Consider the following 144179-nt stretch of genomic DNA (forward strand, 5'->3'; position numbering starts at 1 on the left):
CTGCCCTTGCAGCCACAGTATTTATATGGTTGGTCCACTTACATTTCTGGTCATTGCTGAACCCCAGGATGTTGATGATGGGAGATTCAATGATGGTAATCCTGTTGAATGTCAAAGGGAGGAATTTTGACTTTCTCTTGTTGGAGACAGTCATTATCTGGCACTTGTTAGCATGAATATTACTTGCCATTTATTAGCCCAAGCCTGAATGTTGACCAGATCTTGCTGCATGCAGGCATGAACTGCTTTATGATCTGAGGAGATGCAAATGGAATTGAACACTGTGCAATCCATAGTGAACATCCCCACTTCTACTCTTATGATGGAGGGAAGATCACATATACCTGCCTTTGCTCCATATCTTTCAATACCTTGAGTTAACAAAAAATTATCAATCTCACATTTAAAATTAACAATTGACTTAGCGTCAACTGCCGTTTACGGAAGAGAATTTCAAACTTCTGCCAGTCTTTGTTGAAATGTTTCCTAACTTTACTTCTGGAAGGCCTGGCTCTAATTTTTATGCGAAGTCCCCTAGTCCTAGAAACCCTGGCCAGCCTCTCTCTGACTGAATATTATTCCATGACTGTAAGAAATGACTCCTCAGTAGTGATTTGGATATCTTCCAAATTAATTGTAACTTTTGGAAAAATGGAGTCGAGTCTGAGGATGGTAATCCAGAGGTAAAAAGGGTCAGTATACAAACTGTTCGGGCCAGAGTTTTAAAGTCTGCTAAGTGTGGGTATGGAGGTGAGCGCAATTTGAAGATTGCATTCTTGGAGGTCGCACGGTTGTGTGTGTTATTGCTTTCTTCAGCAATAAGGTGCTAAACAATCTTCTGCTAAATGGTAGTTAAATAGAGGGTTCTTTATTGTGAAGTAACAAGTTGACAAGAGAGCTCTATAATACACGTGTGACTAGGTGACTAACATGACTCCAACTGCTCCATCACATGTTGGTTGATGTCACTTCCCGTGATGATATATGAAGTACTCAGTCTATTAAAGCGATATCACAACATCCCCCTTTCCTTAAATGGAAATACACAAAAGATAAACTATGTACATAATGAAACAGAACAGATTTGAACAATATCTACATATGCATTAACTCTTATATCCTTTAATATCTTTAAAATGTACAGGTGGTCTACTGACTCAACCTGGCCTTGTCACTGTGTAGCTTGGTTGAAAGCTAGATTAGTCAACTTTTTTCTCTTGACCAGAGTGTGTGTTCTGACAGTCATCCTGTGTTTGAGCATTACACCTGTCACTTTTTTTCACTACGTTCTATGGATTCGAATGTGAACATGTTCTGGAAGCAATATGGTTGTCAGGCACAATGTTGTTAGCTAGTTCCTTCAACAGCCGTCTGTTTCTTTTTAGTACTGCTCCATTAGAAGTGATTACTGCATAGGACATTGGCTTACTGCAGATTTTGTGCACTTCACAAGGAACCATGTCTTCTGTTGTGGATGGATCACTCTGACCTTCTGACCAAACTGTAACTGTGGTAGTTCCACACTTGCATGCTTATCATGTGCAGATTACATGTTTATCCTGTATTGATGAAGATTTCATGAAATAATGACTTGGAAGAGTTGTCTTGACTTGCCTTCCTAATATAATTTCCACAGGTGATGGTAATCCTGTGCCAATTGGTGTTGCCCTTAAGTGTACACAGATATCACAACAGGCACTGGGACTTGCCACCTCCAGAACACAATGCCATTTTTAAAGGGACACTGGCAGTGAGGGAAAGGGTCAGGTGCACACTTCTATTTAATAGCCTGTTGAGCTCATTGAAGAGCTCATTAACAGGCTTGCCAGCAGAAGATTTTAATTTTTAAAGGTTGGAAACATGGAGGATGCCATGGGGGGAACACGAAAGGGTGCTCAAAATGTGAACACGGCAGGGGGACTTGAGAGCAATGGAAAGGGCTGATTAAAAGACTGCAGAGGCCCAAAAAAGGCTCAGTTGCTTCAAAAGTGCCACCGAGTGGCCATTTTTGCAGCTGAAAGATTTGCTTTTCTCAGTGGTGAGTGGCAAGAAACCAAAAAGAGATCCATGAGGCCGCTGGCATCACTTGGGTAGCTGGGGTTGGCAGGGGAAGGACTAGTGAATGCACAAAGTCCAGCTGAATGAGTTCAGATGGGAACAAGCTACTGTGACATTGCTCAGAGCAGCCAGGATGAGCTGCGGCAGATGCAACCTCCTGGACAGCAGGATGCCAGAGGAGCACAGCAGGGGGTTGCAAGGGTGGTGCGCCAGTGCCGTAGGAGGCTGTGTGCTCTGATCCACAATGACCCGAGGCCTCATGACCCCCATGGCAGTCACCAAGGTCTCCATTGACCTAGATTTCTATGCAACCGGGTCGTTCCAGGAATGAGCTGCGGAGCTAGGTGGTATTTCACAGTCAGCAGCTCATCAAGCCATCAGGCAGGTCATGGATGCCATTTTCAGGAGGGAGGGAATACTGCCACTTTGACAGAGATGGGCCTGCACAGAGATAGGAGTCATTGGATTCAGTCCCCATCGCTAGATTCCCCCAGGTGCAGGGCATCCTCCCTTGGACCCATGTGGCCATCAAGGCACCCAGGGACTGGCCAGTGAGATCCATCAACAGGAAGGGCTTTCACTGTCTTAAACTTCAACTGGTCTATGACTACAACAAGAGCTTCCTCCATGTGTGTGCATGCATTCCTGGCAGCTGCTATGACTCCTTCATCCTCTGCCAGCCCAGGCTGCCTCGATCATTTACTCTGTCCCCCAAAGTGCATGGATGGATCCAAGGGGATAATGGAAATCCCTTGAGGAGATGGCTATTGACCCCTCTATGGGAGCCCAAAAAGTGGCACAGAGGCAAACCAACCAATGTCACCTGCTCAGCAGGCCAGCCATTGAGCAGGCCATCGCGTTTTTGAAGATGCATTTCTGGTGCCTGGACTGGTTAGATGGCACCCTCCAATATCCTCCTGCAAGGATCTCAGTCATTGCGGTGGTCTGCTGAGCTCTCCATAACATGGCCCTCCAGACAGGTGTGGACCTTGAGGACAGTGTGGCCCTGGAAGGAGACAGCTCATTGGGGGTGGAGCAGGAGGTAAGAGAGGAGGAGGAAGAGGTGGCGGAGAGGGATAACACTGAACAGACAGGTGCCCCTGCTGCATGACGAGATGGCCTCCTCCCGCCACCCTCTGGATGTTGTTTGGCACTACCATTGTGCGAAATGAAATAGATTCAGAACAGATCTAACAGCTCAAAACTGGGCATCCATAAGGTGCTGTGGGCCATCAGCAGCAGCAGAATTGTATTCAACCACAATCTGTAACTTTAGGATCCAGCATAACCCTTACTCAACTATTAACATCAAGCCAAGGGATCACCCTAGTTCAATAAAAAGTCAGGAAAGCCTGCCAGGAGCAGCACCAGGCATACCTAAAAATCAGGTGTCAACCTGGTGAAGCTACAATACAGGACTACTTGCATGCAAAACAGCAGAAGCAGCATGCAATAGACAGAGCTAAGCGATCCCACAACCAATGGATCAGATCAAAGCTCTGCAGACCTGCCACATCCAGTCATGAATGGTGGTGGACAATTAGACAACTAACTGGGGGAGAAGGCTCCACAAATATCCCCATCCTCAACGATGGAGGAGCCGAGCATATCAGTGCAAAAGATAAGGCTGAAGCCTTATCCATCTGGCTGACCATCATCAGCCAGAAGTGCTGAGTGGATAATCCATCTCGGCCTCCTGCTGAGGTCCCCAACATCACGGATGCCAGTCTTTAGTTAATTCGATTCACTCCACATGATATCAAGAATTGGTTGAAGGCATGAAAATTGCAAAGGCTATGGGGTCCTGACAACAACCCAGCTGTATTGCTGAATACTCGTGCTGCAGATCTAGCCACGCCCCGAGTCAAGCTGTTCCAGTACAGCTACAAAACTGGCATCTACCCGACAATGTGGAAAATTGCCCAGGTATGTCTTGTCTGCAAAAAACATGAAAAATCCAATCCGGTCAATTACTGCCCTATCAGGCTATTGTTGATCGTTAGCAAAGTGATGAAGGGTGTCATCGACAGCACTATCAAATGCCACTTAAACAACAACAACGTGCTCACTGATCATCAGTTTGGGTTCCACCAGTGCCACTCGGTTCCTGACCTCATTACAGCCTTGGTCTAAATATGGACGCAAGAGCTGAACTCAAGAGGTGAGGTGAGAGTGATTGCCTTTGATATCAAGGCAGCGTTTGACTGAATGGGGCATCAAGGAGTGCTAACAAAGCCGAAGTCAATGGGAATGGGGGAAACGCTCCATTGGTTAAAGTCATACTTTATGACTTTGGTTGTTGGAGGCCAATCATCTCAGCCCCAGGTCATTGCTGCAAGAATTTTCAGGGGAACGTCATAGGTGCAACCAGCTTCAGCTGCTTCATCAATGACCTTCCCTCCATCATAAGGTCAGAAGTGGGGATGTTCGCAGATGATTGTACGGTGTTCAGCACCATTTGTGACTCCTCAGATACTGAAGAAGCCCATGTCCATATGTAGCAAGACCTGGACAACATTCAGGTGTGGGCTGATAAGTGGCAAGTAACATTCACACCACACAAGTAGCAGGCAATGACCATCTCCAACAAGAGAGAATCTAATCATCTCCCCTCGACATTCAATAGCATTACCATTGCTGAATCCCCCACTATCAATATCCTGGGGGTTACCATTGACCAGAAACTGAACTGGAGCAGACACATAAATACTGCGGCTACAAGAGCAGGTCAGAGGCTGGGAATTCTGGGGTGAGTAACTCGTCTCCTGACTCCCCAAAGCCTGTCCACCATCGATAAGGTGTGGATGAGTGTGGCTTCAAAAACACTCAGGAAGCTCAACACCATCTAGGATAAAGCAGCCTGCTTGATCGGCACCCCATCCACCACCTTCAACATTCACTCCCTCTACTACCGTAGCAGAGTGGCAGCAGTGTGTGCCTTATACAAGATTCTTTTGGGCCTCCTTATCTCGAAAGACAATGGATACGCGCCTGGAGGTGGTCAGTGGTTTGTGAAGCAGCGCCTGGAGTGGCTATAAAGGCCAATTCTGGAGTGACAGGCTCTTCCACAGGTGCTGCAGAGAAATTTGTTTGTTGGGGCTGTTGCACAGTTGGCTCTCCCCTTGCGCCTCTGTCTTTTTTCCTGCCAACTACTAAGTCTCTTCGACTCGCCACAATTTAGCCCTGTCTTTATGGCTGCCCGCCAGCTCTGGCGAATGCTGGCAACTGACTCCCACGACTTGTGATCAATGTCACACGATTTCATGTCGCGTTTGCAGACGTCTTTATAACAGAGACATGGACGGCCGGTGGGTCTGATACCAGTGGCGAGCTCGCTGTACAATGTGTCTTTGGGGATCCTGCCATCTTCCATGCGGCTCACATGGCCAAGCCATCTCAAGCGCCGCTGACTCAGTAGTGTGTATAAGCTGGGGATGTTGGCCGCTTCAAGGACTTCTGTGTTGGAGATATAGTCCTGCCACCTGATACTGCAGTAACTCACCCCGCCTCCTTCGACAGCACCTTCCACACCCATGATCTCTACACCTAGAAGGACAATGGCAGCAGATGTATAGGAACACCACCGTCTGCAATTTCCCCTCTAAGTCACACATCATCCTGACTTGGAAATATATCACCATTTCTTCGCTGTCACTGGATCAAAATCCCTCCCTAACAGCACTGTGGGTGTACCCGCACCAGATGGACTGCAACGGTTCAAGAAGGTAGCTGACCACCACATTCTCAAGGGCAATTAGGGATGGGCAATAAATGCTGGCCTTGCCAGCGATGTCCACATCCCATTAAATGAATTAAAAAATGATCTCCCTCCTCTCCTTCACAGCCTCCAGCATTAGATCCAGGTGGACATTGATGAAGCGAGGGTCTGCCCTACCCCTGTGCCAGGTCTCCAGCTACTCTGTGACATCTCGCTTCTATCTGGGGCTGTGGAAGGCAGATCTCTCCCTCAGGACAACCAGCAACCTCAGTGATGGCTGCCGTGGAGAGTCTACATGAGCTCCACACTTGATCTGACCCACTGCCATTTTCAATCCCACTGGCTCGAGAACAGGACAGGAAACTCATTTCCCTACCAATTGTGGGCTTACCCATTTGAAAATTGCAATATGAATCAGCTTCTCACAGCAGGCAGGTTTCTGATCCAAAACCAGACCTGGTTCCTGTTTCCCACCTCCATAACGAAAATCCATCCCTTGGTCTTATGCAGAATGTTCTGGAACTGAACACTGACCACTGTTGGTACTAATTTGAGAGAAGTGCAACAGTGCAGTACAGAATATTGTACTTTTGGGACTTTAAATATGGTTATTGCTGCTTTGCAAATGTTAAATTTACTTTAGAGGAAGATTGCATGGAAGCAGAACAATGAACATGTACTTGCTTCCTCTATGCCATGCAAGTGCTCATGAGTTTATGATATCTTTTATACTATGGGTGCTAGTGTTCACATTTATGTGCTAGTGCCATGTGTTGCATGTTCGGCAATGTGTGTTGTCAATCCTTTGGAAAGGCATTGTTATGATTTTGGTGGATTGGACATGACCTTCAAATTAGCAAAGCTCAATATGTTTATTGATTGGAAATAATGTATTACATGGTACATGCCAAATACATGAGTGGAATTTGAACTTTATATCAATACCATCTGACACATCCTATTACAATCTCTGCCAAGTTATTTAAACCTTCAGTACCATCAGTTTCCTTCCTTTCAGGCCTCAGAATTCACCTACAGATGTCCTATCAGCTTAACAGTTGGACATAATTTCCCCTTGTATGCAAACTGGCAATTGATCCTATTCAATATTACCTACAGAATATGTATTTCCTTTTGCTTGACACTTTTCAAGAAAAGCGGAAAGATCTGCCTCAACCACTCTCTGTGGCAAAGTATTTCATGCCTCAAAGTTCTCTGCATAAAGAAATTTCTCATAACCTCTTTCCTGACTCTCTTACTGGTGATTTTAAATGTAATGACCCCTCGTTGCTGAATCCTCAACCAAAGGAAGAATCACAACATGTCATAATTTTAAAAACCCTTATTAAATGTCCTCTTCGTGTTCTCTGTTGCAGTAGAGATAGTCCGAGGATCTCAAGCCTCTCATCATAAATATACTTCTCCACATCTGATATCATCCTGGTGAATCTACATTGTATAGGCTCAATGGGGGCAAATTTAACCTGCCAGGGTGGGCAGGCATTGCTGCAAGCGGGAGATTAAAGAATCAAATAATGCTAGTGTGTCAGGAAGCTGACAGGAACCTGCTAACTTCTGCATTCAACTTGTGAGTGTTTGTTAGTGTGTGGAAAAACTCCATGGGATAGGCGGGTCTATGATTAGCATTTGAAAGCAATTGACTGCATCTTTAATCTTGGATTCTAGCTTTAACCGCCAGCACACAGGTTTCCGGGGCAGTCTGAAACTCACCAGGTGAACAAGGTGAGAAGGCAGCAGTGATTGACGGGGCTGAGCAATTGAAAGTCTATAAAACCTTTAAATACATAGATATGACAGCTGCTTCTTTGTCTAGATGAAAGGCTTTTGCTCACAGAACTTGTTCTGAGATTCTGCTTTCACTTGTTTTAGAGGTGATTTCCAATACTTTGGAGGTTATTTGACTTTGGACTTTTTGACTTTGATCTCCACTTCCAGCTCTCAGCCTTCTCAGCAGCATGGGAGCCATTTATGCATCTTTACCTTGCACCGCTGCTGAGGAACAGCAAGAGCAACAACACCAACATTTGTTGCTGAAGGAGCACCAACAGAAGCAGCAACTGCCTTCTCCTCAGCCACCTGCTGCTCCACAGGACAGAGGGGCAGGACACAGAGCTCCAGCTCACAGGAGGTGATATCTCCAACAAGGAGTATACAGGCAGAGGATCAGCTTTCTGGACACGAGTGAGCACCAGTGCCTCAGGATGTTCAGACTTTCACATCAGCTGCTTGCTGGCATTTGAAGGCTCCTGGAAGAGGTCCTCCTTCCAAGTGGACCAGGTGAGCATGCATTGTCAGTGGTGGTGAGTCAACATCACCACAATGCTTAATTCCTTCACCGCCGGATCCTTCCACGGATCTGCTGGTGACATCTGTGGAATCTCACAATCTGCTGCGCACAAGTAAATCTCCCATGTTTGCCAGGGCTGACACGTACAACTGCTTTGCTACTAATGAGGCCAATCAAAACAAGAGGCACTTGGATTTGCTGCTCTGGCTGGATTCCCACAGTTCCCAGAAGTAATAGATCGCACAAACGTGGTGATCAAGGTGCCCTCAGATTACCCAGCATTATTCATCAATCAAAAGAGATTCCACTCCATGATGTCTTTATTCTTGGCCAGTTAAGTCTGCCACAGATCTTCTCACCTCCAAGCAAAATCAGCATGTGGCTCCCAGGAGACAAGGGCTGATGACACCTGTAAGGAGCCCTACTATTGACATCCAGGAAAGGTACAACAGAAGCCACATGAACACAAGAACACAAGATTAAAAGCAAAATACTGTGGATGCTGGAAATCTGAAATAAAAACAAGAAATGCTGGAAACACTCAGCAGGTCTGGCAGCATCTGTGGAGACAGAAGCAGATTTAACGTTTCAGGTCAGTGACCGTTCGATGAAGAAGGGTCACTGGAGTTAACTCTGCTTCTCTCTCCACAGATGCTGCCAGACCTGCTGAGTGTTTCCAGCATTTCTTGTTTTTATTACAAGAACACAAGAAATAGGAGCAGAAGTAGACCATATGGCCCATCGAGCCTGCTCCGCCATTCAGTACGATCAAGGCTGATCTTGGGCTTCAAGAGTTGTAATTGATCAAACCATTGGGATGCTGAAGATGTGATTCCAGTGTCTGGACAGATCTGGGGGCACCCTTCAATATGCACCAGCAAGGGTGCCAGAATGATAGTGGTCTGCTGTACCTTTCAAACAGAACAGCAGAAAGGACTGGAGCTGCATGAAGAGGAAGTTGATGACCCCTCTGCATCTTTGGAGCCAGAGGAGGATCCACAGGAGGAGGAGGAGGAGCCTAATGAGGCCAGGGGACCTGCAGCTGCAAATCTAGCTACCAGGGATGCCTGAGACCGACTCGTTGAGGCACACTTCAGCTAAGCTGAAGCAGTGCAGCATCTGGCACCACAGTTCTGAATCCACTGTACCAATCCCCAGCCCTCAGTCCAAAACAGTGCCACAGTCAACAATCCATCCCTCTCATTGACATTCATTCCTCTTCTTCTAATCTCGTCATACCATTTTCCTCAAGGCTGATGGTTGTTTGACAGGTGACAGGAAACAATGGGGATGATTGGACAATGGAGCTTTAAAATAAAGTTCATTGTGCATAAATATCGACAATAAAGGTGACAATTTAACAAACTTTTAAATAGCAAAATTATTTCCCTTGTGAAACTACAGAGTCTTTCTCTTCCTTTTCCTATTCCTCCTATGTGGTGCTACCCCTGTGCCTTCAGGTGAGCTAGAGACAGCTGCTTGTTCCCTGCTCTGACAGCTGAAATGCTCATGGCTGAAATCCTTTGGTATTGGAGACCGTGAGGGCTCTGTGAAAGACTGCAGGGACAGCGCGATCATCGGGGCTTGAGGCAGCATGTGGGGCTCTGACTGGTGGTGGGTGGGGGAGGGGGTGGTGTTACAAGGAGGGACTAGTGGAAGTGCTTTGAGCAGAGTCCCCACTTACATGTGCCCTTTCTCCATCTTCCCTCTCATGGCCCACCCACACTTCCCTGCTAGCCAAGAGCTGGAGAACACTTTGCTGCATGTCAGTGAGGCATTGAATAGACAAGGCAAGGCTTTCCACCATGCAGTTTAAACTGGCAGACTGATTATGCAAGCCATTGGTCAGTGCCAGCATGCACTCAGTTGCCTGCTGCATCTGATTCTCCATGCAGGTGACCACTCTTTCCAAGGATGTAGATGTCAGCACAAATGCCTCGGACATCATGGCAATCATGGTAGAAACAGACTCCTTCAATCTCTCCAGTGGTACACAGTGTCTCTGGAAATGCTGACATTTCAGAAGAAGAGAGTTGTAAGTGTAAGAAATAAAATGTGTTGAGAAGATGGAATGACAACATTTGTGGAGGGTAACTGTGAGTGATGGGTGTGAAATGGCAATAAGATGAGGGTGATTGTCAGTGATGGCTATTCAGATAGGTATGTGAGAAGGCACCTCAAGAGACAGGAATGGGTGGAGATGCAAGGTGTGTTAGTGTGAGGAGTGCTGTGAAGAAGAATGCTGGGGAAGTCAAACTGAGAGGATTGGCACTTTAATTTGGCAAGCCCTTCCTGTTGATGGGTCTCATTGACCAGTCACTGGGTGCCTTGATGGTCACTTGGGCACAATCGATGGTGCCCTACACCTGGGGGAATCCAGTGATGGAAGCTGAACCTAATGCCCTCTGTGTCAAAGTACATGTAGTCTCCCGCCCTCCTGAATATGGCATCCATGCCTGATGGCATGATGAGCTGCCGACTTTGAGATGCCACCTAGGTCCACTGCTGATCCCTGGAATGACCTGGTTGCATTGAAATTCAGGGCAATGGTGACCTTGATGGCTGCAGGTAAAGGACTGCCATGGGAGCCGCGAGGTCTTAAGTCATTGTGAATCACGGCACACAAGTCCAAGACCATCTGCCTGGATAGGCATAGCCTCCTACAACACTGGTGCTTTGTTATTTGTAGGTAGCTCTGGGGCAGTAGACACGATGCCTAGGGTAGCGCTTTCTTCCTATTACAGCCCTCAGCTGTGCTCCTCTGCTCTCTTTTTGTCCAGGAGGTTGCATCAACTGCAGCTCATCCTGGCTTCTCTGTCCAATGTCAGAGTAGCCTGCTCTTATCTGAACTCCCTCAGCTGGGGTTTGTTTGGGTTTCGCCTCCACTGCTGGATTTCTAAAGGTGCAGGGCATCATCGCTTATGCCTATGTGGCCATCAAGTTACCCAGCGACTGGCCAATGAGATCCATCAACAGGAAGGGCTTCCACTCCTTCAGCATCCAACTGGTCTGCAACCACAACAAGAGCTTCCTCCATGTGTGCGCTTGCTTTCCTGGCAACTGTCATGAATCTGTCATTCTCCGCCAGTCCAGGCTGCTTCAGATCTTCACTCCATCCTCCAAAGAGTGCGGTTGGATCCAAGGGGACAGGGGAAATCCCTTGAAGAGATGGCTACTGACCCCTATATGGGAGCTCCGGAGAGTGGCACCGAGGCGATACAAGCAATGCCACCTACTCACCAGGCCAACCATTGAGCAGGCCGTTGGGATGAAGCGATTTCGGTGCCTGGACCAGTCGGGTGGTTGCCTCCAATACCTTCCTGCAAAGGTCTCTGTCATTGTGATGGTCTGCTGTGCTCTCCATAACATGGCCCTCCAGACAGGTGTGGACATTGAGACAGTGAGACCTTAGAAGGAGAGAGTTCATTGGAGGAGGAGCAGGAGGTAAGAGAGGAGGAGGGGGAAGAGGAGGTGGAGGGGGATAACACTGAACAGAGAGATGCGCCTGATGCACAATGAGGAGGCCTCCCTCTGTCATCCTCCAGGAAGAGGACCTCCCTCCTCTTCCTCATAGCCTCCAGCATTAGATCCAGTTGGCATCGATGAAGCGACAGTCTGTCCTGCCCCTGGTGTTGTGTTATTGCTTTCTTCAGAAATAAGGTACCAGACAATCTTGAGTTGAAAAGTAAGTAAATAATGTAAAGTAAATAAGTAAATAATAAAAATTCTTTATTATTAAGTAACAGATTTACAAGAGAGTTCTATAATACACATGTGATTAGTTGACTACTACAACTCCAACTGCACTGTCACGTGTTGATTGATGTCACTTCCTGTGATGATGTGCGAAGTGCTCAGACTGTTGAAGTGATATCACAACATCCCCCTTTCCTAAAATGGATACATACGAGACATAAACTATTTACACAATGAAAAAAGAACAGTTTTGATCAATAGTTACTGGCCCATATGCCCTTCAGTCAAGTATCACTAAAATGTACAGGTGGTCTACTAACTTGACCTGATCTTGTCACTATGTAGCTTGGTTGAGAACTAGACTTGTCAACTTGGTTTCCTTCTTGATCTGTGTGTGTTCTGGCAGTTATCCTGTACTTGAGCATTACACTCGTCACTTTACTTCATTACGTTCTGTGGATAGGAATGTGAACGTGTTCTCGAAACAATAGGGTTGTCAGGCACAATGTTGTTAGCTAGTTCCCTCAGCTGGCATCTATCTCATCTTAGAACAGCTCCATTAGGATGGTAACTTTATATACCTTGATTTGTTGCAGATTTTGGACATCTCCATGGAAAACCACGTTCCCTCCTGCAGATGGATTGCTCTAACTTTCAGTCCAATCTGTAATAGTGGAAGTTACACGCCTGCATATTTGTTGTGCACAGCTTTCACCTTCTCTTGTTTTGCTAACAGTTTGTCCTGTATTGATGAAGATTATATGAAATGATGACATGGAATAGTCGTCTTAGTTTGTCTTCCAAATATAATTTCTGCAGGTGATGGTAATCCTGTACCAATTGGTGTTACTGTTAGGTGCAATATGGCTACGTGCAGATCTTGTTTGGTTTCTCAACACTTTACAATCAATGATTTGACTGCATGTACCATTCGTTCGGCTAGACCATTCGATCTGGGTAATGCTGTGAACGTGTGACGTGGTTCACTGCCCATTTCTTACACGTGTCTTCGAATGGTTTGGCAGTGTGTTCTGGTCCATTGTCCGAAATTATCTCCTCTTGAGGGTCAAATAAGCTGAATATGGCACTGAGAGTATTAGCAACTGATTGGCTTGATGTCTCACTCAATTGTTGGATTATGGGGAACTTGGAGAAATAATCAGTTAGCAATAGATAATCATTACCTTTAACAGAGAAAAGGTCTGTAGCTTTCCTTGTTCAAGGATGGGGCGGAACTTTGTGAGAAAGAAGTGGCTCTTTATGTTGGCTTGATCAATGCCCCTGGCATGCATCACATGACTATACTGTTCACTCAATGTCCTTGTTAATTCCCAGCTAGTAGACTGGTTTGCGAGCATGTCTTCTGGACCTCTCAATACTTATATGACCAAAGTGCAACTGTGAAAAAATGTCAAGGCAAAGAGTTTGTGGAATTAACACCTGTCTTCCCTTGAAGATCACACCACTCAACACCCCCAACTCATTTCAGTATGGCCAAAAGATTCTAAGTTCTGCAGAAATTTCTTGTATTGTGTCAGGCCATCCTTTGACAATGAGTTGCCACAGCAACTTGGCCCTTGGAGGTTTCTTCCTGTAGTTCCTCAAGTTTCCTTTGTCCGAAACACATCTGTATACATCTTCCAGCTCTATGTTTAATTTGTTAACCTGGACATCTAATGGAATATCTTCACACTTTCTGGGATTTAGGTATCATAGAATCATAGAAAGTTTAAGGCACAGAAAGAGGCCACTTGGCCCACCACGTCTGTGCTGGCCAAAAAACGATCCACCTATTCTAATCTCACCTTCCAGCATTTGGTCCATAGCCCTGCTTACGGCACTTGAGGTGCATATCCAGACTCCTTTTGAATGAGTTGAGGGTTTCTGCCTCAGCTACCCTTTCAGACCATGAGTTCCAGACCCCCACGACCCTCTGGGTGAAAAGATTTTTCCTGATCACCACTCTAATTTTTCTACTAATCACTTTAAATCTATGCTCCCTCATCACTGACCTCTCTGCTAGGATGAATAAACCCTTCACCTCCACTCTATCTAGGCCCCTCAAAATTTTCTATATTTCAATCAGATTTTCCCTCAGCCTTCTCTGTTCCAAGGAGAACAACCCCAGCCTATCCAATCTTTCCTTGTAACTGCATTTTTCCAGTCCTGGCAACATCCTCGTAAATCTCCTCTGTACGCTCTCGAGTGCAATTATATCCTTTCTGTAATGAGGTGACTAGAACTTCATACAGTACTCAAGTTGTGGCCTAATCAATGAGTTATACAGTTCCAGTATAACCTCCCTGCTCTTATATTCTATATCTCGGCTAATAAAGGAAAGGATTCCATATGCCTTCTTGACTACCTTATCGACCTGTCCTGCTACCTTCAGGGATATGTGGACATTCACTCCAAGATCCTTTACTTTCTCTACACTTCTCAGTATTTTTCCCATTAATCGTGTATTCCTTTGCCTTGTTTGACCTCTCCAAATACATCACCTCACACCTCTCCAGGTTGAATTCTATTTGCCACTTTTCTGCCCATCTGACCAGTCCATCAATATCTTCCTGCAGCCTACAGCTACCCTCCTTGCTATCTACCACATGGCCAATGGTTGTGTCGTCTGCAAACTTCTTGATCATACTCCCTACATTTATGTCCAGCTCATTAATATATACCGTACTGTGCCCTGTGGAATGCCACTGGAAACAGCCCTCCAGTCGCTAAAACACCCATCAACAAGTACCCTTTGTTTCCTACCACTGAGCCAATTTCGTATACACCTTGCTGCATTTCCCTGGATCCCGTGGGATTTTATTTTTTTAACCACTCTGCCATGTGGGACCTTGTCAAAAGCTTTGCTAAAATCCATGTAGACCACATAAACTGCACTACCCTCATTTATCTTCCTTGTTACTCCTTCAAAAAATTCGATCAAGTTGTTCGAACAAGATCTTCCCTTGACAAATCCATGCTGACTATCCTTGATTAATCTGTGCCTTTCTAAGTGTCTGTTTATCCTATCTCTCAGAATAGATTCCAATAATTTGCCCACTATTGAGGTTAGACTGACTGGCCTGTAATTATTCAGTCTATCCTCAATAGTGGGCAAATTATTTTTTTAAACAGAGGTACAATGTTCGCAGCTCTCTGAGCCAGTGAGGACTGGAAGATGATGGTTAGATCTTCTGCTATTTCCTCTCTTGCTTCTTTTAACAGCCTAGGGTATATTTCATTTGGCCCTGGTGATTTATCAACTTTCAAGGAGCTAATCCCATGAATACTTCCTCTCTCTCTATGTTTATCACATCCAATACTTCACACTCCTCCTCCTTAACTACAATATTTGCATCATCCACCTCTTTTGTGAAGACAGACACAAAGTATTCATTAAGATCAATACCAACATCTTCCGCCCCTATACATAGGTTACCTTTTTGGTCTTTTATGGGCCCTACTCTCTCCTTAGTTATCCTCTTACTCTTAATGTATTGATAAAACATCTTTGGATTCACCTTGATTTTGCTTGCCAATATTCTTTAATGCCCTCTCTTTGCCTTCCTAATTTCCTTTTTGATTTCACCCCTCCATATTCTAAATTCCTCTCGGCTTTCTGTAGTATTGAGCTCTCGGTGTCAGACAACAGCTTTCCTTTTCTGCCTCATCTTACCCTGTAGGCTTTTTGACATCCACGTGGTTTTAGATTTGGCCATCTCACCCTTTTTCTTTGTGGGAACATGTTTACTCTGAACCCCTTGAATCTCCCCTTTGAATGCCTCCCACTGTTCTGACACTGATTTACCTTCATGTAGCTGTTTCCAGTCACTTTCGCTAAATCACTCCTCAGTATTGTAGGTCGCCATAAGCTTCCTAAGTTTATATCTGACTTCACAGTCATATCCTTGCACTTTTATTAATAGCAGCTGTAGTCAAGGTGGCGCACTGGTGAACAGTTTCTGCCATATCATAACCAGTGGTTTATGATCCGGCTCAACTACGAAATGCTTCCCAAACAGATAAGTGTGAAACTTGGTGATTCCAAATATCAGAACTAATGTTTCCCTTTCTATGTTGGAATAATTGGCCTGTGTGGGTGACAAGCTCTTTAATCCATAAGCAATTGGACGACCTTCTTACAGCAAGCTGCAAGACCTTTCAACAAAGCATGTACTTCAAGAATGATATCCTTATTCAGGTCATAATACTGTAAACATGCTTCTGTTGACAGCGATTGCTTCAGCAAATCAGGATGTGCATGCTGGTGGTCCTCATGCCACAGATAAGGTATATCCTTTTTCAGGAGTTCCCATAGAGATGAAGAATTCTCTGAAAAGTTAAAGATGTAGGGATCTAGGAAATTACATAGACCGAGATACCTCCATAAGTCTTCTTTGTCTTGTGGGCTGGTCTTGAACTGGATATCCTCCACCTTGCTGGGATCTGGTCTTATGCCTGTATCAGAGTAAATTGAGCTGAAGAAGTTGACGTGACTCACATTTATGATGCACTTCTTGCTGTTGAATACAAGGCCTTTCTTTCTGGCTGTTTGCATTAGGATGTGCATATTCCTGTCATGCTCTTCTTTTGTGCTGCCCAATACAGACACACCCTGGATCATTCTCTGTGATATGATCCATATGTTGTTGAAATAAATCCTTGCTTACTTATAAACCAAACGGTAGGTACAAAAAACAATATCTTCCAAAACAGAGTTCTGAAAGTTGTTAACTCAGAGAGATGGACCAACCAGTATCCATGTTTTGCATCTAGCTTGGAAATGTTTGGCTTTAACAAACTTTGGATTTAGTTCTTCTGAGGTGGGGATTTTATGAGGACATTGTTTTAACACCAGTTCGGCCATCTAAGATGTTGCTGTCTTTTTTTATTACCATTGTTATAGAACTGCACCAATTCGTGTGCTGCTGAACTTTCTTAATTATTCCTTGCCTCTCCATTGTATCCAGCACAGCTTTGAGTTTGTCCATGATATGGACACTACATTTTCTTGAAGGGTCTATAGAAGGAATGGCATCCTTTCTCACATGTAGAATACTTTCTCCTTTGAAACTTCCCAGTGTATCAAAATGATCCAGATACATTCATTGTAAGTCTTGGATGGATTCAATGGGATCACATCTGTTTTGAAAGTTTGTCCTTGGCACACTGCTGATCTCATGGATTGTCACAATTCAAAGCTCACTACATGCTGGTAGCCCTGCAACTGCTCGACCATAGTGTTGACAATGATTGCTGTGACGACGAAGATTTTCCATATCTACATTTAAGCATTAGTGCTCCCATACAGTTAATCAGAGTGCTGTTGTAAGAAGTGCGTCTTATCTTTGTAGGTTGCATCATGGCTTGCCATCTTGCCAGGTGCATGTTCTCAGTATTCTCAGTGGCAAAATATTTTCACTTGCCCCTGTATTGACCTTGAGTCACAGTTTGTGCTGTCCAGTCTTCTCTGGGCATATGATGTCAATGGTGGTGAGTGTTTCTTGCTGAATAAATGCATCCATCTAGTGTGCAATTGTTACTCTGTGGAAAGCTCGCTCAACATCAGCTCTCTCTTTGGTACTCACATCCGTGTCTATCTTGTGGACATGTCTGCATTTTGATTGGCCTCTTACAAATGCAACCCTGCTTGTCTCACTAGGTGGTGTTTGTTTCTTGTCAAATCATGGTCTGCTGTGACTTCTGGCCAATTTTCCATTACCAGACCTCCTGCACAGCCTTTCCCAGTGCCTTTTCTTGACACACACCTTGAAGTTGTCCATGTAAGTGGGACAATTTCTCAGTTGGTGTACCAGTCCGCACTTGCCACATATCTTGGTTTGCTGAGGCAATCTATGGTTGTTGTTCCAAGTGCTCGTATGCATTGCCACTTGAGACAATGGCTTCGAACTTCCTGCCTTCTTTCAGGAGACTTTCAATGTCGTACACTTTTTCATGGTCTAATGGCGCTTTCTGAAAAGCTTCTATCAGGTTAGATGCAATGACCAATTCCATGATCCTTTTGGATAAATTCATCTCTGAGAAATCACATGCTTTTCCTCTCTCGGGGCTTCTGCTTACTAAGTGATCGATGGTCCCCTTGGACTGCTGTCTGTTTGCCATCAATTCCAGGCAGTGAATTCTAAAATTAATATTGACCTTCAACTGATCCTCCAATGTAGTCCAGAGTCTTGCTGTGTCCTTCCAGTATGCTTCAGATGGTCCCGAGGTGCATTGTTGATCGCAATTTTTAATTTGATCACTTGCTTCTCCTGCTCTGAGACAGCAAGATCCAAAAAATACAATTTCCATGCATTGTTTGAAGAGTTGGAATTCATGGAGGAAATCTTGGGCCTTCCAGTTCATTGACAAATATATGGTAGTCATAGTGCCAGATTACTGGCCTGCAAGAATCCTTAGCTGGAGCTTTCCCCCTTTTTTTTACTGAGGCTTTCCTGAAGGGAAAAGAATTGCAGGTCTGCTATGTCCACAGTGTCAGACTTCAGCCACGCCTGAGGTCAATGCCTGCAGCGTGGACATTCTGCCTGTAATCGGGCAACTCCACCCATGAAGTGATTATGGCAGGAAAACACACATCGCACAACGGTGGCACCACTCCACAGCCCCGATGTAAACTGACTCTGCTTGTTTTTCCAGAGCCCGATTACATCCAATTCCTGCCTTTTATTGCCAGCCACCATAGAAATACTCACACACACCAGAGCACTGAATTCAGTGGATGGTTGTCGAACCTGACAGTGTCATGCCGCCGCTACCTCTGACGATGAGTCACATTGTCCTGTCTTCAATGGACTTCAATGGGGAGATCGCTGTTCCCAAAGTCTCGCTTGGGATCGCTGTCCCCGCTGAATGCCATCCCCACTGACCCTTTCTGCATCACTGCTACTTCGATGCATACTGCTACCTCCACGCTGTGATCTTCAAATACACCTTGGTGCCACCAGGTTCTAGATGGTGTGCTCAGAACTTGAAAAGCTTTAGAAACCACAACCTGCCACCATATTGTGTTCTTGCTTTCTTCAGCAATAACGTACTAAACAATCTTGAGTTGAAAGGAAAGTAAGTAATGGGTTCTTTATTACTAAGTAAGAGGTTTACAAGAGAGCTCTATAAAACATGTGTGACTAGATGCCTAGCACAACTCTAACTGCACTATCACGTGTTGGTTGACGTCACTTCCTGTGACTTTGTGTGAAGTACTCAGACTGTTAAAGTGCCATCACAACACTAGTGCCAGGCCTCCAGCTCACCTCTGACATCTCACTTCCCTCTGGTGCAGTGGAAGGTTTTGGCACAAAATTCAGATCTCTCCCTCGGACAACCAGTAGCTACAGTGAGGCTGCCATAAGTTCCCCACACTTTACCTGACCCACCTCCATTCCTGGCCCCACTGACTTGAAGTGGACAGGAAGCCTGTCCCCATACTAATTAATGGCTTAACTATTTAAAGATCTGAATCTGAATCCTACCAGAGGCAGATTTCTGACCCAGAACCAGACCCAACTCCTGTTTCCTGCTTCCCTAATGAAAATCCTGCCCCTAATCCTCCAGATATAAAGGCCAGCATTCCTTAGATTTTTGGATTTTTTTTACCTGTTCATGACATTTTAATGATCTATGTACCTGGACCCCCACATTTTTTGGACCTCCACTGTTCCTTGCTGTTCACCATTTACAAAATACACAGTTCTATCTTTTTGCCTACATTGAAATCCATTTGCCACAGATTTGGGTATTTACTTAATCGATTAATATCTTGTTGCCATTTTATTCTTCCATCTATACTGTTTATAATGCCACATCTCTTTGTGTCATTGGCAAACTTGGATTGGTGGCTTTCTATCCTATCATCTAACTGAATAGTTGAGACTGCAAGACAAACCCACTAGTCACATCCAGCCAATTAGAGTATCTTCCATTATCCCTATTGTCTGTCTCCTTTGACTCAGCCAATTTCCCAAACAGGTCAATAATTTGCCTTCAATTCCAGGAGCTTCAGCTTTAGGTAACAATCTCTTATGAGGGATTTTATCAAATGTCTCCTGGAAATCCATAGAAATAGTTGAACCTTTCACTCTCTCTGTTCATCTACAGCCTTCAGCATCTTTTCATTGAGTTTATACTTCCATTACTTGTTTTTCCTCTCAGAATGTATTACTTGACACTGACTTAAATTGCATCTGTCACCTATCTGTCCATTCCACTATGCATTCCAAAAACATTTATAGTATCCTCACTGTTGCCAACTGCACCCCCCAACCGCACCACCCCCCCCCCCCCCCAACCCCCCACCACCCCCAGCTACTTTTAATCTTCAGCAGACTTTGAGATCCTGCTTTCTATGCCCAAATTCAAAGAATAAAACTGGATGCAGCACTACTTCCTGTTGTATAACACTTCCAACCATTTTACCATTTGAGCAACCCCATTTACTCTAACTCCCTATTTCTTGTCTGTCCATCAACTTTATATCTATGTTGCTCCATTTCCTTTTATACCACATAACTGAATTTTTCTAATGAGCCTCTTGTGGGATGCCTTATTGAATGCCTTCTGAAAATCTATTTATTTTATGTCTACTGCATTCCCCTTGTTTATCAAATCAGTCTCTTCTGCAAATAAAATCCATTAAATTTGTCAAGCATAACTTGTCTTTACCACATCTGTACTGGCTGTTCTTGATTAACCCATGCATTTCTTGAATAATGCATTCTAAGAGTTTGTCCACAATTGATGTTAGCTGAACTGGTGGACAGTTACCTGTTTTATCCTTCTCTCCCTTCCTGAGCATAGATGTGTACCATGGAAACAAGGTGCTGTAAGACTTTTAAAAAGGGGGTCTCACTTCCCGCTAAGGTCCTGACTCCATACTGAGTATCACTCGCATGAAACAAACTTTGGATACAATTTCCACTTTATTTGGAAACACCTTTATTAAGGGCGGCACAGTGGCGCAGTGGTTAGCACCGCAGCCTCACAGCTCCAGTGACCCGGGTTCAATTCTGGGTACTGCCTGTGTGGAGTTTACAAGTTCTCCCTGTGTCTGCGTGGGTTTTCTCCGGGTGCTCCGGTTTCCTCCCACATGCCAAAGACTTGATGGTTGATAGGTAAATTGGCCATTATAAATTGACCCTAGTATAGGTAGGTGGTAGGGAAATATAGGGACAGGTGGGGATGTGGTAGGAATATGGAATTAGTGTAGGATTAGTATAAATGGGTGGTTGATGGTCGGCACAGACTCGGTGGGCCGAAGGGCCAGTTTCAGTGCTGTATCTCTAAACTAAAAAAAAACTCACCAAGCAATAGCATATACTTACAACACCAGTTGCTTAGTAGATCCACGTACAGGAGCTCATTCCTGGGTGGTCAGATCTGCTGAACGAATTCTTCCGCACAACTTCCTGTGACTGACCAAGTCACACTTCCCGGCTGCAGCCACAACGTCCTTTTGAGCTGTGGCTTTATACCCCTTTCTGACCCTGGTCCCTCGACACATAAGGTAATGTCTCGAATTGGGTCATCCGATTGGGTTTCAGTGCCTTATCAATCCCTCCCTGGCTATGCAGGACCACCTGCATGTGGTCATAGGCTGCTCTCAGCAGTGTGGTGGTGTGTGGGGGGGGGGGGGGGGGCTCTTAGGTGCATAACAGCAATGGATGTGATATCTTCATCATGATAAGTCAAGAAGCAAACCATTCACATTTATTTCAAGACGCCATTATCAATGAGAGTGGTTGTAGACAGACTGTCTGATGTAACAGTCCAGGATACCACATCAGTAGCATGCCCTGACTTGTCTGTCTGTATGTATATGTGGGGGTCCTTGTTCAGTTGCAGTATTTTATTTTTTTAAAGTCCATATGAACCCCAGCGATGATGTCTTTTGTCAGAATTCTTCTCCCTTCATCCCGATGTCCTTCGCCTCCTTGTTCTTACCACCCAGCGAGTCTCACATGCTGGTCCACGCCACAACTGGTTACATTTTACTTATAAACAGAAATGCAAGATATTGTTACGACCAGGTGAAAAAGAGGTCTAGGGTTCCCTTTCAGTCTTCATCTAGTCTTATTGTAACAGGGTTTCTTTTTTAAACACCCTGTTTTTAGCTACCCCTTGGTGAATCCTTGTTCACCGCTTTCCAATTATAAGGCAAAGAAACCAACACAAATAGACTTTCTTAAGTTTAAAGAAGAAAAGTTGAAATTTATTAAACTTAAGCTTAAACTTTAATTCAGTTAATGCCTACGGATATGTGACACACCCAAGCTAGCATGCATATGCGATACACACATGCAGATAGGGACAGAAAGAGCAGAAGAAAAATAAAGTGGAAAAGTTTGAGGCAATCTCGGAAGAGGGTTTTTTGTTACTGTGCTTTGAGCTTGCTGTAGAGTTCTTGATTGTCGGTAGATCTTGCTTTACATTGGGGCCCAGTATTGTTCTTAAACCTTGTTCACTGTAGGAGACTTTTCTCTCTTGGGGTTCATGTGTCTTCAGTGGGTTTTGTAGTTCCGTGAGATAGCGCCTTTGTTCCAAGCACTGTCTGTTAATATGCAAAAATGTCTTTCCAGCCAGGGGCCTGGCAACCCCTTGTCACAGGCCTTCTCTTCTTCCCAGCAACAATTTGAAATTTAATGTCCATGTGGCGTAATTAATGTGCCTCATTCTTGGCAGGTGGGGGCCTGCTTGACAATATATTAAAAATGCCTTGCTGAATAACAGAAATGCAAGAGATAGCCAAATACCTTACAGTGCCTACCTATAAAATGTAAATCCACATTTCCATTCATTTGCATATATTATAATTGGCAGTTCATCGATCTTCGTGCTTTCATTTAATATTCATTGAGTAATGAGGCTGCACTGCTATGATAAGTCCTTCTCAAACTTTTAGACCTACAAAATACAAACAGGGAAAGTTAATAAAAATAGACTGAAGTGGGACTGAATTACCTGGTTTTGAGGGTTGGATTTCTGCATATGGTCCAGGGCCATAGATTGGCAGTCCCTATCCTGGCTGGGAGTTGGCCGGACCTCATGTTTGCAGGTGATCTTTGTGTCAGCTGAAGGTGTTTTTGTGTTAACTCCATATCTTAAAAAAGATGGAATTGCAATGCATTACTGTACCAGGTTGCATGCTTGTACCATAAAAGGACTTCCTCTTTTTTTATTCAGCTTACTCACTGCAGTTTAAAGCGAAGAACAAATGAATTTGATCTCAACAGTGGCAAGCTTAGGCTTTGAATCTAAGATACAAGGTTGATCTGTACCATCTTTGACTTCTTGATCGTAACCACCAAAATTCATCCATAGATTTATGGGTAGTGGATTTAAATATTTTGAAAGACACAATTACAGACCTCATATCATCCTCATGAACATAAATTGCTGTTCCTTCATGGTTTATACATCAATATCCTTTAATTCCTTACCACGTCCAATTGTGGGAGCACATCACCACAAGGACTGCAGCAGTCCAGGAAGGAGGCCCACCACCACATTCTCAGGAAAATTATGGGCAGGCAATAAATGGCCCGTGCGGCTCTGGCTTTGGGAGCATCATCCACATTCCAAGAATAAATGAATAAATAAATAAAAAGCACTAAAGCTATAAATAATAGGTGCTTGATAGGTAATTATGCAATATCTTTAGTTTCATATTCAATGTAACTGATTTCCTGGCATTCCAAAGAAGACAGGATACCGAAGGAACAAAACCCAGATTAACCAATTACTCAGCAAGCATATCCATTGACCCGCTGAGTTGCGTGGATCAGGAAAGCTTCAGATTCACAGATCTCAGTGTGTCAACATTATTCCACAAAGGGTTGCTGCCTTCAGGAGGGTCAAACTTTAACTAAAAACTATAGTGAAAAAAATAGAATCAGAGCAGTTTATTAATGAAAATATATATTTTTTATGGAATTCCCATAATACAGTAATGTTTAACATAGCTTGAGAGAATTTTGATACACATTCTCAAAGTTGGGTTGGCCATGCAATCCAGAATCTGGCTTCTCCCAATTCCGATTCTGCTACAAATGGTTAGCACCGCAGCCTCACAGCTCCAGGGACCTGGGTTCGATTCTGGGTACTGCCTGTGTGGACTTTGCAAGTTCTCCCTGTGACCGCGTGGGTTTACGCCAGGTGCTCCGGTTTCCTCCCACAGCCAAAGACTTGCAGATGATAGGTAAATTGGCCATTGTAAATTACCCCTAGTGCAGTTGGTGGTAGGGAATATGGGATTACTGTCGGGTTAGTATAAATGGCTGGTTATTAGTCGGCACAGACTCGGTGGGCCTAAGGGCCTGTTTCAGTGCTGTATCTCTAAATAAAAATAAATAAATCACTTCCTGCAGAGTGTAAAAAAAAGTCACTTTTATCTTCCTCTTGTTCCTTTCCAGAAAATTTGCAGGAAAGCAGAGACTGCATGGACCTCATTCAAAGAATCTAAAATACCAAATTCCCTTTTAGGTTCCCTTTTTATCAATTTCCTTAATAAAAATTCCCTCATCCAGTTCCCTTTTAAAAATTGATTACATCCATTTTACAGACATTTTTCAGGGCTACTGAGTCATAAAATTGGGCTAAAATGGAGTGGAGTGATTTTTTTCATTTATGGGATGTGGTCGTCGCTGGATAGGCCAGCATTTATTGCCCATCCCTAATTGCCCTTGAGAAGGTGGTAGTGAGCTGCCTTCTTGAACCGCTGCAGTCTTTGGGGTGTAGTTACACCAACAGTGCTGTTAGGAAGTGAATTCCAGGACTTTAATCCAGTGACAGTGAAGGAAAGGCAATATAGTTCCAGGTAAGGATGGTGTGTGGCTTGGAGGGAACTTGCAGGTGGTGGTGTTCCCAAGCTTCTGTTGCCCTTGTCCAAGGTGGTGAGGTCACGATAGACCTCTGTCGATGACAGAGGTACAAAGAAAGCCATACTGAGTTGTGCTGCATGATGCAAGGTGACTTCCACAGAAAAGGCACTGCTAGTGGACTGTCAAGATCACACTGCTGTCGTCTTATGCTTCAGTATCATTTGGATTTGATTAGCAGTGGCTGTTAAGCATTTAAGAATACTGACCATAAAAGTCTGCCGCATGCTACTGTCAGTTACAAACAAATTTGGAAATGGTGCCTCTACAGACATTGGGCTCTGTATCTGCATAGGCAAAGGGGCGAATGCCTATCTCAAGACAGGGCCCTGAAGGCCTAAGCAGGAGCCTTTACCAATGGGTGGTGGACTTTGGGTATAAAATAGCTGCACATTGTATAAAGAATGTGATCGAGGTGGAAGATGGCTTTCAATCTCGTGGCAGTTATCATCTCTCCTGGCACTTCAACTCATCTAACACAATCAAAGCAGATGGCATTCAACATAGATGGGCACAGTCAATGTCATCTTCTTAAATCTGAAAAGAACATAAAGGACTGGCTGCCTATTATGCATAGAATTATAGAATCTTACAGTGCAGAAGTATGCCATTTGACCCATCGTCCTATGCCGGCTGTTCGAAAAACCTATCTAATTAGTCTCATTCTTTGTTCTTTCCCCACAGCTCTGAAATTCTTTCCTTTTCAAATGTATATCCAATGCCCATTTGAAAATTATTATTGAAACTGCCTCCACCACCATTTCAGGAAGTACATTCCAATCATAACATTGCTGCATTAAAAAAAAAATTCTCCTTGTCTCCCCCAGTTCTTTTGCCAATTATCTTAAATCTGTGTCATATGGCTACTGACCCTGTAGATAAGGAAAACAGTTTCTTCTCATTTACACCATCAAACTTTTCATGATTTTGAACGCCTCAATTAAATCTCTCCTTAAGCTTCTCTGCTCTAAGGAGAACAATCCCAGCTTCTTTAGTTTCTCCATATGACTGTAGTCCTTCATCGCTGGTACCATTCTAGCAAATCTCCCTCCCTAAGACCTCAACTTCCTTCCTAAAATGTATTATTGACAGCAATGGAAATTTAAATCAGGAGAAAGTACATAGGGTATCTGAATCAACATCGTCTGTTTTGCACTGTGAGCCAAAATTACCTACCAGTTCTCCTCAACATCAGCAGAGAATCCATTTTAGTTGCATCAGTTAATACAGGCTGCTGGCCAACATCGTTAATTGTGTAATTAACTTACATTTTGAAAATGCAATGCTATTTTAGGCAAGAATCCTCATGTGCAGTGTTTTTTAAAATCCTATTAACACGTGGTCTGCTTGGGGCAGTGACCCCAAATTATTAGGCAGTCATCAAGAAGGTTCCCTGATAATCTAAGGCTTAGGGAAGCTCTCCAAGGATATACAGATATTCAATGAGGCTGTGAGTTGCATGTGGACAATGATCAGGGTATGATTGATGCGTGGGTTTCATTCCAAGTATCCTAAATTGCAATTCACACTCTCCTGACACAACTTTTTGTAACAACGGTGATTTTTTTAAAGGATGACGCTGCATTTCCTAAGCCTAGCTTTATTCCCTTCTGCTATTTCTAGAACCTGGAACCTCATTCAGCACCATGTTATCACAGTCCATTACAAATACATTTTAGTATCTGCACTTTTAAACGTCTTCCTTGAGCCTCTTCATTATGTGTTTATGTGATAATGTAAAAAGAAAAGAGAGAAAGAAGAGCTTACATTTACAAAATGCCTTTCACAACCTCAGTGTGTCCTAAAGTGCTTTGAAGTCAATTAAGTACTTTTGAAGTGTAGTCACTGTTGTGATATATGGAACACAGCAGCCAATTTGCACACAGCAAGATCCCACAAATGGCAATGACATAATAGCCAGATAATCTGTTTTAGTGATATCAGTTGAGGCATAAATAGTAATCAGGGGCATTGTTAAGAACTGTCCTGCTTTTCTTCGGAATAGATGGATCTTTTATGTTCACTTGAGTGGGCAAACAGAGCCTTGGTTTTAATGTATCATCTGAAAGACAGAACCTCTAACAGTGTGTAAAGTCTGTAATCACCACCACGTTGCTCCAGTGTTTTTGCACACCCCTGATCATGGTCACAGTCAAATGGCCACTTTTGCAACAATGCAAATTGGTTTGTCGCTGCACAGTAACACAGGACTGATGAAAGGTCACAAACCTGAAACATTAACCGTTTCTCTCTCCATAGATGCTGCCAGACCTGCTGAGAATTACCGGCACTTTCTGTTTTTATTTCCTCTCCTATCGACCCTGGTATTGAAGTTCAGGTTTTTCTGACAAGAGTAGTAGCTGTTTCTCAGTTAAAGAAACAGTGTAGTGGCAAAAAACAAATTGTAGCATATTCTCAATATATTTTAAAATGCTGGGTAAACGCATTTTAAAAATGATCATCAATGCATTGAAGATTACAACAATCAATCACTTCTACTTGCTGGTGTATCAGTGTATCACCTATAGTGTCATATAGAAGACAGAACTCACCTATCTTACTGAAGCTCATTTGTGTTTGACTGATAGAAACTAAAAGTGGAATTTGAATTACAGACAACAGTGATTTAAAATAGTCAAAATTCAACTTTCTATGAACTCTAGTAGACTTGCATTGCTTTTTCTCTTACAGTATAATGGTAAATTACTATTTAAATAAAGATAAATTCAAATGTGGATCATAGTTGTGCTTGGCCAATGCTGCATCAGGATATATGAAAGGAAATACTGATTCAAAAGTGTTCCATTGCTGAGGTACAAAGGGTGACATTGCCAAACAGCAGACCTTTTTTGAGATTTTTTTGTGGATCTTCTGTTACATGCTTTGCATATTGTACAATGCTTTCGTTTTTTTAAGGACTAATTCAAAAATCCCAAGAAGCATTAATAGCCGTTCAGACACTTTTGAAAAACTCTGAGGACCAAGTAGCTTAGATGATGGTCTTTACTACTGGAACACATACAAATAACCAGGCTTTGAGGGTGGACCCCAACAACCAACTTAATGGAGCTCTTTGAGCAATAGTGCAAAATGGGTGATTGCGGATCAGCTGTCTGTTGCAGGGGAGGTGGTGGCATAGTGGTATTGTCACTGATCTAGTAATCCAGAGATGCAGGATATTGCTCTGGGGACATGGGTTCAAATCCCACCACAGCAGAAGATGGAATTTGAATTCAATTAATAAAAATCTGGAATTAAAAGCTAGTCTAATGATGGCCATGAAATCATTGTCGATTGTTGTAAAAATCCATCTGGTTCACAAATGTCCTTTCGGGAAAGAAATCTACTGTCCTTACCTGGTCTGGCCTACATGTAACTTAAGACCCATAGCAATGTGGTTGACTCTTAAATGGCCTAGAAAGCCACTCAGTTGTATCTAACCGCTACGAAGTCAACAAGGAATGAAACTGGACGCACCACCTAGGAACGACAAACCCAGTTGACCCTGCAAAGTCCTCCTGACGAACATCTGGGGGCTTGTGCAAAAGGTGGGAGAGCTGTCCCACAGACTAGTTAAGCAACAGCCTGATATAGTCATACTCACCGAATCATACCTTACAATGTCCCAGATACCGCCATCACCATCCCCAGGTATGTCCAGTCCCACCGGCAGGACAGACCCAGCAGAGGTGGTGGCACAGTTGGGAAGGAATTGCCCAGGAGTCCTCAACATCGGCTGTGGACCCCATGAAGCCTCATGGCATTAGGTCAAACATGGACAAGGAAACCTCCTGCTGAAGGTACTATCTGATAGCCATTACAGAGACATGGCTGTAGGATGACATGGATCGGGACCTGAATATTGAAGGGTACATGGCATTCAGAAAGCACAGTAAGCTGTGGAGAGGTGGCTCTGTTAATTAATGATGGTATTAGTGCAATGGAGAGGGATGACGTAAGTTCAGGAAACCAGGATGTAGAAGCAGTTTGGGTAGAGATGAGAAATTATAAAGGCAAACAGTCACTTGTGGGAGTGGTGTACAGGCCACCTAAAGTTAGCCACACTGTAGGACGGGGTATAAAGGAAGAAATAATGACAGCCTGTCAGAAAGGTACAGTGATAATCATGGGGGATTTTAACCTACATCTAGACTGGAAAAATCAGATGGGCAGATGTAGCCTAGATGAAGAGTACATAGAATGTTTTTGGGATAATTTCTTGGAAAGTATGTTCTGGAGCCAACCAGACAGCAGACTATACTAGACCTGGTATTGTGCAACGAGATAGGATCAATTAATGACCTCATAGTTAAGGCACCCCTATGTAGCAGCAATCATAATATGAATGAACTTTACGTTCGGTTAGAGGGAGTGATGAGTGGGTCCAAGACCAGTATTTTAAACTTAAATAAGGGCAATTCTGACAGCATGAAAGCAGAGCTATCCTAAAGTAGGTTAAGGGATAGGTCAATAGAGATGTAGCGGCAAACATTTAAGGGGATATTTCAGAATACACAGAATAGATACATTCCGATGAGAGAGAAAAATTCCAAGGTGGGGGGGGGGGGGGGGGGGAACCCACCAATTGTGGTTAACTAAAACAGTTAAAGATAGTACCAAACTTAACCATATAATTGCGCAAAGATGGGTGGCAGGTCAGAAGATTGGACAGAATATAAAAAACAGCAAAGATTGACGAAAAGATTGATAAGGAAGGTAACATTTGAATACGAGCAAAGCTAGCTAGAAATATAAAGACAGATAGTAAGAGTTTCTATAGATATTTAAAAAAGAAAAGAGTTAACATAGTGAGCGTTGGTCCTATAGAAAGTGAGTCTGGGGAATGATTAATAGATATTAAGGAGATGGCAGTTGAACTGAACAGATATTTTGCATCGGTCTTCACTAAAGAGGATACAAGTAACATCCCAGAATGAACTGTAAGTCAGGAAATGGAATGGAGGGAGGAACTCAAGAAAATAACAATCACCAGGCAAGTGGTACTGAACAAATTGTTGGAGCTTCAGGCTGACAAGTCCCCAGGTCCTGATGGACTTCATCCTAGGGTGTTAAGTGGCTAGTGAGATAGTTGATGCATTAGTTTTAATTTTCCAAAATTGCCTATATTCAGGGAAGGTTCTACTAGACTGGAAAATAGTGAATGTAACTCCTTTATTCAAAAAGTGAGGGAGACAGAAAGCAGGAAACGACAGGCCAGTTAGCTTAATATCTGTCTTAGGGAAAATGTTAGAAGCTATTATTAATGACGTTATAGGGCACTGAAGGGCTGTTACAAGTGAATTTAGAAATTTTTGTAACAGCTGTTTTGTAACACCCACAGCTGTTACAAAAATTTCTAAATTCACTGGTAACAGCCCTTCAAAACACTCCCACAGGGGATGCTGAGACCAAGTGGGCCCACATCAGAGACGCCATCTATGAGTCAGCTTTGACCACCTACGGCAAAAGTGCGAAGAGGAATGCAGACTGGTTTCAATCTCATAATGAAGAGCTCGAATCTGTCATAGCCGCTAAGCGCATTGCACTGTTGAACTACAAGAAAGCCCCCAACGATTTAACATCCGCAGCACTTAAAGCAGCCAGAAGCACTGCACAAAGAACAGCCAGGCGCTGCGCAAACGACTACTGGCAACACCTATGCAGTCATATGCAGCTGGCCTCAGACACCGGAAACATCAGAGGAATGTATGATGGCATGAAGAGAGCTCTTGGGCCAACCATCAAGAAGATCGCCCCACTCAAATCTAAATCAGGGGACATTATCACTGACCAACACAAACAAATGGACCGCTGGGTTGAGCACTACCTAGAACTGTACTCCAGGGAGAATGCTGTCACTGAGACTGCCCTCAATGCAGCCCAGCCTCTACCAGTCATGGATGAGCTGGACATACAGCCAACCAAATCGGAACTCAGTGATGCCATTGATTCTCTAGCCAGCGGAAAAGCCCCTGGGAAGGACAGCATTACCCCTGAAATAATCAAGAGTGCCAAGCCTGCTATACTCTCAGCACTACATGAACTGCTATGCCTGTGCTGGGACGAGGAAGCAGTACCACAGGACATGCGCGATGCCAATATCATCACCCTCTATAAAAACAAAGGTGACCGCGGTGACTGCAACAACTACCGTGGAATCTCCCTGCTCAGCATAGTGGGGAAAGTCTTTGCTTGAGTCGCTCTGAACAGGCTCCAGAAGCTGGCCGAGCGCGTCTACCCTGAGGCACAGTGTGGCTTTCGTGCAGAGAGATCGACCATTGACATGCTGTTCTCCCTTCGCCAGATACAGGAGAAATGCCGTAAACAACAGATGCCCCTCTACATTGCTTTCATTGATCTCACCAAAATCTTTGACCTCGTCAGCAGACGTGGTCTCTTCAGACTACTAGAAAAGATCGGATGCCCACCAAAGCTACTAAGTATCATCACCTCATTCCATGACAATATGAAAGGCACAATTCAACATGGTGGCTCCTCATCAGAGCCCTTTCCTATCCTGAATGGCGTGAAACAGGGCTGTGTTCTCGCACCCACACCTTTTGGGATTTTCTTCTCCCTGCTACTTTCACATGCGTTCAAGTCCTCTGAAGAAGGAATTTTCCTCCACACAAGATCAGTGGGCAGGTTGTTCAACCTTGCCCGTCTAAGAGCGAAGACCAAAGTACGGAAAGTCCTCATCAGGGAACTCCTCTTTGCTGACGATGCTGCTTTAACATCTCACACTGAAGAGTGCCTGCAGAGTCTCATCAACAGCTTTGCGGCTGCCTGCAATGAATTTGGCCTAACCATCAGCCTCAAGAAAACGAACATCATGAGGCAGGACGTCAGAAATGCTCCATCCATCAATATTGGCGACCACGCTCTGGAAGTGGTTCAAGAGTTCACCTACCTAGGCTCAACTATCACCAGTAACCTGTCTCTAGATGCAGAAATCAACAAGCGCATGGGTAAGGCTTCCACTGCTATGTCCAGACTGGCCAAGAGAGTGTGGGAAAATGGCACACTGACACGGAACACAAATGTCCGAGTGTATCAGGCCTGTGTCCTCAGTACCTTGCTCTATGGCAGCGAGGCCTGGACAACATATGTCAGCCAAGAGCGACGTCTCAATTCATTCCATCTTCGCTGCCTCCGGAGAATACTTGGCATCAGGTGGCAGGACCGTATCTCCAACACAGAAGTCCTCGAGGCGGCCAACATCCCCAGCTTGTACACATTACTGAGTCAGCGGCGCTTGAGATGGCTTGGCCATGTGAGCCGCATGGAAGATGGCAGGATCCCCAAAGACACATGGTACAGCAAGCTCGCCACTGGTATCAGATCCACCGGCCGTCCACGTCTCCGCTTTAAAGACGTCTGCAAACGTGACATGAAATCCTGTGACATTGATCACAAGTCATGGGAGTCAGTTGCCAGCGTTCGCCAGAGCTGGCGGGCAGCCATAAAGACAGGGCTAAAATGTGGCGAGTCTAAGAGACTTAGTAGTTGGCAGGAAAAAAGACAGAGGCGCAAGGGGAGAGCCAACTGTGCAACAGCCCCGACAAACAAATTTCTCTGCAGCACCTGTGGAAGAGCCTGTCACTCTAGAATTGGCCTTTATAGCCACTCCAGGCGCTGCTTCACAAACCACTGACCACCTCCAGGCGCATATCTATTGTCTCTCGAGATAAGGAGGCCCAAAGAAGAATGATAGGGCACTAAAAAAATTGAAGGTAATCAGGCAGAGTCAACATGGTTTTGTGAAAGACAAATCATGTTTAACCAGTTTATTGGAGTTATTTGAAGAAGTAACATGAGCTGTAAATGAAGGAGAACTGGTGGATGTATAGTACTTAGGTTTCCAGAAGACATTTGATAAGGTGCCACATCAAAGGTTATTGCAAAAAATAAAAGCTCATGGTGTATGGGATAACATATTGGCATGGATAGAAGATTGGTTAGCTAACAGAAAACAGAGAGTAGGCATAAATGGGGCATTCTCCAGTTGGCAAGATGTAACGAGAGGTGTGCCACAGGGATCAGTGCTGGGGCCTCAACCTTTTACAATTTATATAAATGACTTGGATGAAGGAACCGAAGGTATGGTTGCTAAATTTTCTGATGACACAAAGATAGGTAGGAAAGTAAGTTGTGAAGTGGACATAAGGAGGCTACAAAGGGAGAAAGATAGGTTAAGTGAGTGGGCAAAAATCTGGCAGATGGAGTATAATGTGGGAAAATGCGAAGTTGTCAATTTTGGCAGGAAGAATAACAATGAAGTATATTATCTAAATGGTGAGACTTTGCAGAGCTCTGAAATGCAGAGGAATCTGATGTCCCAGTGCATGAACTGCAAAAGATTAGTATGCAGGTACAGCACATAATGAGGAAAGCTAATAGAATGTTATCATTTATCGCGAGGGGAATTGAATGCAAAAGTAGGCAGGTTATGCTTCAGCTATACAGGGCATTGGTGAGACCACATCTGGAATATTGTGTACAGTATTGGTCTCCTTATTTAAGGAAGGATGTAAATCTGTTGGAAGCAATTCAAAGAGGGTATACTAGACTGATACCTGGAATGGGCAGGCTATCTTAGGAGGAAAGATTGGACAGGCTAGACTTTGTATCCGCTGGAATTTAGAAGATTAAGAGGCAACCTGATTGAAACATATAAGATCCTGAGGGGTCTTGACAGGGTTGATGTGGAAAGGATGTTTCCCCTTGTGGGAGAATCTCGAACCAGGGGTCACTGTTTAAAAATAACGGGGTGCACATTTAAGATAGAGATGAGGAGAAATTTTTTCTCTCAGAGTGAGACTTTGGAACTCTCTTCCCCAAAAGGCGGTGGAAGCAGAGTCTTTGAATATATTTAAGGCAGAGGCAGATAGATTCTTGATAAGCAAGGGGGCGAAATGTTATTGGGGGTAGGTGGTAATGTGGAGAAATCAGTTCAGCCATAAACTTTTTGAATGGTGGAGCAGGCTCGAGGGCCTGAGTGGCCTATTACTGCTCCTAATTCGTATATTTGTATGTTCGTATGATTGCCACCTACTGCCTCCGCAGTTGATGAGTCAGTACTCCTCCATGTTGAACAGCACTTGTATGAAGCACTGAGGGTGGCAAGGCTCCAAAATGTGCTCTGGGTGGGGAACTTCAATGTCCATCGCCAAGAGTGGCTCAGTATCATCACTACTGGCCAAGTCCTAAAGGACATAGCTGCTAGACTGGGTCTGCAGCAGGTGGTGAAGGAACCAACAAGAGAGAAAAATATACTTGCTCTCAACTCACCAATCTGCCTGCCGCAGATGCTTCTGTCCATGACAGTATTGGTAGGAGTGACCACCAGACAGTCCTTGTGGAGACAAAGTCCCATCTTTCCATTGAGGATAAGCTCCATCGTGTTGTGTGGCACTACCACCGTCCTAAATGGGATAGATTTCGAACAGATCTAGCAATGCTAAACTGGGCTTCCATGAGGTGCTGTGGGCCATCAGCAGCAGCAGAATTATACTCAACAACAATCTGTAACCTCATGGCCCGGCATATCCCCCATTCTACCATTACCATCAAGCCAGGGGACCAACCCTGGTTCTAAGAAGAGTGCAGGAGGGCATGCCAGGAACAGCACCATGCATACCTCAAAATGAGGTGTCAACCTGGTGAAGCTACAATGCAGGACTTCTGATGAAGGCTCACTGACCTGTAATTTTAACTCTGCTTCTCTCTCCACAGAGGCTGCCAGACCTGCTGAGTATTTCTAGCATTTCTTGTTGTTATTTCAGATTTCCAGCATCTGAAGTATTTTTCTTTTCTTAACCCAGGACTACGTGCGTGCCAAACTGCATAAGCAGCATGCGACAGACAGAGCTAAGCGATCCCATAAACAACAAATCAGATCTAAGCTCTGCAGTCCTGCCACATCCAGCCATAAATGGTGGTGGATAATTAAACAACTAACTGGAGGAGGTGGCTCCACAAATATCCCCATCCTCAATGATGGGGGAGTCCAGCACATCAGTGCAATAGATAAGGCTGCAGCATTTGCAACAATCTTCAGCCAGAAGTGCCGGGTTGATGATCCATCTCGGACTCCTCTTGAAGTCCCCAGCATCACAGATGCCAGTCTTCAGCCAATTCAATTCACTCCGCATGATATCAAGAAACGACTGAAGGCACTGGATACTGCAAAGGCTATGGTCCCTGACAACATTCCGGCAATAAGTACTGAAGACTTGTGCTCCAGTTCTTGCTGTGCCCCAAGCCAAGCTGTTCCAGTCCAGCTACGACATTGGAATCTACCTGGCAATGTGAAAAATTGCTCAGGTATGTCTGGTACAGAAAACGCAGGACAAGTCTAACCTGACCAATTACTGCCCCATCAGCCTACTCTCAATCATCAGTAAAGTGATGGAAGGTGTCATTGACAATGCCATTAAGCAACTCTTGCTTAGCAATAACCTGCTCAGTGATGCTTAGTTTGGGTTCCACCAGGGCCACTCAGCTCCTGACCTCATTACAGCCTTAGTTCAAACATGGGCAAAAGAGCTGAACTCAAGAGGTGATATAAGAGTGACTGCCCATGACATCAAGGCAGCATTTGACCGGGTATGGCATCAAGGAGCCCTAGCAAAACTGGAGTCAATGGGAATCAGGGGGAAAACTCACCGCTGGTTGGAGTCATAGCTAGCGCAAAGGAAGATGGTTGTGGTGTTGGAGGTCAATCATCTCAGCTCCAGGACATCACTGCAGGAGTTCCTCAGGGTAGTGTCCTAGGCCTAACCATCTTCAGCTGCTTCATCAATGACCTTCCTTCAATCATAAGGTCAGAAGTGGGGATGTTTGCTGATGATTGCACAATGTTCAGCACCATTCACGACTCCTCAGAGACTGAAGCAGTCCATGTAGAAATGCAACAAGACCTGGCCAATATCCAGGCTTGTACTGAGAAGTGGCAAGTAACATTCGTGCCACACAATTGCCAGGCAATGACCATCTCCAACAAGAGAAAATCTAATCATCTCCCCTTGACATTCAATGGCATTACCATCACTGAATCCCCCACTATCAACATCTGGGGGCTACCATTGACCAGAAACTGAACTGGAGTCACCATATAAATACCTTGGCTACAAGAATGGGTCAAAGGTTAGGAATTCTGCGGCAAGCAAGTCATCTCCTGACTCCTCAAAGCTTGTCCACCATCTACAAGGCACAAGTCAAGAGTGTGATGGAATACTCTCCCCTTGCCTGGATGGGTGTAGCTCCAAAAACACTCAAGAAGGTCGACACCAGCCAGGACAAAGCAGTCCACTTGATTGGCATCCCATCTGCAAACATTCACTCCCTCCACCACCGACGTACAGTGGCAGCAGTGTGTACCATTTACATGATGCACTGCTGCAACGCACCAAGGCTCCTTAGACAGCACCTTCCAAACCCGTGACCTCTACCACCTGGAAGGACAAGGGCAGCAGTTGCATGGGAACACCACCACCTGCAAGTTCCCCTCCAAGCCATACACCATCCTGACTTGGAACTATATCACAGTTGCTTCACTGTCGCTGGGTCAAAATCCTGGAACTTCCTTCCTAACAGCACTGTAGGTGTACCTACCTCACATGGACTGCAGTGGTTCAAGAAGGCAGCTCACCACCAACTTCTCAAGGGCAAATAAGGATGGACAGTAACTGCTGGCCTAGCCAGTGACTCCCACATCCATCCCAGGAATGAATTAAAAAAAACACATCTCCACCGATAGAAGCAAATGAAAATAAAAAGGTGGAGAGATGTATAATTGCAATTGATATGATATCACCTGCAATTTACACTATCACCCAAAGTCAAAATTTCCCCCCTGAGTTTGGTCTGGCATAATGGACAAATTTTCCTGGAGATCCAATAGTTGGATGTGCATAACAATGCCGATAAATCATTTCAGTCACCAGTCACACAATATGTATTATTCAAGAAAATAAAAGCAAAATACTGTACATGCTGAAAATCTGAAAGAAAAACAGAAAATGCTGAAGATACTCAGCAGGTCTGGCAGCATCTGTGGAGAGAGAAGCAGAGTTAACGTTTCAGGTCTGTGACCCTTCATCAGAAATGGCAAAGGTTAGAAATGGGTTAAAGCAAGAAAAGCAGGGGTGGGGGGGGGGGGGGGGGGCGGTGGCGGGGAGAGAACAAAAGGGAAGGAGTGTGATAGGACAGAGGGCCGGAGAGATTAACTGACAAGGAGCTCATGGGGCAAAGGCAAAGAGAGTGTGCTTCTGGTGTGGTGAAAGACAAATCATTTGTACAGAGAGAGTATTAATGACAGAATAATGAACAGCCCTAACCCAAAGCACAAACAGGAAAACCTTAGTTTAAGACATGGTAAAAAAATGATAAAACAAAATTAAATGAAATAATAATAAAAAAACGGGGCCAGTCACGCTCTGAAAGTATTGAACTCAATGTTGAGTCCGGAAGGCTGTATAGTGCCTCATAGGAAAAGGAGGTGCTGTTCCTCGAGCTTGTGTTGATGTTCAATGGAACGCAGCAGAAGGCCAAGGACAGACATGTAGGCATGAGAGCGAGGGTGGGGGAAGGGGGGTGTTGAAATGGCAAGCAACCGGAAGCTCGGGGTCATGCTTGTAGACTAAATGGAGATGTTCCACAAAGCGGTCACCCAATCTACGTTTGGACTCCCCAATGTAGAGGGGACCACATTGTGAGCAGCGAATACAGTATACTAAATTGAAAGAAATACAAGTACATCGCTGCTTCACCTGAAAGGATTGTTTGCAGCCCTGGATAGTGAGGAGAGAGGAGTTAAAAGGGCAGGTATTACACCTCCTGCAATTGCATGGGAAGTTGCCATGGGAAGGGGACGAGGTGTCGGGGGCAATGGAAGAGTGGACAGGGTGTTGTGGAGGGAATGATCCCTTCGGAATTCTGACAGGGGAGGGAAGAGGAAGATGTGTTTGGTGGTGGCAACATGCTGGTGGTTCCCTCTGCAAAGGGCCTAATACTTGTCTCAGATGTGGGCCCTGGCTGCCTCATTTGATGCCTATACGAATATGGAAGGCAGTGCATTTCTTTTAAGAATGCCTACCAGATTGGACGCTTTTATTCCTGTTTTCTGCCTGCAGCATCACCAGATTTCTCGACATTGATATTTTCTGGTAGTGTCCCAGCAAACCACAAACTTTGAACATTATCCAAAGATATTTCCACTATGATCCTGTGCATTTAACATTCTTACAACTTATCATTGGGAGAAATTGTCTGGCTGTCACAAGAGAATGTCAACGTTTTGGGATGTTCAAAATTTAGATACAGATTGCCTAATGAAATGTCACATCCATTGACGGGTTAGCCTTGGGCGTTAGTCATGTGGAAGCTACTATGCCTACAGCTCCATGGATAATGGCCAATTGGATTGCTCCTGCTTACCTTTCAAAACATAGATATGGACTCTTCCATGGGCATATTGTAGTCCTCCTCACAGCAACACCTACAGTTCCTAAGTATTAGAAACAGATTGATAGGGTGAGAGCTGGGAAGGCTCTTACCTGGTTTCATCTCTTTAGATCGGTGTCCTATTAAAATAGGCCCAAGATAAATGATTGGGGAAGGAGGAGATCTGCAAAATCACTAAAGAAGATAAATATCTCGATCAAATTTCTAAGTATATTAGTAAGAAATAAAAACAGAAAGTGCTGGAAATACCCAGCAGGTCAGGCAGCATCTGTGAAGACAGAAGCAGAGTTAACGTTTCAGATCTGTGACCTTTCATCAGACCTTTCATGATGAAGGGTCACAGACCTGATACATTCACTCTGTTTCTCTCTCCACAGATGCTGCCTGATCTGCTGAGTATTTCCAGCACTTTCTGTTTTTATTTCAGATTTCCAGCATCTGCAGTATTTTGCTTTTATATTAGTAAGAATTTCCTTTATTCTAACAGAACTGAAAATTGCTTTAACAATGTGCTCTAGTTGGAAAATAGATTAATGTCACTAGATATAGTGGCCAAAGGAATTCTTATTCACTGAGGGGTTACCAGCAACCCTTTCTTCCCTCTCTTCTAAATGCAGGAACTGTCAAGCTGTAGACTCCAAGAATATTGCACAAAATCCAGTTCTTTCGATTCCTTTTACATTATTCAGGAGTCCTGTTTCATTCTCAGTAATTGATATAGTAATTGATTGATCATTCCAGGGGTTTCTTTTAGTGCCCCTTTCCATCAGAGACTCTTCGAGGTTACTGCCCCTACAACAACTTGCATTGTTAATTCTCTGAGATATTCACTGCACATTTTTCAGAAGGTATTTATTGCTCAAAGCAAATTTGAAATCTTAAAGCCAAAGAACAAAATTAAGCCTGGAATAATCAGCTTAAGGTGAGTGGCTTTCAGATCAATTCCCATATCTGCAAATCAATACAGTATACCTGGAAAATATTATTGACATGTTCCTTGTTCTTGCTTCAGTAGCCTATATATTATAAAGTACTTTTACTGATATATTTGCTGCAAAATTGAACTGCACTACATAATCCTTAAAAAAAAAATTCTCGAGACATTAATGAATCTGCTAAATTGCCAGCGTTTGGTTAGAAAATAATTGCAGTTTCAATACCTAAAATAAAAATTAAATTCAAAAGACTTAGTTATATTTAGAATGAGAGTAGATCTTTGTTCAATTGAAAAGAACAAAGGACCCTAATTTGATCAGAATATCTCTCTGTTGTGCGTGCTGCATTCCAGTAAATCGCAGCTCACATGCTATCTTGTACTGTGTACTCTCAAACTTCACCTCCTTTTGCACCTTTTCTTGTGCTGGGCATCAGTTGGGATTACCTTCTTGAAAAGGCTGAGAAACTCAGATCAAACTTTTGAAATTTGAAATTTTCTCTCTTCAGGCTGTGTTCCCTGGTTTTGTTTACTTGTCATACACTCAGAACAACATGTGCTGGGAGCTGGCTGGCAAATAGAACTCACTATATCTCTCTCTGACATTCTGTTAATATTATATAGTGCTTCTCTCTCCATCCTGCCAGTTTCAGCTGTACGAAAGTGAGATTTGTAGTTTAGTATTACACGTGACTGGCACAAGCAATGAGTAGGTTGTCAAGGGTGAAGTTAAGAGAAAATGGGGAAGAAAACGAGTGCAAGGAGTCAAAATTAATTTTGAGGAACCAAAGTTAGTAGGACAAATGATGATGAATGGTTATTCAACCCAAACTAAAAAATTGTTGAGCTCAATATCTTAGCTAGGTGATCATTGCTTATCAGAAGGAAGGTCACCTTAGCAACAAATCAGGTGATCTTGTGTGTTTATTGTCCCTCAGCAATTCATACCAATACACCTTTACTTCTTTTATTTTGCCTTTATTTTATCCTTTCAATTTTATTTTTCCCTTCCTTTTGCAGGACTTTGGTTAACTCTTTTTCAATTAGTCACAGCTTTTTTTCTTTCTCCCCAATGGTAATTATTAGCCATGATCACTAAATTAGTGTCACAAATATGTGGAAATAATACAGTGGTATCCTTAGATACAAGGGTTAAAATACTGACTAGATTATTTCATTTCAAGGCAGTTTAGTTAACCTTTGCTCTTGGAGACCCAGCTCTCGTGAGGACCCAACTAGAGTATTGCATCCAGTTCTGGTCACCACACTTTAGCAAGGATGTGAGGGTCCTTGACAGGGTGCAGAGGAGATTTTCCAAGATGGTTCCAGGGATGACGGATTTTAGTTAGAAGGTTAGGTTGGAAAAGCTGGGGCTGTTCTCCCTGGAGCAAAGGAGATCGAGGGGTGATTGAATAGAGGTGTACTAGATTACAACAGGCTTAGATAGTTAGACAAGGAAAAACTGCTCCCATTAACTGATGATACAAGGACTAGGGGACACAGATTGAAGGTTTTGGGCAAGAGATGCCGGGAGAATGTGAGGAATAACTTTTTATGCAACAAGTGGTAATGACTTGGAACTTTCTATCCAAGAAGATGGTGGAAGCAAAGACAATTAATGATTTTAAAAAGGAAATTGGATGGGTACTTGAAAGAAATAAACTTGCAGGGCTACAGGGATTGAGCGGGGATGGGGGTGGGGGGGGGTGGTGGGACTGACTGGATTGCTCCGCAGTGAGCCAGCATAGACTTGATGGGCCGAATGGCCTCCTTATATGCTGGATATGACTCTTTGACTGTATGATGATCTGGTTAAGTTACTAAATGTAAATTACAGGCCTGTGTTTTGAGTTACTCAGGTACAATAATCAAAAACAATCACATGATTAATGAAATATGACTAATAATTGATTCAGCAATCTAATTCAGAATTAGGAATAGTTTATGTGAAAGTTATCATTACATAATCTCGGATTCAAATGTGTTTTTCCTCTGGGTTAATAGGGGCTACTAGCACTAAAAGTGTGAAGTGTCATTCTATTGCATTTTTGTTTGGTAACATCTTCAAATTCATTTTTCTTTCTGCAAAGGAAGTGTATTTTGCAGACAATTATTTAAGGCTTTAACTCCTGTTACTTAGTTCTTACAGGAGTCCAGAAGCTTACAAAATAAAGAACTTTATGAGCATTTGATTTACCCAGCTCCTCTGAAAACCCTACCTGAGATAGGATTCAACACAAGGGGCTAAATTTAATAAGCCCACTGCCGAAATCAGTGGCAGGCAAAAAAAATGGCGGTCCACCTGTGCGGGCTGCATGCCAAAGAACCACTGCAATTCCAAGCACGGTGGCTATTTTAAATAGCCCACCAGCCTCCACATTCAAAGGATCATCCTCCGCCATTTTCATCACTGCCAGCGTGATGCCACTACCAAACGCATCTTCCCCTTCCCTCCTCATCAGTATTTCAAAGGGATTGTTCCCTCCACAACACCCTGGTCCACTCCTCCATCACCCCCGACACCTCGTCCCTTTCCCACGGCACCTTCCCATGCAATTGTAGGAGGTGTAATAGCCTGCCCTTTTAACTCCTCTCTCCTCACTATCCGAGGCCCCAAACACTCCTTTCAGGTGAAGCAGCAATTTACTTGTACTTCTTTCAATTTAGTATACTGTATTCGCTGCTCACAATGCGGTCTCCTCTACATTGAGGAGACAAAACGCCAATTGGGTGATCGCTTTGTTGAACACCTCCATTCAGTCCGAAAGCATGACCCTGAGCTTCCAGTCACTTGCCATTTCAACACTCCCCCAGATCTCATGCCAACATTTCTGTCTTTGGCCTGCTCCAGTGAACATCAAGCCCGAGGAGCAGCACCTGATGTTTCGATTAGGCACTCTCCAGCCTTGTGGACTGAACATTGAGTTTAATAACGTCAGAACATGATTGGCTTTTTAAAAAATATTTTTTAAGCATGTGCCTGATTTTCATGTAGCTGCTCATTATTCCACTATTAACAGTCTCTCTGGACTAATGCTTTGTCTTTCACCACAAACATTAACACACGCTTTGCCTTTGTCCCAGGACAGCTTTGTTATTTAATCTCTCCTGCCCTATCAAACATTTCTCCTTTGTTCTCTCCCCGCCCCCTCTCCCCTTCTTGCTTAAAACCTCATTATATTCTAACCTTTGCCAGTTCTGATGGAAGGTCACAGACCTGAAACATTGGCTTTGTTTCTCTCTCCACAGATACTGCCAGACCTGCTGAGTATTTCCAGCACTTTGTTTTTGTTTCAAATGGTATTCCAATAGTCGTGATGGTTTGCACTTATTAAATGGTTGTGCGGGCAACGTCAGGCCATACCGAGAGCTGATACCAGAATTGTGCTGAAGCAGGAATTAACACAAATCTCTGCCCAGATAGGCATACTTGACCTTTTCAAGGAATCTGAAGTTACCAGGAGCATAGAGTTTGGTATGATCCACCCTGTTTTCCTGTATCCTGTGATGAAGCATTTCTGCTGGAGGCGGGCCCAAGAGGCAGGTGGGGCCCATGAGGAAGCTCTCAGATGAGAGCAGCAACAGTCACCAAGGCACAGAGGAGCCCAGAGATACTATTGAATCTATAAGAGTCGGATGACATAGCTGCAGATGTCTGAGCACCAGTGTCAGAGATGACTGTGGATGACCAGAGAGGCCATCACACAGCTATGCGCACTGCTGAATAATGTCCTGCAACCAATGGACTTTGGTAGTTACCCTATGCCTGTGGCACTCAAAATTTACAGTGCCCTAAACTTCTACACCTCTTGATCATTCCAGGGATCCTCCAGTGACAGGTCTCTCAATAGGCAGCGCACCGCTTCATCAAGGAGGGCCAGCGACTATGTTCACTGCAGGACAATCCCTGAGAGTCAGGCTGAGAGGGCCATTGGATTTGGAGCCATTGCGGGATTCCCACAAGTGCAAGGTATGCTGAAGATGCAGTTGCTCTGCCTCAATAGATTTGGTGGAGCCTTACAGAACGCACCGGACAGGGTTGGGTGCATTGTTGTAGTCTGCTGCATTCTGCACAATATCACAGTATAGAGGGGGAGGACTTGCAAGATGAAGAGGTATGGGTGCATGACACATCCTCCAACGATGAGATCACAGAGGGCACTCAAAGACAAGTATGCATGGAAAATCAGAGAGCAGTGATGGAGGCCTGGCATGGCTTGCAGCAAGCAAGGGTGGCAAAGCAGAGGCTGATAATTGCGCACTTCCAGAGTCGGTGAACTTCAATAAATATATTTGAAAACGCAACTCACCATCATGCATGTTGTCTGTAGTTCTCTGCCTCTGTTACATCCATCCCTCCAGCATGACTGACAGCAACAAACTGAGCTATTGCCCACATGACATCATTCATGCAGTTACACGTGATGCATATTTGCATGCTGATGATGGCAGTGGTCACATTGGCAATTCTGTAAGGCTTATGATGTAATAGAAAGATACATAGTCACTCCATGGTAGAACCTCTTCATGGATGAAGCCATGGGCTCACAAGCCCAGGATATGCCACCAGTCAAGGCATGGATGGACTCCTCCATCGTCTGCTCATGGCTCACATGGCCTCTGGCACCTCTGCCAGATGTTGCATTACCTCTCTCTGCAACTCTAGCATGTCCTGTTAACACCAGAGGCTCATCATCAGCCTGGGGCTCAGCATGGGCCTGTCCACTCTGACTATCAGAAGCCTCGGCTGTCTCAGCCTCAACCAGCTGCTCAGGCTGATGTGTGGTGCTCTCAGCAGCTTGTGACCCCGAATCTAATGCATTTGGATACCCATCGAGGTGAGAGTATCTGTGCCGGTGGAAGGTGCAGGATGGTGTATTCTCTAAGTGTAGCTCTTCCTCAGAGGTTATCGTCATTCCCTCGGTGTCCACAAACATTTTTGAGTGCCGCCCTGCAAGATACAATGTGAAGAACAGACATTTAGGTGTTATGGCACACATGTCGCAATGCAGACAGCATAGAATTTGCATATGAAATGCAATAATGATTCATTCTGTGTTTGGCAATAATCTCTCTCTCCAACTGGGACCACGACTCGATGTCCAATATGGCACATGCCCCTTGGCTCCCAGCTCACTCAAATGCCTCCTCTTCGGCCTGAGACAGAGGCTGCTGTTCGGGCACCCAGACACCGGTCCTGGCTGCTTCCTTGCTGTGGTGGGCCCTGTTCTCCTGAAAGATCAAGGATGTAGTTATTGTTAAATTCCACATGTCTTCACAGCTCGGCAGTGCTAACATGGGCCCCTCTTTGCACCTGGGGGATGTCACTGCTCTCGTAATGACTCTAACTGTCATGGGTTGAGAGTGGGCTGTGAGATAAATGAGGGGGACGAGTCCCACTTACGCAGTCAGTAATCTGCTATCATTACGCTATGACCTTCCTAACAGTAGAATGGCTGTATTAACCATGCGCTTTTATACTTGTGGGCAAGTGGATTGCAGCAAGCTATGTGAAACCGCGCAACTTACCTTGGCTGAGCACAGGTGGTCAATGACCCTCTTCCTGCACTGGACCTAGTTATGACAGGTGACCCCAAAACTGCTGACCTCCTCTGCGATCTCCGTTCAGACTTGCTTGGTCAGGCGGGAGGACCTCTTCTTGCTATTGCCGGGAAGTGGAGCTCCGCCCTTTTCCTTACAGCCTGGAGGAGAATCAGCAGGGAGGCATCATTGAACCATTGGGCCACCTTGCTCTTACGTCTGCCATATTGGTCATGGTGCCCAGGGGGATGTTTGCTGAGATGCGAAATAAATCCACAATGAAGAAGTGTTGCTGAAACAAAGTGCTTGTGGATGCAAGGTGAGTGAATGCAGGGCTGGCAGCTTTTTAAACATGGCGCCAGCACCTGATCTGGCATCAGGTGATGTCGTTCACGCCAATGCTGCCCCCGCCACATGATTGGGGAGGGACGGCTGCTGTCATTATGGTAAGTGGCCACCTGCCGCATAACCACGGCGACATGGCTGCAAGGGTCATATGCTGGACGGTGACATTTTGCTCACCCAGCGGCGCGATTACAAAATCCAGCCCATTAACTCTCATCCTCTTTCCACAGATTTTACCAGACCTGTTGAGTCCAGCATTTTCTGTTTTTAGTCCAGCTTTCCAGCATCCACAGTATTTTGCTTTTGAAAATGAACTTATTTAGTTCAGCAGGAGGGATAATTATGAAACCTGGGATTTTACACTTGACTTTGGCAAAGACCTCAAGCAAAAGAGATGCTATTTACTTTCAGAAATTGCCATTTAGTTTTTTGAACAAGTAAATGGTGAAAAACAATCTATCAGAGTGTAAGACGGTAAAAGGACTCAGATTGCCTCTAAGAAATATGAGTGGCAAATTTTGACTAAAACATAGTGAACATGGCTGTGATTCAAAGTAACTAAGAAAAAGAGAGATTACTCAGAATTTTTAAAATATGCAGATGAATTTTAGCAATCTTAATTAATATTTTAGTGAGCCTGGACATTTCAGTTCAGCCGTAGCTCAGCTGGATGGATAGAAATCTGTGATAGTTATTGGGAGTCACAGATGCAATCACTTTGTGCAGTTTCAATCCAGTTCCTGGTTCACAGAGCAAAGCTCCCAATAATTCCACATTAAATGGACTGTAATGACAATTTGACTCGGGGCCACAAGGATTGCTTCAGTGGAAAACAGAATCATTGAGGCTGTTGCAGCATGGCTTGTTCTTCTAATGCTTGTGTTAAAGCATAAAAGGGCTAAAGATTTGCTTCGGCATATTTTTGGGTGCAGAATTAATAGCACGCTGGGGGCACGTCAGAAGCCAGAAACCAGAGTAATGCATGAAATTGCGTCTTGGGCCTCATCAGCATTAGCATATTCAAAGGGCTGATTGTGTGTTTAGGACAATCACCAATATGGCATCGGGCATATTTCAGGCATTCTTGGTCCCAGAAAATGGTCATTTTTGCCTTGTTTTAAGCATGTAAAAGTAGTGGAATGGGGTTCAATTTCCAGGCTGTAGTATATGATTTTGCTCTACACTATGCTATATCCGTGACCTTGGAGTTCTACATGCTGATATTGGGTGAACATTGGAACATAAAAACAGGAGTCAGTCATTCAGCCCTTCAAGCCTGCTCTGCCATTTAATCAGAGGGATCATGACTGATCTATACCTTCGTTCAATTTGCCTGCCTTTGCTCCATATCTCTTACCTGGTGAAAATCTATCCAAGTCTTGAAAATTTCAATTGACCTAATATCCATCGCTTTCTGGAAGAGAGTTCCAGATTTCCACTACACTTTGTGTTAAAATGTTCTATTGTCCAACAGTTACATCTGTCAACTCAATAAGAAAAATTATCACCAAGATAAAAAAGGCTGTCACAGGGTTATAGCCCTAGATTTCCACACTGGTTGGTATTTTTGTTGTTATTACATTGCAGGTTCAAGGGGAAAAGTAGTTTCGTGGTTATGATACTGGACTAATAGTCCAGAGATATGAGTTCAATTCTAATTTTAGCAGCTGACACAGTAAAAAAATCTGCAATAAAAAGCTAGTGTCAGTAATGGTGAACATGAAGCCACCAGATTGTTGTAACCACCCATCTAGTTCACTAATGCCCTTTAGCAACAGCTTGATATAGTCATACTCACTGAATCATACCTTACAAGCAATGTCCCAAACTCCTGTATCACCATTGCTGGGTATGTCCTGTTCCATTAGCAGTATAGACACACCAGGTGGTGGTGGAACAGTGATATAAAGTCAAGAATGAGTGCCCCAGGGAGTCTTCAACATTGATTCTGGACTTCATGAAGCCTCATGGCATTGTATTACTTGTTCCTTTGATATGTGAACTATTGTAAGAATTCACAGGACTACAAGTAATATCCAAAGAAAACATATTTTTTGTTTATAAATTAACTAGATAATATATATACAAACAGTTACTGTACAAGCCACATCTAGGGCTGGATTTTGTTGATCCACTGCCGGGAGCGGTGGAGAGTACAGAAAATGGCGGCTGGCCCACATGGGACCTGTGTGACCACACTGCCGTAATTATGTGGCGGGTGGCCACATAACATATTGATGGCGGCCGCCCACTCCAATCATGTGGTGGCGGCAGCATTGGCAATGCCGTTCATGGCACCACCTGATGTAGGAGCAGGTGCTGGTGCCATTGTTAAAAGGCTGCCAGCCCTGAAAATAGTTCAAAATAGGCAGAGTTGACCCCTTGCCCCCTACACTAAATCATGCAGAGTTGGCCCCTTCCCCACCTCGGTGGTGCCAGCTTCTCCTGGACAGGGAATGAAAGTGCGTGAATGCTGCACGACATGCTCAAGTTTGCGAACTGAAAGTAAGATCACAGGGAAGTAAATTTAAATTTATGCAGAGAGGTATTTTAAATATTAAAAGTAGGGTCCTGTCGCAGAGTGGCAGAGGTGCTGCCACAGAGCTTTGCCACCGTCAGGAAGATCGGGCCTGGCAATCCCGACGTTGGGCTCTGTGGTGGCCACAGCCGCTCCAATTCTTCAGCCCCGTCACAGAACCCGATGTCGGGCTGAGAACAAAATCCAGCCCCTAAACACATCTCACTCTGTGGCTACACCCACAACTCCCTGGCCATGTCTGATGTGATAACATTTCCTCTGATGACCTTCACTTACAGCTTCATAAGGTAGTCCGCTCTTAAGATCGTTCCACAACATCCAACTTTTTTCCAAAGATTAAAACACATGTACAATATGCAATGATGTTGCGGTTTGGACTAACTATACATGATTAAAACAAAACAGTATTTACAGGTAAGCAAGTTAAACACTCTCTAAAATGTAGAGGGCTTTGCTTATTCTTGTATCATAAACATCTTCCCAGAACTGAGCTGATCTTGATGACTCCTCTGAGACTCCGGTGACTCAGAACTCTGGTTGTTATGTTTTACCTCTGTGCTCGTAGCCTCTGTATGTTCAAATTCAGACTTTGTCTTTGAACGTGTCCACGATGCTATGGGATTATCATATGAAGTGTTGTTGTGCAGCTCTCTGAGTTGACTTCAGTTACATCTAAGAATTACACCATCGGCTGTCTGGACCTCATACAATCTGGGCTGGTCGCAAATCCTTGCAACCTGTGCAGGATACCAAGTTCCCGATGCATGATTGAGGACTCTGACCTTCCATCCTACTCACAATCGAGATTATTCTCGTCCTGCTTGCCTGTCATAGGATGCAGTCATATGCCATTGTTTAGAAAGTTTAGAAAAATTATAACTGGCAACATCACCAATCACCGGCAATCCCTCTGGTCTCCGGGTACTTATCGCAACAAACTGAAGCCCAAGGAGAGACACCTAGTCATATGGTCACTTCGTGTTAAGACTTCCAGCCTTTGTTTTGTCCTTTACATCAACTGACCTGATACACGCAACCTGGATATTTTCTACCATTTACGGTGCGTTACTGACTGCATGTATTGTAATAATTTGTAAATTTTGGTATACTGGAAGTCCTGCGACAACTGGTCCAGTTGCGTCTACAATATAAAACATTTGTAGTAGCCATTCAGAGCTCCCATAGCTGCACTGCTAGGTCATTGTTCCAATGCACTTGATTGGAGAACCATTGTAGGCAGTCAGCCTAGCCATGGTGGGTTGTACCATAGATTCCCATTGCTTTAAGCACATGTCCTTCAGTATACAAATGGGCAGAATATTTGCACTTGCTCTGGTGTTGAATTTTACTCTGAGCTTATGCCTGCCACTCTTCTGCGGACATATAATCTTGATCATAGCAAATGCCTCAGATTGTGTGATAGCATTGACATGTTGATTCATTGCTCACCGTTCACGAGAGAGCATTCTTCATCCATGTCCTCCTGACGATTTGTCTCTCTAAAGACCCAATGTACCCTCTTGGGCTTTTGTTGTGTGTTGGTATACCTTTTGTTGCATTTGCCATCCTGTCTTGCAGACGTTCTCTCTGCATGTGATCCGCCACTATTCCTTTGTGCGGTGTCTGAGCTCGGCCTTCTGCGCTGCTTTGTCCAATGTCCTCACATGCCACAAGCTTTGCACTGGTCCTGGTATGAAAGACAACTGCGAATTGGATGAGTCAGACCACATTTGCCACAAGGCTCAGCAGACTTCTAAGCCTTAGTTACCATACCAATTGTCATAGCCACCCCCAACACTTGTAACAGTTGGTGCCCAACCATGATGGACTTCATCCCTCCATCATTGAGTAGTGCATCTATGGTGCGTCCTTCCTTCTTATCTAGCAGGTCGTTTTGAAAGGCCTCGAGTTCGATAGATGTGATTAATAGCTCTGTATCCCCTTTTGACAATTTAATATCTGCAAAGTCAGGTTCTTGAGCCCTGTCTCAGTACCTTGCAACAAACTGGTCAATCGACTCATCTTGCCTTTGCTGGTAGGTCATAAGCTCAAGCCTATGTACTCAGGAATTTACCTTCACCTTGAGTTGCTGCTCCCAGAATGTCCAGAGTGTTCTAGGGTTCTTCTGACCCTCAGCTGACAATCCTGATATATTGATCCATTGCAGGCCCTCGTTACCCAGTGCAATCTTGATTTTGGCAGCTTGTTTCTCTGGTTGGCTGAATTGAGTTTACATTTGCTGTCGAAACAGTTTAAATTCAGACGCTATGTCTGATGCCTTCCAAACTATAACTAGATATCTGAAAGCCATTGTCTTAATGATCCTGCTTTTTAAAATAAATATAGGAATTTTTACAGGATTTCTTTTTCATGGGCACCTCTTTTTTTTGTTTAGACAGATTAGTTTTTGCAGGCCTGCCCCTTTAAGAGTGAGACCACATCATTTAAAAAAAATAAACAGAGAGCAATTCTTTGTCTGCAGCCAGCTGCAGCTTGCAGTACCTGCAACTGCCACAGCCAGCCTTTCTCACCATTCTGTGGACCTCCAGGGGTGCCGTTGAGTTCTTCCCTCTCATTTTGGCTTAGGCTCACCCACAAAGCAAAAAAAGGTAAAACTGAAACAGTAATGGCTTCAGCTACTACTTTTCAAATTTTTTGTAATCGCTGATCTCCTGGCAAATTTCCTACTGTATTCAGAATTGTAATACCTCCCCAGGGTCCTGTGTGTAGCCAAGCTCACTGCACTGTTATAGAGTCTCCTGTCAGCTACTCTTCTGGTGGATCTTCAGCCACTCCAGCTATTCTTTGTTCTTTCTTAGTGTGTTTTTCAGAAAAAAAAATCAAATATTACCACGATAAAATATTTTGTGGTCTTTGGAAAAAAATATATCCCAAATGTTGCCACCATGCAATATTACTTGTTCTTTTGATACGTGAACTATTGTAAGACTCACAGGACTACAAGTAATATCCAAAGAAAATGTAGGTTTTTATTCTAACTTAACTAGATCATATATATATATATATATATATATATATATAATTTTATATGTATCTATATACACAAACAGTTACTGCATGAGCCACAACTAAATGTATCTCACTCTGTTGGGCTACACTCTCAACTCCCTGGTCATGTGTAACATGACACCATTTCCTCCGGTGACCTTCACTGGCACTTCTTAAGGTGGTTCACTCTTAAGGTCATCCCACAACAGGCATCAGGTCAAACACAGGCAAGGAAACCTCCTTCTGATTACCACCTACCGCCTTCCCTCACCTGATGAATCAGTACTCCTTCATATTGTGCACCACATGGAAGAAGCACTGAGGGTAGCAGGGGCACAGAATGTACTCTGGGTGGGGGACTTCAATGTTCATCACCAAGAGTGCCTGGGTAGCAACACTACTAACTAATCTGGCTGATTCCTGAAGGATATCGCTGCCAGACCTGGCCTGTGACAGGTGCTAAGAGAACCAACAAGAGGGAAAATCTTACTTGAACTTGTCCTTACCGATCTACCTGTCACAGATGCATCTATCCATGACAATATTGGTAGGAGTAACCACCGTACAGTCCTTGTGGAGGCCAAGTCCCATCCTCACACTGAGGACACCCGCCATCGTGTTGTATGCACTATCACCATGCAAAATGGGATAGATTCAGATCAGACCTCACAGCTCGGAAGTGCATCCATGAGATGCTGTGGACCATCAGCAGCAGCAGAATTGAATTTCACCACAATCTGTGAACTTATGGCCTGGCATATCATTCGCTTTACAATTACCATCAAGTGAGCTCAATAATGAGTGTAGAATAGCATGCCAGGAGAAGCACCAGGCATACCTAAAAATGAGGTGTCAACCTGTTGAAGCTATAACGCAGGAGTACATCATGCTAAACAACAGAAGTAGCATGCAACAGACAGAGCTAAGTGAACAGATCAGATCAAAGATCTGCAGTCCTGCCATATCCAGTTGTGAATGATGGAGAACAATTGAGCAACTAACTGGAGGAGGAGGACTCTCCACGAACATCCCCATCCTCAATTTTGGGGAGCCCAGAACTTGAGTGTAAACAACAAGGCTGAAGTGTTTACAACCATCTTAAGACAGAAGTGCCGAATGGATGATCCATCTCAACCTCTTCCTGAGGCCCCCACCATCATGTGCCTGTCTTCAGCCAAATTGACATACTCCATGTGACATCAAGAAATGGCTGAGCGCACTGGATACAGCAATGGCTATGGGCCCTGACAATATCTGGTAGTAGTACTGAAGAATTGTGCTCCAGAATGAGCCGTGCCCCCAATTAAGTACTTCCAGGGCAATGCAACACTGGCATCTACCCGACCATGTGGAAAATTGCACAGGTATGTCCTGTGCACAAAAAAAAATCAGGACAAATCCAATCTGGCCAATTAGTCCCCATCAGTCTACTCTCAGAAATGGGATGAAAGATATCATCGACAGTACTATCAGCAGCACTTACTCACCAATAACCTGCGCACTGTGGCTCAGTTTGTATTGTGCCAGGAACTCCCGGCTCCAGACCTCTTTATAGCTTTGTTCCAAACATGAATGAATGAGTTGAATTCCAGAAGTGAGGTGAGAGTGACTGCCTTTGACATCAAGTCAGCATTTTACAGATTTGGCATCAAGTCGCCTGAGGAAAATTAAAGTCAATGGGAATCAGAGGAAATATCTCCACTGGCTTGGATTCATACCTAGCACAAAGCAAGATTGTAGCTGTTGGAGGCCAATCATTTAAGCCCCAGGAAATTGCTGCAGGAGTTCCTCAGGTCAGTATCCTAGGCCCAACCATCTTCACCTGCTTCATCAATGCCCTTCCGTCTGTCATAAGGTCAGAATTAGAGAAGTTTGCTGATGGTTGCACAGTGTTCAGTACCATTCACAACTCCTCAGATAATGAAACAGCCTGTGCCAGCATGTAGCAAGGCCTGGACAACATTCAGGCTTGGGCTGATAAGTGGCAAGTAACATTCACATCACACAAGTCCCAGGTAATGATCATCTCCAAAATGAGAGAATCTTAACACCTCTCCTTGACATTCAATGACATTACTATCGCTGAATTCCCCACCATCAACATCCTGTGGGTCACCATTGACCGGAAACTTAACTGGACCAGCTACATATATACTGTGGCTACAAAAACAGGTCAGGGGCTGGTTATTCAGGGGTAAGTTATTCACCTCCTGACTCCTCAAAGCCTTTCCGTTATCTACAAGGCACAAGTCAGAAGTGTGATGGAATAGTCTCTACTTGTCTGGATGAGTGCAGCTCTAATAACATTCCAGAAGTCCAACACTATCCGGACAAAGCAGCACACTTGATTAGCACCACATACACAATTTTAAACATTCACTCCCTCCATCACCAGTGCACCATGGGCTGTAGTGTGCACCATCTACAAGATGCACTGCAGCAACTTACCAAGGCTCCTCCGACAGCACCTTCCAAAACACAACCTCTACCACCTAGAAGAAGAAAGGCAGCAGGTGCAGGGAAACACCACCACCTACAAGTTCCCCTCCAAGTCATACATAATCGCTGGGACAAAATCCTGGAACTCCCTTCCTAACAGCACTGTGTGTGTACCTACACCACACGGACTAGAGCAGTTGAAGGAGGTGATTCACAACCACCTTCTCAAAAGTAATTAGTGATGGGCAATAAATGCTGGCCTTGCACATCCTATGAATGACTAAAAGAAATCCTCATGTTGTTTTGTGTTTTGTGATATCATTAATGTAACAGCAGATTTTCTCTGACTGCTATTTCTTGTCCTTTTCTTAAAAAATGTGTTTACAAAATAGAAAATATGGAAAATCCTCCAATGTTTACAAAAACAGCCCCCCTTTTTATTTCATGAAGTTGCTTTAGCTGATCGTTATTGTACAAATGTAGCAATGCCATCTTTTATTCTGTTTCTTATATTAAACAGCGGCTCAACTTCAAAAATATTCCATTGGCTGTAAAGCACTTTCGGACATCCCGAGGCCATGAAAGGCTCTATATAGATGCTTGTTCTTCTTTCAAGTCCAAAAAAAGCAAACATCTTTGCTCATAGCTAGATTTCACCAGGCTTAGCTAAGTGATATGGGAAGAGAGTGTGAATATCTTCAGGGAAGATTTCCTATGCTGGCTATGCATTTTAAAAATCACAAAGATTTCTTACCGAGTTAAAATCATAAAAAGGTTGTCCAAAAATATACTTACAATTCGCTAGAAGTTACCATAGGAAATCTTTCTCCCTGTATCAGGAGGCAGAGCTCGATTGATGTGAACTTCTCAGCAGCTTGGTTTGAGGTTCGTAAACACGATAATGGCTTTCTACCTTTGTCAGATACCCAGCTGATCAAAATGTAAGTGCATGCAGAATGGCCACAGCTGGTGATGATCCAAACACAATGGGGTATGATCTTAACTGTGCAATGGTGATAGTGAATTGGCAGTTGATTTTACATCTCACATTGTAGTAACATTACAAAGACTCTTCTTACATTCCAAACACATCCAAGTTATTCAACAGACTGCGGAACACCTCCGCTCAGTCCGAAAGCTTGACCCCGAGCTTCCGGTTGCTGGCCATTTCAACACTCCCCCCTGCTCTCATGCTCACATCTCTGTCCTGGGATTGCTGCAGTGTTCCAGTGAACATCAACGCAAGCTCGAGGAACAGCATCTCATTTACCGATTAGACACACTACAGCCTGTCGGACTGAACATTGAGTTCAATAATTTCACAGCATGATGGGCCCCCAATTTTACTTTTATTTTTATTTTTTTTTAATTTTTTAATTTTTTTGTGTTGATTTTATTTTATTTTACCTTAGTTTGTTCAGTTTGCCTACCCACTGTTTTTTTTCATGTTTGGACTTGTGGCTGTTCAGTTTTCTGTCCGTTTACACCCTGTCTATACTAATGCTTTGTCTTTCAACACACCATTAACATATTGTTTACCTTTGCTCCATGACCTTCTGGTCAGTTATTCTCTGTGACCTTGTCCTATCTACACCTTCTCCTTTGTTATCTCTTGCCCCATCCCCGCTTTGCTTGCTTAAAACCTTTCACATTTCTAATATCTGCTAGTTCTGAAGAAGGGTCACTGACCTGAAATGTTAACTCTGCTTCTCTCTCCACAGATGCTGCCAGACCTGCTGAGTATTTCTAGCATTTCTTGTTTTATTTCAGATTTCCAGCATCTGCAGTATTTTGCTTTTATTCAACAGACTGCCTGGAGGCCCTCCGAATACACCCACAACAACAACACACACCCACAAAGCATCTTTAATATAGGCGTGTGAATTGGAGAGTAACCAGACATAAATTGACAGCAAGCCGAAGGAGCAGTCATTAGGACAGGTGACCTAATGTTTAGTCAAAGTGGTAGGTTTTAAAGAGTGTCTTAAAGGAAGAGAGAGGTGGAGAAGTGAGGTGGTTTAGGGAGGGAATTCCAGAGCTTCAGGACAAGGCATGACCACCAATGATGGAGTGATTTTTAAAAATTCTTTCATGGGATATGAACATCGCTGGCAAGGCTAGCCTTTCTGCCCATCCCTAAATATCCTTGAGAAGGTGGTGGTGAGCTGCCTTCTTGAACCACTGCAGCCCATCTGGTTTGGGTATACCCACAGTGCTATTAGGAAGGGAGTTCCAGAATTTTGATCCAGCAACAATGAAGGAAAGGCAATATAATTCCAAGTCAGGATGGTGTCTGACTCGGAGGGGAACTTGCAGGTGGTGGTATTCCCATGCGTCTGCTTTCCGTGTCCTTCTAGAAGGAAGAGGTCGCAGGTTTGGAATGTACTGTCGAAGGAGGCATGTTGAGTTACCGCAATGCATCTTGTACGCACTGCTGCTACTATACATCGGTGGAGGAAGGAGTGAATGGTTAAGGATTAAAATCAGTGATGTTCAATAGGCCAGAAGTGGAGGTGCGCAGAGTTCTTGAAGGGGCATAGAGCTAGAGGAAGTTACTGAGATAAGGAGAGGTGAGGCAATAGAGGGATGTGAAAACAACGATGAGAATTTTACATTTTAGGCACTGTTGGTCTGGGAGCCAGTGTAGGTTAGCAGCAGAGTTTTGGATGAGCTCATTTATGGAGGATGGAATATGGGAGGCCAGTCGGGACGGCATTGGAATAGTCGAGTCTGGAGATAACAAAAGCATGGATGAGGATTTCAGTTGTAGATTGGCTTAGGCAGGAGCAGAGATGAGGGATATTATGAAGTTGGACGGTCTTTGTGATGGAAAGGATAGAGGGTCAGAAGCTAAATTCAAGGTTAAATAGGATGCCAAGGTTGCAAACAATGTGGCTCAGACTGGGGCAGTTGTCAGGGAGTGGGTTGGATGGTTACTATGGAATGGAATGGCAACGAATGAAGACAATGTCTTCTGTCTTCCCAATGTTTAATTGGAGGTAATTCTGACTCATCCAGGTTTGGTTGTTGGACCAGTAGCCTGGCAACACGGAGGTAGTGGTGGGGTTGAGACTGGTGGTGGTGAGGTCAAGCTGGGTGTCATTAGCGTCCATGTGGAACCTGAAATTGTGGGGGAGGGGTGGGGCGGGTGAGCACTGCACTGCCACCCACTTCCAGAGCGTGGCGCAGCACCTTGAGAAGAGCACACACACAGGCATCACCTGCGAGGACCAGATGCAACTGAATACGTGCCATCATGACATCACCGAGCCCTACCAGCTGATGTGATGCCCATTCAACGAATTTGCAAGTCATTCACCAAAGAATCAAGTATTCATCTGCAAGAGGGGCCCAGCACTCGTGTTACTTAAAGGGCCCTGCACGCGACTTGCAAGTAAGGTAACTTTGAAGAAGTTGTGATTTGCAAAGTGCTTGAAAGTACCCTGGAGTGTTTATGGAGGTGTTGTGGTGAGTTCCAGGATTCAACAGAGTTTCACTGCATCCTCACAGGGAGAACAGAAGAGGAGGTGACCTTTCCACACAAAAGCTGCATCAGGTATTGGGGCTGTAGTTGCAGTGCCACTGGGTCTGCAGCATGACAGGGAGAAGAAGCAGATGCTACAGAAAGGGCAAGCTCTGCATCATGCCATCTGCCAAGTTGGAACAGGAATCCTCCATGGCCCTTGACAGTAACAGGAGGTTGTCTGGCAGGCCAGCCAATGCACCCAGCATCTCTGTGTGCATGCCCATCAGCATGCTCCTGTACCCTGCCCCATCAAGGTCATCATCTGAGTCCTCTGCAGCAGGATTGGTCTGTGACCTCACCCTCTGGTGAACTGGCACATGAGCCATCCTTTACCCAAATCTGGCTGCAGATCACTTATGCCCAATGACTCACCACTTACTGATCCAAATCTATACTAGCCTTTAAGTTATGTACAATGCCAGTATCTGAGCCGGTGGCTACAAGTGTCCAGTCAAGTGATGGTGTTTCTTTTTCACTGCTGTGGTGTTGCTCTCTTTCTCCTCCTCCTGGGTTCCTGTGGCTGGACAGGCAGCAGTTCTTGAGTCAAAAACAAGAAATGCTGGAATCACTCAGCAGGTCTGGCAGCATCTGTGGAAAGAGAAGCAGAGTTAACGTTTCGGGTCAGTGACCCTTCTTCGGAACCCTGACCCGAAACGTTAACTCTGCTTCTCTTTCCACAGATGCTGCCAGACCTGCTGAGTGATTCCAGCATTTCTTGCTTTTGTTTCAGATTTCCAGCATCCGCAGTATTTTGCTTTTATTTTAGCAGTTCTTGAGTGTTTGAAAGCAGAAAGTCAGAAGGTGAAGGCCAAGATTGGAGTGAAGTGGGAAGCAAGAGGTCCATAGTCACACTATTGGCAACTTGCTCATCATCAAGATGAGGTTTTCAGACAATTGAGAAGGGGCATGAGACAGGAATGTACCCTCATGCTCAATATTCCCAGTGATGCCAGATACCAATGGTTCTGACCCAGCTGGCCCCATTATGAGGAGAATCATCTCCTTCATAAGGCTCAGAAAATGCAGGCACCCTTGTCCCCCACGAGTTCTACACTGCTCCTTTCTATTGTGTGCCACTTTGTCCTGCAAGAGAGGGCAGACTGTCAGTGGTTGTGTAGCACTGTGCTTAGGGGATGTGCCTGCCATAGCTGAATAACTGGAGGTATGAGGAGAAAGCAAGAGGTGGGTGCGAAGGCTGGCAGTATTGTTAGGTAAGTGAGGGTAATGTGGAGTATTTGAATGTTAAGCGTGAGTCCTGAGTGCTAGTGGTGTGATGCATTGAGCAGCGTGAAAGACTGGTAGAGCAGTAAGTAAGATATGTCATGTGAAGATGCATTGATCGACCTTGACCACCCACATCAGGTCATTACACTTCTTCTGGCACTGATGCCAAGTCCTTGGGACCAGACACCAGGAATTGGCCTCCTTGATTACCTGATTCCAATCCTGTTAGAGAGTGGCCCTTGAGGGCCTCCTGGACCTCCCACGGAAACATGATGTCTCTCCTCCTGTCCACCTCCACCACTAAGACTTCCAGCACTACTTCCATGACACTGAAGCCCTTTCTCTGCCCTGGTGTTCCATTTTTCTTATTTAGAATTGCAGCAATAGCATTCAGTGGCAGCCTCTTGTCATTCAGTGCAGCTTCCCTTTAAAAGGGACAGAATCATTCGATCAGCACATATTGCTAAGCCATCTGCTGAGTGCGGAAGCAATTGTCAGTGTGCAGGGGGAGCCAGCAGTGCGAGAGCCAATTGTCCGTATGCAACAATCATGCAAATGAAGCTTCAGGACTAAATTTCTGTGCTGCCCATCTCCATAGGAAGCAGAGCGGGCAGGTCACGAATTGCAACCCTGCACCCAATTAAATGGTGCTATCCAATTTTTAGCCCTGTTTTTTGAAAGATGTTGCAAGGGGCACCATGTGGTTGAAAAATAGGAAAGGGGAAAAGGTAGATCCTCGCAATATTCCAGGAGGCAGGAAGAGAAGTCAATGCAGGTGATTTTCTGGCTATGACTGGATAGGTAAGAATGCAATCAGGCGAAGGCAGTCACAAGCAACTGGACAATGGAAACCTTGAAGGAGGATGGTGTGGTCAATTGTGTTAAAGGCTACAGACAGGTCGGGAATGATGTGAAGGATTAGTCCACCTTACACTGGGATCAATTTATATCTCTCCGGTGCAAGGCTAGAGGGGTCTAAAACCATCTATTCAGAAGTAATTTCATTTCTCTGTCCAAAAGTGTCAGCGTATCGGTCTGCTGATTAGTTACACAAGATATACTGAATTGATGCATAAGTAGCAGTATAGAAGCCTTAACATTTTTCTACAGCCTGTTTCTGCTGAACCATTTTTTTTATTTTAGCAAGTTTTGTTTGCTTGTCATATCCTAGAACAACACATGCTGAGGCTGGCTGACAAGCACGTCTTACTACATCTCTCTCTCACACTCTGATAATATTAAATAGTACTTCTTGCTCTGCCTTCTGCCAGTCCCAATTGCATGAGATTGGGATTTGTCATTCAGTATTATTTGTTGACTGGCACAGACAATGAATAGGTTGTCAAGGGTGAAGATAAGAGAATTTTGGGGAAGAAAGGGAGCACTAGAAGTCAAAATTAATTTTGAGGGTCAAGGTTACGAGGGCTAATGGTGACTCATCATTACTTGCCCTGAACTAAATTTGTTGATTTAGATAACTCAGCCAAACCATTATTGCTTGTTGGAGTGAAAGTCACCTTAGCAACAGATTGCATTGCTCTGTTTGTTTATTGTACTACAGCAATTTATACCCACATTCTCTATGCCTTTGTTTTATCCCTTCAATTCTATTCTTTTCTTTATTTCAGCTATTAACTACTTTTTAACAAGACATTGTTTGTTTCCTCCTTGCTCATATAGTGATGTATTACCTACAATCCTTAATGTTGGTAAAATCATTCAATCAAATTGTCCTTCTGCTTAGATTATGAGAACCAAATACCATCATTTTGACTGGGACTCTTTGTAATGAGTTCTTTATGTTGCCTGATGCAACATAAGTGAGATGTGCGGATTCCAATTGGTTGAAGATCTCAAACAGGTTTATTACAGCTAAATATTATACACAGTACAGAGCTAACTATTTACAGAACCTTTCTCTAGGTGCTACAGTTGCAGTGACACTGGCTCTGAGTCACATGACTGCATCCTGATACTTGGCTCATTAGCATACTAAGATCCTAAAGGGACATCACTCATAAAGGCAATCAAGCAATCATACAACATCCCCTTTCTTTCCAAAGATATGTCTTGTGTGCTACTATTAAAAATACATAAAATTAGATAACATCAAAACTGTTTACACAGATATAGAGATTATGAACTTTACAAGTGCAAAGGCTTAGAAGGCCACATATTGTTTCGGTGGTTTGACAACTCTTCCAAATCTGGTTATATTATAACCTTCTGGGGTGTCATCCTTGGCTGTTTTGGGTTTGTAGGTATGTTGTCACTGTGTTGGTTGTTGTCCTGTTGTTCCATCACACCTTCATCATCGGAGTGTGGTCTTTTGAGTCCACTTTGCGCAATTGGAGTATTGCACACTTCCTTGAGTTAGCTACGGTTCCTTCCCAACACCACTCCGCTAGATGTTGTAATCTCGTAGAACCTAGGTTCATTGCAAATTTTGGATACCTCTGCGGGTAGCCATGCTATCATTGTGAGGTGTATGACCCTGACCTTTTGTCCTAAGTGCACCTGAAGTAGTTCTACCCCTGCGCATTGGTCATGCACCATCTTCGTCCGCCCCTGTTTTTTGCGCAGTGTCTCCTGCATCTCGGAGAATTTGGACAGATGATGGCTTGACAGAGTCGTCCGCACTTGTCTGCCAAACATGATCTCTGCTGGTGACTGTCAGCCCATATTCATAGGTGTAGCTACGAAAATCTTGTTTCATTGCCCGACACTTCAGGATAAGTGTCTTGACTGTGCGAACCATTCGCTCAGCAAAACCATTAGATCAAGGATAATATGGTAAGGACATTACATGGTTTACGCCCCATTTGGTGCACATATCCCTGAAAGGTCTGCCCTTATACTGTGGCCCATTGTCAGAAACGATTTCTTCAGGTGCACGAATAGACTGAATATAGCACTCAATGTGTCTGCGATGATTGTGCTTGAAGTGTCCTTTACTTGATTGACAATTGGAAATTTGAGAAATAATTAGTCACTAAGATAAAGTCATCTCCATTCACCAGAAACAAGTCAGTGGCAATTTTGGACCATGGGACTGACGGAATCTTGTGAGGGTGCAGAGGTTCTTTGTGATGTTGTGGCTGGAGGCTCTGGCATGTCTCGCACATCCTCACTAACCTTTCAATGTCACTGTTTATCCCTGGCCAATAAACAGTGTCTTGTGCCAGCGTCTTGTTTGCTCTATGCCCATATGGTCTTTGTGAAGTTGTGACAAGACGTCCTGTCGGAGAGCTTTGGGCACAATCACTTATTTTACCTTGAAAGTGACACCTCTCAAGATACCGAGCTCATCTTTGTAAGGCCAAAAGCATCTGAGGGTTTCTAGCTCCTCTTTTACCAAGTCAGGCCATCCTTTTATGATGACCCTACACAGGGCCTTCAGTTGTGAGTCATTTGCTGTTTTTGATTCTAGTTGGTCACATTTGTGCTGACCAAAATGCAATAAATTGATTTTGAGCACATCTTCCACCTCGATGTCCATGCTGTCTACTTGTAGATCCATTGGAATGTCTTCATTCTTGTTTGGGTATGGCAATCTGCTCAGCGAATCCAAGGTGACCATTTTGGTAACTGGTTTGTAGCAGACATCAAAGACGTACCCCTGTACTTTCACTAAGAGCCGCTGTAGTTGAGGTGGTGCGCTTGCCAATGGTTTGCGTCAGATCATCTCCAGTGATCTTTCACAGGTCATGAAATGCAGGGCAATTTCGCTGTGAGTGGGACAGACCTCACTTACCACACAGCTTGCTTTCTCTTTTCAACCTGATACTGTTGGCTGCACCAAGTGCTTGCTGGTTCTGTTGACCAGCTACAATGACTTCATATTTCTTGCCATCTTCCAGCAGTGCATCAATGCTGTGACCTTTCTCTTTCCCCAAGAGGTCTTTCTGAAATGCTTCAATGGGTGTCGATACAATCACGAGCTCCATTATTCAGTCCAAGAGCTCAGTTTCTAGGAAGTCACATTCATTACCCTTACTACGGCATCTACTGACGAACTGGTTTATTGATTCCTGTGGCAATTGTCTGTATGACATCAATTCCAGGTGGTGAATTCGAAAATTCACTCTTAATCGGAGTTGATCTTCCAGCACTTTCCATATCTTTGCGGGTTCTTTTTTTGTCCTCTTCAGATAAGCTGGAGGTATTAATTCTGTGCAACCCCTCATTTCCAACTGCTATTAGTCTTTTCACAGCCTGTTTTCCTGGTTCCAAATTACTTGTTTTGTGAAACATAACTGCATTCTCTGCTTGAACAGTTGGAACTCAGATGGGATCTCCAAGGCTTTTCAGTTCATGTTGGGAAATTTGGAATCCATCTGCCTGCTGTTCTTTGTTTAAAACTTGCTTTAAGACTGGTTCTATGACTGCACTGTTCCCCTTTAAGAAGCTGTCTTTTATTTAGACTAACTGCTTTGATTGACAGGAGCAGGTGTTTGCTTGTGCTGTGTATTTATCTTGCTTTCAGCATTTAAGCCTATTCTACAGACACAGCAGGCTGAATTTTACCAGCTCCTCGATGTCAGGGTTCGTGGTGGGGGGGGGGGGGGCCCGTAAAATACTTGCGAGAGTGACCCGCAACGACCCCAGATGCCGAGAAGGCACTGCTGCATTTTACTGGTGGCGGTGAGGCCTCGGTGTGGCCCCCCTGCTGCTTGGCGGCTGGGCATTCATTTAAATATTAAAATTAATTAAAAACAAATGCTAATTAACTTACCTGGTCTGTATGGAGTTCTGAGGTGAGACACTAGTAGGGAGGGGGGAGGAGTGAAATTATCAGGGCAGGAGGGTGGGGGAGCAGGGAAAACATTTTCTATTGGTTGTGGGGATAGTGGGAAGGGGTTGATTGTCAAAGTTTATTATGTTTGGGGAGGAAAGTTCAGAACCTGAATAAAACTTTTTTTTCTGGGAGAGAGGGCCAATTACATATTTTTTACTCATTGGGGGTGTGTGACAGGGAATTGAAAATGGGGATAAATGTATATCTGCATTTTTAACCATTCTGCCACTTTCAAACTTTTAATGAAGACGAGGACCTGAAGCCCTTTAAAAATGCCACGGTGCCTGCACAGGGACACAGACGCCGTTGCCAGGGATAGAGTGGCTGCTCCATCCCTTCCATTTAAATAAGACCCCACGCGAAATATCGCGGGGGCTCAGCGGTGGTGCTTCCGGGTCTGAAGGCCACCGAGTTTAATGAGTGCTGCCATGATGTACGGCGTGCCTAAAAATTTCTACCCGGCTGTTCAATAGGCAGTTCAATTTTTTTTTAGAGTTTTTTATGTTCTTCACACTCGAGTGTTTTTTTTTGACTGTGGCTTTGTGAATGAACAGAGATCCCTCGACCATCAGCACAATGACTCACCTGATTTACTTGCAGTCTGTCGTTCTGTGCTCTGTCTTCTATATCTTGAGGTAAGTTCTTTTTTCACTGTTTGAGCCAGTATTTTTCTTGAACTTTCTCTACTGGCCAAGGGAAAGGTCATTTTCAGAGCTGTTTTAGCCATGGTCTTCGACCTCAGACTTTGTCTTTTCACCACAGCTGCCACTTTATGAGTTCTTTATGTTGCCTGATGCAACATAAATGAGATGCATGGAGTCCAGTTATGTTGAAGATTTCAAACAGGTTTATTACAGCTAAATATTATATACAGTACAGAGCTAACTATTTACAGAGCCTTCCTCTCGGTGTTACAGTTGCAGAGTGACTCTGGCTCTGAGTCACATGACTGTGTCCTAATACTTGGCTCATTAGCATACTAAGATCTTAAAGGTGCATCACTCTTAAAGGCAATCCTACAACACTCTTTGCAACTGAAGCAAAATCAAAAAATGGCGATCGTCGATTTATATTTGAGGTATTTTTAAAAATATACAGGACATACCATTCCTCTTTGTATGAACTGTAATTTATTTATTGCTTACGTCCACTACATCTCTTGAAATCATTTTATCTTTTCATCACCCATTCCATTTATACGCATATCTACTTTTCATTTCTTATACACCCCTTAAGGATCTCAGTTAAGATATATGTTGCCTAATGTAAATTGGTGATGTGCTCTGTGATTCATCCAACACCAACATCTCTTTAGATCCAATAACTAAAACAGTGCAGCACTGCTGGGAATGGTGACACACTAAAAATACTGAGAAAATTGAATGTCTGGGATTGCGATTCAAAACTCTAGCCCAGTCTGATATCTAAAGCCTCTGCTTGCAATGGCGATCATTAGCTAAAATCACTTTGCAGACTCTCAATCCAACTCCTGGTCCATGGTGCGAAATCTCAGTAATTCCACTTGACTTGGCACTAGACTGACAATCTCACTCAAACATGGCCTAAAGATTGTTGATAAGGGACAGTGCATAATTTGCACTTGAAAAATAAGTTTTGGCCTTGTGGATTGTTGGTACAGGAGAAGACAGTGCCTATACTGTCTTATTCCTGACTTGGGAGTGCTTGATTCTAACTGTGAGCAAGAGAGGAAACATGCTTTATTCTACTGCAAAGACATCATCTACTTTGATGAGAAGAAAAAATCATACACACACAAACACAAAAAAAATCAATCCCTGAAGATTTTGGACAGATACACAGAAGATTTATTATCATTTGGCTCAGGTAATGTGATCTCAGCAACCAATGTAAAACAAGAGTTTCTGAAAATGTGCAATCAATATCAAAATTTGATATTTGTCATATCATACCTGGTGCTATTGTGATAGATTGTAGCAAGGAACTAATGAATATGTGACCTTGTCATATATTTTCATTTATAGTTGTTAAACTTTATCATAGAAATTTCATTTCTTCTGAAACCTCACTCCTTCTCTGTCTGAATGCTAAATCCAGCAGTTATTAAATAAGATGCGATATTCCTTTAGTGCTTAAGTTAAGGAATAATTTGAGATTGTGTTGAAGATGTTTGTGCTCATGAACAGGATTTTAAACATGAAGAATTGTTTGCCGGTGTATATTTGCTTCATGTCTAACCAGATTACGTAGTTTTGCTCTAGCCTGTTAAAAAAAATTTGAAGGCAACTTCTTGCAAAATTATAAAATAAGAATAACACCAACCACATATAATTATGTTAAATAATTTTTCAACGAAAAGTCATCAGTTCACAAGTAGCTAGCTGCTAATATATACATTTGGTTTTATTATTGGGAGTTATATTATCACTCTATACACCCTTATTCGAGGGTTCTACAAAATAGACATAGCAAAAATACACTAAAGGAAAATAACTTACTTTGCCTCACCACTCCCTATCTCTGTAATCTCCTTCATTCCTATAACCCTCCATGAACTCTTGTGTTCGTCCAACTCTGGCCTCTTGTGCATCCCTGACACTCCAGCATTGGCAGTGGTGGCTTCAGCTGGCTATGCTCTAAACTCTGAAATTCCCTCCCTAATCCTTGCCGCCTTTCTACCTTTTTCTCTCTTTAAGGAACACCTTAAAACCTACCTATCTGACCAAGCTTTTGACCACGTCTTCATGTCTCTGTTTTTGGTTTGGTGTCAATTTTTTTTTTCTCTAATTAAACGCCTGTGAAGTGCCTTTGGACATTTTACTACACTACAGACAAATTGTTATTGTTGTTAATTCCACCTAATGAATCCTTCCAATTTGACTTTCTGTTCAACAAGGTTATGATTAGTTTTCAAACTGAAAACTTTAGCTTGAAATCATTGAAATTGGGGTCATTCAGCAATTTTGTGTAAGAAACAGGATTTTTGCTTTGAATAACAATCTTACAAAGGTGCAGTCTTGCTCTTATTTTAAAATTTTTTGGCAACCTTCTCCAGGGATGTAAAATTTATCCTGCCACTACCTAGACCAGAGTTTAATGGAATTCATTATTTGCTGTTCAGGGTTATCTACCCTGTTTTCATTGCTTCAGCAAAAGAAAGTTCAAGGGTAGTCCTCTCAAGATGATCAATAACAGCAACAACTTGTATTTATATAGTGCCTTTAATGTAATAAAACATCCCAAGGCACTTCATAGAGGCATTATAAAACAAAACATCAAGCCACATAAGGAGATATTAGGGAACATAACCAAAAGATTTTTTTCTCAGGATGTGGGCATCGTTGACAAGAACAACATTTGTTGCCCATCCCTAATTGCCCTTGAGTCGGTGAACCACTGCAATCCATCTGGTATAGGTACATTGCTGTTAGGAAAGGAGTTCCAGGATTTTGACTTAGCGACAGTGAAGGAACAGTAATATAGTTCCAAGTCAGGATGGTGTGTGACTTGGAGAGGAACTTGCAGATGTTGGTGCTCCCATACATCTGCTGCCCTTGTCCTTCTAGATGGAAGAGATTGCAGGTTTGGAAGATGCTGTTGAAGGAGACTTGGTGAGTTTCTGCAGTGCATCATTAGATGGTACACATTGCTGCCACTGTGTGTCAATGCTGGAGGGAGTGAATGTTTAAGCTGGTGGATGGGGTACTGACCAAACAGTCAAAGACTTAGGATTTAAGGAGTGTCTTAAAGGAGGAAAACAAGGTTGAGAGCTTGGCAGCAAAGTTGAAGCCCATAGAATAAAAGGGATAGTGACAGCATGAATACGAAGTTTGTTGAATGACAGGAAACAGAGAGTAGTGGTGAACGGTTGTTTTTCAGATCGGAGGAAGGTATGTAATGAGGTTCCCCAGGCATCAGTACTAGAACCATTGTTTTTCTTGATCTGTCGTGATGACCTAGATTTGGGTGCACAGGGCACAATTTCAAAATTTGCATATGATACAATACTTGGAAGTATTGTGAACTGTGAGGAGGATAGTGATAGACTTCAATAGGACATAGACAGGCTGGTGGAATAGGGGGACACGTGCAGAAATGCAGAAAAATATGAAGTGATACATTTTGGTAGGAAGAACAAGGAGAGGCAATTTAAAATAAAGGGTACAATTCTAAAGGCAGTACCGTAGCAGAGGGACCTCGTGGTGTATGTGTACAAATGGTTGAATGTGGCAAGGCAGGTTGAGAAAGTCGTTAATAAAGCATATGGAATCCTGGGTTTTATAAATAGGGGCATAGAATACAAAAACAAGGATACCATGGTGAACCTTTATAAAACACTGGTTCAGCCTCAACTGGAGTATTATTTCCAATTCTGAGCGCCACACTGTAGGAAGGATGTGAAGGCATTAGAGAGGGTGCAGAAAAGATTTACAAGAATGGTTCCAGGGATGAGAAACTTCAGTTACATGGATAGATTGGAGAAGTTGGGATTGTTCTCCTTAGAAAAAAAGAAGGTTGAAAGGTGATTTGATAGAGGTATTCAAAATCATGAGGGATCTGGACAAAGTAGGTAGGGAGAAACTGTTCCCAGAACCAGAGAACACCGATTTAAGGTGAATGGTAAAAGAACCAAAGATGATATAACAAAGCACCTTTTTACGCAGTGAGTGGTTAGGATCTGGAAAGCACTGCCTGAGAGTGTGGTGGAGGCAGATTCAATCGTGGCTTTCAAAAGAGAATTGGATAATTATCTGAAGAGAAAAAAAAAATTGTAAGGCTATGGGGAACGAGCAGGGAAGTCGGACTAGCTGAGTTGCTCTTGCAGAGACCTGGCGTGGACATGATGGACCAAATGGCCTCCTTCTGTGCTGTAACCATTCTGTGATTCAATGATTCTATGTTTCATTAATGTCTTTTAGGAAAGGAAACTTGCCGTCTTTACCTGGTCTGGCCGATACATAATTCCAGTCCCACACCAACATAGTTGACTCTTAACTGTCCTCTGATAAAGCCACTCAGTTGTATCAAACTGTGGGCCAGGGCAGTTATGGATGGGTAATAAAAGCTTTCCATCAATAGCCACATCTCAAGAATGAATAGTTTCATTTAGAGATAGTGCAACGAAAGCTCAGTAGGGTTCCTATTGATGTTCATAAAACAGAAGAGAACAGCAAATTAATCCATATCAGGGTGCTTTGTATATTCTTGAAAAGTTCCTCATTAGTTGTCTCCAGGATGATGTTGGTAATTTACAAATCTTCGATGATTGTGGCTAAATTACAAGTGTTAGTAGAATTTAACAGTGCCTTTCTGGTTATTGGTTCAACATCTCTGATGATAAATCCAAGCTTAATTCTCAAACCTGAGTAGTGACTATAAGCAAAGCCCACTGCTTGCAGTGGCTTGGTTGGCCATGGTCTGAATAAAGTAATTTGTCACTGTTACAAAGCAACTCATGTGGAGTGCAGCATTTGTGTACTTCTAGACTATATTAGTTGATGCACTATATGTTAAATTTCATCAGTTGTTTTTCTCATCATTGTAATAGTAACAAATTTTAAAATTCTGACTCTCCAGTACTTTTCTGAAATGGTGTTCCCATAAACTGAGTTAAAAAGGACCCTCAACGCAGCAAGTTGGTCCTTGCCACTGATTTCAGTAGGTGGAGTGGGTGGAGCTTGCATTGCAATCCTTTCAGGTTCCAGCGATGCTTCCAGCAGAGTGACTCTCACATCCAGTGAATTACAATGCTATCATGGTGCCATTATTCTCTAACAGCATAACTTACGGAGACTTTAGTGGCATTGGTAATGGCGCTTGTTGCTATTTTTCATTAATAAGGAGATGAGGCTAAGGTTTTTCCTTTGTCTTTGAATAACTCACGTTTAGCAGCTCACTGCCAACTTACAAATTCCATCATGCAGACTGTCTGGCTTCTGCATTCTCCATCTAATTGGTTCCTTAAGTGAAACACTGACTCTTAGTGGAACATTTCTAATTGTTCATACTCAAACATACAAATCATTACAGTGTATCTAGTCTCCATAGAGTCTATTGGTAGGATACTTCTTCACTACAAGAATTAAATCAATAGTATTTTCCAATAGTCCAGATTGTGTTGAGTCCCTTGGTGATAAAATCATCAAACAGAACACCATTGCTACTAATGATCTTAGAGCAATCAAATCCATCAAGAAGAGAATTCCTTGACTATCTTAGTCTTTGAGGAATATTTATCTGGAGAGTGAGCACATGTATAAGAATGCCTTCGGCACTTTAGGTAGACAAACAAAATCAAAATGTTGTTCATATTTCTGCAGCACGATATTCAATATGTATACAATAATGTCTTTGAATAAAGGGCAAGAGAAAATATTTCCATAGAGAGTTTTGAGATTGTGGACTTAACTTCCAAAATTAGTGATTAAAACAGAAACTATGGGCTGGATTTCATGGTGACAGCGGGGCTCCTGGCACCTGGCTGAAAAGGCGGAGGGAGCCCCGTCTCTCTGCTTTTCAAGTCCCCCGGCGCTTTCTTCCATTGTTCCAGAAACTCAGTGTCCGGTGCTGGGATCCCTGTTCCATTAAAGACAGGGATCTTGCCTCCAAGATCTGCCGGCCAATCACAGGAGCAGTAGCTCAGCAGTATCAGCAACGCCACCAGGAGCGGTGTCCACTGCTGGTACTGCAGGCACCTTGGATCCAGGCCCAGTGCCTCAGGTAAGTGAGACAGGGCCACTGGGGCCAGTCCAGGAGGCCCCAGAGAGAGGGAGTGGGAGGGTGGGTGTGAAGTCCAGCGCGAGGAGGTTTCAAGGAGGTGGAGCTTTTGCCGGCAGGTGTCCTCCATGTGCCACAGATTGCACACAGATGAGGGACCACCCCCCCCCACCCCCCACCAAGACAGCAGAGAGAGCACCTCATATTATAGGGCACCCTCCCTGTTTGGTGCAGGCACCCATGCTGCTGGTTAAATCCCAGTGACAGAGGGAAGAGGCTTTTAAGTGGCTGCTAATAGGCCACTTACGGGCCTTAATTGGCCTCTGGGCGGGAAGGAAGCCATCAACCTATCCAGCCCCCAGCAAAATCGCTTGGTGATGAACCCTCCATTCCCCCGCCTCCTGTCATAATTCTACGGGCCCCCTACCACTGACCCCACCTCAGGGGGGCCCATAAAATCCAGCTCTATATCAGCATTCAAGATGAGATTGGGTAGGTGGATGAAGAAAAAGGGAATGAACTGATATGGGGGTGAGGTGGGTAAATGTGGTTAGAACTATTTTTTCACATGGAGGCTAAGTACTAACATGTACTTGTTCGTCATGTGGCCTGTTTACATGTTGTAACTTTATCTTGATTCAGAATTCAGTAGCAAATAGGAAGAGACTATCCTGTCGTCTAGCCATTGTGACTGCATTAACAACATAATGGCTTGGAGTAGTACATTTATTGTAGTAATGACAGTCAGTGTTCACCATCATTACTCCTCTGAAACTAACAGCAACTTCTGGAGTCTGCACATGTGCAGTTAAACATGGAATTCCAGAAGTTGCTGTCAGTGATTCTATGCTTCCCCACAGGGTGTGCTGTTGAAGTCCCCAACCTCCCACCCACGGCAATCAGGTAGAAATCACTGAGCTGACAAAAAATAGCCTTTTTATGCTCGATGTAAAACCCATGAAAAAGTTGCACCTGTTGAATGAGGTGTAATTTTGTTTTTTAATGACATACTAAATTCATAATTACTGCTGAGAAACCTTACTGTTCCTGAAAACTTTTTTTGTGGAATGTCAAATTTCTTCATTATGTTAAAAAATTCACCTATTTTTAATGTTTTTAAAGCTTGTGCATGCCATTTCTGTTTCTACACTAATTCATGTGTAGGCCCCAATCATTTATTTTGCTCTCTGTAAAATTTTAATTAAACTGAAAAAATCAGTGCATTTTCCTTTCTGGTTTGCTGTCTCTGAGAATGCTTCAATGTGCTTGGTTGCTTACAGTGATTTCATCACTGTTGCTGGATGCCTGGAGATCCCCTTGACTTTGTGCTAGTCGGAAAAGGGCAAGTCCACACCACAGGGATTACTAGATCTTTGTAGGCATCTTTCCTCAAGGTTAGCAGCAAGCGCTGTCACTTTGTCGCAGACTGCAAAATTTGGGCAAATAATATTAAAATCCCATTTAGTCCATACAGTTTGCTGCATGATTAGGTCGTGTTTGGGATTCAGAACTAGCAATTTTGAATTATTTTCTATCTAAGCCTATAATGTACTGGCCCAGGAACTGATCCAGTTGCTTTTTTGAATATTTCCTTTGAAACAGCATCCATTGCAATGGATGACTCTGTATTCCACAAGCCAATAACTGTCAGGTTGGAGCTGTTATTTCAGAAGTGAAACTTGCAGGGTCTTCAGTTTGTAACTATATCCCCTGTCTCTGTAAAAACATTTTTAGAATAAAATAACACTTTAATTCAATATTACCAATTCTGTTCATTATCTAAAGAATGTGATTCATATCTCCCATCAATTTTTCTTTGAATAGAGCTGTTCAATTCAAAGATGGAACTACTCATCTTAAAGATAGATTTTTGTATCCTTGTCAGTGTCTGGTCTATCAAGTTGTGTGCATGGTCAACAGCACAGATGTTATCCTACTGTTGTTCTTATTATGATTGCCTTTCACTGATTATCTGATCCACTGCCCCTTTTATAATTGCTATGATCTAGCCAGTATGGGGTGAACTTTAAAGGTAGCACCTCCACATGGCAAACAAATGTACCCAGAAAGATGGTTTTACTAGCAGTTGATCTTGGCGTCTCACCCAAATTCTTCTGTGGCTCCAAGTACCACACCCCCTGAACCTGCCTCAGTTGGCATGCCAAACCTACTGCAGTAGCCAAAAAATAAGGGTTGAACACTTGATGAATTCCAAATCCCTGAAACTGAGAATCTTGTCTCTATCATTGCTGCTGCGCTGACAGGAAGGAATTTATTAGCTTTAGCCATTACAAATTGACTTTAGAGAGTGGAGGATCTACTTTCTCCATTCCACAAGGTGTTTTTAATATGGATACACTACTATTGGCTTCAAATTATTTTCAAGTGTTCACCTAAAATAAGCATTAGTCCCCTTGCGTATACTGATGAGGGGCTTACTGCTAAAGGACCCCTCAGGGAAATTGGGCTGGACTGAGCAAAGACACCATTGGGCCTACTCCACTAAAGTTTTCCCGGCATACATGTGGCCTAACAAGTGGGAGGAGCAGGAGTACTCCTTCCAAATCTGTAGCACCTCCTGCCTATGCCGGCTACGTTTGCTACCTCCTTATTATGTGCAACTTCAGTATTTACATAAGGGTATCTACCAGTGAGGCAAGTGACCCAAAATTCATTGTATGAAATGGATGAGCTGTCTGTATTGGTGCAACAGGGTCAAAGTTATTGAATTAAGGTGGGAACCCCAATTTAGAGCCCGGTTTTGGCCTCCTGGTTGCAACAATCTATCTGCTCAGCACTGATTCTCTGGCAAAAAGCAGGCCCAGATGAATTTCTACCCCTTAATGTTAGTGTCCCAAGATGCTTCATTGTCTTATTGTTGCAACCTCTTCATAATCTGTAATGCTTGGGTCAGTAGTTTGTGAGTGTGCGTGTATGCATGTCAGTGTTATGATGCTTGTTGCTGAGTTCCAACTAAATTAATTTCATCTTTGTTGTGGGGAAAGAATGGGACTAATTGGACATTGCAAAGTTGAATCCAAAGCTCCGATCTGACAAGATGGTGTGGAGATCTTTCGACTGCCAGGAAACCTGGAATGAATTTGCTGCTCATGGAAAATAAACAAGTATTGATAACTTAATGCCCAGGAAAATACTCACTACTGGATCATCAAGGGGAAACATAAATGCGCAAACTGCAGGATGGCATGGGAAATACAGAAATAGGCACGTGCCTGAAAGAGTGATTGAAACAGATTCAAGAGTAACTTTCAAAGGGGAATGGATAAGTACTTGAAGGCAAAAAAAATACAGAGCAGTGGGGAAAGATCCGGGGAGTGGAACTAATTGGATTTCTCTTTCAAAGTGTTGGCCTGGGCATAAAGGATGAAATGAAGTCCTTCTGTGCTGTATTTTTCTATGACTTTGAGATCTGTGGATACAGAGGTTTGTGTATTAGGAGTGTATTGCACTTTGGGAGCACCTTCATTCCATGGATTGCAGCAGTTGAAGAGGAAGGCCCATCACCATCAAAGGGAAATTATGGATGGGCAACAAATACCACCAGCCTTGCCAGCAATGCCCAAATCCAAAGAATGATTTTTTTTCAATTATCATATATAGTACAAGACAGATACATTGCCCTGATATTTATATGAAGGCGCAATGCGATCGGAGGCATCTGCTATCCCATGGGAAACCCAGAAGTAAGTTCAGCAGCTCTGCCTGTAGCTTTTTATTTTTATTCATTTTTACTTCCGGGGTTTCCATTCAATCCGTGGCAGCAGGTGTTATTTGGAGCCATATGACACAATCTCAACTTACTATTTAAACTGACCAATCCGAAGATGGAATTTGGAGGAGTTGGTGTTGAGACGAGTGGAGCAACTTAAACAATGGATTCAAGACGTTGAAAGGCTATTCTCTGATTGTATGATGCCATGCTTGATGTGCTGTTGGGTCAGTGATGTGTCGAAGAAAGATACTCTTTCCCAGCAATGGGAGGAAGAAACCTGCTACTGACGCCAAGAAGACATGGCTGGAGGTGGCTGAACAGGTCAACAGCAAGAGCACGCTATCACGCTCCTGGATCCAGTGCAGGAAATGCTTTAATGAGCTAAACAGGGCAGGAAATGTGAGTACAGTTGCACATTCACCTACATCCTGCTATCCACATCACCCCATTTCCTCGTTCTGCCTTCTCAAGCCTACTCTGCTACATCATTCCTCACACACACTTATCATCCAAGTTCACCCTTACTTCTTTTTCTATGCAATTCCTCACATCCCCATCTATCTATCCATCACTCTCAATCACCCTTACTGTTATCCTTATGCAATTTCATGCTTCTCCCTCCTGGTCACCCTCACCAAATGCTCTCCATTTATCAGGTGAATATTTGCTCATAAATGTGTTCTTTCCCTCAATGCAGAAGAAAAGAGCACAGAGCATGCGGGAAAGAGACAGAACTAGAGGGTAGACTCCTACATATTTCACAAATTACAAGCATACGGGCAAATGCACTGCAGATTAGTAGTGTTTTTCGGCCTCCCTCACCATTGGAGATGGGGAGATGGACTGCTCCCAGCTAACTGGAGACAAAATTAAATATCAGCGATCCACATGTCATAAGCATTCAGTCATGTTGGCTTGATTTCAGCAGCAAGTGAAATATGATCATTTTTATCCTGATAATTTGGAGCATTCTTACCTATCAGGATGAATTTATTTCACCAATGCAGACAAATAAGTTTGATCTAATCACCATTGCAGATACATAGTTGCAAGGTGACCAAGGTTGGGAAATAGGTTTTCCAGGGTATGCAACATTTTGAAAAGACAGACAGAATGGAAAAGGAGGAGGAGGAGCACTAATAATAAAGGATAACATTAGGTCAGTAGTAAGAAAGGAACTTAGCACAGAAGATCAGGAGGTAGAATAAATATAGATGGAGATTAGGAATAACAAAGGTCAGAAAATGCTGGTAAGTGTAGTTTATAGGCCCCTGTATAGTAGTTATGCCATTGGACAGAACATTATGCAAAAAATAATTAGAGCTTGTAACAAAGGCAATATAATAATTATGGGGCTTCATATAGACTGGACAAATCAAATTGACAAAGATAGTCAGAAAGATGAGTTTGTAGAATGCTTTCATGACAGCTTCCTGGAATAATATGTTGTGGAGCAAACTCGTGATAAATCTATATCAGAGCCAGTATTATGTAATGAGGCAGGGTTAATTAGCAATCTCATAGTAAAGGATCCTCTGGCAAAAAACAATTAATCAAAATACAACTGAATTCCATATTCAATTTCAGAGTCACATACTCAAGTCCAAAACAAGAATCTTAAATTTAAACAAAGCCAATTACATAGGTATTGAGGGGAGAGCTGTCTAAGGTTGATTGAGTAATTAGATTAAAAGGTATGGCAATGAATAAGCAATGGGAAACATTTAAAGAAACAATTCAAAATGTTCAACAAAATAAAGTTCCATTAATGACAAAACTCAGTAAGAAAGATCCATCTGTGGCTTACTGGGGAAGTTAAGGATAGTATTAGATTAAAACAAGAGGCCTATAATGTTGTAAGTCTGAGAATTGAGAGAGTTTTAGAAACCAGCAAAAGGTGACCAAAAAAGTTGATTAAAAGAGAAAAAAAAGAATGATGGTAAACTGGCCAGAAATATAAAAATAAATTTTAAGAGCTTTCTCAAGCATATAAAAAGGAGTAGAGTAGCTAACGGAAACATTGGTTCCTTAGAGGCAGAGACAGGAGAAATTATGGGACATGAGGAAATGGCAGGGACATTGAACAGACATTTTGCGTCTGCCTTTACAGTAGAAGACACAAATTACATACCAAAAATCAAGGGTAACCAAGGGGATAATAAGAGTGTCACAGGACCATATTTATGTTATCCTTAGATTAAAACAGTGTGCCTTTAAGACTCTGTTAAAACAGTGCACCTTTAAGACAGGGAGAGGGAAGCATCTGGATTTCTGAGGCACAGTGTACCAGCTGTACTTGGTACCTGGACGACGGCGGGAGGGAGAGGTCATATGGTATAATGTTTCGATTTGACTGTGTGTAAAACTGGCAAAAAACTGCTGAAACCAGTTTTGAGAGACTCTCCAGTGCGGCGTGCTACTGAAGAAAAGAGCTGCCTATTCTCTCTCATGAGAAATTCTGCAAGGAGCTACAGGCCAAGTTAATTGCCTAAGGCAAAAAAAAAAGCTGTTTTTTTTTAAGAGACCATTTCTATTGTGGAAGGTAGCAAAACTGCTTTTCTTTAGTTCCAAGCCAGGAAGAATTTGCTTCAAGATTGAATCTCTCTTGACTGATTTTCTTGAATTCGCTAGTGGTCTTGATGCCTCCTGCAGCTGAAGTGTTTTGAATGCCTATCTACTGAAAGACTGTTTCATCAAATCTGTGTGACGACTTCTAGAGGCATTTGATTATTTTCGCACTAGGATACCTCACCCATCAGGAGCGTAACTCACAAAGACTTATTTATTTATTTATTCTTAAGAAATTGCTAATTTTTTAAAACATCATTTTTTTAAAAAAAAGAAACTGGTTAACTGATTTTTGAATGTATGTAGGTGAATGGGGAATTAGGTCAAATAAGAAGTTATAAGGTCTTTAGACATAGGTTTATCTTAATAGTATTTAAGATTTAGATTTTTTAATAAGTAGTTAATTTGTTATTGTCTAAATATACCTGGTTTGGCCTGTTTTATTCTGGGGGTTACTAGAGTGTTTAATATGTCTGTTTTATGGTTGGATGGGAAAACTTTAATAATATGCTGTGACCTGTGGAGTGATGGGACTGAATTGACAATGCATTGCTCCCACCTCAGTCGTAACAAAATCAGCAGAAAAAAAATTAGAGAATCTTTATGGACTAAAAGCTGACAAATCCCTAAGACCTGATGGCCTGGTTCTAAAAGAGCTAGCTACAAAGATAGTGGGTGTGCTGGTTATGATTTTCCAAAAATCCCTTGATTCTAGAATGGTCCCAGTGGATTGGAAGTTAGCAAGAAAGGAGGGAGAGAGAAAACAGGGAATTATAGGCCAGTTAGCCTGACATCAGTCATCAGGAAATTGCTGGAATCTAGTATCAAAGAAGTCTTAACAATGCACTTCGAAAATCATAGTATGATCAGAAAGAATCAGCATGATTTTAGAAAAGGAAATTATGTTTGATAAATTTATTCAAGTTTTTGAGGGTGCAGCTGGTAGAGTAGATAAAGAGGAGCCAGTTGATGTACATTTGGATTTCCAAATGGCATTCGATAAGGTGCCACACAAAAGGTTAATACTCAAGATAAGGTCGCATGGAGTTGGCGTAATATATTAGCATGGATGGAGGATTGGTTATCGGGCAGGAAGCTGAGAATAGGGATAAACGGGGCAGTTTTAAGTTGGCAGGTTGTAACTAATGGAATGTCACAAAGATCCGTGATAGGCCTCAGCTATTAGCAATCTATGTTAATAACTTAGATGAAGAGGCAGAGAGTAATGTATCCAAGTTTTCTGAAGATAAAATGCTAGGTGGGAAAGTAAGCTGTGACACAAAGAGGCTGCAAAGAGATATAGACAGGTTCAGTGAGTGGGCAACAAAGTAGAAGATGAAGTATAATGTGGGGAAGTGTGAGGTTATTCACTTTTGGAGTAAAAATAGAAAAGCAAAATATTTTTTAAAAGATGTGAAACTTGTAAACATTGATGTTCAGAGACACTTGGGTATACCTGTACAAGAACACAGAAAGTTAGCATGCAGGTACAGCAAGTAATTAAGAAGGCAAATGGCATGACGGCCTTTATTGCTAGGGGATTGGGATACAAGAGCAAAGAAGTTTTACTACAGTTGTATAGTGATTTGGTGAGACCACACCTGGGGCAGCGTGTGCAGTTTTGGTCTCCATATCTAAGGAAAGATATATTTGTCTTGGAGGTATAAAACAAAGGTTCACGAGATTAGTTCCTGGGATGATGGGGTTGTCCTATGTTGACAGCCCGAGTAGTTTGGGCCTACCCTCTCTGGAGTTTAGAAGAATGAGAGGTGATCTCATTGAAACATACAGGATTCTGAAGGGGCTTGACAGGATAGACACTGAGAGGTTGTTTCTCCTGGCTGGGGAGTGTAGAATACAGGGGCACGTCCTCAGTATAAGGGGTTGATTATTTAACACTGAGATGAGGAGAAATTTCTTCACTATAAACTTTTGAAATTTTCAACCCCAGAGGTTGTGGATGCTCCGTCGTTGAGCATATTCAAAGCTGGAATAGATAGATTTTTGGTCTCTCGGGAATTAAGGTATTATGGGGAGTAGGTGGGCCAGTTGAGGCAGAAGCCATGATCTCAAGGGGCCGTAAGGCCGACTCCACCTCCTATTTCTTTTGTATTTATGTTATTCTATCTCCCACGGGGACTTCACATGTGTCCAGCAGCAGTCCATGGGGGTCACCGATAACGATTCCTTCTGAAGGTGTATCATCAGAGGATTCATTCAGACCATGCATTAACTGAGATACTTGCACTTCATTCGGACCATGTAGACGATTAGTAAGGTTTTCACCTAGTGCCACACACTTCACAAGTAAGCAAGAGCAGTCAGGGAGAGCAATGAAGCATTTGTGTCAGAGGGCACAGACCTCTACAAGCTCTGCTCAGCTGAATGCAGATACTGTACCCAGGGGGCTATCATAAAAGGGGCATCACTGAGGGGCAACAGAGAATGTGTAGTGACTGTCAAGCATTACAAGCACACTCACCATGATTGCAGAGAGCATGGAGAAGCGGAACTCAAATGTTATTAGGTTGGTGCTGGGTATTGCTATGATGTGTTCTCCTGCAAATGGAGTCACCAGCTCGGTAGAATATCAAATGTGGCTTTCAAATGAGTCCATGCGTACCTTGACCACAGCTATACAGACTCTAGGTGCCAACATATCTGCCACCTTAAATAGAATGACTGATACCTTGGCTTTGGCCTCACAGTGATGACATGATCCTCAGCAATGTGCTCTCCATCACAGTGATAGCAGTGAAATGCAGCTGGGCCATGAGAGGGATGTTGTCTAAAGGGGACATGGAATTGGTGACTCCACTCAAAGCATTTTCACTTCTCACCCATAGACGTCTGTTAAGGAGGGGTTGAAGGACTTTCCTATTTCCCTCTCCTTGTTTGACCACAGCAGGTTTAATTCTCTTTTAAAGAGGTTGTACTGGCAAATTCAGTTGGTGTTTGATTAATTGCTTGCTATTATCATAACAAGAACCAATCAGACAGGTTTTCTTGAATTTAACAAAGAAAGACGTTAACTTTATTGTATTTAAACCAAACTAAGTAAAAATAATAAAATGCGTGCCAACTTTCACTCACATACATACACACGAGAGGTACACACACACACACACACACACACACACACACACAAATAGATTACAGAGTGTGGAAGGATAGACTGGTTGAGTTAGAGTCCATAGAAAAATGTGGTATACAGTCTGTGGAGTTTGTTGATGCAGCTGGCTTCCAGTTGAATTCAGTGGTCCTGAGGATTTTAGTTTGAAGAGATAGATGACTGATTTGGTGGGTCACTTGGAGACAGTGATGCAGATGATTTCCTCAAAAGGGGTTTCTGATTGTAGCAGGAGTATGCAGAGGTGGTCAGTTAGCAGGCAGAATTTGAAGCTTGCAAGCTGGAATGGAGAGAGAAAGAGAGGGACCCCCACTTGGGTCTGCACATGTCAGAGTCCAGATGCTTCTCAACCTACTACAGAGAAACACCAGCTTAAAACCACAGATCGGGGGCTTATCACATGGCAGTCACCCAGTGATTCAAGCATGATAGTTAGCAGCATATTTCTTCTTGCTAAATAGAACAGGTAGTTCCCTTAAACTTCCTGGGTCTTGCTTCTTGCTGGGGTGAGCAGATATTTTGTCTCCACCTCACAGGCCTTGCAATGTAGGTTACAGTGTTGCAAATTAGGCGGTCAGCTTAAGCTGCTAGCAAAGTCACCTTTTAAAAAATAGAAATTCAGCTCTCCAGTCAGTGGATTAGAGAACATTATCATTCAACTAAGCACATTGATGTGACACCACCTCTCAGTCAATAGTGCACATGCTGCCTCATGTGCTAATGGCTGAGTCTTCCCCTGCACTGGTGCAGGTGGGACTGTCTTTGGAGGGGGGCCTTATGGGCTCCAAAACCCAAAGGATGCCAGCCAAAAGAATTTCAGCAGTCAGAGCATGGATTAGAGCAGCCTGCCTCTACCTCTGCTTAACACATAGGTGTTGCACCACATAAAAGTAATAGGAACAGGAAGAGTAAATCTTTATAGTTGCACAAGGGTACTTACCTGTGTGTATAAGGAAATGTTGTGCTGTTAAGTTTCTGTGGTTTAGTTAGGTCTCATAAATGTTATTGATTTGCATAATTTTTCTGTCTTGCCCATTCTTAGGTGCAGGGTGGTAAATCAGCTTATAACTTTTTTGATGATGATTGGGAAGACATGAATGATGAAATTCAGTGTGGGCATGCTCAGGGGTAGTTGGTTGCAGGACTGCTTTGTGACAGTAGCATTGGCGTGAGTGGAGGTGGGAAGAGTAACTATTGCATGTGCTTGTAACATTGATCCACTGTTGCAACCTAAGTGAGCCCTGCATTAATAAAGGCATCTCTGGCATCCTGAGCAGCAATGTGTGCAGCTGGGGATGCATTTCCCTCATCATCTTCCTGCTCCTTATTTCCCTTCTCCTCCTCCTCCCCCTCCAAATTGTCCAAGCAGGATCTCTGAGTTCTTCAATTTGTTCCTCCTGCAGCTCCAAACATTGCTGCTGCATAATGTTGGGCTTAGCACAGCACACCATGACCATTCTGGAGACCCTGAGTGGTACATACTGAACGACATCTCTACATTTGTCTAGGCATTTGAAATTCATCTTTAGCATGCCAAAGGCTTCTTCGATGACACATCTAGAGGTCACAAGACATTCATTGTACCTCCATTGATCTCATTGTGTGGGTTTCTGACAGGTGACATGAGCCAAGTGTGAAGTGGGTATGCCTTGACTCCTAGCAACCACCTCAGGGAGCTTGGACTGCTGCAGGATGAAAGCATCATGGCAGCTGACTGGGAAACTGGTGCATATCCGCATAAACACCAGTTGCACATTAATAGAGTGGAAGCTCTTATCATTGCAAATACTCCTGGGTGATCTGGGCTGCTCGGATTGCCACTTATGTTAATGATGCCCTGTACCTTTGGCAGCCAGCCAGAGCCACAAATCCAAGCACCTGACCAACGTTATCACAGGCAAAGGTGACAAAATTCCTGGTCCTGGCTATCCATCAATCGCTCATCTTAAGCATTTGTAGGCTGCCAACTGGAAGATCCTAGAAATATCTGCAAGCAAAGCCTTGGAAGGATCTGAAGGCAAAAAGGTTGAGGGCTTTAACAGCCACTGGTAAAGCGTGGCCACCAGGTCTAGCTGAGAGCAGGTCTTCTTCTAGGAGGCTACAGATTTGTCAAGCCACCACTTGACTCAACAACCTAAGCCCTCTGATACACTGCTCCTTAGTCATGTCGAGAAAACGGAGCCTCTGCCTGTTGACCTGGCGAGCATCTCCCCTCTCTGCTGTTCCCCACTCTTCCGCTCCCCTCAATGCAATCCAGTTATAAGTCTCTGAACAGCAGACTAGTACTGGTGCTGGTACTGGGGCTGGTGCAGGTGGTGATCATTATTGCTCATTGTCCATGGTCCAATCTCAGGCAGCCAATGTGCCACCCATCCTAATGTGATTCAGAAAACATTCAAAGTGTAGAAAGTTACTTCTCAGCAAAGGACATTGAACAAACCCTTTCATCACTGCAGGAGTTCCTCAGTGTGGTGTCCTAGGCCCAACCATCTTCAGCTGCTTCATCAATGACCTTCCTTCAATCATAAGGTCAGAAGTGGGGATGATTGTACAATGTTCAGCACCATTCGCAACTCCTCAGTTACTGAAGCAATCCGTGTAGAAATGCAGCAAGACCTGGACAGCATCCAGGCTTGGGCTGAAAAGTGGTAAGTAACATTTGCACCACACAAGTGCCAGGCAATGACCATATCCAACAAGAGAGAATCTAACCATCTCCCCTTTATATTCAATGGCGTTACGATTGCTGAAGCCCCCACTATCAACATCCTGGGGGTTACCATTGACCAGAATCTGAACTGGAGTAGCCATATAAATGCTATGGCTACAAGAGCAGATCAGAGGTTAGCCATCCTGCGGCGAGTAACTCACCTCCTGACTCCCCAAAGCCTGTCCACCATCTACAAGGCACAAGTCAGGAGTATGATGGAATACTCTCCACTTGCCTGGATGGGTGCAGCTCCAACAACACTCAAGAAACTCAACACCATCCAGGCCAAAGTAGCCCACTTGATTGGCACCCCATCTACAAACACTCACTCCCTCCACCACCAACGCACAGTGGCAGCAGTGTGTACCATCTACAAGATGCACTGCAGTAATGCACCAAGGCTCCTTAGACAGCACATTCCAAACCCACGACCTCTACCACCTAGAAGGACAAGGACAGCAAATGCATGGGAGCACCATCACCTGTAAGTTCCCCTCCAAGCCACACACCATCCTGACTTGGAACTATATCTCCGTTCATTTACTGCCGCTGGGTCAAAATCCTGGAATTCCTTTCCTAACAGCACTGTGGGCGTACCAACCCCACTTGGACAGCAGCGGTTCAAGAAGGCAGCTCATCACCACCTTCTCAAGGGGAATTAGGGATGGGCAATAAATGCTGGCCTAGCCAGCAATGCCCACATCCCAGGAACGAATAAGATCTCCTAGAGTTTGATTCAGCCTCCCTCAAATATCATTGTGTTTTTGTCTTACTTTCATGGCGCATAACTGAATTGGCAAGTATATCCACTTAAAAAAGAAATAAATCTACTGTAGTCAAAAAAGAGAGGGAAAAGAGGGGAGCCCCTTGACTCCACCTCACCTGATCGTAACACTTTGCAGAAAGTGAAGGCACTTACTGTAGTGTAACTGTCTGGAAAGTCTCAACAGCTAGAATCAGCCTATCATTCACTTCATTTCTCTTTTCTGTCAGTGAGAGTCTTTTTCCTCGGATGGTGATGGCAAACACGAGGGGACATAGCTTTAAGTTGAGGGGTGATAGATATAGGACAGATGTTAGGGGTAGTTTCTTTACTCAGAGTAGTAGGGGCGTGGAACGCCCTACCTGCAACAGTAGTAGACTCGCCAACTTTAAGGGCATTTAAGTGGTCATTGGATAGACATATGGATGAAAATGGAATAGTGTAGGTCAGATGGTTTCACAGGTCGGCGCAACATTGAGGGCCGAAGGGCCTGTACTGCGCTGTAATGTTCTATGTTCTATGTTCTATGTTCTAAATGACCCCTTCATCTCTTGAGGATATGGCCAATATCTGGTAGGGCATTTCCATAGGAACAGGAGTAGGCCATGCAGCTCCTCACGTCGGCTTTGCCATTCAATTTGATCATGGCTGAATTGTACCTCAACTCCATGCACATGTCTTAGCTCCATATCCCTTGATCCCCTTACCAAACAAAATTTTTTCAATGTCTGTCTTGCAAGCTCCAATTGAACCAGCATCCACAACCTTTTAAAGAGAGAATTCCAGATTTATACAACCTTTTGTCTGGAAAAATACTTCCTGATTTCCCTCCTAAATGACCTAGCTTTAATTTTAAAATTATGTACTCTTGTACTTAATTCCCCATCAAAGGAAATAATTTCCCTGTACCTACACTATCAAATCCTTTCTACATTTTAAACATTGCAATCAGGTCAGCCCCTGAATCTTCTATGCTCAAGGGAATACAAACCAATTTTATGCAACCTGTCCTCATAATTTAACTGTCTAAACATCGCTATTGTTACCTGCTGGAATATTGTGGTTATATGCCAACATGTCCATTAGCTCACAACAAATAAAAATGCACCATTGTGGTTTAAACCACTTAATTTTGCAAATTCTGGCACAAACTTTTTTCTAAAAAGTTAACAAGTGTGTTGGTGGCACTGAAATATGGCCAGCATAAGATAGTTAAATGATCAAAACATACTGACCAAGTCACATTAGCAATCTATCTTTAATAATTCACTAAATGGGGCTTCTAGTTTACCAACAATCTGTTTGTCAGTGTGTCAAATCCCTCAGTAAACATCATGGTAGCAGACTCCTCACTACCTAAAGTGTTTTTTTTCTTATTAAATCTCCATCCTAATGGTTTTTAATAGTTTAAAGTGAGATAACTTAAAAAGGAATAATCGTATACAGCTTTATTGAGTTTTTTTTTTCAGTACTGACCCCATTTGTCCAGATTTAGTCTATAAATTATTTGCTAAGATGTAAGTAAAGCAGTGCTTCCAACATGGGAATTTGATTTTTACAGGTTTAGCTGTGATTTTCTTGATGGTTTACCTCCTCACAATCGCTTGTAAAACTCCTCAGGAGATATAAGTATTAATCATGCACCATGACTTCATACTTCACAACAATTCATTACTCGACACATGAAGTAAGTACAGGCAATTGAATAGTAAAAGACGTTTTATAGAAAACTGGAAGACAGGCAGAGACTGTTATCTGCTCTGATTGCAGTCAATGTCACTTATGCTCAAATATAGACAAGACACCTGGTTTCTTTCAAGATTATTCTGGAGGCTCCTTTTATATTCAGTCCATTCAACCTACTGTCAATTTGCTGCTGATTCAAGTAACATTGAAAATTGTCTTCAGGAACATAGAAATAATGCTGCTGTGAAATGTCATGGATCTATGAGAACAAGGCAATACTACTGATTTTAATATGATTTTACTTAAAATTCAATATTGTTAGTTTTGAAAAAGTTCAAATTTTTGACCTTTATTAGATGAATAAACGCTACATGGTATAATTTATATTCTCTCTTTGAATTTTTTTTTAAAACTTGATCTTAAGACTGTGAGCTAAAATCTTGAACTTTAAAAACAATTTTGGGGGAGAGAGTTCCAGATTTTCACTACCTTTTGGAGGAAGAAGTGCCTCCTTATATGACACTTGAAGACCCTGTTCTAATTTTGAGCTTCTTCCTCCTTATTCTGGACTCCCACACCAGAGGAAATCTTTTCCTCTTTATTTTTTAAATTCATTCATGGGATGTGGACGTCACTGGCTAGGCCAGCATTTATTGTCCATCCCTAATTGCCCTTGAGAAGGTGGTAGTGAACTGTCTTCTTGAACCGCTGCAATCTGTCTGGTGTAGGTACACCCACAGTGCTGTTAGGAAGGGGGCTCCAGGCTCCACAACTTCCATTTAAATCAGCCCGACGTGAAATATCACAAGGGGGTCAGCGACAGCGCATCCGTGCTTGAAGGCCACCGACATCAAAGTGCGCTGTTGCGATTTGAGGCATGCTAATAAAATTCAGCCTTTTGAGTCTCCCATGACACTGCTGTTCAGACATGTCAAGGAAATAGAGCCTCTGTCTATATACCCCGTTATGGGGGAGTGCCTCCTGCAAGCTGTACCTCTCTGTGGGTCCCCTGTCTGCTGCTCCTGTCTCTGTTGGTCACCTCTCTGCTGCAGAGTTACAGGTCTGTGAGCAGCAGGCTGCTGAGGGTGCTGTAGCTGATCATTTTGGCCCTCATCTGAAGTCCAATCCAAGGCCCCATAAGCAATAACTATGCTGATGTGGTAGACTGCAATCTCAGCAAAAATACTGTGAACAAACCCTTTCCCACTAGCAGGTAAGAAAGCAATTGTGAGTGCTGAGTACATTTTGACAGATTTGCCTGAGATTGATTCAACCCCTTGATTTGATACTGTGTACTCCCCTTGGTTTTATTGGCGAGTTTCAGGAAGCACAGGAAACCCATGAACCCCACATGAAAATCAATAGTATGTGTCAATGTTTCTCTAATTAAGTGACAAGCATATGGTAATTGACAACCCTCCTCTACTGAGGCAGCCTGACACGCTCGAGCGAAATGCAGAAGTTGGCGGTTTGGAGTCACCTTCCCTTTGTGCTGCCAATTTCACCATTTTAACACTACCTCCCCCATGATGCACCAACTCCCACACCCATGTGCTCCTGCAAACTAAAATTGAGCCCAAAGGGCTAGAAATTCGTGTGCCCCATTTCTTGGGCATGGGGGTCACAAATTGCAACCTATCTATGTTGCTTCCAAACATGGTGAGCAGCACATAAAATTAGTGCAGCCACCTCATTTCCATGATTATAGCATGGCCCAAAGTGGATCCAGTGCTGCTCTTCTCTCCAGTCAGCATTTCTTATTAAAGGCACAGATGCTCTAAAAGGGAAGCTGCACTACTGGAGTGAAGGCTGCTGGATAATCACGTTGGAACATTCAGGGTCAAGTGAGATGTCACATCGCAACAGAGAAAGCACTGCCCGCGTTAGCGACACAGCCTTGGAGAGACTGGTTCGACAAGCAGAGTGGTGGTATAGTGCTTATGTTACTGGTCCAGTAATTCAGAGGACAGGGCTAATGTTCCAAAGACAGAAATTCAATTCAGTAGCTGGGGAGTTCAAATTTAATAAATCTCAAATTTTAAAAAGTGGGTCTTACTAATTGGTGACCAAAAAATTAGTGTGTTTTCATTAAAAACCACATGATTCACTAATCCCTTTTAGGGAAGAAAATCTGCCACCCTTACCCAATCTGTCCTACATGTAACTCCACACCCTCAGCAATGTAGTTGACTCTTAACTGCCCTCTGAATTGGCCTAACAAATCAATATGAAAAGTGTGAATAAGAATAAAACTGGATAGATCAGCCAGAATTAACCTGAGGACCAAAACGACAACTCACAACCTGCCCTGTCGACCCTAAAAAGTCCTCCTCACTAACATCTGGGGACTTGTGCTAAAATCGTATGAGCTGTCCCACAGAATAGTCAAGGAATAGGATGACATTATCATACTTACAGAATCAGACCTTACGGCCAATGCCCTGGTCTCCTCCATCACCATAACAAAAGTAAAATACTACAGATGCTGGAAATCTGAAATAAAAACAGAAGGTGCTGGAAATATTCAGCAGGTCTGGAAGCATCTGTGGAGAGAGAAACAGCGTTAACATTTCAGGTCAATGAAAGGAGTTCTGATGAAAGGTCATCAATCCTCCATGTAGGACACCACTGAGGGTAGCAAAGGCACAGAATGTACTCTGGATGGGGAACTACAATGTTCATCCCCATGAGTGACTTGGTAGAATCATTATTGAGTCAAGTTGGCCGAGTTCTGAAGGGCACGTCTGCCAGATTGGGCCTGCGGTAAATGGTGAGAGAACCAACATAAGGGAAAAGCCTACTTGAACTTGTATTCATCAATCTACCTGTTTCGGATGCATCTGTCCATAACAATATTGGTAGTAGTGATCACTGAACAATCCTTGCAGAGATGAAGTCCTGTCTTCACAATGAAGACACCCGCCATCGTGTTGTAGGCACTACCACCGTGCTAAATGGGAGAGATTTAGAACAGATCTGGCAGAGGCTTGGTGAACCATCAGCAGCAGCAGAATTATATTCAACCACAATCTGTTATCTTATGGCCTGGCATATCTCCCAATCTTCCATTACTATCATGCCAGGGGACCAACCCTGGTTCAATGAGGAGAGCATGCTGGGAATAGCACCAGGCATGCCTAAAAATGAGCTGCCAACCTGGTGAAGGTACAACACAGGAGTATATGCACGCTAAACAGTGGAAGTAGTATGCTGTATACAAAGCTAAAAGATCCCATAACCAATGGATTAGATCAACGTTCTGCAGTCCTGCTAAATCCAGTCATGGACAATTAAACAATTAATGAGAGGAGCAGTTTCCACAAACATTCCCATTCTTAATGAAGGAGGAGCTTAGCACATCATTTGTAACCATCTTCAGCCAGAACTGCTGAGCGGATGATTCATCTCGGCCTCATACTGAGGTCTCCAGCATCACAGATGTCAGTCTTCAGCCAATTTTGGTCTATGTGATATTGAGAAACAGCTGAGCACACTGGATACAGCAAAGACCTCAACAACAACCCGGCTGTAGGGCTGCAAATTTGTACTCCAGAACTAGCTGTGGTCCGAGTCAAGCTGTTCCAGCACATCTACATTACTGCCATCTACCCGACAAAGTGGAAAATTGCCCAGGTATGTCCTGTCCACAAATAACAGGACAAGTCCAATCTGGCCAATTACAGTCCAATCCATTTACTCTCAACCATCAGCAAAGTGATGGGAGGTGTTGTCGACAGTGCTATCAAGTGGCACTTACTCAACAATAATCTGCTCACCAATGCTCAGTTTGGGTTCTGCCAGGACCACTGGATTCCAGACCTCATTACAGCCTTGGGCCAAACATGGACAATAGAGCTGCATTTCTGAGGTGAGGTGAAAGTGACTTCCCTTGACATCAAAGCAACATTTGGCTGTGCGTGGTATCAAGGAGGGATTTACAAGAAATGTAAGCAACCTATATGTAAACAAAACAGGGAAAGAAAGCATAGGAAAAAATAAAGTCATGAGCAACAGTGGCGGCAAGGGAAGAAATAGAGTTACAGAGCAGGAGTCTAAATAGATGGTTAAGCATAAAGTGAGAGGAATTAAAAATGAGTTAAAATGTCTGTACAGCCTTGCACACAGTGTCCATAATAAACAGGGGATCCAGAGGCAATTGTGCATTAGGAGAAATTAGACATAGTAGAGATTCCTGAGACATGGGCCAGGATTCTCAAATGCTAGTGGGGTCAGGAAAGGGTGCAGGTGTGATTTGAAAATCAGGATCCTGGAAGGCACCACTCCAGAACGTCAGGCAATTTTCAAAGGGAGGGTGGGGAGGTCGTGGTGGTGGAGAACAGAGAACCTGCTCACCTCCAATTAACGGTCCATTAGGCTCCTTGAGGAGCTTGTTAACAGGCCGGGAGGGCAAGACAACAATTCTCAAAAGGTAGATCACTAAACCCAGAGTCTGGCGTATGTTAGTGCACAGCTATCAGGCTCAAAGCAGGTGGAGATTAAAGTTTTTTTTATTGGTGATGACAAATTTCGGGAGCAGGGGGAATCTAGTACTGGATCATATACTTTACCTTTCATTTGGTCGTTTTCCATTTTTGACCTTGTTGAGGCTGCTGGCCCTTCGAGGTGCTGCTTGCTCTCCCTCAAGGCAGCAGCAGGCCCCATCATGGCTGCCATCTGCCTTTGCCACTCACACACTGCAGGTATCTCCCGCCTCCTGGAGGTGGTCGCCACCACTAATTGGGCACGTCTCGCGCATGCGCTGCAGCTTCTTGCAGGTTCGATATCAGGAAGGTAAGTAAGGGGATGGTCGGGTTGGGCTTGGATCGGGCCGAGTGGTGGCAGGTTCGGGTCGGGCTCAGTGCAAAATTGGAGGGACTCGGGCTGGGACGGGCTCGGACCTGCTGTGGTCCGGTCGGGTTCGGGTCGGGTACTTTTTCCCGACTTAAAGCAGGCCTCTACTTGGGAAAATAAAATGGACAATGTTATTGGCAAACAATGATGTAGAACTACAATAGGAACCATTTAAAATGATGTTCAACAGAGTGCAGGAAAAATATATTCTGCCAAAAGGAAAGAAGAAACTAAACACTAATGAGACTCTATAAATGAATAAAGATATAAGGGAACAATTAAGGGTTAGGAAAGAGACATATATTAAGTTCATAAGCAGCAAAGAGTGCATTATAAGACAGAATACAAAGAGATTAGGAGAGAAATTTTAAAAAGATAGGCAAAGAGGAACTATGAAAGTAAATTATCAAGGAACATAAAACAAAATAGTAAAATATTTTACAGGCACATCAATAAAAACAAGGAAGGCTGGGATAGGTATAGGACATTGAGAGATAGACAGAATAATACCACAAGTAATGACAGAGAGATGGCAGAAATATTAAATAATTATTTTCCTTTGGTATTTACCAGGGAGATAGAACAGGTAGATATGACATTGAATGATGAGATGAGTAATGAGATAAGTGCATTTAAAATAAAAAAGGGGAATAAACTAATCAAAGTCAAAGGGGATAAAGCCCCTGGTCTGGATAAATTGCATCCATACTTACAAAAATAATCTAGGGAAGAGATGACAGAGGCATTACAAAATATTAATAATTCATTGGAAAAGTGTGTGGTGCTAGAGGACTGGCAGATAGCTAACACAATTCTTATATTTAAGAAGGGGGACAGAACATGCCCAGGGAAATATAGACAAGTCAGCTTGACATTGGTGGTGGGAAAAATAATGGAATTCCTACTACATGAAAGTATAGAAGAACATCGAGAAAATAAAAATATAATAATGAATAGTCAGCCTGGATTTCAAAATGGAAAATCTTGCATGAGCAACTTATTAAATTTTTTGAGGAGGTAACAAAGAGAGTAGACAATGGTAATGCACTAGATGTAATTAATCTGGATTTTCAAAAGGCCTTTGACAAGGTGCCCCATGTTAGATTAATGAATCATGTCAGAGAATGCAGAGTCAGGGGATGAGTAGTCGAATGGATTGCTAGCGGGCTTCAAGACAGAAAGAAGACAGTGAGAGTAAAGGGTGGCTATTCAAAGTGGCAGAAGATGGGAAGTGGTGTTTCACAAGGATCAGTGCTGGGACCACTGCTGTTCACAATTTATATTAATGATTTGGACTTTGGAATCAAAAACACAATTTCTAGCTTTGAGTCTGACACTAAATTGGGGGGAATAATCAATACTGAGGAGGACTGCAACAACTTTCAGGAGAGCATTAATAAACTTGCAGAATGGGCAAATAATTGGCAAATAAAGTTCAACACAGATAAATGTGAGGTAGTACATTTTGGTACGAAGAATAGGGAGGTCATTTATAACTTGGAAGTTGCGAGTCTAGGTGGGGTGGAGGAACAAAGGGATCTTGGAGTACAAATACACCAATCACTAAAAATTGCGCCATAGGTTAACAAGGCCATTAAAAAACTACTAGGCTTTATTTCTGGAGGGATAGAATTGAAAAATAGGGAAGTTATGCTCAACCTGTATCGAACCTTGGTTAGACTATATTTAGAGTGCTGCGTACAGTTCTGGTCACCATCTTATAAAAAGGATATAGAGGCACTGGAGAGGATGCAGAGAAGATTTACCAGGATGATACCAGAAATGTGTGGGTATACATATCAGGAAAGGATGAACAGGCTGCGTCTTTTTTCTCTTGAAAAAAGAAGGCTGAGAGTGACCTCCTAGAGGTCTTTAAAATTATGAAAGGTTTTGATAGAGTGAATACAGAGAGAATGTTTCCACTTATGGGGAAGAGCATACCTAGAGGCCATCAATATAAGATGCTCACCAAGAAATCCAAAAGGGAACTCAGAAGTAACTTCTTTACCCAAAGAGTGGTGTGAATATGAAACTCACTACACGGGGAGTGGTTGAAGCAAATGGTATAGATGCATTTAAATGGAAGCTAGACAAACAGATGAAGGAGAAGGGAATAGAGGGTTATGATGATAGATTTAGATGAGTGAAGATGGGAGGAGGCTCGAGTGGAGCATAAAGGCTGGAATGAACCGGTAGCCCTGAATGGTCTGTTTCTTGTGCTGTATGCCGTTTGTAAGTAATCCTAAGTAAGAAGCCCAAGGAAAATTGAAGTCAATGGAAACTAGGGGAAAACTCTTCACTAGCTGGAGTCATACGTAGCACAAAGGAAGATGTTTGTGACTGTTGGAGGCCAGTCATCTGAGTCTCAGGACATCGCAGTAGGAGTTCCTCAGAGTGGTGTCATAGTGTCATAGCTGCTTCATGAATGATCTTCCCTCCATCATAAGATCAAAAGCGGAGTTGTTTGCTGATACTTACAGTGTTCAGATCCATTCGCAACTCCTCAGGTAGTGAAGTAATCTGCGCCGAAATGCAGCAAGACCTGGTCAACATTCAGGCTTGGGCTGACAAATGGAAATTAGTGTTCGTGCCACACAAGTGCCAGGTAACGAGCATCTACAACAAAAGAGAATCGAAATACCACCCCTTGATATTCAATGACATTACGATCGCTAAATTCCTCACCATCACCATTCTGGGGGCACCATTGAAACCAGAAACTTAACTGAAACTGCCAAGTAAGTACTGTGGCTACAAGAGCAGGTCAGAGGTTGGGAATTCTGCAGCAAGTAACTCACCTCCTGACACCCCTAAGCCTGTCCACAATTTACAAGGCCAAAGTCAGGAGTATGATGGAATACTCTTCACTTGCCTGTATGGGTTTAACTCCAACAACATTGAAGAAGCTCGGACCAACCAGGACAAATCAGTCCACTTGATTGGAGCCACATTCATCACCTTAAACATTCACTCCCTCCACGACTAGTGCACAGTGGCAGCAGTGTGTACCTTATACAAGATGCACTGTAACATCTCTGCTGGCTGGCTGGCTGGCTGAGCGTGTCTAGCCTGAGGCACAATGCGGCTTTCGAGCAGAGAGATCCACCATTGACATGCTGTTCTCCCTTCGGCAGCTACAGGAGAGATGCCATGAACAACAGATGCTCCTCTACGTTGCTTTCATAGATTTCACCAAAGCCTTTGACCTCGTCAGCAGACGTGGTCTCTTCAGACTACTAGAAAAGATCGGATGTCCACCAAAGCTACTAAGTATCATCGCCTCATTCCATGACAATGTGAAAGGCACAATTCAGCATAGCGGTGCATCATCAGACCCCTTTCCTATCCTGAGTGGCATGAAACAGGGCTGTGTTCGAGCATCCACACTGTTTGGGATTTTCTGCTCCCTGCTGCTCTCACATGCGTTCAAGTTTTCAGAAGAAGGAATTTTCCTCCACACAAGATCAGATGGCAGGTTGTTCAACCTTGCCCGTCTTAGAGCAAAGACCAAAGTACGGAAAGTCCTCATCAGGGAACTCCTCTTTGCTGACGATGCTTCAGTAACATCCCACACAGAAGAGTGTCTGCAGAGATTCATCAACAGGTTTACGGCTGCCTGCAACGAATTTGGCCTAACCATCGGCCTCAAGAAAACAAACATCATGGGACAGGACGTCAGACATGCTCCATCCATCAATATTGGCGACCACGCTCTGGAAGTGGTTCAAGAGTTCACCTGCCTAGACTCAACTATCACCAGTAACCTGTCTCTCGATGCAGAAATCAACAAGCGCATGGGAAAGGTGTCTGCTGCTATGCCCAGACTGGCCAAGAGGGTGTGGGAAATTAAAGCACTGACACAAAACACAAAAGTCAGAGTGTTTCAAGCCTGTGTCCTCAGTACCTTGCTCTATGGCAGCGAGGCCTGGACAACGCATGTCAGCCAAGAGCGACGTCTCAATTTATTCCATCTTCGCTGCCTCCGGAGAATCCTTGGCATCAGGTGGCAGGACTGTATCTCCAAAGCAGAAGTCCTCGAGGCAACCAATATCTCCAGCATATACACCCTACTGAGCCAGCGGCGCTTGAGATGGCTTGGCCATGTGAGCCACATGGAAGATGGCAGGATCCCCAAGGACGCATTGTACAGCGAGCCCGTCACTCGTATCAGACCCACCAGCCGTCCATGTCTCCGCTTTAAAGACGTCTGCAGGAAGGATGTTCCTGATGGTGGGGAAGTCCAGAACCAGGGGTCATAGTCTAAGGATACAGGGTAAACCTTTCAGGAGTGAGATGAGGAGAAATTTCTTCACCCAGAGAGTGGTGAGCCTGTGGAATTTGCTACCACAGAAAGCAGTTGAGGCCAAAACATTGTATGTTTTCAAGAAGGAGTTAGATATAGCTCTTGGCTCTAAAGGGATCAAAGGGTATGGGGTGAACTCAGGCTCCTGAGTTGGATGCCAGCCATGATCATAATGAATGTCAGAGCAGGCTCAAAGGGCCAAATGGGCTACTCCTGCTCCTATTTTCTATGTTTCTAAACGCTACATGAAGTCCTGTGACATTGACCACAAGTCGTGGGAGTCAGTTGCCAGTGATCGCCACAGCTGGTGGATAGCCATAAAGGCGGGGCTAAGTGGTAAGTCGAAGAGACTTCGCAGTTGGCAGGAAAAAAGACAGAAGTGCAAGGAGAGAGCTAACTGTATAACAGCCCTGACAACCAATTTTATCTGCAGCGCCTGTGGAAGAGTCTGTCACTCTAGAATTGGCCTTTATAGCCCTCCAGCCGCTGCTCCACAAACCGCTGATCACCTTCAGGCGCTTACCCATTGTCTCTCAAGACAAGGAGGTCAAAGAAGAAGAAGAACTTGCAAAGGCTCCTTCGGCAGTATCTTCCAAACCCACAACCTTTATCACCTAGAAGTACAAGGGCAGCAGATACATGGGAATACTATCACCTGCAAGTTTCCCTCTAAGTCACGCAGCATCCTGACTTGGAACTATATTGCTGTTCCTTCAATGACATTCTGGCAAAATTCTGGAACTCCCTTCCTAACAACACTTTGGGTGTACCAACACCAGATGTACTGCAGCAGTTCAAGCAGGCAGCTCACCATCATACCTTCTAAGGGCAATTAGGAATCAACAATAAATGCTGGCCTAGCCAGTGACACCCACATCCCATGAACGAAAAAAAGTGGATGCCAGAGAGATGCTATCTTTCTGTTGGGGGACACATAGCCTTTGAGACAGAGCCTCAGAAGGGAATGGAAGCAGGTGGCAAGGGTAATTAATGTCCAGAGTGTCATGCTGAGGATGTGGCTGCAGTGCAGAAAAAGTTTCATGACCTCACTCAGTGGTCAAGGTGAGTGAATGCATCTGCATATCACATCTCAGACCCACCACACCACCAAATTCTCTCACTACTCATTGCACACCAACCCCATCACTCATCCAGCAGCACACCCTGATACTCAGGCCTACACCTCACCCAACCACATCTTCCAATCACGCCAGCTGCACATACACCTCTCCACTGCTCCGCAAGCCTGCAGCTATTCAGCTCTGAAGGCACGTCACCCAAGCACAGTGACACAATCACTAACATTCTGCCCTCTATCTTGCAGGAGATGGTGTGACTGTGGAATTCCTGCTTGCTTTCTTCTCCACCCTTCCCTCACCCCTTATCCTCCCCTCTCCTCACCCTTATCCTGCCCTTCCCTCACCACAACCCTCCCCTTGTACTTTCATGCCTTCAGACAGTCAAAAACTGATGCTGCTCAGCTTCAAAGAGTTATAAAGAAGAGGAAGCGCAATCACACTGGAGTGCAGGGGAGGCACTGTCATCTGACCTTACAGTCAAAGCCTTGAGCTCAGATACTGGCACTGGGTGATCATGTAGATTTGGGATCAGCATGTGGTGAGTCACCGAGCATGAGTGGGCTGCAGCCAGGCCAGAGAGAAATGGGGCTCATGTGCAAACTCTTCTGAGGGCAGAGGGTTCTGCTGCAGGGGACTCCAATGATGATCACGTTGGGGAGGCGTACAGGAGAACGCTGAGGGACATGCACACCAAGATGCTTGGTGCATTGGCTGGCCTACCAGACAGCTTCCACTCACTGGTGACAGCACTGGCAGACGAACCCATAGATGGAGCGTCTGGTGGCCACTGTCTCAGCTTTCCCTGAGGCACAAGTGGAAGGCACCCGATGTCTCAGTGCTGCAGTGGAAGCTCAGACTGAGGTCATGAGATCCCTGGCTGTTGCCATGCAGTTTAGACTACTGTCATCATGGCTACAGATACCAATGCTCAAAGGGGCATGCAAGCTCTCACAGCAGTTCGGAAATCTGTTCTCCAGCAGATTACTAGGATTGCTGAGGACTTGTCCCATGGGAGTGGCAGTGGCTCCATGGATCACAAACCTGCTGTCTCTCTCAAGATGACAGCATTCATGCTTCCACCATTTGCACTCCATCAGTGCCCTTGCTGATGCCTCTTAGTCATCAGCCCTGACTGCTGCCACCCATGCCAAGGTGGTATAATCTAAAGCTGGACCCTCAAGGCCCAGAGCTGCTTGAGGGCATCCTGCAAGGCTATCTCCAGTCTCCCTCAGTGAAAGTCAACAGCCTTCCACCATGATGCTGCAGCCTCAGGGGTAACACTGCGTAGGAGTACTAGGCCAAGCAATGGCACCTGCAAAACAGGAACTATGGGGATGCAAAAGGGTGATTAGGTCTTGAATTTTTTTGTATTATTGACGTACTGCTGGATAAAGTAGTTAAGTGAAGGTATTTGCTTATGGCCTTTATTGATTATTGTTGGCCAAGGGACTTTGAGATCGGGAGACTGATATGGCTGTACGGTTGGGGAGTATTAGGTTCATGTTAGGGAGGAAATGTTCCTTTTAACTGAAGCCAAGCCTTACAATTTTGTTGCTCTCACTCTATCCAGCTGAACATGATGGAGTTACGATCAGGACATGGCGGGGAGACAATGGGTTCAGAGGGACAAATTGACTGTCCACATTCGAAGTGCTACCGAGATTGCTTGTGGTAATCTCTGCAGTATATTCCCAAGAGAGTATTTGTGGTGGTGCACTGCGTCCTCCATAGCCTAGCGATTTTGAGGCCCCAGTGACTACCTCCTGGGATCATAAGCCTTCTCGGGAGGAGGAGGAGAAGGAGGACGAAGCGGAGGCAGAGAGAAGTGATTAATGAAGAAGTTGCTTGCACATGTGTTAAGCAAATTTGGTATCCTGATGTTACATCAGCTTGTTCGGGTGACTGACATCATGATAGCATACCTTCAGTTCAGTGCGGGCTGAGCAGGAAGCATCTAGCGGCGTATCGCGTGGAAGGAAATCTGCAGTAGGCCTCTGTAGCACTGCTAAAAGTGGCTGCCATGCTAGACCCCCACCTGCCAAGAATAAGGCACATTAATTTTATCATGAACATTGATTTTAAACTGTTACTGGAGTGAAGAAAGGCTTTGTTAAACAGATCAGCCATGGCTGGAAAAGCCATTTGCATATTAACAGACTGTGCTTGGAAGGACAAAGGACCATTCCCTGACACATTCAACCCACAATGGACCTTGATCACTGGGTATTGTGTAAGAGGTGCATTCCAGAGACTGCGAAGGTGATACAATCCAAGACGTGGTCAGACCAGTTAGCCACATGACTAACCTGCTGGGCAACCTGGGTTTTTCTGAATTGTACAAACAGTTTGAACTCAGAAAGACTGTTTGCTCCTGGATTGAGAAGATCTCTCCTATCTGCTCCCATCTCTTTCTCACAAGCCTCTGAATCCACTGAAGGCACATGAACCCCAAGAGACAAAACTCTCCTACTGCGAACAAGCTTTAAGAAGAATACTGGGCCCAAACCAAAAGCAAGAACTACCTACAATCAAGATCTCTACAGTGAGCTCGAAGAACCATAACAAAAACTCTTCAGATATTGCCTCAAACTTTTCACTTTATTTTTCGTTTGCTCTTTTCTGTCTCTATTTGCATGTGTGTATCGCGTATGTATGCTAACGTGTGCACGTCATGTATCCGTAGGCGTCAACCGAATTAGAGTTTAAGTTTAATACATTTCAACTTTTCTTCTTTAAACCTAAGAAAGCCTGATTGTGCTGGTTTCTTTACCTTATAACTGGAAAGTGGTGAACAACGATTCACCAAGGGGGAGCTAAAAACACAGTGTGTTTGAAATTAAACTCTGTTACAGTAAGACCAGATGAAGGCTGAGAGGGAACCCTTGATACCTTTCTCACCTGGTTGTAACAGTGGCACTCCGCTATTCATTTTCACGGCCATGGGCCAGAATTTTCCGGGCTCTTTGGGGACAGGCTAAGAGGTGGGAATGCTGTCAAAATGGTGTGAGAAGTTGTTGTCAGGGGGGCCCGATGCCTTCCCACTGCCATACCATATTGCCAGTGGCGGGAAGGTTGGCAGATCAGCCGCCCACTGGGAGGTCAATGGAGCCACTTAATTGGCTAATTAAGGGCCACTACCTACCTCCGCAGGCATTTTGCCTTTGTCGGGAGTGGGCCCGCCACCACGAGGGGAGACCACCCAGTGAAACCTGGCGGCCTGCCAGCAGGCTCTGGGTGGGGGTAAGAGGCCCCCAGCCGCAATGGCCGTCCATGCAGCAAAGGTGCCGCCTGCCCTCAGTGATAGCCCCCCCAACCCTAATCGCCATGGCCTGCCTGTCCTACCCTGGCTACCACTAACCTAGGTTACCTGTCTTCCACAGCATACGGCCATTGAAGCAGCCTCTCCTTGCAGCTATAGCCTCAGCAATGGCCACCGCTAGCAGTGCCGCTGCTGAGCTGCTGGCCCTCTGATTGGGCCGGCAGCTCTTGGGGGCGAGCCACCATCCTAAGAGGATGGCAGCCCCAGTAACAGCCACTTAATTGATCACCACTGGCAAAATGCGGCCCTGGGTCCAGCCACCCACCAAAGCAGGGTTGCCTCCCACTTTCAGTCCCTGTGGCAGTACTTCTGCTGTCCCGGTAAAATTCATCCTTCATAGCTAAGCATCACTATTTTCCTTTTCTACTGTGTCCAAAAATAATACATGAGCCCGATTTTAATCTCCCCCGCACAGAAACTGAGTAGGGTGGGGAGGGAGAAGTTGAAGTGAGGGCAGTTGATTGCACTCTGTGATCACATTGCCTCCCTGCCTTTTCCTGATCTTAACCTTTTGCGAACACTCACAAGGAAGAAGCAGGGTCTTTATATGTACAGATCGGCTCTGATGACGACATCGGGACCTGATCTGAAATTCTTGTTGCAGGGCAGAGCAAGAAACAGTGATGCTTCCCTGTCAACCAGACCTGCTGAGAGGTGGATCGAGGACTAGAAGAGGCCCAGGCAGGTAAGTAATTACATTTAATTTTAAGATTCCTTGTGAGCCAAGAGAAACAAGAGTGCTCCTCCCAGTTCTAACAAGGAAGCCTTGGACCTCCTTCGCCCCGAGCCCACCTCTTCCCCATAGTCACACCCCGAACTCTCATCTCTATTTACTCAGGCAGCAGCCTGTGACCTCATGCTGTCTAATCGCTGCTCCAGCCTGCTGACCAGGTAGTGAACCTATTCAGGTTCAGGTGGGTCAGTGACAGAGTTTATGGTAGAAGGTTCAGTCAGCCAGGGCCCCAAGCCCCTGGACTCCCTGGATCTGCTGCCCGCTTTGGGGCTTGCATACACTTTACCCATTTCCCTTTTAAAATTGGGGCCAATGTGACTAATTCAAATGAACAGAGATAGTTAATGAATGTTAATGCTTGAATTTTGTTTGTGGATTAATGCAAGGTGTTTTTTTCTGCAATACCTTTTTAAAAAACAAAGTACATTCGAAGTGCAAAGTGGAAACATCCTAACGTTTTAGTGCTCGAGTGAAAATTGTATTTGTTGATTATTACCTCTGTCATATTTAGAATTGTGAATTTGTCACAGGTGTTAAGCATTGCTGCTCAAGCAGAAAATCAGCAATTAAACTAATAATTAAGGGGCAGAATAAACTAAACTAAGACCAGTCATGTTTTTGCATCATTTTGAGCCATTTGCATGTATAATTAAGGGCCATTTGAAATAAGGTTTTGTTCCTCTCCTCGCCAAGAGAAATGCTTAATTATAGATGTGCCATTCTATACCGCATAGTATAGAATGCGATTTCAGGGCAACTAATTAAACCCAATGGAGAACAATAAAAATTGAGGTGACAGAAGCAAATATCTCGAAGTTGAAAAATGAATTTCTAAGTTGACTCCAAGCTGGAGCTAGAGGCCTCGAAAATTGTTATTTGTGCTGCAGTAACATTGGCAGGGCAGAGCTTTTACTGCCAGTGAATTGCTCAGCTGACCTGCCAGAAGTGACAGGGGATTTAACAGCTAGCAGCAAATGAAGGTAACAGATTCCTGGAGGCTCAGCAGGTAAGTGGGTCTGTGTTTTCTCCTTCAGCTTTTGACAGCATGTTCGAATGTGTAGTCATTTCTTAGCGAAGGATTGCTCTGTGATTTCTTTAGCTTTCAACCAGGGCTTCAACTTCATGCAGTGGTGGCTCACAAGGAAAGAAAGAACTTGCATTTATGTAGTGCCTTTCATGATCTCAGAATGTCCCAAAGTGCTTTACAGCCCATTAAATACTTGTGAAGTGTGGTCACTATTGTAATGTAGGGAAACACTACAGCCGATTGTGCAAAGCAAGGTCTCAAAATCACAAAGAGATATTGGACTAGAGATTGGGTTTTATAGTGCTTGAATTTCAAGTGTTACATAACTTGTTGAGTGCTCGAACTGGAGACCAAAAGTACACCACCATCATCTTGGGTATAGACAAGTAAGAAGCGTCCTTTATCCACACATGAAGCAGGTGTATATGAGACCCCTTGTATATCGGGACTGACATCTGTTTCAGACCGATGCTTCAATATCGATTTACTCCTAGAAACCAACTCTATAGAACATTTACTATAAAAGATAAGTTACTTATCTATGACGCACCATCCTGATCGCTGCTGCTCCCGGACCCCTGTCCCTGAAATCTCCAACCCCTGACCTCCACTCCTCCTACCACCGCCCATCTCCGGTCCCCAATCATCAATCTTCCTCTCCCCAGGATCTGGCCCCTGACCTCCTTCACCCCACCGGGATACCGACCTATAGGCCCCAATCCCACTGGCAGCTGTTGGATAACGTTTCTCCTCGAGGTCATCGACCACCTCCTGGGCCCATGATTGCTCATCCAAGCCCTGTGGTCGCTAACCAAGGCAGTCATTCATCTACCTGCGATACTCATTGTCTCTCCCCCGACACCAGCAATTACCTCGGCACCAGAACCAACTTCATTTACTTGACTGGGCCCCCTCCCATGACAATATCTGTATGAGAATGAGTTCCAAGGCCCCTTGGATCTTACCACTTGTACGTGGTGTAATTTCACTACAGAGGGGAACGTCCATAAATGGGTGCTCCTGAATTTCTAGCCAAACCTGTTTTAGTGATGTTAGTTGAGGAATAAATATTGGTCAGGACACAGGAGAATTCCCCTGCCTTTTTTTGTATAGTTCCAAGACATCTGTTACATCCACCTGAGCAGGCAGATGAATCTTCACTTTATATCTCATCTGAAAGATGGCACTTCCAACAGTGCAGTGCTCCATGAACTGAAGTGTCAGCCTAAATCATGTGCTCAAGTCTCTTGAGCAGGACGTGACCCACTATGGTGGGGAAAGAAGGGAAGGTAGCTGTGACTTTTACCTCTTTGCTGTGCTACTACCACATGTTGGGCCTTGGCTAAGTGATGCTAGGCGAGCTGAGCTTAGAATTTTGCAAATGCTGATCTACAGATCCTCCTGAATGCCTGCCACCAGAACAACCACTTTATGGGCTCACAGAGAAGGTGGATACCAACAACACTAACTAGAGCCATGTGACGGGAGATTGTAATGATACTTAGTGCCATGTCTTGCTCCCCAGGACACTGGAACACAACTACAAAAATGTTTAATGGCATGTTGTGGGGAAGAAAGGTAAGAGAAGTGCAGCCTTTCCCTCTTCACTTTCCTACTTCCATGTATTGGGATCTTTTAACCATTTTACCACAAATAGGATTTGAAGGGGAAAAAAGTTAAATTTAGTTTTGGGTTTTAAATAAAATGACCTAGAAATTGGCACAATCTGGGTGCAGGAAACAATTGGGTAGACCTGAGGCACACCTAATATTCAACCTTCAGCTTCATTTAAATCAGACTGAATCAGAGGATTTCAGTTTCAGTTTGCTGTGTTGCTGGCAGCAACTCTTAGGTCATTCCTAGGCAGGCAGGAGTTATGCAATCAGGAAGTAGGGGAGTGATTGTGAGTGGGGGTAAAATGATCAGAAGAGAGGGGAGTAATCAGGAAGGAGAGGATGGTTCAGATGAGTGGGAGGAAGAGAAGTGATTGAGAAAGGAGAAAGTGATAGGGAGGGCAAGGCAATCGGCAAGGATGAGAGTGATTGCAAGGGGGTTAAGCGATCAGGAGAGAGGAGAGGTGATTGGGAGTGGAGGGGAGCGAGAGGGAGGGAGACAAGTGAATGAGAGGGAGCAGTGATGATTTGAAAGGGAGGAAGCAACCTGGAGCATGGAGGTGATTGAGGGACCAAGCAATGGTCTTTGGGATTGCACGAGTACTCCTGGCACCATGTTTAGGGATGTACTTTTTCTAAAGTTACCCTTTTGGTGGCAGCCACCAGTGGTTCCTTTAAAGATTGCTGGTTAGGCCCAATGTAGACTATATTTTCGTGAAAGCAGACAGCCCAGTGCTAACTGCGCTAGGAGAGCCCAATTTTGAAATCGGTGTCTCAAACAAGCGTGAGGCCCCCTATTTGCATATACGTGGGGTCTGGGCCCTGGCCACCTTTTTTTCTCCTGTCTTCACCAATATGGCAAGCAGAATACTTCTGGTTTGGAGTGAATGTGCGCACCCCACCCACCATACTGAATCATTAGGTATCAGTTTTCGCTTGATAAACATGTGCAGAGCCATCAAATGTCTCGGCCAATGTAGTCAGACAAGTTTGTAAAAAAAAAAGTACAAAGAGAAAGTACTGGAAATACACAGCAGGTCTAGCAACATCTATGGAGAGCAAAACCGAGTTAATGTTTCAGGTCTATGTCCTTTCAGACGTTGCCGGACCTGCAGAGTATTTCCAGTGCTTTCTGTTTGTATTTCAGATTTCCAGCATCCGCAGTATTTTGCTTTTATTTAAGTTTGAAAAAAAAAGTTGGGATTATAGTTAGTTAAGATGGTGATGAGGTAGCTTGGAATTTGTTTCCCCTTGCTTCTAAGTAAGTGCAGTTAGTCTATGTTGCCAATCAAAAAGTACTTCACCTTCATTGTATTAGACTGTCTCTTCTTTTGGCTGCGAATGGAGATGGAAGATAAATGCTGGGACATACACTGACAGAGAGGGCTTTTAAAACAAGGTGCCATGTAGGCAGTCAGCTTCTTAAAGAGAAAGCTGTAAGGGCTTTTGTCAAAAATGAATGGTCAGAAATACTGGAGGAACAATTACAAATCTCTTTATGAAGTCATATTGGAAATAGTAACTGACTCCCTGGAGCACCTAGGAAAGAGGCTTGAGATACACGTTCTGACTTTCAGGTGCTTGAGTTACAGGAGACACTCTCTTGGAGCTTTCAGGATCTGATATAACTATTAAATATGCTTTCTGCCGATCATTTGCCACCTAATGGCATGGCTGGAATTGAACAACGATGCTGCTGTTTTTCTGGATGTCAGCATATGTCAGGTCTCTGGCTAGACTCTCAAAGGCCTAATCAAACAGCATACAGGAGGCAGGGCCAGCCTACCCAGGTGGTTGCACAGAAAGACAATATACAGTGAATTTTCCCTCTTCTGTCATGGCACAAGGGCCATCTCAGTCTTAAGAGCCACTTGATTGCAGTACAAGGATGGGTACTAGAAAAGCACATTTAGGCACCTAATCAAAACATGATGATAAGAAATTGGCTCTATCTGTTACTTGTTAAATAAATATAATCCTTCTCTTTGAATTGGCTTTGTTATCCGATAAGATCATGAGTCTCATCGGGTCTGGTAGCGGTGCTGTGCCAGTTCCATTGATGGGGACAAAATAGACAGATGTTTATGATTGAAATTGGCTGGAGATGCTATGATGAAATATTGCTATGGGATCTATTTAATTTGAAGCTGGCAGCTGACATGGAAAAATCTTCTGAATACTGATTCCAGATTCCACTGCTTTCTTAGATTAGGGGCCAACGTTTTTCTGCTATTCCATGTCCAGTCCTTTCTGAATTATGAAGTACAGCAGGCAACAACAATGTCAGAGACCCCATTGGGATCATATAGCAGTGTCCCTCCTAATTCATTAAGAGAGCAAAACTTTGCCTTTAGTCCTCTCAATGACCATTCCTGTGAATGAATGTGTCGTGTTGCAGCAATGTTACACTGATGAGTTCAGAAGTTGAAGAGGGTTATGAACTATGAGAGCAAGGAGTGTGCCTTCTCCTCCGAATCCATCTCTACATTTCACTGTCTGTGAGGATGGAGTTCTAAGATCCAAAACCACTGCCTGGATGGACAAGGGCAGCAGGTGCAAGGAAATCACCAAGGAAACCTCCAAGATCCCTTCCCAGTCACACACCATTCCACTTTGCACATATATTGCCATTCCTTCATAATCATTACGTCAAAATTCTGGAACTTTCCAACTAACAACATTGTGGGAGTCCTTTCACTGCATGGACTGCAGCTGTTTAAGAAGGCCACCACCACCACCTTCTCACAGCATCAAGGGATGGGCAATGAATGCAGCTTTGCCAGCGATGCCTACATCCTAAAAATGAATTTTAAAAATATTAATTGAATAGAACTCCTTCTTATACATAACATTGATTTGCAGTGATGGAAAGAGTCCATGTGGCCACAAATATTTCCAGTGCCAAAGCCTTTTGAGAGCCACTAACTGAGACACAATTGTACATATGATCTTGTACAATATTCATTGCAATCGCCTTACTGTTTCGGGTTTTCTGAGTAAACTAATTCCTTCTGCACCTCCTTATTGGTACTCCTGGAATCAGGCACAGCAATGGCATGTTGCATCACCTCCAGCCGCACACATGTTCAGTGGACCTTAATGTTGTAACTCACCAATCCAGCTATTTACTGCTGGAGAATTGGGACTTCATCGACGTCTACAGACACTGTACAGCAGGAAAATATGCTTTTACTAATGTCATTTCTCCTGTTCTTCTGCTCTCAGACAGAGCTGGTGCTAACTAGATCATCTTGCAGTGCACATAGTGACCAGGAAGCCTTGAGGTTCAGTTTCTAATCTATGTTGAGTTTGTTGATATCAGATGTGGTAGCAAATAGGGTGCTCCAATGATAAGGCACTTCATACATGTCTAAAAGCCCCCATGTGATTGGCGTGCTTTCTCTCTGCTAACCTGAGTTATAGTCTTGTCACAAATGACATTTTCTGTGACTGTGACCATGGTGAACTATCTGCTCTCCTCATTCTTTATCTATTTGCAGCCTTCAACACAGTTGACCACACCATCCACCTCTAACACCTCTCCTCTGTCATCCAGCTGTGTGGAAATGCTCTTTTTTGGTTCCATTCTGTCGAGCCATAGCCAAAGTATCACCTGCAATGGTGTCTCTTTCCACTCATATACTGTTACCTCTGGAGTTGCTGAATGATCTATCCTTGGCCCCATCCTATTTCTTACTGACATGCCGATACCATCCAAAGAAACTATTGGGTTCCACATGTATACTCTCAATATTCAGCTCAACATGACCACCACTTATTCTCTTGACCCATCTGCTTTCTCTGATCTGTCATACTGTTGTCCACCATCCAACATTGGATGAGCAGAAGTTCCTCCATCTAAATATTGGGAAGACTGAAACCATTGTCATTGCCCCCCCACCACGAGCTCTGTTTTCATCCTTCAACTGTCTGAAACTGAACCGGGCCATTCACAATTTTGCTTTTGTTATCTCTACACTAGACTATTCCAATGTGTTCTTGGCTGGTATCCTATGTTCTACCCTATCTAAACTTATACTCTTCCAAAACTCTGCAGCCCGTATCTTAACTTGCACCAAGTCCTGTTCATCCATCACCTCTGTACTTGTTGACCTACATTGGTTCCTGGTCTTGCAACACCTCAATTTTAAAATGAGCAGGTGAGAATATTGCATATGCCCTAACTATAATTTTCTAAAATTCTCTTGATTTGAGAACCATTCCTATAAATTGAAAAATTACACGTCACTCTGCAATTTAAGAAAGGTGAGAGAGGGAAACCTGGGAACTATAGACCTGTTGGCCTAACATCTATTGCCAAGAAATTACTCGAGTCTATCATTAAGGATAGGATGACTGAACACCTTGAAAGTCTTCAGCTGATCAGAGAGAGCCAGCAGAGATTTATAAAGGGTCAGTCATGCCTGACAAATCTGACTGAATTTTTTCAAGAGGTGACAAAAGTAGTGGACAGGAAAATATTTATGGATATTATTTATATGGACTTCTGGAAGGCATTTGATAAAGTCTTTCATAAGCGTTTGTGAGCTAAAGTTGAGCTAAATGGAACGGAGGGCAAATTATTGACCTGGTTAGGAAATTGGCTTTTTGACAGGCAGCAGAGAATGAGGATAATGACAAATACTCTAATTGACAGGATGTGACCAGTGGTGTTGCTGCATTCATACAGGAAGGGAAGAGGATTTGGTGACCTGTTCACACAAAAACTGCAACAGATACGGGGGCTGCAGTTGCAGCACCTCTGAGTTTGCAACATGAATGGGACATGGAGCAGAGGCTGCAGAGGGGGCAAGCTCTGCACAATTCCCTCTGCCAAGTTGGAGCTGACTCCTCCATGCTCCCTGACAGTGACAGGAGGCTATCTGGCAGGCCAGCCAATGCATCCAGCATCTCAATGTGCATCCTCATCTGTGCTGTCCTATATGCTGCCCCATCGAAGTCATAATCTGCAACCTCGCCCTCTGGTGGGCTGGCATATGAACTATTCTATTCCCCTGGCCTGGCTGTAGTCAGCTTGTGACCAGTGACTCGCTGTGTGTAGATCTCAACTCTATACTAGCTTCTAAGGTACATGCAGTGCCAATATCACAGCTGATAGCTGTGAGAGTCAGATCAAGTGACGGGGCCTCTTCATCAATGCTGTGGTGTTGCTCTCTCTCTTTCTCCTGGGTGTGCTTTGGCTGGGCAAGCAGCAGTTATTGGGTGACTGAAAGTAGAAAATCAGAAAGGGGAAGTTTAGGTGAGGAAAGTACATTGGGGTAGAATGCAAGAGGTCCATGGTCACCCCATCAGCAGCTTGCACATCATGCTAGATAGCAGTATGAAGGTGAACTGGGAGTTGAGAAGGGGCATAAGTAGGAACGTATGGCATCCTCAATGTTCTCAGCAATGTCACATGCCAGGGGCTCTGTTGCAGCTGGCCCATGATGGGGAGAACTATCTCCTCTAAAGTCTCTGGTGGTGCAGGCATCCTTGTCTCCCACTGGTGCAGCTCTGCTCCCTTCTCATAGAGTCATACAGCACAGAAACAGGCCCTTCGGCCCATTGTGTCCATGCAGGCCATCAAGCACCAATCTATTCTAATCCTATTTTCCAGCACTTGACCTGTAGTCTTGTATACTATAGCATTTCAAGTACACATCTAAATACTTCTTCAATGTTGTAGTGTTCCTGGCTCTACCACCCCTTCAGGCAGCACATTCCAGATTCCAACCACCCTCTGGGTGAAAACATTTTTCCTGAAATGCCCTCTAAACCTCCTGCCCCTGACCTTAAATCTATGCCCCCTGGTTACTGACACCTCCGCGAAGGGAAAAAGTTTCTTCCTATCTACCCTATCTATGCCCCTCATAATTTTGTATACCTCAATCAGGTCCCCCCTCAGCCTTCTCTGCTCTAAGGAAAACAACCCAAGCCTATCCAGTCTCTCTTCATAGCTGAAATGCTCCAGCTAAGGCAACATCCTGGTGAATCTCCTCTGCACCCTCTCCAGTGCAATCACATCTTTCCTATAGTGTGGTGACCAGAACTGTGCACAGAACTCCAGCTGTGGCTTAACTAGTGTTTTATACAGCTCCATCATAACCTGCCTGCTCTTATATTCTATGCTGCGGATAATAAAGACAAGTATTCCATATGCCTTCCTAACCATCTTACCTACCTGTGCTGCTGCCTTGAATGATCTATGGACAAGTACACCAAGGTCCCTCTGACCCTCTATACTTCCTAGGGTCCTACCATCCATTGTACATTTCCTTGCCTTGTTAGTCCTCCCAAAATGCATCACCTCACACTTCTCACGATTAAATTCCATTTGCCACTGCTCTACTCATCTTACCAGACCATCTATATCATCCTGTAATCTAAGGCTTTCCTCCTCATTAATTACGACATTGCCAATTTTCGTGGCATTTGTGAACTTACTGATTATACCTCCTATATTCATGCCTAAATCATTAATGCACACTACAAACAGCAAGGGTCCCAGCACTGATCCTTGCGGTACACCACTGGTCACAGGATTGCAACTGCAAAAGCAACCCTTGACCATCACCCTCTGCCTCCTGCCACTAAGCCAATTTTGGATTCAATTTGCCAAATTGTCCTGGATCCCATGGGCTCTTACCTTCTTAACCAATTTCCCATGTGGATCCTTATCAAAAGCCTTACTGAAGTCCATGTAGACTACATCTACTGCTTTACCCTCATCTACACATCGAGCCACCGCCTTGAAAAATTCAATCAAGTTTGTTGGACATGGTCTCCCCCTGACAAAGCCATGCTGACTATCCTTGATTAATCCCTGCCTCTCCAAGTGGAGATTAATCCTGTCGCTCAGAATTTTTTTCAATAGTTTCCCTACCACTGATGTGAGACTCACTGGCCTGTAATTACCTGGTTTATCCCTGCTACCCTTCTTGAATAATGGTATCACATTCACTGTCCTCCAGTCCTCTGGCACCTCTCCTGTGGCCAGAGAGGATTTGAAAATTTGTGTCAGAGCCCCTGCTATCTCCTCCCTTGCCTCACATAACAGCCTGGGATTCATCTCATCTGGGTCTGAGGATTTATCCACTTTTAAGCCTGCTAAAACCGCTAATACCTCCTCCCTTTCAATGCTAATTTGTTCGAGTATATCACAATCCCCCTCCCTGATCTCTACACCTATGTTGTCCTACTCCATAGTGAACACACATGAAAAGTAATCATTTAAAACCTCACCTGTGTCCTCCGGCTCCACTTTGGTCCCTAATGGGCCCTACTCTTTCCCTGGTTATCCTCTTGCCCTTAACATATTTATAAAATGCCTTAGGATTTTCCTTTATCTTGCCCGCCAGTGTTTTTTTCATGCCCCCTCTTTGCTCTCCTTATTACTTTTTAAAATACCCCCCTACACTTTCTATACTCCTCTAGGGCCTCAGTGCTCTGAACTTGCCATAAGTCTCCTTTTTTTCCCTTATCCAGTCCTCTATATCTCTTGACATCCAGGGTTCCCTGGACTTTTTGGTCCTACCCTTCACATTTACGGGAACATGTTGGCCCTGAACTCTCACTATTTTCTTTTTGAATGACTCCCACTGGTCTGATGTAGACTTTCCTACAAGTAGTTGCTCCCAGTCCACTTTGGCCAGATCCTGTTTTATCATATTGAGGTCAGCCTTCCCCCAATTCAGTCCCTTTATTTCCGATCCAGCCATGACCTTTTTCATAACTACCAGAGCTATGGTCACTATCCCCAGGGAGAAAGTTGGAACAGGGTACTGAGTTTGGAAGATCAGCCATGATCGTATTGCATGGCGGTGCAGGCTCAAAGGGCCGAATGGTCTACTCCTGCTCCTATATTTCTGTGTTTCTATGAAGTGCTCCCTCACTGACACTTCTACCACTTGTCTGGCTTCATTCCCTTGGATTAGGTCCAGTACGGCCCCTTCTCTTGTAGATCTTTCTACGTGCTGGCTCAAAAAGCTCTCCTGGATGTACTTTAAGAATTCTGCCCCCTTTAAGCCTTTTGCACCAGTTAATATTGCGGAAGTTGAAATCCCCGACTATTATTACCCTATTATTTTTACACTTCTCTGAGATTTGCCTACATATCTGCTCCTTTATCTCTCCCTGACTATTTGGAGGCCTTGAGTACACTCCCAGCTAAGTGATTGCCCCCTTTTTGTTTTTAAGTCCTACCCATATGGCCTCATTTGAGGAACCTTCTAAGATATCATCCCTCCTTACTGCAGTGATTGACTCCTTGATCAATAGTGCAATGCCACCTTTTTTACACCCCACCCCACGTCACACCTGAAGATTCTATATACTGGAATATAGAGCTGCCAGTCCTGCCCTTCCTTCAACCATGTCTCTATGATAGCAATAATATCATATTCCCATGTGTTAATCAACACCCTCAATTCATCTGCCTTACTTGTAAGACTCCTTGCATGTAAATAGATGCAATCCAGCCTTGCATTATTCGCTTGTGCCTTAACAGGTCTATAGTAGCTCTGCCTTCCAGACTGACTTAATTTCTCTTCTATATTTGACTGTGCATCACCCCCTACTGTACCTCCACTCTGTCAAATCCCCCTGCCAAATTTGTTTAAACACCCCCAACAGCACTACCAAACCTCCCAACAGCACTACCAAACCGTCCAACCTGTACAGGTCCCACCTTCGCCAGAAACAGACCCAGTGATCCAGGAAACTAAAGCCCTCCCTCCTGCACCATTTCTTCAACCACGCATTCATCTGCTCTATCCTCCTATTCCTATACTCATTAGCATATGGCACCAGGAGTAATCCAGAGATTACAAACTTTGAGGCCCTGCTTTTTAATCTGCTACCGTGCTCCCTAAATTCTTGTGGACTACCTTGTCCTGCAAGAGAGAGGGCAGAATGTCAATGGTATTTAGCAGTGTTTTTGGGTGATGTGCCTGTCACAGTAAATTGCTGTAGATATGTGGAGGCAGTGAGAGGTGGGTGTGAAGTTGGCATCATTGGAATGTGTGTCAGGGTGAGATGGAGTATCTGGATATTAGGCATGCATCCCGTGTACTAGGGACTGCTTCTAGGTGAGTAATGGGGGTGTGGGCCTTTGAGCAGTGTGAGAGGTTAATTTTGCACTGAGTAGGAGATGTCACGTTGAGATGCATTCACTGACCTTGAACACCCATGAGAGGTCATTTGACTTCTTGTGGCATTGCTTCCAGGCCCTCAAGTTCAGACTCCTTGCATTGACCTCCCTGGCCACCTGCACCCATTCCCTTCTGAGGGTGGTACTTGAGTGCATCCTGGGCCCTGCCTGTCTCTCCTACTGTCCACCTCCACCACTAAGGCTTCCATTCTCCAGTGCTGCATCCATGAACCTTGGAGCCCATTATCTGCCTTGGTGTTCCATTTTCCTTGTTTATAATTTCAGCAATAGCATTCAGCAGCAGCCCCCTGTGATTCAGTGCAGCTTTGTTTAAAGAGGGACAGACTGCCTCTAAGAAGTGCAGGCTGGCTGTGCCAGGTGCTATCAGTGTATGCTGCTCAGACTCCTGCTGAGTACTCGGGTAAATAGCAGCACGGATCCCACTTGAATCATGTGGCACAAAGTTTCTGTGCTGCCTGCTTAAGTGCAACGGGCGCGGGCAGGTCACAAACTGCGACCACCCTCCCCCCACCCCCACCCATCGCGGCCCCCAGGTCCAAAAATGGACTAAAAATTGGTTATGGCCTGATGAGTCTGAGAAAGGATATAGATAATTTAAGTGAATGGGCAATAAGGTGGCAGATGGTAGGAAGAATGGAAAAGCAGAATATTTTTAACTGGTGAGGAGCTATTAAATGTTGGTGCACAGAGGGATGTGGGTATCCTTTTACCAGAAAGTTAATAGGTAGGTACAGCAAGCAATAAGTAAGTCAAATATTATTTTGACCTTTTTTATTACAATGGGATTGGAGTATAAGAGTAAGGAATTCTTGCTGTAATTGTATAGGGCTTTTGTTAGACCACAGCTGGCACACAGTGTACAGTTTTAGTCTTCTTACCTAACAAAGGATGTACTTGCCTTAGAGGGGGTACAACAAAAGTCCTTGCAATTGATTCTTGAGATGAGAGTGTGGATCTATGGGGAGAGATGGAGTCGAGTGGGCCTATACTCTCTCTGGAGTTTAGAGGAATGAGAAGTGATCTTACTGAAACATATAAGATCCTGAGAGGGCTTGATAGCGAGGTGCTAAGAGGCTGTTTCTACTGGTTGCAGGGTCTAGAACTAGGGGACATAATCTCACCATTTTGGACTGAGATGAGGAGAAAGTTCTTCAGAGGCTTGTGAATCCTTTTGATTCTCTATCCCACAAGGCAGTGGATGCTCAGTTGTTGAGTATATTCAAGGGTGATATCAATAGATTTTTGGGCTCTAAGGGAATTGAGGGATTGGGTGGGAAAGTGGAGTTGTGGTCAAGGATTAAGCATGATCTTACTAAATGCTGGAGCATGCTTGATGGGCCATGTGATCTACTCCTGCTCCTATGTATTATGTTCTAGTGTTCTTATTGGAACAGGAGTAGGTTGTTCAGCCCACCAAGCTCATTTACCATCCAAAACTAGATTGATAGGTTTCTGTTAGGTAAGAGACATGGAGCAAAGGCAGATAAATGGAGTTGAGTTACAGATCAGCCATGATCTAATTGAGTGGTCATAGAGTGATCGATAGCAACAATCTAAAACAACAAATCTAAATAATACAGCTTTCAAGTATATTGTTATCTTCAGGTGGCATTCCTGGCCCTGTTGTGCTGTGGCACATTGCTGCAGTAATTCCGCTCCCCATTCATGGCATTGCCTATGGCTCCAAGCCTGTTCTAAATGGCACTGGCCATGGGAAAGGGGACAGAGCAAGGGACATAGGCAACATTAGCTGGAAGTGCTATAGATTGGGTGTTACTGCAGCATCAACACTTACTGTTTCGGTTCCTACATGTAAAATGATCACCAGGAAAGGATCTGCCAGTCCTTATTCAATTTAAGTTTTTTATCCTTATTTTTCCCTTGCTGGTGGCTTTTCTACCCATTGTCAACATTCTTTTAATGTATTTTTCTTCATGTATGTTTCTGTTTTGATTCTTTCATCTTTTTTTTATTTTCAGCTTTTCCCATGATTCTCTGCTGGCTTCACCCTTATACATCAGGGTTAAATACATCTACTGCAAAATTACTTCTTACTACATTTACAATGGATGTTTTACACAATGCTGTTAAAAGATTGCCTCCCACGCATTGTATTCAACATAATCTTTAATTCCTATGCACAATACAAAATTAAATAAATGACCACTCAGTCTAGGACAAAATCCTGCCCTTGAACATTTTCTCTCTCCTCTTAATAAATGCCGTTCTAAATGATCACACATCTTTCAGTTTAAGTCAAACACCAAGTTATTATTAATATAATTACAGAATACTCCAAACATTACAACAGTGGCTTTCTTTCTTATCCTGACAATGATAGCTTAATAGCATTGTGAGAGGCTGTACTTAGAAAGTCCCAGAAATAGGTAATGGTGATCCTTCAACCTTCAATAAAACTGCCTTTCATTAGCCTCATTCTTATTCTCCCTCCTGATGTTCTCTCGGACCCACAGTGACTTGGCTAAGCAAGAAGTACTTGTTTCCCAGAATGAACAGAGCCACTGGGCAACATTCACGGAAAGCAATGCAACCTGCCAAAAATAGCAAAGACCTTGCAGAAGATGTTGGCCAATGTCTACTGGCCCACATTCCATTCTGGTTGACTTATCCAAAAGTTGATCATTTAACATCATACAGCACTAACCATTACAGCTGTACATCTGTCAGAATGTTACACAGATTGTCCATTGAAATAGATGTTCAAAAAAGTCAATCATGGCCTGCCTACCATTGTGTACATCATACAGTAAGGCCTCAATTGAAAAACTCTTCAATTACTCATTTTGTTTTCAACAGGACTACAGCTGCTATTTATAAAATATAGGCAGAGAATTCCATTGAAGTGTATAAACAGTTGCTTGGTAGCACAGAACTTTAATGTATTGCTGAAAAAGAGACATGCTGTTGAAGCTTTTCATCTTGCACTCATCAGGACAGATGCAGAATGCAAAATTTCAAAGGGAACAGCTATTTATACTGCATGAGAAAAGGGTGCTGATTGGATGGCAAGTCAAATCTGATTGGTCAAGGCGTTGCCATGGAGAATGCACCACATAACTATTGTCCCTCATGCTTTTGTTTACCTCAAAAAAGGCGCAAAGCTTGGACATGTTCCTTTTGCCTGCAGAGGACAAGTTCCTGCATATGAATATATGTATCTTCTAGTAAGCATAAGTGAGTCACATGGCAAGCCCAACTGATAATCTTAAAGCGGTGTTAGTGTGATTCCGAGCACACTCGGGATTGGGCACAATCACAATTCCCGATTGGACAGCACTTGCTGTACAATCCCAAGTGTGCTAAGAATTATACTAACAATCACCTTAATATTACCAGTCGAGCTCACAATGTGGCTCACTTATGCTTGCTAGAAAGTACATATATTCATATGCAGGGACCTGTCCTCTGTAGGCAAAAGGAACATGTCCAGGCTTTGTGTCTTTTTTGAGGTAAACAAAAGTGTAAGGGACAATATGTCCCTGTTGCATTCTCCATAGCAAAGCCTTGAGCAATCAGGACCTTTTTCTCATGCAGAATAAATTGTTGCTCCCTTTGAAATTTGGCATTCTTGTGTCGGTCCTGATGAGTGCAAGATGAAAAGCTTCGATAGCATGTCTCTTTTTTTTGCAACATATTGAAGTGTGTTGCATCACAGTTGTCCTTTTTTTTTAAAAAAAAGGGCTCATCATGGCCTTTAGAGGAAGTTGCAAGCAGGTTTCCTGAGTCTGATTCTTTGCATTCCCATTGGTATTGTCACTGGTGTAAAACTTGTATAAAATGAGTGTAAGCAGCTGAATGATCTGGACACTTCTTCTGTGCAGCCTTCAAATAGATAATTCAGCTTGCAGTCTTCAGCAGCAGACTGGGGATCAAGCAACTAAGAGAGGAATGATCTTTGGCTCTCCCCCTTCACTTTCTAATAATTATACTGTATGTCTTAGCAATATTTTTATTAAACTTGTACAGAATTATGATTTTGCAGACATCATCTGGATCCAGAGAAGAGCAGGGCACCAAGTCACAGAAGGAGAATGCAGAATTTTACTAATTCAGATCTCCAAGGCTTCTTGAAATAATTTTTTTAATTTTTTTAATTTTATTTTAGAGATACAGCACTGAAACTGGCCCTTTGGCCCACCGAGTCTGTACCAACCAACAACCACCCATTTATACTAACCCTACAGTAATCCCATATTCCCTACCACCTACCTACACTAGGGGCAATTTACAAAGCCAATTTACCTATCACCTGCAAGTCTTTGGCTGTGGGAAGAAACCGGAGCACCCGACCAAAACCCATGCGGTCACAGGGAGAACTTGCAAACTCCGCACAGGCAGTACCCAGAATCGATCTCGGGTCCCTGGAGCTGTGAGGCTGCAGTGCTAACCACTGCGCCACCCCAAGTTGAAAGCAGGAGAAATAAATTCCTGGGTGTGGGTGTGTTTTCGCACCTATACTGTTAGGGATCTTCTTCTCACTGCTGCTCTCTCATGCATTCAAGTCTTCAGAAGAAGGAATTTTCCTCCACACAAGATCAGGTGGCAGGTTGTTCAACCTTGCCCGTCTTAGAGCGAAGACCAAAGTACGCAAAGTCCTCAGCAGGGAACTCCTCTTTGGTGACTATGCTGCATTAACATCTCACACTGAAGAGTGTCTGCAGAGACTCATCGACAGGTTTGCGGCTGCCTGCACCGAATTTGGCCTAACCATCAGCCTCAAGAAAACGAACATCATGGGACAGGACGTCACAAATGCCCCATCCATAAATATCGGCGACCACGCTCTGGAAGTGGTTCAAGAGTTCACCTACCTAGGCTCAGCTATCACCGGTAACCTGTCTCTAGATGCAGAAATCAACAAGCGCATGGGAAAGGCTTCCACTGCTATGTCCAGACTGGCCAAGAGAGTGTGGGAAAATGGCGCACTGACACAGAACACAAAAGTCCAAGTGTATCAAGCCTGAGTCCTCAATACCTTGCTCTTCGGCAGCGAGACCTGGACAATGTACGTCAGCCAAGAGCGACATCTCAATTCATTCCATCTTCGCTGCCTCCGGAGAATCCTTGGCATCAGGTGGCAGGACCGTATCTACAACACTGAAGTCCTCGAGGTGGCCAACATCGCCAGCATATACACCTGACTAAGCCAGCGGCGCCTGAGATGGCTTGGCCATGTGAGCCGCATGGAAGATGGCAGGATCCCCAAGGACACACTGTACAGCGAGCTCGTCACTGGTATCAGACCCACCGGCCGTCCTTGTCTCCGCTTTAAACACGTCTGCAAACGCAACATGAAGACCTGTGACATTGATCACAAGTCGTGGGAGTCAGTTGCCAGCGATCGCCAGAGCTGGCGGGCAACCATAAAGGCGGGGCTAAAGCGTGGCGAGTGGAAGAGACTTAGCAGTTGGCAGGAAAAAAGTCAGAAGCGCAAGGGGAGAGCCAACTGTGTAACAGACCCAACAACCAATTTTATCTGCAGCACCTGTGGAAGAATCTGCCACTCTAGAATTGGCCTTAATCGCCACTCCAGGCGCTGCTTCACAAACCACTGACCACCTCCAGGCGCTTACCCATTGTCTCTCGAGACAAGGAGGCCAAAGATGAGATGGGTGCCTCCAAGTCATATATCTCAAAGTTACCCTGACCGCAATAGCAGGGCAAACCTAGGGCTGTCCCTGAACAATTCTTGAGGCTAAACCAGACTGTTTGCAAATTTGATGTCCTATTTGACCCTAACGCTGAACTTCTTACCCCATATCCTCTCCATCACAAAGTACACATCACCTCAGTAATATCTGTGCCCCACCTCAGCCTACATGCTACTGAAGCACTCATCCATGCCTTTGTTACATATAGACTCACCTATTTCACTGTCCTTCTGGCAGACCTCCCATTTTCCACCCTTCATGAACTAAAGCTCATCCAAAACTCCACTGCCCACGCCCTAACTTGCACCAAATCTCACTTACCGATCACTTCTGCGCTCATTGACCTACATTGGCTGACAGTCCAGCAATGCATCAATTTTGAAATTTTAATTCTCACATTCAAATCCCACCACAGCCTCACTTCTTTCTATCTTTGTAACTTGCTCCAGCCTAACAAACCTCCAAGAAATTGCATTTCTCTTGTTCATTGCCCAGACCCTGCACCCTATTATTGTGAGCTATGCTCTCAGCCATCTAGGCCCTAAGCTCTGGAATTTCTTCCCTAAACCACTCGGCCATTCTATTTCTCTCCTCCTTTAAGAAACTACTTATCATGTACCCCTTTCACCAAGCTTTTGGTCGCCTGTCCTAATGTCTCCTTCTTTGGCTCAGTGCCATTTTTCTGTCTAATTATGCTCTTGAGAAGAGCCTCAGGACAGTTTAAGGTAAACATTTGGTAGTACAGAACTTGAGTATCACTGAAAATAGAGACATGTTGTCGAAGCTTTTCATCTGGAAACCTGACATTATGACATTGGTTTTGGATTTTTCCAGTGGCAGGAAAGCACAATGGCGGCATTGCTGCCACAATGTGACAGGAACTTATTTTAAATTGATGAAATGCCAACTTAAATGTATTTAAATATAATTAAAAACAATTTAATGATGGGTGAGCAATTTCCTTGAACAGCAGGCGGCACTCACTTGCCTCCAGATTCATGACCAGTGAAACCTGGTGGCACAGAGATGAGAGGCCACATTGCTGTGACGGGTACGCAGCCTTGAGCATTGCTGCGTAGGGCAGGAGTGGGGTTTAGAGGCCAATGTGGTACGCTGTTGCTGTGGGCTCTGCAGGGGGGTTCCAGGGTTCTGGGGCCTCTGAAGGGAGTTCTGGGATTCTGGGGGCTGTGCAGGGAGGTTAAGTGCGGCTGCGGTTAGGTGGTGGGTGGGGGGGGTAGTTCGGTATAGGGATGGCTAACTGATACGTGAATAGATGGTGGGCCATCGCCAAGTTTGGACTCTGAGGTACATCAGTGACTGCACCGACAGAATTGTCACATCCAAGGGTGCCAAGATAAGAGGCCAGATGGGTTAAGAAACATGCGAAGAATGTAAGCGGCATCTTCATAATAACTCATGTATACGCATCTTGGTTTCCATTCACAGGGAGTGAAATAAAGGCTCACCTTAATGCATGAATTCTGTTGCCTCTGTCCTATTTGTGGTCCCTGTCTTGCAAGCGGCTGCAATGTGCACTAGTAACTGTGGGAGAACATATGTTAATAAGGGCTATCACATTGGTATTTTAATGAGGGCTGTGGTCACATTGGCATAGCCCCAAGGGGGAAGGGAGAGGTCAACAGCTCACAATTATGGCATAATGGCACATGGCTTTCAGGCAATGAAGCCTCATGATTTGAACAAAGGATCTTTTAATTATTTACCAAAAAACGTACATTATACACCCATGAGACCCAAAATGTGATTATATGCTCTCCTGGACATATTTGCAGGTACTCCTACACAGTGTGACCTCTGCGACAGCAGTTGGGCTGGAGGCACACAGCTGATGAGGCTGCCCCTTGGCCTGTGTGGCAGGCATCATCTGGCTGCCTGAGGCCTGAAAGGCCCTGGCTGCCTTGGACTCTCCTCGGGCATCGCAGCTGCTGGAGCTGGGCTCACTGGCAGGGGACTGAGGAGCCAGTGGCAACACTTGGAACGCACTCAGAGGAGCCCCCAGATGTGGAAGACAGCCTCTCCTCCTCCCTTTGAAGGCTCATTTGAGCCTCCCTGCTCATCAGAGGAGGACCAGTGGTTGGAGAAGGCTCCGGGTGCCTGTTCCTTCTCCCGCCTTGCCACTGCTGCATTGAGCTCATGACCAAGTTCATGGTGTGTAGGTCTGCGTGCATCTGTGGGATCTGGTTCTCCACGAGGGTCGCCAACATTTCGGTGGAGGAAGCCATGAACTCATAGCCTGAGACATGGCAGCAGTCATGGCAAGGATGGACTCCTCCATCGTCCACTCATGGCTGCGCATGGCCTGTGGCCGCTCCACCAGATGTTACCTCACCTCTCTCTTCAACTCCAGCATCCCCTGTGCTGTCGACACCAGAGGTTTGTCATCAGCCTGGGGCTCAGCATGGCCCTGGCCACCCAGAGCCCTCTAACTGTCAGAGCCCTCAGCTGTCTCAGCCTCAGCTAGCTGAAAAGGTATATGTGCGGTGCTCTCACCAGCTTGTGACCCTGATTTTAAAGCCAAGCAGGTACACACCGAGGTGAAAGTATTTGTGCTGGTAGAAGGAGTAGGAATATCGTGGGGCAGTGCATTTTCTGAGTGGTCCTCCTCCTCAAAGGTGGACAACTGTTCCCCTGTGGTTGCATACCTCTGCAAATGGCAACCTGCACGAGAGAGCACAAACATATGTGGGTTCGGCTGTGCAGTTCTCCTGATGCCAACCATGCGTAATGTGGGTCTCCAACATTAATGCGCCTGCCAACGGGAGTCAACCCTCACTCTCCTGCAAAGACTCCAATCTCCCTGTCCAATGTTGAGCGTCCGCTCTGGGGGCCCGCCAGCTCTAAAAGCTCTTCCTCGGCGGAGCTGACAGGTCACAGATCTGCGAGTCCTCTGCCAGTCCAGGCTGTCTCCCTCCTATTATGGGCCCTGTTATCCTGCAAAAGGAAGGAAGAAGATATTTAAGAATGGCAGGCAGATCAACATGACAGTTCTGCTCATGTCAGCCCCTCATCCACTACTGGGGGATCTGATGTATCTCAAGCTGACATGCTGTCAGGGGAGTTAAGGGGAGTGGGCTATGAAGGAAGGTGGCCTGTGGCCGACAGTCAGCCATGCATCTGTCAGACTACCACTCAGCCAATGTTGCAGCCCCACTACACTCCCATGTCCTGCAACCTCCCGCGTTCTCACATGCAATCCTTAAGAAGATGACTGATATGGAGCACTCACCTTGGCAGAATGCAGGAGGACATTGACCCTCTTTCTGCACTGGACCCAGTTGGGCTGGGTGACCCCATGGCTGCAAATCTCCTCTGCGATCTCCACCCAGACTTTCTTGGTCAGGTGGGAGGACCTCTTCTTGCCATTGCCGAGGAAGAGAACCTCCCACCTTTCCCTGGCAGCCTGCAGGAGAATCTGTAGGCCTACCCTGTGTCTTGCCTCGGCCATCATTTTTTGCCCTCCTTGGGGGGCATGGGGGCATATGGGAACCAACCAGAAAGAGTTGTAGGCTGCATAAAGCTGACAATGAAACCAAGGCAGGAGTGAAAACAGGGCTGGTAGGCCCTCAGATGTGGCGCCAGCACCTGTTCCGGAGTCGTCTGAGGCGGTAATCAATGACTTGCTTCCCGCCCCAACATGTGACTGGGGGGGATCCATGCCTCCCCTAAGCAAAATTGCCACCTGCAGGCATAATCGCAGTAGGGCAGCCGCCAACATGCTGAACACGAATTGGGCCCGTTTCTACGTCCCGGTGGCGGACTCATTGAATTCAGCCCTTTGTGTCAGGAGGCTCCCACCGAAGGAGGGCAAATCCATCTCCAGGCGACTGAAAACCTGCAGGCCAACGCGGCAGGGGGCGAGTCATGGACATAGCGAGTGGCAATGCTGGAGGAGAGGTCACACACGGTTTCTTAACATCTCATCCCCTTTTGTCCCTTCTATCTTTGTTCTCGCCTTGCACACTTTGCACAGCAAAGTACAACTGGTTTCACCACCCACTTCTCTCTCTGCTTTCATTTCACATTAAAAGCTAACCCATGTCCCTCTCTTTCATTTCAGGTGCTGAAAATGTGGACACACCTCTGCCACTTCAGTAAGAGGACGCAGCCTTCCTGAAGGTGCATAGTCACTCAACATGACACTAACAGCTCAGAGACTTGCATCACACAAACTGTAGAGACTAGGCTATAGGACACGGTGAATCACCTGGCCTAAGTTTGCAACAGCTAAGGCATGAAGATAGAATGTCACAGATGCCAGCTTGCCAGAGGGCGAGACTGTATACCTATCTCTGTTGTAGAGGACTTAGATGCTGACTTTGAGGACTCAGTATCAAAGAAGGTTAAGGGGTCAGAAAATGTTAGGTGCACTAGGCCTGCCAGCAACTTTTGTGCACAATATCTCAAAGCATGGACCAGTCCTGCTCCAACTTGTGTCAAGGCTTTGATCAGAACTTGGAGACCATTCTGTCTAACATGGAGCAAGCAGTCAGCTCCGTGAACATGAGAGTGATGCCCATTATGATGAAGCCTCAGCAGAGATCTCTGATTATTCCCATAGCTTCTAGTGCTGCTGCCATGAAAGCACGGACAGCTGCCACCTTGGGCTGGATTTTGTTTAGAAGGTGGGGCTCCCAGTGCCAGGCAAAAAGTTGGGGAGAATTACACCTCAGCCTTTTTCTACCACCCCAGAGCAATCCTCCAGCTTTTTCACATAAAAATGTTATGAGCCGGGATCCATGTCCCTTTAAAGATAGGGATCCCGCCTCCTTGAGTTGCTGGCCAATCAGAGGACAAGCAGCTAATGCAGTATCGGCAACACCACCAGAAGCAGTGGCCACTGCCAGTACTGCAGAGGCCGTGGACCCAGGCCCAACACTGGAACCCCAGACCAGAAGTAGGTGAAGCAGGTTCGCCGGGGCCAGTCTGGAAGGCCCCGACTTATGGGGGGTGTGGGGGTGGGGGCAAGGGGTTGGTCGTGCAGTCCAGAGGGAGGTAGTCCCGGGGAGGTGAAGTGGTTCTCGGCGGGGGTCCTCTGTGGACCACAGATTGCCCATGGATGTGGGACCCCACCAAACCCACAGGGAGGATGCCTCGTTTTATGTGATCTCCCCGCATGGTGGAGGCACCCCCTGCAGCTGGTAAGATACCAGCAGCGGCAGGTTGAGGCCCTTATTTGGCCATTAATATGCCACTTAAGGGCCTCAGTTGGCCTCATGGCGGGAAGGCTGTCACAGTCTATTACTCCCCCAGGAAGATTGTTTGGTGACAGGGAGGCGACAGGCCATCCGTCCCCCACCACCCGTCGTGGTTCTCCGTGCCCCTCCGACCCTGCCTCAGGGGGGCCCATAAAATCCAGCCCCTAGGCTCTGATAGCCAAGGTCAACAGGTTTCCAGAGCGCCATGTTACTCCAATACACTGTTCTCACACTGAGCCATTGGAGTGCTGAGGCACAGCAGAGTGGATTTGGCTCCAGGAGAGAAACCTGCTGTCCTCTCTCAGGAGGATAGCATGCTCTCTCCTGCACTACCCAGTCTGCCAGTGCCTGTATTTGTGCCACACAGCCAGACTAGCCAAATTGCCCCAACCCATACTGAGATGCATACTGAGAAACGTCACAGACCTGAAACGTTAACTCTGCTTCTCTCTCCACCGATGCTGTCTGACCTGCTGAGTATTTCCAACACTTTCTGTTTTTATTTCAGATTTCCAGCATCTGCAGTATTTTGCTTTTACCATACTGAGATGCTGCTGCCTGGTGCATTAGGATAAGTAAATGAGCACAGAAGATGGGCACTAAGGGCTTGCAGTAAAGGTAAATCTTAATTATTTCTGTTAGCGATTAGACACAGATGGGATTGAGTTCTTTTAATGTATTTTTTGTTCTGTATTTGGTGTTGGTGTTAATATTTGTATTGAAGTGAGGGGAAGACCCATGAGGCTGACTGAAGGAAGCAATCAGATGATGTTGATTAGGGTTGTGAAACTGTATTGGGAATGGGGTGGATGGTTCACATAAAGGGCTTTTAGATGAATTGCTTTCAGAGCTCAGGCAGCTAGGGGCACTAGTGGTCAACAGTTCTCATGCCCTTCCTCCTCTTTGTGCTTCTTCCCTTCCTCCTGCTCCTGTGGCATTTCTTGCTGCCCAGATGGTGGTAAAGCCTGGTGCTTCAGAATGGCAAAGCTAGGAAGCAGACAATGACAAATCAAGATACCCGCTCACATGTGTTCTGCAAAATTCCACTCTCAAATAGGTCAGGCACTGGTAGTTGTTGCATTTCCTCTTTCTTGATGCAAACATACCAATCACAGGGACAAGACCGACGAATCTAAAAGGTGGGCTCTTTTATTCGAAGATACTAACTTATATGCAGCAATACTGGGAAGGTAGGACATACATCTTTTTACTGTAGCTGCTTCCAACAACTGCTTAGTGATCACTTGGGTCTGTATATCACATCTTGTCTGGTGATGGACAGCTGTTTCGGATACACCCTTAAAGCAATACTATAACATTCCCATTTTTTTCTAAATTAAGAATGTGTCTTAAAATAATCAGAACTATTCACAATACAGCAAGTGAAAAAGGTATTAAATGTTTAGAATAAACAGCAACAAATTTACAAGTCTCTAAAGCATATTGGGAGGTCCAATGATACGCCCTGACCTGATCACTGTAGCTTCAGTTTGTGGTTGCTGTACAGTCTCACAGTTTTGACAGTCGGAGAGAATGTTGGGTTTGGGTTTTGTCTTCGAATGTGTCCAGTTGACAGTGGGATTACTCAGTGTTCCTTGATCTGGAATTTCTCGATTTTGACAGCGGTTCCTCTGTAACATTATGCCGTTGGATGTTTGGACCTTGTATGACCATGGTTCTGGACTAGTACTGACACCTTTCACTGGATTCCACATTCCATCAGTCGGACGGTGAACATGAGCTTTTTGTCCAATCCTGAGACTGGGCAATTCTTTGCCTACATGACTGTCATGAGAGTTTTTCATTTTTTTCTTGCCTGTCGAGCAACTCTTCCCTCACCTCTGGAAGTGTTGATAGCTGGTGACTGGGTAGGTTTGTACACACTGGCCTCCCACCAACAACCCGGCTGGAGATGGCATATTGCATGAAGCGGTATCGCTTGGAAATGTAACATAGAAACATATAGATCATATTTGGTCTGCTGGCATTTCGTGATCAACTATTTTACAGTGTAAACCATATGCTCAGCTATGCCATTAGAGCAAGGATAACGTGGAGACGAAGTGGTATGGCAAACTGCCCATTTGTTGGACATGGTCTTAAATGGTTTTCCTGTGCACTGGGGACCGTTGTCGGAGATGAGTTCCTGTGGTGCCCCAAAAAGACTTAAGATTGAACTTAAAGTGCCTGCAGTCGTTGGGCTTGATGTGTCATGCAACTGATGAATGATGGGGTATTTGGAGAAATAATCTATCGCAACTGTGAAATCTTCGCCATGGATACTGAAGAGATATGTTGCAATTCTGTTCCATGGATGTGCAGGAACTTCATGGGGTAACACAGTTCTTCACGGCTGTTTCAACGTCAGGGTGTATCCCTGACCAATAAACGTTTTTTTTGGCCTACCGTCTTGTGCGATCTGTACCCATGCATGTTTGATGTAACTGTTGCAAGATGTCCTGTCTGAGAGATTTCAGAACAAGTACATGTTTGCCTTTAAAAATGACGCCCTAGATATTCTAAGTTCATCTCTAAATGGCCAAAATGATCCAATAGCCTCTGAGACATCCTGAAAAGACTCTGGTCGACCATCAATCAGGGTCTTCCAGAGTTGTTGCAAAGTAGTGTTGTCAGACATTTCCTGTCCAAGTTGCTGACATTTATACATGCCAAAACTCAGGGTCAACATGTAGTACATCTTCGATTTCAGAGTCCATGAGGTCGACCTGTAGATACAACAAAATATCATCAGTTTTGAATGGTTTGGGTAAGCGACTCAAATGTATCAGACGTGATCATAGAACTACTTGGCTTGTAGTGAATGTCACAGTCGTAACCTTGAATTTTATAAAACAGACAGTGTAGTTGAGGTGGCGCACTTCTCAACGGTTTCTGACAGATCATCTCAAGGGGTTTGTGATCCGTTCTGATGAATCTTTTCCCAAAGTGATATGTATGGAAGTGCTGAATCCGAAGACTAGGGTCAAAGTTTCTCACTTAATGTTGGAATAATTTATTCGGGCATTCGAAAGACTCTTGAACGCAAATGCAATTGACTTTTCTTTCTTAAGAATGCACGCTCCAAGGCCCTTTTGAGACGCATTAACTTCTAATGTGGTCTCGTCTGGTGGATCATCGAATTGGAATGTCAACGGTCCCTCGGTCAGTGATTTCTTGTGGTCAACAAATATGTGCTGATGATCTTCTTCAGGACATCTCAAAGAGACAAAGACTTGTAGTGAAATTCAGAATATATGGCAATAAGAAGTTGAATAAGCCTAGGCAATGTTACAGATCCAGCTTGTCTTTCAGGTTTGGCATTGTAATGATGTCCTCCAGCTTGGCAGGGTCAGGACAGATACCTGCATCTAAGTAAATGGACCCGAAGCAATTAATCTGCTTCACGTTGATGTTGCACTTCTGGCTGTTAAAAACAAATCCCTCTTGTTGTGCTGCTTCTATAAGGAGATGTAGGTTCGGGTTGTGCTCCTGCTTTGTTCTACCAATAACAACAATGTCATCTGCTATGCAGATACATCCTGGGACCTCACATGTGATGTGGTCCATATGTTGCTGGAAGAGGTCCTGGTTAATAGCCCAAGGCGGGACTTCCACCCACTTGAGGGAGGAGGTCCCGCCTCAGTGAGCTGCCGGCAGCTCTTAGGCTCAGCTGCGCCACTGGGAGCGGTGGCACTGCTGGGACTGCAGCCCAGTCGACGCCATGGACCCGAGAAAGTGGGTAAGATTGGGTTGCCTCACCAGGGGGATCGGTTGTGCCCTGGTGAGGCTAGGGTAGTCGTTTGGGGAGAGTGGGGGTCTTGGATCCCGGGGGTGGGTTGGGAGGCGGGAGCGGACCTCAATCGGGCACCCTGTGCCCGACTGCCATGCACCCCCCCCCCCACAAGGTGTGGAAAGACCGGCAGCTATCGTTGGGCGGCCTTTCACGTCCCCAGCACACCCGCTTGCCACGGGTAAAATACCCGTGGAGGCGGACGAGGGCACTTAAGTGGCCATGATGGCCACTTAAGGGTCTTGATTGGCCTCGGGTGGGTGGGCGGGCAGAAAGTTTCCGACCCCCACTTCCCCCCCCACCGCCTGACCTCCGTAAACTTGTCCGGAGGCGGAGTCGGGGCGGGTAGGCATCCCGGAGCCTGCCGCTCAATTTTACGCCGCCCCCACGGCACCATCTGACCCGCTGGGCAGCGTAAAATTCCGGCCCTTGAGTCAAGACAGACTCAAATGGATCCACCTTTCTTCACCACACATGTGATGGAACTACATCAGTTGATGTGGTGCTGTACCTTTCATAGATGCCATCTTTCTCCATCTTATCCACTTCAATATTTAGTTTGGTTTGAACATGGATGCTACACTTTATTGGAGGATCGATCAAAGGGATGGTGTCGGTGTGTATGTACAAAACCGCATTGCCCTCAAAACTGCCAATCTTACATACGACCATAAGAATTAGGAGCAGGAGTAGGTCACTCGGCCCTTCGAGCTAACTTCATCATTCAATAAGTTCATGGCTGAACTGATTACTCCACAATTCCACCTATCCCTGATAACCTTCCACCCCCTTGCTTATCAAGAATCTATCTACCTCTGCCTTAAAAATATTCAAAGACTCTGCTTCCACTGCCTTTTGAGGAAGAAAGTTCCAAAGACTCAGGACCCTCTGAGAGAAAAGATTTCTCCTCATCACTGACTTAAATGGGCGATCCCTTATTTTTAAACAGTGACCCCTAGTTCTAGATTCTTCCACAAGGGAAATATCCTTTCCACATCCACCTGAAGTCCCCTCAGGATCTTATAGGTTTCAATCAGGTCACCTCTCACTCTTCTAAATTCCAGCAGATACAAACTTAGCCTGTCGAACCTTTCCTCATAAGACAGCCCGCCCATTCTGGGTATTCATCTAGTAAACCTTCTCTGTACTGCCTCCAATGCATTTACATCCTTCCTTAAATAAGGAGACGAGTATTGTACGCAGTACTCCAGATGTGGCCTCACCAATGTCCTGTATAGCTGAAGTATAACCTCCCTACTTTTGTATTCAGTTCCCCTCACAACAAACGATAACATTCTATTGGTTTTCCTAATTATGTGCTGTACCTGCATACCAACCTTTTGTGATTCATGCACTAGGACACCCAGATCCCTCTGTATCTCAGAGCTCTGCAATCTCTCACCATTTAGATAATATGCTTCATTTTTATTCTTCCTGCCAAAGTGGACAATTTCCCATTTTCCCACATTATACTCCATTTGCCAGATCTTTTCCCACTCACTTAACCTATATATCTCCCTTTGTAGCCTCCTTATGTCTTCTTCACAAGTTACTTTCCTACTTATCTTTGTCATCAGCAAATTTAGCAACCATACTTTCAGTCCCTCCATCTAAGCCATTTATATAAATTGTAAAAGGTTGAGGCCCTAGAACAGATCCCTGTGGCACACCACTTGTTACATCTTGCCAAACAGAAAATGGCCCATTTATGCCTACTCTCTGTTTCCTGTCAGCTAACCAATCTTCTATCCATGCCAATACGCTACCCCATACACCATGAGCTTTTATTTTCTGCAATAACCTTTGATGTGGCATCTTATCAAATGCCTTCTGAAAATCTCAGCACACTCCATCCACTGGTTCTCCTTTATCCACAGCACATGTAACTCCCTCAAAGAACTCCAATAAATTGGTTAAACATGACTTCCCTTTCACAAATCCATGTTGACTCTGCCTAATTACCTTGATTTTTTCTAAATGCCCTGCAAAAACATCTTTAATAATAGCTTCTAACATTTTCCATAAGACAGATGTTAAACGAGCTGGCCTGTAGTGTCTTGCTTTCTGTCTCCCTCGCTTTTTGAATAAAGGAGTTACATTCACTATTTTCCAATCTAATGGAACCTTTCCCAAATCTAGGGAATTTTGGGAAATTAAAACTAATGCATCAACTATCTCACCAGCCACTTCTTTTAACACCCTAGGATGAAGTCCATCATGACTTGGGGACTTGTCAGCCCGCAGCTCCAACTATTTGCTCAGTATCACTTCCCTGGTGATTGTAATTTTCTTGAGTTCCTCCCTCCCTTCCAGTTCCTGATATCAGCTAACACTGGGATGTTACTTGTATCCTCAATAGTGAAGACCGATGCAAAATATCTGTTCAGTTCATCTGCCATCTCCTTATTATCCATTATTAATTCCCCAGACTCACTTTTTGTAGGACCAACACTCACTTTGTTCACTCTTTTTAAAATATTTATAGAAACTTTTACTGTCTTTATATTTCTAGCCACCTTTCTCTTGTTCTCTAATTTTACCTTCCTTATCAATCTTTTAGGCATTCTTTGCTGTTTTTTATATTCTGTCCAATCTTCTGACTTGCCTCCCATCTTTGCGCAATTAGAGGCTTTTTCTTTAAGTTTGATACTATCTTTAAATGTTTGAGTTAACCATGGATGGCAGGTCCCACCCTTGGAATTTTTCTTTCTCGTTGAAATGCATCTATTCTGTGTATTCTGAAATATCCCCTTAAATGTCTGCCACTGCATCTCTATTGATCTATCCCTTAACCTGATCTGCCAGTTCAATTTAACTAACTCTGCTTTCATGCCCTCATAATTGCCCTTATTTAAGTTTAAAATACTAGCCTTGGACCCACTCTTCTCTCCCTCAAACTGAATGTAAAATTCAAACATTTTATGATCACTGCTGCCCAGGGGCACCTTCACTATGAGGTCATTAATTAATCCTATTTCGTTGCACAATGCCAGGTCTAGTATAGCCTATTCTCTGGTTGGCTCCAGAATGTATTGTTCCAAAAAATTATCCCAAAAACATTCTATGTACTCCTCATCTAGGCTACCTCTGCCCATCTGATTTTTCCAGTCTATATGTAGGTTAAATTCCCCCATAGTTATTGCTGTACCTTTCTGACAAGCTGCCATTATTTCTTCCTTTATACCCCATCCTACAGTGTGGTTAATGTTAGGTGGCCTGTACACCACTCCCACAAGTAACTTTTGCCTTTATGATTTCTCATCTCTACCCAAACTGCTTCTACATCCTGGTCTCCTGAACTTAGGTCATCCCTCTCTTTTGCACCAATACCATCATTAATTAACATAGCTGCCCCTCCACCTTTTCCTAACTTCCTTGTCAAACCTCAGCCACAGAAGCGTTTGGCTTGTTAAGTGCTGGGGGTCTTCTGCTGTCTTTACCTGGTCTTATTGGAACAGGGTTTTATTTTTAAACACACTGTGTTTTGAGCTTCCCCTTTTGTGAATCCTTGTTCACAGCTTTCCAGTTATAAGGCAAAGAAGCCAACACACCAGGTTTTCTCAGGTTTAAAGGAGAAAAGTGACATTTTTAAAAACTTAAACTCTACAATGGTTGATGCCGACGGATATATGACGCACCCACACTAGCATGCACACGCGATATGCACATGCAAACAGGTACAGAAGGGAGGAGAGGAAAATATAGTAGATAGGGGTTTGAGGCAATATCAGAAGAGTTTCTTGTTTACTGTGCTTCGAGCTCACTTGATTGTAGGTAGTCTTGCTGTTTGTCAGGGTCCAGTGTTCTTCTTAAAACTTGTTCACGTAGGAGAATTTTTTCTCTGTGAGGTTCACGTGTTTTCACATGATTCAGTTCCGTGGGTAAGAGATGGAGGCGGGCAGGACTGGAGAGATTCTGCTTCAGTTCCAGAAGCACATGGCTTTCTGTTTTCAAATTCTGTTTTTCCAATTTAAAATTCCTAGTTGGCCAGCAAGTGGTCACATGACTGACTGGTTTGACCAGGTCTCTTCTGTGTATTGGGGCAGGGACTAGTTTCTTTGTTTTAACACTGTCTGGTACTATGCGAATGTCTTTCCAGTCAGGGGCTTGCAGTTTTAAGTTTTAATGTTCATGTGGCAAAATAATGTGTGTCTCAGTCTTGACAGGTGGGGGATTTGCCTGACAAGAGTGAGTTTTTATATCTGCACTTGAGCATAATGTATCCTAAAGATGGAATCGCTGAACCATTCTATGCACTGAGCTTGGCGGCAGTCGGTTGGACTATTGTTTGCCATTGCTATGAATACATTCATCACGATGCAGAGTAGAATATTGGCACTCGCACCGGTGTCGCTTTTGGTCCAGAATATGTGTTTGACAGGCTTTTGTGGGAAAATAATCTGGATGGTAGCAAAGGCTACCAATGGTGCCACTGTGTCAATACACTCTGTGAGGTTGACAGTGTGAAATGTCTGCTCACTTTGTGCATCAGTGTCTTGGTCATGTTCACCTTCCAACCTTTCAGTCTGGCAAGTCATCTTGTGTATTACCCTCCTTTGATATTTGGACTGTTCCCTGTTGGGATGGCGTATTTGTAATTTGTCCAACTGTGGCTTGACTTGTTGTGCCTTAGGTTTCTTGCATTGGCGCTTCCAGTGCCCTTTATTGTCACATGCTTTGCAAATATCATGGAAGGCTAGACAATTTCTTGGCGAATGTATGAGGCCACACCGCCTATATGGCTTGCCAGGTTTGGAAACTGTTGACATGGCTTGCTAGGTTTGGCTTTGCTGGCAATGATGCTAATAGTAGATGAAGTGCACAGGGCTTATAGGCTCTGGCTACCCATAAGGATGGCTTTGAATTTATGACTGGGTTGGGTTCTCCCACCCAACAGAGCTCTGCTCACTGCTCCCCTCTCGGAGTCAGCTTTTGACAGATTGCTTCCAGTGCAAACCGTAATTGCAGCTTGATTCAGACTCATGTTCCCTTAGAATTAAGCTGTAGAATTTTGGCATGATGTGTTATGTCCCAACGATGCGAACCTGTTATGTGTTCGAGGCCAACAATATCGCAGAGTCACCTACACAGACTTCATCAGGCGAACCTAATGAGCTTGCAAACCTTCAGACCAGAGCTTCTGTAGCAAGCAGATGGGTTCAGCTTTGCAGGATCTGCAGAAACTTGAAGTCAGATCTTCAACAACCATCAGCTGCCACCATATTGTGTTTCCTCTTTCTTGATGCAAACACACCAATCCATCAGATAAGATCACCGAATCTAAAAGGTGGGTTCTTTTATTGGAAATACTAATTATATACAGCAATACTGGGAAGGTAGGTTAACACATCTTATTACTGCAGCTGCTTCCAATAAATGCTTAGAGATCACATGGGTCTATACATCAGATCCTCTCTGGTGATGGACAGCCATTTCAGATATGCCCCTTAAAATAATATCACAACAGTAGTGATGCTTGAGCATGCCGACTGTCTACTCAATGACGTTTCTGATGGCGGCCTTGGGGAGGGAGTGGAGGGGACAATGAGACTTGGGGGAGGCTGGTGCCTTAATAGAGCTTGTAGGCTGCACTATATCATGAACATACAGGTTTGATGAACCAGTTGCTGTTTGCTTGCCTCTGTTGTGTTGTGACAATGTAATAATAGTTGCTGCTCACATTGATTCGCATATCAATTTTAGATAGATTTTGAGCTTTATTTTTTAATTTCTGCTTTACTTTTCTCAAGGATGATTTTCATCTTTATAAGGTATTTTTCTCCAACCTATCTGTCACGACACTGCGTCTTCCCATAATAGTAAGGCTCAAATCAAGTGCATAATGGTTGTGAGTGCAAACCCACATCCCACTGACATGTGAAGCAACATGTTGCTCCTCGAAGAACAATGCTGGTCAAATTGTGTCCTTTATTTAACTATGCTGGAAGTGACAGACCTGCCAAAATCAATACCAAAACTGCACTTTGCATTCCAGGGTTTGTTTTCCAGCCAATTCTGATGTGAATTAATTTGAAATGGCTGCAGGCATAGGAACTGCTTTGTGGAGAGTCCTTTAAGAATATGTACACACTTAATGAGGATGGGGGTAAAGTTAAAATGATTGGAAACCTAATAAAACCATTATGTTAATGCACCTTAAACCTATTGTTAATAAAAAAATATTCTGTCCATTCAATCAATTTGTATTTCCTCCCTGGTGATTATATCACAGCTTTTCGAGCTCCATTATGCAAGCTTGAGCACTAAAGCCCTTGGTGTTATTTTCCTATTCCACAATGGAACTCTTCTCACTACAGCCACTAGGGAGAAGGTAAGCACTGAATTTATAAATATATAATATTACTGCAGTGCTCATTTTGCTATGCATTTTAAAACATGTTCCATCTTCACAAACAGTTCTCCCAACAGATACTTGCAATAGGCAGATTCTCCTTTATACTGAATACAATGACTCGGTCAAAGTGATGGCCCCCTTACGGTATTGAGTGGTAAATTTAGAACCCCAAGTTTGATCATGAGAGAAACAAACCGCAAGGTCACTTTTACCGGTTTCAGTCAGAGTGCAACCTCTAGCTGACAATCTAAGTTGCAACAGGTTTGTTATTGAATGTAATCTGATTAGGACACTTTGCTAAGCTTTGTGACAAGCCTCACAACAAAAATGGCAGATGCAGAGTGTTTGTGTACATTTATATTCTGTCTCCATATTTCACAGTTTGCAGGATCTTACGCAGTAGCAAATTATAGACCAATGAGAAAATGATGCAAACTTCATTGATATTTAAAACAGTCAAATTGAGTTTAATATCTATTACTACCTCAACAGTAGATAACTGTGAAAATTATGCAGGGCCATTCAGAAGACAGAAATACTTAACTGTTGTAGATTAATCTAACAGATTTACCCTCTATACTGAAAAGCAAGGACAATCGTTTTTGAGCACTGATAAAGAACCTTGCTCACTGCCAGTGTATATCATAAACTAGTGGGTGGCCTTCCCTTTACCATTTGGAACTGGCATATACCCAGAAAAATACCCCTGCATACTTCACACACTGAGGGGCATGTTCTTGACATTAAAATGCAAATATTACCAAAGGTTTATAGTCAATACGAGTGGTCTGCCATCCTACTTTAATAATACTGTGATGAGAGATTTGAATATTACAATAAATGAGTGGAGTTCACTAGAGAATAACAATTTTGTGAATTGTATTAATCTATCTGTTCAAAATTATTGAGGGTTTTGATGGAGTAACTAAAAAGAGAAACTGGCAGGACGGTCGATAACCAGAGGACACAGATTTAAGTTAATTGGCAAAAGAACTACAGGGGAGATGAGGAGCAACTTTTTTATGCAGCAACTTGTTATGATCTGGAGCATAGAGCCTGAAAGTGTGATGGAAGTAAATTCAATAGTAAGGAAAATTGGACATATACTTGAAATTCTTGCAGAACTATTAGGAAAGAGGAGTGGAACTAATTGGACAACTCTTTCAAAGAGCTGGCACAGGCATGATGGGCTGAATGGCCTCCTTTATGTACTGTATGATCTTATGATAACAATCCTGATCTAAATACAAACAAACACAATATGTATAACGTATAACGAATGGGTCACATTCATCATAGCAGTCAATTTGTAACAAACCCCACAGGACATTTTAGGACAAAACATGCACAAATTTGAGAAATACTAGGTTCGCATTTTGGGACTGGTTTTCCAAAGCAGATTTTTATTTTTCCTGTTTCAACCAATTTCACATTGTGAAAAAATATTTCTTTATGATTATATTTGAAATTATCCTATTTCGGAGCAAAGAAGAGTAACTGAGGATGCAATTGAAGTGATTTACAGCATGTGCCCACCTGCTTACTGTTAATAATATAAATACTTAGACCCTAAAGATTGCTTGTCGGATCAGCCCCCTATTCCACGCCGCAAGTGCAGCCAATGCCTTTTTGGGTTGAGCTCCCTCTTTGGTACCTGCACATCTACCTGAAATCAGCGGGCATATATTTAATATATGCAAATGATTGTCTACCAATTGTTTCAGGACCAAAGTGCAATTTTCAACAACACTAACCAGTTCCACAATACTACTACTTTCAGATGACAGATAATGGGATGTCTGGTTTGGCTATCTTATCAATGGCCTACTGAGATTCCAAGTGGAGAAATAAGGTGCCACCTACAACAGATCTTAGTGAGGAGTTGATGACAACCTGCATGTGGTTTTCCTGTGTGTGCTAGTTCATCAAGAACTGGCCTGCTCATGTCATCACAAAGAGTGCCAAATGCCTGAGAGTCAGCTGTGACTCAGTTGATAGCACACTTGCCTCTGAGTCAGTACATTGTGTGTCTTTCACGATCACTGGACATACCATTGCATTTTACAGCCAATGAAATACTTTTGATGTATATCTGTATTGCAACATAGGAAACATGGCAGCCAATTTGTGCACAGCAAGCTACCAAAACAACAATATTCACCAAGACACCAGGATAACTCCTCCACTCTCCTTCAGAATAGTGCCATGGGATCTTTTACATCCATCTGAGAAAGCAGACATGACTTCAGTTTAATGCCTCATCTGAAAGACATTGCAGTATTCTCTCAGTACTGCGTTAGGGTGTCAGCCCATACTTTTATGCTCAAGTCCAAGAGTGGAGCTTGAACCCACAACGTTCTGACTCAGGAAACATTGCCACCAACTAAGCCAGAGCTGACAACAGAAACTTTCCAAAAGGTTTTCTGGCTGATCCTGCACTGGAATTTTGATCAGGGTCTTCTGGTTGGCATTATGCCAATTATGATTGGTATACCATTGTGGCTGGAAGAGAAGGAGGAGCAGACAAGAGTACATAGACCTGGAGCTGAAGAAGCAAGAGGCAGAAGGGAAACCTCCATGATGCTTGACTCCACTAGAGTGTGCAGGTCAAAGACTACAGTCCAGTGAAGAGCAATGTGTGAGGAGATGCCGCTGTGCCATGGAAGCCATCACAATGCTATGCCACCTGCAGCAATTCAGCACCAGGTCGTGCTTGTCCTTGCCTGTAGCTTTGAAAGTGCCTGTGACAGCCATGGTCTGTGCCCTTGAGATTCTCGAACCTGAGAAGGCCTAGCTGCAGACTGCTACATCTCAGCTACTACTGACGCAGCTTTGCTTGGCTAGATTTTGTTGAGGGTTTGGCATTAGGATAGGAGTGTGCGTCTCTCATGCCATCACTCAACTTCCATGAGGATGCACCTCAGCATTCATGCTGATCTGCAAGTGAACTGACCACATGGAGGGCTACGATGGTACTGAAGACCCTAATCATGCTTCCACACAAACTCTGAAGCCCTGTGGAGGTGGTGGAATCCAGACCTTGAATGGCAACAGTCTGAGTTACCATTGAAACTATCAGAGTTGTCACCACAGGTTCCATTGCTGAGGCCCCCACTGCAGCACTTATGTAGTTGACCACACATACTCTGGTTGACTGCAAGTGATGCCATGTGCTATCACCCCAAGGGAGGTGGAAGTGGTCTTCACCATACAGATATGGTGACTTTCTGGTAGGCCATCCAATGCACTGAGTACACTGATTATTAAATTAAAGGTTGCATCATGGAAGTCCCCTCCATGCACTCTCTATCAGTGAGATAACACTTGAGCATGCCCTATAGAGAGGCATATCCTGTACCATTCTTTCCCGCTGTCCTTGCTCATGCTCCCCTTTGGGTAGTGAATCACCCAATACAGAGTCCTGAAATTCATTGCCTAAAACAGCTGGAATTCCAGTTTCTGCAGCTTAGCGCAGTTCAACTTATGAGAGAAAGAAGTAGCAGGTGTAGGGGTGAGAGGTCAGTAGCTGAAGGCAGGAGCAGATCTAGAGGGCAGGAGTCAGTAACTGAGGGAATGAGTTAGTATGGGGATGAGGAGTCAATAACTGAGGACAGGAGTGGGGATGGGGACAGGGGGTCAGTAACTGAGGGCAGAAGTGGGTGTAGGTATGAAGGGTTGGTAACTATGAGCAGGAGCGGGTGTGGGAAAGGAGGATAAGTAACTGGGGCAGGAGCAAGCCCTGGATAATGTTCAGGCTTGGGATAATAAGTGGCAAGTAACATTCACGTCACACAAGTGCCAAACCATGACCATCTCCAATGAGAGAGAATCTAAGCATCTCCCTTTGACATTCATTGGAATTACCATCACTGAATCCCCCACCATCAACATCCTGGGGGTTACAATTGACCAGAAAATTAACTGGACCAGTCATATAAATACTTTTGCAACAAGAGCAGTTAAGAGGTTGAGAATTCTTTGATGAGTAATTCACCTCCTGACTCCCCTAAGCCTGTCCACCATCTGCAAGGCACAAGTCAGGAGTATGATAGAATACCCTCCATTTGCCTGGATGAGTGCAGCTCCAACAACTTTCAAGAAGCTTGGCACAATCCAGGGCAAAGCAGCCCGCATGATCAGCACCCCATCCACCACATTCAACATTCACTCCCTCCATCACCGGCGCACAATTGCAGCAGTGTGTACCATCCAAAAGTTGCGCTGCAACAACTCTCCAAGCCTCCTTCAAAATCTATGACCACTATCACCAAGAGCAGCAGATGCTTGGGAAAACCAAAACCTGCAAGTTCCCCTCCAAGTCGCACACCATCCTGACTTAACTATATCGCCGTTCCTTCACTGTCACTGGGTCAAAAACCTGCAACACTAGCAGTTGACTGACCTTGGTTTCTTCCTTGGCTCCATTGAAATGAAGCCCAATATCGGGGGAGCCTTGGGCGTCATCCTTCAGGGGAAGGGATCGCATCCAGCCTCCCGGCCACCACTCCCACCACCCCAGCGGGACTTTTAAAAACAGAAAGGAGGAGGAGAAAAAAAGAAGATACATAAAAACTGAAGGAGAAGTGCAGCATAATTCAAAAGCTGGGGACAGGGTTGTGCTCCTGATTATCTACATGCCAGGTTTCCAAATTAAAAAAAAAACTGCAATCTGAAATCAGTACACAAAATGCTGAAAATACAAAACAGATTTATCAACATCTGTGACGAATAAAGACAGGTTAATGTTCCAGGTCAGGGTTCTCTTAGGAAGCAATAAAAAATTAGAACAATTGACGTTGAAAGTCTTTGTAGCTTCCTTCTCGTTGCCCACCTGACTATAGTTGACTCAGATGCACTAGAAAATGGTTAAATGGTGGTTCCTAAGATCAGCACACTGGCTCACCAGTGAGTTAATGATTAATTTGATAACCCTGGTAATAGTGGGGACTGCCTGTCACTGTAACTGCAGTGTCCAAAATGCCTGATCAATTAGTTGCTGCATTCAGTTTCCTTGCTTTTCAGTGCAGAATCTGTCTCTGAATTCCCAGGTGTTCCACTCGAGAGAGGGAAACAAGGAATTTAAATTCAGAATCTGCTTTCCCAGGTAATTGAAAAGGCAGCTGCATCCCCGAGATCTATCACTAGGGAACTGCAACTACACAATGGAACTTAGATGATTTTCATCATCATAAATCATGGTAGTGTGGTGGTTATATTTCTGGACTGGTAATCCAGAAGACCGGTTTTATAATCCAGGGAATATGAGTTTAAACCTCACAAACCTGGAGAATTTAAATTGAATTGTTTTTAAATTCTGAAAGTAAAATGTTGCTACAGTCCTCACCACTTACTGTCTTCGCTTATCCCAGACAGTTGCCGATAGGACAAATGCCTTTACTATTTGTTATCACCATATTAAGCACGTCGGCCTTTTGCTCAGCTACGTACTTACCAGATCTTTAAAAAACAAATATTTTATAGCTGCGTCCAGCCAGCCTTGCACTTTGTAACATTAAAAAGGCAGATGTAAGAACCGCAGAGACATAAATAGAACCAAGAAATTGTAACGGAGGTTGACCTGATCTCAGCTTAAACCTATCAGTTGATTGACACTGCCCAAACTCTCCATTGCCTCCTGTAACTGTTAATAGTGCAAACAGCTGGTGGAGACATCAGGCAGCTTCAATCAGCTGCTTACACTGTTAACAACTATAGGAAGCCATTGGAAAGTGCATCCCCACAATCTTCAGTCACCTATGTGCACACCATCCCTCACCCCCATGGCCTCTGGAACTCATGCAACTGCTGTGAACTCTTCTTGCCGGTTTGTTGATCCCCATGTCTGTAAATAACTCATTTGTAAATGTTTTGGTTGCACTGGCTACCAGGTATAGCAGGAAAATAGCATTGACACCAATGTGCCCACTATATGTGGTGGGGACTGAATCAGTAAAGGTGACCATGAAGCTGCCAGTGAAAGAAACCGGTCATCCTTTCCCATTTGGCTTTTATGTGCCACCAGTCCCATACCAAAATGGTTGACTCTTAATTCTCAGCTGAGATGGCCTAGCAAGCCATTCAGTTGTAACAGGACAACTAGAGATAGGAGATAAATGCTGGTATTGCCAGCAATGCCCACAACCTGAAAATGAATAAATAATAATGACCACCACCTTCCCATATTCAGCCATTTCCAGTTGTCACTGACAACATCCCATGAACTCTTGCTACATTTCCAAAGTTACAACAATGACTATATTTCATTGGCTGTAAAGTGTTTTGGGATGCTCTGAGGTCGTGAAAGGCACTATATGAATGCAAACCTTTCTTTCTTGCAGTAATCTTTTTTAACATTATAACAATTGTATATATCTGAAATTTCCTTTTGCATATTCATGGTTTAGAGGCGACAAATACAAAAGGATAGAAATTGGTGAGCACATTGAACCAATATGGTGTTGGATGTGTTCCCAATGCTGTTTTGGATGTGGGAGCCTGGTCCCCTAAATTGGACTTCTGTGTCCCTATGTTCTGACCAGAAAATAGACCCAGTAAGGTTCAACTTCATCCCAAAGAATCCAAAATAAAGTCAAATTCAGATATTCCTGAAAATTTGGGATTGGTCTGATCCAGTCCAGTTCAGATTGGAAACTTATATTTTGCACTTCCCTGTAGTTTATCATTTATTGGCAGATCCATCTTTAAAGGGACAAAAGGTGATACTTTCAGAGCAGAATTCTGCTCTTGTATAGTTCAAACAAATCTTCAATACTTTTCAAGGTCAAGATCTCAGACTCAATTCCTTGCTTATTACCTAATTTGATATCGCAGATTCCTTAGTCTACTCCAATGCTGTCAAGTGGGAAGAAGTCCTCTAAGTGCCATATGCAATAAAATCATAAGCCCATATATAAATAATCATCCAGAATTCCCATTGGATTAGGAACATAGGAATAGGAGTAGGTCATTTAGCCTTCAAGCTGTCCCAACATTCAATGAGATCATGGCCGATCTGCAACCTAACTCCAGATTCCCACCTTTGTCCCATATCCCTTAACCCCATTGGATAACAAAAATTGATCAATCTCAGATTAAAATTCATAATTGATCCAGCATCATTTACCATTTGCGAAAGAGAGTTCCAAACTTTTACTACCCTGTGTGTAGAAGTGTTTCCTAATTTCACTCCTGAAAGATCTGGCTCTAATTTTTAAACTATGCCCCCTAATCATAGATTTCCTAACCAGCCTTTAATCCTTTTCTATTTCTTAATTCTACCCTTTAAGTCTCCCCTGCCTGCTTACCCCTCATTAAATTCTTTCTTACTATTGAAGTGATTTTATCTCTAACCATAAAGGCTACTCCTCTCCCTTTACCATTTTCCCTATCTTTCCTGTAGACATTCACCTGGTATATTTAGTGGTGAGAACACCAACAGGAAGGAAAAACATACTTGACCTCGTCCTCACCAGACTACTTGCTGCAGGTGAATTTGTCCATGACAGTATTGGTAGGAGTGACCACCGCACAGTCCTTGTGGAGACGAAGTCCCATCTTCACATTAAGGATACCCTCCATTGTGTTGTGTGACACTACCACCGTGCTAAATGGGATAGATTTCGAACAGATCTAGCATCTCAAAACTGGGCATCCATGAGGCGTTGTGGGCCATCAACAGCAGAATTGTATTCAACCACAATCGATAACATCATGGCCCGGCATATCCCCCATTCTACCATTACCATTAAGCCAGGAGACCAACCCTGGTTCAATGAAGAGTGCAGGAGGGCATGTCAGGAGCAGCACCAGGCATACCTAAAAATGAGGCGTCAGCCTGGTGAAGCTACAAGACAGGACTATTTGGTTGCCATACAGTGAAAACAGCATGTGATAGACCGGGCTAAGCGATCCCACAACCAACGGATCAGATCTAAGCTCTGCAGTCCTGCCACATCCAGTCATGAATGGTGGTCGACCATTTAGCAGCTAACAGGAGGAGGAGGCTCCACAAATATCCCCATCCTCAACAATGGGGGAGCTCAGCACATCAGAGCAAAAGACAAGGCTGAAGCATTTGCATCCATCTTCAGCCAGAGGTGCCGAGTGGATGATCCATCTCAGCCTCCTCCTGAAGTCCCCAGCATCACAGATGCCAGTCTTCAGCCAATTCGATTCACTCTGTATGATATCAAGAAACGACTGAAGGCACTGGATACTGCAAAGGCCTTGACAACATTCCGGCAATAGCACTGAAGACCTGTGTTCCTGAACTTGCCGTGCCCCTCGCCAAGCTGTTCCTGTAGCACGTTCGTGAGTGTTTTTTGTCAAGTCATAACCAATGGTTTGTGATCAGTCTCGACAACAAAGCATTTGCCAAATAGGTATGTATGAAATCTGGTGATACCGAACACTAATGTCAATGTTCTTTGTTTTATGTTCAAATAGTTCATCTGAGTGCGTGACAAACTTTTAGAACTGAATGAAATTGGTCTACTTTCCAGTAACAGACATGCTCAGATGCTTTTGTGAAGCATATGCGTTGAGTGTAGTTTCTTTCCTTGAGTTGTATTATGGTAAACATGCTTCAGCAGTAAGTGACAATTTTAACAAATTGAATGCGTGCTGATGATTTTCATGGCACAAGAATATCTTTCTTGAGAAGTTAACACAGCGATAATACTTTCTCAGAAAAATTCAAGATATATGGTGCTAAAAAGTTAACCAGGCCCAAACATGTCTGTAAATCTTCCTTATCTTGAGGAGTAGGTATTGATTTTAACATCCTCGACTTTAATGGGATCTGGTCGTATTCTGGTGTCAGATTGAACCAAAAAAATGAATATGGCTCACATTGATAGCACATTTTTGCCATTAAACACAAGATCTTCTCTTCTAGCCACCTCTATTAGAATGTGAAGATTCTTGGTGCTTCCCATGAGCGCTATGTCATCTGTAATACAAACATAGCCAGGAACACTGTCGGTCGTGCAATCGAGAAGCTGTTGGAACAGGTCTTGACTCGCTGACAGACCAAATAGTAACCATAGAAAGCAATACCTCCCAAATGGTGTTTCATCAGAACTGATGAAAGGTCACAGACCTGAAACGTTAACCCTGCTTCTCTCTCCACAAATGATGCCTGACCTGCTGAGTATTTCCAAGACTTGCTGCTTTTTTTTTCCAGATTTCCAGCATCTGCAGTATTTTGCTTTTATTACCTCCCAAATGGTGTTCTGAAAGTTGTTAGTTCCTGGGAATTTTCGGAAAGGTGAACTGAGCAGTATCCATGTTTCGCATCCAAATGTGAGAACAGTTTGGCTCTAGCTGACCTTAGCTTGAGCTCCTCTAAAAGTAGGAATCTTGAGAGGACATCTTTTGAGTGCTCGATTCAATCTTCTGGGATCTACTAAGTGTCCTGCATTCAAAGATACCTGCACGGCTTGTGGTCTAAAGAGAAACTGGGACACTGTGTAGAAAATTTGGCAGCAAAGAAGAGGTCAGAAGCCACAGCTCAATATAAAGCAGACACTGCCGACTGGAAAAAAAAAAAGAGTTCACTAAGTACCAGTTCAAGCACAGGCATGTCCATGGGGTAGGCAAAGAACTGGAGAGCAAAGAACGCATTAAAATGAACAATCTTTCCATCCAGTGATAGTTACACAGCACATGGATGCAATCACACAACTGGAAGCTTTCACCACAGTTGAAATTATATGTCCTAAAAAAAGTGGCAAACACAAGCTATGACTGAAGATATATTATCATGCAGGCCCCCATCTGCCAAGAATGAGGCACATTAAACTTCAAATTGTTGCTGGGAAAAGAAGGCTTGTGACAAGGGGTTGCCAGGCCCCTGGCTAGAAAGACATTTTTGCATATTAACAGACAGTGCTTGAAATAAAGGAGTTATTCCCTGCTCTAATACGATCCACAAACAGACATGGTCAAACCAGTTACTCACATAACTAACCTACTTGGCAGTCTGGGTTTTTTTCTGAATTGTACAGTTTGAACTGAGAGTCTGCAGAAAGCTGTTTGCTCCTAGATTGAAAAGAGCTCTCCTGGCCAGCTCGCCACAGCCTCTCCTGTCTGCTCCCATCTCTTTTTCACAAGCTTCTGAATCCACTGACGACAAATGAACCCCAAGAGAGAAAAGTCTCCTACAGTGAACAAGGTTTATGAAGAATACTGGGCCCCAAAAAAAAGCAAGATCTACCTGCAATCAAGGACTCTACAGTGAGTTCAAAGAACTGTAACAACAACTCTTCAGATATTGCCCCAAACTTTTCCACTTAATTTTTCTTCTGCTCTTTTCTGTCTCTATTTTCATGTGTGTATCGCATATGCATGCTAGCGTGGGGTGCATCATGTATCCATAGGTGTTAACCAAATTAGAGTTTAAGTTTAATAAATTTCAACTTTTCTTCTTTAAACTAAGAAAGCCTGTTTGTGCTGGTTTCTTTGCCTAATAATTGGAAAGCGGTGAACAAGGATTCACCAAGGGGGAGCTAAAAACGCAGTGTGTTTAAAATTAAACTCTGTTACAGTAAGAGCAGGTGAAGGCTGAAAGGGAACCCTAGACCTCTTTCTCACTTGGTCGTAACAAGATACTGGGGCAAGTGCCAACATTTTACCACTGTGGATACTCAAAGACATGTACCTAGCCAAGTGGGAGTCTATGTTGCAGCCAACAAGAACTAGCCTCACTGCATATGATGGTTCACCAGTCTGCTGAGTGGGAACATTGACATTGAAGTGCATGTTCACCACAAGTCTCCTATGTTGTTGGCACCAATGGTCCAGCGATAGCAGGCCTACCAGCATGCAGTGAACTCCGGATCATGACGATTCACAAGATCCAATGCGCCAATACTACATTATCAAGACAACTGTGACCTTTTTGAGTCTCTTCAAAATCTGCAACAAAAATACCAAGGCAGATTTGACACCGTGTGCAGTTTTATAGGAGACACTGTTCTTCACATGAAAGACAATGCAGTTCCCTTCATAAATTTATTGCTCTTTCGGAGAGATGGTGCGGACACAGTGGGCCGAATGGCCTCCTTCTAAGCTGTAACAATACTGTGATTCTGTTATTCTGAGATCCATCATAGCATTGCAGTGTCCACATAAAGGACAAGCTAAAGGCTGAGCTTGTCATGATGGAAGAAGGGTTTACCTGCCTTGCCTAATGCATTAGACCACACTTGCCACATGCCTTACCCCGTCACGATGCCTTAGCTACCTCACCTATGGTTGTTGCTGCTTCGAGCACTTGTATGCATTGCCTGCTTGCAGCTATGGCTTTGTATTTTCTGCCATGTTTAAGGAGACTGTCAATGTCATATCTTTTTTCTTATCAAGCAGATCCTTTTGGAGTCGCTGCAATTACCAGTTCCATTATTCTCCTGGAGAGTTCTGCGTCTGCAAAAATCGCAATCTTTGCCTTTTTTCCGACATCTGCTGACAAACTGACCTATAGTTTCTTTGGGCTGTTGTCTGTAGGCCATCAGTTTGAGTCGATGGATCCTGAAGTTGACCTTGACTCTTAATTGGTCTTCTTGCATTATTCTGAGTTTAGATGGGTCTTTCTGGTCTGCTTCTGCCAGTCCAGAAGTGTCATTGCAATGCAGACCTTCATTGCCAATCGCTATCTTTTTTTTTTTGCTTACTTGTTGAGTTCTGTAGCTGCAAAATCCAAAAAGCATAACTCCATACACTGTCTAAATAGTTAGAATTCGTGAAGGACATCTGGAATATTCCAATTCATTGCTGCATATTTTGTGATCATGGTGTCAAAACTTCTTGCTTACCAGAATTCTTTCGTCAGAGCTTTCCCCTTAAATTATTTTCTTTTTAATAACCTTCCTTCAAGGAAAAAACAATGCTGGCCTACTGTGCCTGCAGCACTGGACCTCTGCCGTGCCCTAAGCTTTGTGGCTGCAGCGCAGGCTTTCAGTCTCTGCAAGGGGAGACTCCGCCCATGGAGATCTTTTTGGTGGGAAAGCCACGACACTTAATGGCAGTGCAGTCTCGCAGCCCTGATTCAAATCGACTCTTTTTTCCTCTTATGAACCCGATTCTGTTTGAACACTGCTTTTCTTGCTGACTACCATTCAAACAAACCACCCCTCTTGTTTATTCACACTCTTGGATTACAGATTCTCGAGGGTGGTTTTCAAATCTGGCCTGATGTCATGTTGCCGCTGCTTCTTCCAGCTGTCTTCAGTGTTGTCCCAGGTTTGTTGGCTTTATACTTAGAATCCATTGACCACGATGTCTAGTTTGTGATCACTGTCACTGTGTCGAACATCGCTGCTAACATGTGTTATTGGTTCTTAATACAAATGTGCCAAACACTCTGAGAATGATTGGTAAGCTAAATGAAGGGTTCTTTACTACAGAATAACAGAATTACAGGAGAGCTCTTCAATGCACGTGCTACCTGCTGGCTAACACTGCTCCAACTACTGTATCACATGTTCGCCTGCATCACTTCCTGTAAGATATATAATAAACTATTTACATATTCAGTAGTATGTTAACTAGTATTAAAGCAGCTAAAGCAATATCACAACACCCATGACCTCTACCACCTAGAAGGACAAGGGCAGCAGGTGGGAACATCACCACCTGCAAATTCCCCTCCAAGTCACATACCATTCTGACTTGGAACTATATTGCCATTCCTTCACTGCCGCTGGGTCAAAATCATGGAATTCCCTCCCTAACTGCACTGAGTGTACCTACACCGCATGGACTGCAACGGTTCATGAAGGTGGCTCATCGCCATTTTCTCAAGGGAAATTAGGGATGGGCAATAAATGCTGGCCTTGCCAGCGATGCTCATAGGCCATGAATGAATATACAAAAACTCTCTCCTGTTCAATTACTTTGCACCTTTTTAGTTTGCCCTTTACCTGTGGTGCCTAAAGCACAATTTCTGACTGTTGCTCTACTCTCTTCCATTGAGTTTGTTTTTGAACGGTTATCTATACTACTTTTCCAGCTGAGCTCGCCCCCACCTCACTTACTAGTTTAAAGTTATCTCTGCCAGGGGATTGGCAGAACCAATGGAGAAACTGCGTAAGTGGCTAAAATCATCCATTTTTTCAGGATTTCGCCAAAGTTATGGCAGGAGTTCAAAGAAAAAGCTTGCATTTATATAGTACCTATTGTGACTTGGGATGTCTCAAGCAATTTACAACCAATGAAGTACTTGTGTAAGTGCAGTCACTGTTGTTCTGTAGGAGCTGTGGCAGTTAATTTGCACACAG

This window comes from Heterodontus francisci, chromosome 6 (assembly GCF_036365525.1).
Source record: "Heterodontus francisci isolate sHetFra1 chromosome 6, sHetFra1.hap1, whole genome shotgun sequence".
Taxonomy (NCBI): Eukaryota; Metazoa; Chordata; class Chondrichthyes; order Heterodontiformes; family Heterodontidae; genus Heterodontus; species Heterodontus francisci.